Raw genomic sequence first — 144,179 nt, 5'->3', positions numbered from 1 at the left:
TCTAGCCATCTTTTCCCACATAAGTGAGGACTGGGGAGGAACTGAGAAGCACTGCTGAACTACACAATCCAAGGCCATGGGCTCACCAAAGACTGAGACTTTACGATGGAATTATAGAGCACTCTCCCTGCTCAATACCTTACTACTGCACTATTAAAGGTGTATTTACCAGGTTTTTTTCACCCAGTACATCACATCCACATTTCAACAAAAAATTACAATGCACACTAAAGACAAAAACGCAATTTGAAGAGACTGAAAAAGTATCAGAGTCAGAGTCAGATATGGAAGAAATGTTGTTAGACCAGGAAATTTTTAAACTATAATTAATAATAAGGGCTTTAAGGAAAAAGTAGACAAGTAAGTACAGATGGATAATGTAAGAAGAGATAGAAATCCTAAGAAAGAATCTGAAAGAAATGCTAGAGATCAAAAACACTGTGACAGAAATCAAGAATGCCTTTGATTGGCTCATTTGTAGACTAGATATGGCTGAAGAAAGAAGCTCTGAGCCTGAGGATATCACAATAGAAATTTCCAAAACTGAAAATCAAAAAGAAAAAAAAGACCAAAAAAAAAAAAAACCAGAACAGATTATCCAAAAACCATGGGACAACTACAAAATGTGTAACATATGTGTCCTGCAAATATGAGAAAAAAAGAAAAAATGAAAGGAACAGAGATAACATTTGAAGCAAAAATGACTGAGAGTTTCCCCCAAACTAATGTTAGACACAAAACCATGGATTATAGGCACTCAGAGAAGACCTCCTGGGATAAATGCCAAAACACAAACAAAAAATTATACCAGGGTGTATCGTATTCAAACTTCAAAAAATCAAAAGTAAATTTTAACGTCTTGAAAGAAGCCAGAGGAAAGATCTTACCTATAGAGGAGTGAAGTGTAAGCACCTGACATTAAGCTCTTTGATTGTAGTGTAAGTGCTTGTAATTAAGATTTGATTGCCAAGGTATTCATTTCAAAAGACATTCATCTTGAATAAACATATTGCCTGTTATGTGACACAGCTACTAGGAAAACAACCAGATAAGAAATTAGGCCAACCCTACACATGAAGTTTCCTCTTTCAGAAAGTCCTGAGTATCCTAGATAACTAACCACTTGAGAAACTCCACTTCTTACTGCCCATGCCCTAATTCCCACTATTATGTGTTAAATTAGCCAGTAAATAATGAAACCACTGAACTCTAGATACCCATCCTCAGACCCTATTGAAGGCAGAGCACCAGGTCTGCTCTCTCTCCGTCTCTACCTGTGACCTTTCTGTGCATCCCTTGAGTGTGCCATGAACGCTTCAAGACCACTGAGCAATACATCTTGTTCTTTACAGTTCCCTGGTGGTTTTTGCTGAACTGTGTCCTGAAATTATAATAAAAATCAGAAAGCCTGGTCCAGCCACAACTTTGGTTTCAGTGGGGCAAATATCCATGGGGACTTGCTACAAGTAATATGAGCCTGGGTGAGTCATCACTCTCAATCACTATCAATAGGCTGAGACCACCACAACAAGGAACAAAGAAAAGAACTGTATCAAACTTCTCCTCAGAAACCATGCAAGCAAGGGGTGAGTGGAGTGAAATAAATTAGTGAGAGAGAGAGAGAGAAAAAAACCCTAAAATTCTGTACCCTGTGAAATTATCCTTCAAAAATGAAGAAGAAAAGTAGTCAAAATCATAGAATCAGAGTGTAGAATGGTGGCTGCTGTAGAGCCATAGAAATGGGGAGATGTTGCTCAAAAGGTATAAAAATGAATAAGTTCTGAGGACCCGGTGTACAACATGGTGACTATAGTTAATACTATTATATTGTTTAAAAGGAATTTGGAAAGAGAGCAGATCTTAAGTGTTTTCACCTCACACAAAAGAAATTGTAACTATGTGAGCTGAAGGAGATTTTAATTAAATTGATCATGATAATCATTTCATAATGTGTATATATATTAAATCATCACATTATACACAGAAAGAAAAAATACATCTTTTTAGACAATCAAAAATTAATTGAATTTGTCACGAGTAGATCTGCCTGCAAGAAATGTTAAATAAGTTCTTCTGAGAGAAAGTAAATTAAACAGGTTAGAAACTCAGATCTACATAAACAAAGAGCACTGGAGAACGAATGAGTGAAGTTAAAATAAAAACTTTTCCTTTCTTTCTTTTAGTTTTAATTTTTTTATTAGGATAACATTGGTTTATAACATTATATAAATCTCAGTGTACATCATAATATATTTTGATTTCTGTGTAGATCACGTCATGTTCACTACCCAAAGACTAATTACAATCCTTCATCAGACACATGTGCCTAATTACCCCTTTCCCAATCCTCCCACCCCCTTCCCTTCTGGTAACCACCAATCCAATCTCTCTGTGTTTGTTTTTCATTTTTACCTGCTACTTATGAATGAGATCATACAACATTTGACTTTCTCCCTCTGACTTATTTCACTTAGCATAATAGCCTCAAGGTCCAGACATGTTGTCACAAATGGCTGGATTTCATCATTTCTTATGGCTGAGTAGTATTCCCCTGTGTATATATAGCAAATCTTCTTTAACCATTCATCCCTTGATGGGCACCTAGGTTGCTTCCAATATTGGCTATTGTCAATATTGCTGTGATGGACAAAGGGTTTCATCTATCTTTATGCAGTCGTGTCTTCATGTTCTTTGGAAAAACACCCGGCAGTGGAATAGCTGGAACATATGGTAGTTCTGTTCTTAATATTTTTAGGACTCTCCACACCATTTTCCATAGTGGCTGCCCCAGTTTGCACTCCCACCAGCAGTGTACGAGGGTTCCTTTCTCTCCAGATCCTCTCCAACACTTATTCTTTCCTGTCTTATTAATTACAACCATACAACCCATACAACCTGATGGGGGTGAAAGAATAGCTCATTGTAGTTTTAATTTTTTGAGGAAGGTTAACCCTGAGCTAACTTCTGCCAATCCTCCCCTTTTTACTAAGGAAGACTGGCCCTGAGCTAACATCTGTGCCCATCTTCCTCTACTTTATTTTATTTATTTATTTTTTAAATTTTTTATTGAGTTAATGATAGGTTGCAATCTTGCAAAATTTCAGTTGTACATTAATGTTTGTCATTCGTGTTGTAGGTGCACCACTTCACCCTTTGTGTCCACCCCCACCCCACCTTTCCCCTGGTACCCACTAATCTGTTCTCTTTGTTCACATTTTTAAATTCCTCATATGAGTGGAGTCATACAGAGATTATCCTTCTCTAACTGGCTTATTTCACTTACCATAATTCCCTCAAGGTCCATCCATGTTCTTGCAAATGGAATGACTTTGTTTTGTTTTGCAGCTGAGTAGTATACCATTGTATATATATATATACCACATCTTCTTTATCCATTCATCTGTTGATGGGCACTTAGGTTGCTTCCACGTATTGGCTATTGTAAATAACGATGCAGTGAACATTGGGGTGCATAGGAGTTTTGGAATTTCTGACTTCAAGCTCTTTGGATAGATACCCAGTAGTGGAATGGCTGGATCGTATGGTAGTTCTATTTTTAATTTTTTGAGGAATCTCCATACTGTTTTCCATAGTGGCTGCACCAGTTTGCATTCCCACCAGCAGCGTATGAGGGTTCCTTTTTCTCCGCAACCTCTCCAACATTTGTTACTGTTAGTTTTACATATTTTTGTCATTCTAATGGGTGTAAGGTGATATCTTAGTGTAGTTTTGATTTGCATTTCCCTGATGATCAGTGATGATGAGTATCTTTTCATGTGCCTATTGGCCATCAGTATATCTTCTTTGGAGAAATGTCTGTTCATGTCTCCAGTCCATTTTTTTGATTGGGTTGTTTGATTTTTTGTTGTTGAGTTGTGAGAGCTCTTTTTACATTATGGATATTAAGCTTTTGTCAGATATATGACTTGCAAAATATTTTTTCCCAGTTAGTGGGTTGTTTTTGTTTCAATCCTGTTTTCGTTTGCCTTGAGGAAGATCTTTAGTCTGATGAAGTCCCATTTGTTTATTCTTTCTATTGTTTCCCTTCTCTGAGAAGACATGGTGTCCGAAAAGATACTTTTAATAATGATGTCAAAGAGTGTGCTGCCTACGTCTTCTTCTAGAAGCCTTATGGTTTCAGGTCTCACCTTTAGGTCTTTGATCCATTTTGAGTTTTATTTTGGTGAATGGTGAAAAAGAATGGTCGATTTTCATTCTTTTACATATGGCTTTCCAGTTTTCCCAGCACCATTTGTTGAAAAGCCTTTCTTTTCTCCATTGTATGCCCTCAGCTCCTTTGTCAAAGATAAGCTGTCCATAGATGTGTGGTTTTATTTCTGGGCTTTCAATTCTGTTCCATTGATCTGTGCGCCTGTTTTTGTACCAGTACCATGCTGTTTTGATTACTGTAGCTTTGTACTATGTTTGAAAGTCAAGAATTGTGATGCCTCCCATTTTGTTCTTTTTTCTCAGGATTGCTTTAGCAATTCAGGGTCTTTTGTTTCCCTATATAAATTTTAGGATTCTTTGTTCTAATTCTGTAAAGAATGTCATTGGGATTCTGATTGAGATGGCATCTAATCTGTAGATTGCTTTAGGTAGAACGGACATTTTAACTATGTTTATTCTTCCAATCCATGTACATGGAATGTCTTTCCATCTCCTTATATCGTCATCCAATTCTCTCAGAAAGGCCTTGTAATTTTCATTATATAGGTCCCTCACTTCCTTAGTTAAATTTACCCCAAGGTAGTTTATTCTTTTTGTTGCAATTGTGAATGCTATTGTGATCTTGAGTTCTTTTTCTGTTAGTTCGTTATTAGAATATAGAAATGCTACTGATTTATGCCAATTGATTTTATACCCTGAAACTTTGCTGTAGTTGTTGATTACTTCTAAGAGTTTTCCAATGGATTCTTTGGGGTTTTCTATGTATAAGATCATGTCATCTGCAAACAGCGAGAGTTTCACTTCTTCCCTCCCTATTTGGATTCCCTTTATTCCTTTTTCTTGCCTGATTGCTCTGGCCAGGACCTCCAGTACTATGTTAAATGAGAGTGGTGATAGAGGACCTCCTTGTCTCGTTCATGTTTTCAGGGGGATGGTGCTCAGTTTTTGCCCATTGAGTATGATGTTGGCTATGGGTTTGTCATATATGGCCTTTATTATGTTGAGGTAGTTCCCTTCTATGCCCATATTGTTCAGAGTTTTTATCATAAATGGCTGTTGGATCTTGTCAAATGCTTTCTCTGCATCTATTGAGATGATCATGTGGTTTTTATTCCTCAGTTTGTTGATGTGGTGTATCACGTTGATTGATTTGCGGATGTTGAACCATCCCTGTGTCCCTGGTATGAATCCCACCTGATCGTGATGTATGATCCTTTTGATGAATTGCTGAATTCTGCTTGCCAAAATTTTGTTTAGAATTTTGCATCTATGTTCATCAGTGATATTGGCATGTAGTTCTCTTTTTTCGTGGTGTCCTTGTCAGGCTTTGGTATCAGCATGATGTTGGCCTCATAGGATGTGTTAGGAAGTGTTCCATCCTCCATAATTTTTTGGAATAGCTTGAAAAGGATAGGTATTAAATCCTCTCTGAAAGTTTGGTAGAATTCCCCAGGGAAGCCATCTGGTCCTGAGGTTTTATGCTTTGGGATGTTTTTGATTGCTGTTTCAATCTCTTTCCTTGTGATTGGTCTGTTCAAATTGTCTGCTTCTTCTTCAATGAGCTTTGGGAGATTGTAGGAGTCCGAGAATTTATCCATTTCCTCTAGGTTATCCATTCTGTTAGCATAGAGATTTTCGTAGTATTCTCTTATAATCCGTTGTATTTCTGCAGAGTCTGTTGTTATTTCTCCTCTTTCATTTCTGATTTTGTTTATTTGAGCTTTCTCCATTTTTTTCTTTGTAAGTCTGGCTAGGGGTTTGTCAATTTTATTTATCTTCTCAAAGAACCAGCCGTTTGTTTCATTGATCCTTTCGATCGCTTTTTTCATTTCAATAGTATTTATTTCTGCTCTGATTTTTATTATTTCTCTCATTCTGCTGCCTTTGGGCTTTATTTGTTCTTCTTTCTTTAGTTCAGTTAGGTGTAGTTTAAGATTGCTTATTTGAGATTTTTCTTGTTTGTTAATATGTGCCTGTATTGCGATGAATTTTCCTGTTAAACAGCTTTTGCTGTATCCCATATGAGTTGGTATGGAATACTATCATTTCCATTTGTTTCCAGGTATTTTTTGATTTCCTCTTTAATTTCTTCAATGATTCATTGCTTGTTCAGTAGTGTGTTGTTTAGTCTCCACATCTTTGTGCCTATCTCAGCTTTTTTCGTGTAATTAATTTCTAGCCCTATAGCATTATGATCAGAGAAGATGCTGGTTATTATTTCAATTTTTTAAAATTTGTAGAGGCTTGCCTTGTTTCCCAACATATGGTCTATCCTTGAGAATGTTCCATGTGCACTTGAGAAGAATGTGTATTCTGCTGTTTTAGGATGATTGATCTACATGTGTCTATTAAGTCCAATTGTTTTAGTTTTTCGTTTAGCTCCACTATTTCCTTGTTGATTTTCTGTCTGGATGATCTGTCCATTGATGTGAGTGGGGTGTTGAGGTCCCCTACTATTATTGTCTTGTTTTTAACATCTTCCTTTAGGTCTGTTAATAGTTGCTTTATGAACCTTGGTGCTCCTATGTTGGGTGCATAGATAATTATAAGCATTATTTCTTCTTGATGAAGTGTCCCTTTGATCATTATATATTGCCCCTGTGTCTCTCTTTACCTGTCTTATTTTGAAATCCGCTTTGTCTGATATAAGAATTGCAACACCTGCTTTTTTCTGTTTGCTATTAGCTTGAAGTATTGTCCTCCATCCCTTCCCCTTTAGCCTGTGTTTGTCCTTGGGGCTGAGGTGTGTTTCCTGGAGGCAACAAATTGTTGGATCTTGTTCTTTAATCCATTTTGCCACTCTGTGTCTTTTTATTGGAGAGTTCAATCCGTTCACATTGAGAGTGATTACTGATGCATATGGACTTAATGCTATCAATCTGTCACTCATTATCTAGTTTTCCTGTGTTTCTCTTCCTGTTTGCTTTAGCCTACCCATTTAATACTGCAATTTCTTATGCTGGGTTTCTTAGATTTTTCCTTATTTATGTTTTGTGGCTCTGTTCTGTTTTTTAGTTTAGTAGCTACCCTGAAGTTTGTATTTAGAATCTCGTGTATAATATAGTCTATTCTCTGGTGGTCTCTTGCTTACTTGGCCTAGACTGATTTAGTCCCTTTGCTCTTCCCCTCCTAAATTATTATTTTCATTTCTTATTCCAACTCGTGTTATGAGTTTGTATTTAGAGTGATAAGATCATCTTTGCTTTGGTAGTTTCCTTACCTTTATCCTAATGCTATAGTTGACTATTTGCTATTCTATTCTGGTTTTATTTATCTGTCTCCCTACTCTGTGTTTTGTGACCCCTTTCTCCCTTTTTCCTTTTTTCAGGTATGAGAGCCTTCTTGAGGATTTCTTGTAGTGGAGGACTTTTGTTACAAATACCCTTAACTTTTGTTTGTCTGGAAAAGATTTAATTTCGCCCTCATATCTGAAGCATATTCTTGCTTTGCTAGAGTATTCTTGGCTGAAGATTTTTATCTTTTAAAGTTTTGAATATGTCACTCCATTCTCTTCTGGCTTGTAAGGTTTCTGTAGAGAAATCCGCTGAAAGTCTGATAGGAGTTCCTTTGTAGGTTATTTTCTTCTGTCTTGCTGCCCTGAGTATTCTTTCTTTGTCTTTTATTTTTGCCATTTGTACTACTATATGCCTGCAGTAGGTCTTTTTACATTGACAAATCTAGGAGATCTGAAAGTTTCCTCTACACACATTTCTCCCTCAATCCCTAGATTTGGGAAGTTCTCTTCTATAATTTCATTAAGTACACTTTCTGCTCCATTTTCCTGTTCCACGTTCTCGGGAATTCCTATGATCCTTAAATTCTTTCTCCTCATCGAATCTGCTATCTCTCAGAGATTTTCCTCATTTTTTTAACTCTTAGTTCTCTTTCTTCCTCTGTTTGGAGCCATTTAGCCTGTCTATCTTAGATTATGCTAATTTGCTCCTCTATGGTGTCTACATGGGCATTCAGGGAATCCGTATTCTATTTTATCTGGTCCATTGTGTTTTTCATCTCTAGTAATTCTGTTTGATTCTTCTTTATAATTTCAATCTCTTTGGTGAAGTAACTCCAGAACTCGTTGGCTTGTTTCTCTACCTTTCTCTCTACCTCATTGAGTTTTTTTATTATAGCTACTCTGAAATCATTTTTACTTAGTTTACCTATTTCCAAGTCCTCAGGACGTAATTCTGTGTTTTTATTGTTTTTCTTCTGGTCTGGAGCTTTTATAAATTGCTGGATGGTAGAGGAGCAGTTTTTTCACATGGTGGTAGAATCTCATTGCAGTTACAGCCTGTCGCCACTCGATGGGGGTCAAGAGCCATGTGTTCTGAGCTCTCCACCTTCAGGCAACATGGCGGTGCACAGCGTGGTTTGCCAGGAGGAGGGGCTGTTTTTCTGGCATGCCGATCTGGATTCGGATCAGTTCTGTTCTCTGGTCTCTCGGGCCTCTGGGTTTATGGGGTCCCCACGCATGGAAGCTTTCCCCCATCAGCGGGTTTCCACTATACCCGTGGGGGGTGTCCTGGAAGATCCCCTGATGCGCAGCCCCTCCCCTGCTCCTTCCCACACCTGCGGCAGCGATCCCAGACCCTAGGGGAAGGAGCAATGTTCTCTCCTACCCCATTCCAGCTCCTCCGAGGCCGGCAGCAGGGTCTCTGTCCTCTGTCTTTTTGATGCTGTAGGTCTCTGATATCCTGGCATTAGGTTTATTAGCTGAAATTCAGTTTTTTTCCAGTCCTTGGTTGTAGTTTGGAGGGGAGAGTGTCCTGGGTCAGCTCACCCCACCTTTTTGCTCCCGAGATTCCATCTTCCTCTACTTTATATGTGGGATGCCTGTGACAGCATGGCTTGACAAGCAGTGCATGTAATTTTGATTTGCATTTCTGTGATAGTTAATGATGTTAAGTATCTTTTCATGTGCCTGTTGGACATGTGTATATCTTCTTTGGAGAAATATATGTTCAGATCTTTTGCCCATTTTTTAATTGAGTTGCTAGTTTTTTGTTGTTGAGATGTATGAGTTCTTTGTACATTCAGGATCTTAAGCCCTTATTGGATATATGGTTTGAAAATATATTTTCCCCATTGTTAGCTTGTCTTTTCCTATTGTTGATGGTTCCCATTGGTGTGCAGAAGCTTTTTTAATTTGATGTAGTCCTATTTGTTTATTTTTTCCATTGTTTCCCTAGCCTGGTCAGGCACAATACTTGAAAATATGCTGCTAAGGCCAATGTCGAAGAGTGTACCACTTAGGTTTTCTTCTAGAAGTTTAATGGCTTCAGGTCTTACATTTAAGTATTTAATCCATTTTGAGTTAATTTTTGTGTATGGTATAAGATAATGGTCTACTTTCATTCTTTTGCATGTGGCTGTCCAGTTTTCTCAACTCCATTTATTGAAGAGACTTTATTTTCTCTATTATATCTTCATGGCTCCCATGTTGAAAATTAGTTGTCCATAGATGTGTGGGTTTATGTCTTGGCTGTTGATTCCATTCCATTTATCTGTGTGTATGTTGTTGTGCCAGTACCATGCTGTTTTGTTTCTGATAGCTTTGTAGTAAAATTAGAAATCAGAGAGTGTGATAACTCCAGCTTTATTCCTTTTTCAGAGGATTCCTTTGGCTATTCAGGGTCTTTTCTTGTTCCACATAAATTTTAGGATTTTTTGTTTATGTCTGTGAAAAATGTTGGAAGTTTGAGAGGGATTGCATTGAATCTGTACATTGCTTTAGTAAGTATGGATATGTCAACTGTTAATTCATCCAAATCCAGGAGCACAGAATATCCTGCTATATCTTTGTGTCTTCTTCGATTACATTCAACAATTTTTTACATTGTTTTCAGTGTACAGATCTTTCACCTCTTTCACTAAATTTATTCTTAGATATTTTATTCTTTTTGTTTCAATTGTAAGTGGGATTGTATTCTTAATTTCTCTGTCTGCTACTTTGTTGTTAGTGTATAAAAATGCAACTGATTTTTGTATGTTGATTTTGTACCCTGCAAATTGATTGCATTCATTTATTATTTCTAAAAGTTTTTTTGTAGATTCTTTAGTGTTTTCCATATATATAATTTTGTCATATTCAAATGGTGACAGTTTTACTTCTTCTTTTCCAATTTGGATTTCTCTTATTCCTTTTCCTTCCCTGATTGCACTGGTTAAAACTTCCAATACTATGTGAAATTAGTGATGTAAGTGGGCATCCTTGACTGGTTTCTGTTCTTAAAGGGATAGCTTTCCATGTTTCTCCATTGAGAATGGTATGAGAGTGGTGGGTTTGTCATATATGGCTTTTATTATGTTGAGGTACTATCCTTTTATACCCATTTTGTTTTTATTTCATATCATAAATGGATGTTGGATCTTCTCAAATGTTTTCTCTGCATCTATTGAGATGATCATGTGACTTTTACTCTTCATTTTGTTACTGTGGTGTATCATGTTGATTGATTTGTGGATGTTGAAAGATCCCTGAATCCATAAAATAAATCCCACTTGATCATGATGTATGATATTTTTAATGCATTGTTGTGTTCAATGAGCTATTATTTTGTTAAGGATTTTTGCATCGATGTTCATCAGTGATATTGTCCTGTAATTTTCTTTTTTTGTGTGATATCCTTGTCTGGTTTGGGTATCATGGTAATGTTGGCTTTGTAGAATGAATTAGGTAGATTCCTCTCCTCTTCAATTTTTTACAAGAGTTTAAGAAGGATAGGTATTAAGTCTTCTTTGAATGTTTTAGAATTCAGCAGGGAAGCCATCTTGTCCTGGACTTATATTTTGGGGAAGCTTTTGATTGCTGTTTTGATTTTCTCACTGGTGATTGTTCAATTCAAATGCTTTATTTCTTCTTGATTCAGTTTTGGAAGGTTGTAAATTTCTAAGCATTTATCCTTTTCTTCCAGATTATCCAATTTTTTGGTGTATATCTTTTCATAGTATTACCTTGTAATCTTTTGCATTTCTGAGGTGTCCATTTTAATTTCTCCTCTATCATTTCTGATTTCATTTATTTGAGCCTTCATTCTTTTTTTCTTAGTGACTTTAGCTAAGAGTTTGTCAATTTAGTTTAGCTTTCAAGGAACCAGCTCTTGTTTCATTGATTTTTTTCTGTTATTTTAAAATCTCTATTTCATCTGTTTCTGCTCAGATTTTTATTTTTTTCTCCTACTGATTTTGAGCTTGATTTTTCTTCTTTTTCCAGTTCTTTTTAGGTGCACTGTTAGATTGTTTACCTGGGATTTTTCTTGTTTGTGAGGTAGGCCTGAATTGCTATAAACTTCTCTTTTGGAACCCCTTTTGCTATATCTCATAGATTTTGGCATGTTGTATTTTCATTTTCATTTGTCTCCAGATAATTTTTGATTTCTCCTTTGCTTTCTTCATTGGCCCAATCATCGTTCAATAGCATTTTGTTTAATCTCCACATACTTGTGGCTTTTCTGATCTTCTTCCTGTAGTAGATTTCCAGTTTCATACTTTTGTGGTCAGAAAGGATGCTGTTTCAATCTTCCTAAATTTATTGAGACTTGTTTTATGGCCTAATATGTGATCAATCCTAGAGAATATTCCATGTGCATTCGAAAAGAATGAGTATTCTGCAATTTTTGGATGGAATGTTCTACAAATACCTAACAAGTCCATCTGGTCTATTGTATCATTTAAGGCCAATGTTTCCCTATTGATCCTCTGTTTGGATGATCTATCCATTGTTATAAGTGAAGTGTTAAATCCACCTACTATTGTGTTACTGTCTATTTCTCCTTTTATGTCTGTTAATAATTGCTTTATATATTTAGGTGCTCCTATGTTGAAGGCATAGATATTTACAAGTGTTATAGCCTCTTGTTGTATGGTTCCCTTTATCAATATGTAGTGCCCTTCTTTTTCTCTTTTCGCATTTTTTGTTTTAAAGTCTGTTTTTTCTGATATAAGTACAGCTACCCCAGTTTTCTTTTCTTTGCCATGTGCATGGAGTATCTTTTTCAAACATTCACTTTCAGTTTGTGAGTGTCTTTAGGTCTAAAACGTGACTCTTGTATGAAGCATATATATGAGTCTTGTTTTCTATTAATTCAATTGGCCACCTGATGCCTTTAGATTGGAGCATTTAGTCCATTGACCTTTAAAGTAGCTATTGATAAGTATGTACTTATTGCCATTTTGTTACTTGTTTCTGGGTATTTAAGTAGTTCTGTTCCTATTTTCTTGTCTTTCTCTCTTTCCTTGTGGCTTGATGGCTTTCTTTAGTATTGTGTTTGGGTTCCCTTCTTTTTTTTTTTTTTGAGGAAGATTAGCCTTCAGCTAACTACTGCCAATCCTCCTCTTTTTGCTGAGGAAGACTGGCCCTGAGCTAACATCCATGCCCATCTTCCTCTACTTTATATGTGGGATGCCTACCACAACATGGCATGCCAAGCGGTGCCATGTCTGTACCCAGGATCTGAACAGGCAAACCCCAGGCCACTGAAAAGTGGAATGTGTGCACTTAACCTCTGCACCACTGGGCCAGCCCCTAGGTTCCTTTCTCTTAATTATTTGTGTATTTAATATAGGTTTCTGGTTTGTGACTACGATGAGGTTCATCTACAATGATCTGTGTCTATAGCAATCTATATTGAGTTGATAGTCTCTTTAGTTTGAGCTCTTTCTACAAACTCTACCATTGCTCCCCTCCTCCCACATTTTGTGTTTTTGATATCATAGCTAACCTCTTATTTGTGTGTGTGTGTGCATCCTTTACCTTCTTGTCATTGAAATAGATAATTTTACTACTTTTGTCTTTTGAGTTCCATATTATCTTCATTGGTGGTTTATCTGCTACCTTTACTGTATTTTTGCCTTTCGCAGTGATTTTATTGTCTCATTTGATAATTTTCCTTTCCCTATTTGTAGTCTTCTCTTTCCCACTTAAATAAGCCACTTTAGCATTTCCTGTAAAACTGGTTTCTTGTTGATCAGCTCTTTTAAATTTTTGCCTTTTTGGGAAACTCATTTTCTCTCCTTCCATTCTGAGTGAAAACCTTGCTGAGTAGTGTATTCTTGGCTGCAGACTTTTTCCTTTCTACACTTTAAATATATCCTGCCACTCCATTCCAGCCTGCAAGGTTTTGCCTGAGAAGTCAGCCAATAGTCTTATGGGGTTTCCTTTGTATGCCACTTATTGCCTTTCTCTTCCAGCTCTTAGGATTCTCTCTTGATCTTTAATTTTTGACATTTTAATTACAATGTGTCTTGGTGTGGACCTCTTTGTGTTTATCTTCTTTGGTACTTTCTGTGCTTCCTGCACTTGGATGTCTGTTTCTTTCCTTAGGTTAGGAATGTTTTCAGCTATTATGTCTTCAAACAGATTCTCTACTCCTTTGTCTATGTCTTTTCCTTCTAGGACACTTATAATACCGAATATTAACATGCTTCATGTTGTCCCAGATTTCCCTTAGACCCTTCTCATTCTTTTTAATTCTTTTCTCTTTTATTGGTTCAACTTGGGATGATTTCCTCTAGTCTTTCTTCCAGCTCATTGATCCATTCTTCTGCATCTTCTACTCTGCTATTGAATCCATCTAGTGAATTTTTGATTTCCAGTATTGTATTCTTCATTTCTGATTGGTTCTTTTATATTTTTTCCAGGTCTTTGTTGATGTTCTCACTGTGTTCATCCGATCTTCTCCCAAGATCAATGCGCATCCTTACAAGTTTAAAATTCAGATACGCCAGTCTACAACAGCCCTATTGAATTAGAATCTCTAGAGCTGTATATTGGAAATGTGCATTCTAACAAGAATTCCAAGTGATTCTGAAAGTACACCAAAGTTTAACAACAAAATGAGCAATAAATAAACCTAAAGGGGATATTTTTAAATGATCAATAATTTCCTGCCTTGGCCTTTCCTCAGTGGGCTTATATGCCAACATCAACCTACTTTTAAGTATACTGTTCACTTGGCTTCCCAAAATAGAAATTATATTATTTTCTCTTTGCCATTAGAAAACCAACATCATTTTATGCTATTGCAAGAATTTCTCCATTGAAGTCACCTTTTGACCCAGAGCTTCTTTATAGCATTTTTCACCTCTGCCTTTCTGAGTGTGTAGATGAAAGGGTTTAACAAAGGAGTTATCATGGTATAAAACATAGCCACAGCTTTATCAATGGAGAAGTTGGTTACTGGACACAGATACACAAATATGCAGGGCACAAATAATAAAATGACCATGGTGATGGGAGAGACAGATGGAGAGGGCTTTGTGTCTCCCCTCCAAACTATAGGTCCTTAGACAGTGCAACATGACCACATAGGAAATCATCAAAAAGAGTAAGTTTAACAGGCAGAAGAATCAACTATTGGACAAACAAAGAGACCAAAGGTATGAATGTCCATGAAGATGAGTTTCAACAGAGGGTTAAATTCATACACGAAATGATCTATGACATTGGGGTCACAGAAGGGCAGCTAGACTGTGAAGAGGATCTAAATGGTTTCAAGGACAAAGGCTCCAGCCCAGGTCACTCTCACAAGAAGGTTATACATCTGTCCACTCAATATGGTCCTATAGTGCAGGGGATTGAAGAGGCCACATAGAGGTCATAGGCCCTCATTGTGAGAAGGATGATCTCAGCAGCACCAAAAATATACACAGCAAAGACTTGAGTCATACACTCCTTAAAGGAAATAACTTTTCTTAGAAAAGGAGTGTCAGCTAGCATTTAAAGGGTCATGGAGCAAGAACAGTAGCCATCTATAAGTGATGAGTAAGACAGGAAGAAGTTCATGGGGGATCCTAGGACCTTATTGGTGCTGATAGTGATCATAATAAGCAGGTTGCCTGCCAAGGTGATCAAGTAGGCAATTAGGAACACAAGAAATGAAAATTTCTGAAGTTCCATATTTTGAGTCAAGCCCAGGAGGATGACTTCTGTCATGTTATTCATCCTCTTCATCAGTTCAGTTGAAGAGACAAGTGATTTTCCTGTAAAAAAAAGTCACACTCACCCTTAATAATAACACCTTCACTTAATGCCTAAATATCCATAGAATGATTTATTTTTTCTAGTTTTACAGAAGGCAAAAGTAAACACAAAACCAGATGAACTGTTTCATTTTTCAGATTCATAAATGTGACAATAAAGTTCGTATTAACTTTCTCTTTCATGATTTCTTTATTTTTTAAAATTTTCTACAGTAAAAATGTGTAACTTTTAAAATAAGAAAATAAAAATAGTATACATCAAATTTTAAGAGCCAATCCACCATATGGTCATATAAGTGGCACATTCACAAATACCCAAAGAGGCATGTATTTTACCCCAAAATGGCTGGACCTGTTTGCCAGTGAAAAATCCATCTTGTTCTACTAATTTGTCATACAAATAAACTCAAAGGTATATAAATATCCTTTCATGAGCTATACCTTTTCCTACTTTACCTGTCTGGAGTCTTCTTCCCTCCCTCCAGGCTGAAAAATGGTGTTGTGACCTCCTCCAATGTCAGAGACTGTGCTAAATGTCCATTATAGCACTCTCCACATTGTCTCACACTTACCACTCTTTATTTAAGAGTGTGGGTCGTTGAAGGCAAAAATTTGTCTTACCACTATTGTAATCTTATGCATTTTTGTGTCCCTAGTGCTGACAAAAAAATAAACACTCACAAAGCATTTACTGAGAGAGCGAGAAGAAAAAATGAAGCAAGAAACAAAGAAAGTGGGAAAGAAAGGGTAAAGGGAAATTTAGAAATGCATTAAAGAACAAAGCAAGGGAAATGGACTTAAAATCTAAAGACAGTTTGAAGTCCAGGATCTACTCCTTATTAAATATGCACCATTAATTTATTATATCTCTTGGTGCTTCAATTATTTTATATATTAAAGGAGGGATAAATATGGCTATATTTACAATTGTTGAGAAGATTAAATCATTTTAAACTTATTATTATTCTTGTTATATGATTTTACGGTTCTCTTGGGAGTATCACTAAGAAAACTTTCAGAATTGTCATTAAACACCTCCAGAAAATTAAAGATTCTGAAAATGTAAGCTAATTAACAGAGGAGAAATGGGGGAAACAATGAGAGATATCAACAAGAAAGCTTATTTGATTTTAAAAAAGCAAGCTATTAAAAAAATCCTTAAGACAAAGATTCTCTTACTGATTAGTTTCCTGCTTGTTTTGTGTGATTTATTGTTTACTCATTTCTTTAATTCATTTGCTAAAGCTGTATTCTGATATATAAAAATCTTATTCCTTCCAAATTTGACTCTTATGCCTGACTGTGGAATTTTCCAGGATACTGGAACATTTAAACCCAGTTCACTATCTAGGTAAATGATTTGCATTAGAATATTGTGCTTTAGTCTTATGATCTATGCATCTTTGTATTCACTGTGCTGGTCAGTGTTAGGTATTATAAAACGTTTGGTGAGAAAGCATGAACAGGGATGTGGAGAGAGAAAGAGAGAGAGGAGAGGAAAAGTGGAAGAAAGGAAAGGAGAAGAGAAAGGAAGGGGAGGAGAAAAGTTGAAATAAAGAAAGAAAAAGAAAAAAGAAGAGGAAAAAGGAGAAAAGTGGACATATAACAATTATCTAAGAAAGACGTTTCTTAAATTTTCTATTGAGGTTATGATAATTAACAACATTGTCAAATTTTATTTGTACATTATTATTTGTCAGTCACCATATAGGTGTTGCCCCTCACTCTTTGTGCCCACCCTCCATCTACCTGCCCCCTAGTAACCACTAAATACTTCTCTTTGTCCATGTGTTGGTTTATCTTCCACATATGAGTAAAATCTTACAGTGTTTGTATTTCTCTGCCTTGATTATTTCTCTTAACACAATACCCTCAAGGTACAACCGTGTTGCTGTGAATCTGACAATTTTTTTCTTTTTTATGGCCGAATAGTATTCCATTGTGTGTGTGTGTGTGTGTTTGTATCATATATTCTTTATCCAATCATCAGTCAATGGGCACTTGGGTTGCTTCCATGTCTTGGCTATTGTAAATAATGTTACAATGAATATAGGGGTGCATAAGTCTCTTTGACTTTTTGATTTCAATTTCTTTGGATAGATACCCAGTACTGGGGTAGCTGGGTCATATGGTATTTCTATTTTTAGTTTTTGGGAAATCTCCATACTGTTTTCCATTGTGGCTGCACCAGTTTGCATTCCAACCAGCAGTGTAAGGGCTCCCTTTTCTCCACATCCTCTCCAAAATTATTATTTTTTGTCTTGGTATTGATAGCCGTTCTAACAGGTGTAAAGTGATATCTTACTGTAGTTTTGACTTGTGTTTCCATGATGATTAGTGATATTGAGTATCTTTTCATGTGCCTATTGTCCATCTGTATATCTTCTTTGGAGAAATGTTCATATCCTCTGGCCAATTTTTATTGGGTTCTTTGATTATTTGTTGTTCAGTTCTGTAAGTTCTTTATATATTATGGAGCTTAACCCCTTGTTGGATTTATGATTTGCAAATATTTTCTCCCAGTTGGTGGGTTGTCTTTTTGTTTTGATGCTGGTTTCCCTTGTCTTGTAGAAGCTCTTTAGTCTAATGAGGTCCCACTTGATTATTTTTTCTTCTGTTTCTCTTGTCTGAGTAGACAGGGTATTGAAAACATTCTTTTAAGACTGATGTCAACAAGTGACCTGCCTATATTTTCTTCTAGAAGTTTTATAGTTTCAGGTCTTACTTTCAAGTCTTTGATCCATTGTGAGTTTATTTTTGTGCATGGCATAAGATAATAGTCTACTTTCATTCTTATACATGTGACTGTCCACTTTTCCCAATGTCATTTATTGAAGAGACTTTCCTTTCTCCATTGTATGTTCTTAGCTCATTTGTTGAAGATTAGCTGTCCGTAGATGGGAGGTTTTATTTCTGGACTTTCAATTCTGTTCCATTGATCTATGTGTCTGTTTTTGTAACAGTGACATGCTGTTTTGATTACTATAGCTTCCTAGTATATTTGGGAGTCAGGGATTGTGATGCCTCCAGCTTTGTATTTTTTTTTTCCTCAGGATTGCTTTAGCAATTGGGGTCTTTTGTTGTCCCATGTGAATATTAAGATTCTCTGTTCTATTTCTGTGAAGAATGTCTTTCGGACTCTGATTGGGATTGAATTGAATCTGTAGTTTGCTTTAGGTATTATGGACATTTTAACTATGTTTATTCTTCCAATCCATGTGCCTGGAATGTATTTCCATTTCTTTATGTCTCATCAATTTTCTTCAGTAATGTCTTATAGTTTCCATTGGATAGGTCTTTCACTTCCTTGGTTAAATTTATTCCAAGATTTCTTTTCTTTTTATTGCAATTATGAATGGGATTGTGTCTTCTTTCTGTTAGTTTTAAAACATAGAAATGCAACACATTTATGTAAGTTGATTTTGTACCCTGAAAGTTTGCTGTAATCGTTGTTTATTTATAGATTTCCGAAGTAATCTTTAGGGTTTTCCACATATAAAATCAAGTTGTCTGAAAACAGAAAGTTTCACTTCTTCATTGCCTATTTGGATGCCTCATATTTCTTTTTCTTGCCTAATTGACCTGGTCAAGACCTCTAGCACTATGTTGAATAAGAGTGGTGAGAGTGGGCACACTTGTCTTGTTCCTGATCTCAGAGGGATGGTTTTCAATTTATCCCCATTGAGTATGATGTTAGCTGTGGGTTTGTCATATATGACTTTTATTATGTTGAGGTACTTTCTTCTATATTCATTTCATTGAGCACTTTTTATCATAAATGGATGTTAGATCTTGTCAAATGCTTTCTCTGCATCTATTGAGATGATTGCCTGTTTTTTTCCCCTCATTTTGTTAATGTGGTGTATCATATTGTTTGACTTGTGGATGTTGAACCATCCCTGTGTCAGTGTTATTAATCCCACTTGATCCTGGTGTATGATCTTTTTAATATATTGCCAGATTCAGTTTGCCAATATTTTGTTGAAGATTTTTGCATCTATGTTCATCGTCAATATTGGCCTGTAACTTTCCTTCTTTGTGTTGTCTTTGGCTTTGGTATCAAGATAATGTTGCCTTCATAGAATTGATAGGAAGTGTTCCATCATCTTCAATTCTCTGGAATAGTTTTAGAAGGATAGGTATAGAATCTTCATTGAGTGCTTGGTAGAGTTCTCCAGAGAAGCTCTCTGGTTCTGGACTTTTATTTTGGGAGAGGTTTTTGATTTCTGTTTCAATCTCTTTACTTGTGATTGGTCTATTCATATTTTCTATTTCTTGCTGATTCAGTTTTGGGAGGTTGTAAGAGTTTAAGAATTTATTCTTCTACGCTGTTCAATTTGTTGGCACATAATTTCTCATAATATTTTACATTTCTGCAGTGCCTGTTGTAATTTCTTCTCTTTCATTTCTAATTTTATTTATTTGAGACTTCTCTCTTTTTTTCTTAGTGAGCCTGGCTAAGGGTTTGCGAATTTTGTTTATTTTCTTGAAGAACTAGCTCTTTGTTTCATTGATCCTTTCTAATGTCTTTTTTTTTTTTCAATTTCACTTATTTCGGCTCTAATTTTTATTATTTCCATCCTTCCACTGACTTTGGGCCTTGTTTGTTCTTCTTTTTCTAATTCTGTTAGGTGTAGTTTGAGATCGCTTATTGCAGATTTTTCTTGTTTGTTGAGGTGAGCCTGTATAGCAATGAATTTCCCTCTTAAGTGTGTTTTTACTGCCTCCCAAACGAGTCGGTATGGTGTGTTTTCATTTTCATTTGTCTCCAAATAATATTTGATTTCTTCAATGATCCATTGGTCGTTCAGGGGCATGTTGTTTAATCTCCACATCTTTTCCCTTTCCCAGATTTTTCAAGTAATTGATTTCTAGTTTCATAGCTTTATGGTCTGAAAAGATGCTTGATATTATTTCAATCCTTTTAAATTTAAGAGGCTTGCTTTCTTTCTCAACATATGCTCTATCCTTGAGAATGTTCCATGCACACCTGACAAGAATGTATAACATTATGTCTTTGGATGAAGTGATCTGTCTATATATAATATTTAAGTTCATCTGGTCTGGTTTTTCATTTAAATCTACAATTTTCTTGTTGACTTTCTGTCTGGATGATCTATCCATGGCGTACGTGGGGTGATGAGGTTCCCTACTATTATTGTATTGTTGTTAATATCTCCTTTTAGGTTTGTTCATAGTTGCTTTATGTACATTGGTGCTCCTGTGTTGGGTGCACATATGTTTGCAAGTGTTATGTCTCCTTGGTGGGGTGTCTGTTTTATCACTGTTTACTGCCCATCTTTGTCTCTCTTTACCTGTTTTATCTTGAATTCTGCTTTGTTTGATGTAAGTATGGCAATACCTGCTTTCTTTCGTTTGCCATTAGCTTGGAGCATCGTCCTCCATCTTTTCATTCTGAGTCTGTTTATCCTGGGGACTGAAATGCGTTTCCTGGATGGAGGATATTGTTGGGTCCTGCTTTTTAATGCATCCTACCACTTTGTGTCTTTTGATCAGAGAATTCAATCCTTTTGCATTTAAAGTGATTATTGATATGTGAGGGCCTAAGGCTGCCATTTTATTGCTCATTTTCTGGTTCTACTGCATTTCCTTTTTTTCTCATCCTATGTATTTTGGACTACCAATTAAGTTAGGTAGTTTTCTACACTGGTTTTCTTAGTGTTCTCCTTATTTATAATTTGTTCCTCTGTTCTAATTATTTTGGTGGTTACCATGTGGTTTGTGTAAAAAGTCTCATACATGACATAGACCATCTTGTGATAGTCTCATTTCCTTAGATTAACCCTGTTCCGTACCTTTCCTCTTCCCTTTCTATGTTGTTATTGTCACATCTTATTTCATCTTGTGCTGTGAGTCTGTGGGTACAATGAAAAGCTTATATTTATCCTTGGTGTTTTCTTCCCATTTCCCTTTCCCTTTAATGTTGTAATTAAGCATTTGCTAACTTGTTCTGATGGAGAGCTCCAATTTTCTGATTTTGTCTATCTACTAATCTCCTTGTTCAGGTTTTATAACTCCTCTCCTTTCTTTCTTTTTTTTTTTTTTTAAGTATGAGGGTCTTCCTGAAGACTTCTTATAGGGGGAGTTCTTGCGGTGATGAACTCCCTTAACTTTTTTTATCTGGGAAAGTTTTCAGTTCTTTCACATTTGAAGGATATTTTCACTGGATAGAGTATTCTTGGCTGAAAGTTTTGTCTTTAAGAATTTTGAATATATCATTCCTCTGTCTCCTAGCCTGGCAGTGTTCTGCTGGGAAATCTGCTGACAGCCTGATACGTGTTCCTTTGTAAGTTATTTTCTTCTGCTTTGATGTCCTTAATATTTTTTCTTTTTGAATCACTTTTGCCAGCATTACCACTATATGCTTTAGAGTTGTTCTTTTTACATTGATAAATTTAGGAGCTCTATTGGCTTCTTTCACATGGATTTCCATATCTCTCCCCAGGTTTGGGAAGATCTCAGCTGGTATTTCTTTGAACAAGCTTTCTGCTCCATTCTCCTTCTAATCCCTTTTTGTGATACCTATAATCCTTATGTTGTATTTTCTATTTGAGTTGGTACTTCTTTTTAGTCTTAGTTCTCTCTCCTCCTCTATCTGAAGCATTTCTATATTCTTGTCCTCCAGACTGCTAATTCTGTCCTCCACAATATCAATTCTATGTTCAAAGAGTACAGATTTTTATCTAAACCATTGTGTTTTTCATCTCCAACATTTATGATTGGTTCTTCATAGTTTCAAGCTTTTTTGTGACATGGCTCCTGCACTAGTTGAGTTGTTTATCTGTATTCTATTTTAACTCATTGGGTTTTTTAAAGATAGCTATTTTCAATTCCTTTTCATGTAGGTTATAGATGTCTATGTCTTCAGGATTGATTTCTGGGTATTTATCATTTTCATTCTCTTATGAAGATTTAATATATTTTTCATACTGCGTTATGGTGAGGATTTGTGCTTCCACATAGAGATGGCATTTAGTTACTGCTTCCACTTGCTGCCACTAAGGGGAGGTTGCAGGAGCTGTATAGTCTGCTCCCACCATGATCCCCATCTACTGTTCCTGCCCAAGCCTAGGCCACTCCTTCTGATCACAGTGGCACTGTAGTGTCTCCCACCAACTGTGGGAACAATCCGATGGGAGTTCCAGGTTGCTTCTGCCTGCTCCCACAGACCTGTCTAGGCAAGCTCCCCCACTAGGGACTGCACCAGTGTTATGCACTTTCAATGCAGCTGGGAGCTTGTTTTCCCAGACTCACAGCTCCATTGCCATCTGTTTCTAGGTTGTATCAGCTGTTGTGCTTGGTGGTTTGGGCCTCCCCACTGTGTCTGATCCTGTGCTACTCTCTGGGTCTGTGGTGGGATTGTGAACTCACCTACTGGTCTAGAGAGGATCACACAGGGGCTCATGGCTGCTATCACTTGCTCCCACAGTCTCTCCAGTCATACTGCCCCTTTGGGGCTGCTGTGATACTGTGGATGTTTGAAGTAGGTGATGGCACTTTCACCTGGGCTGCAGATATGCCACTGTCTGTTCCTAGGTCACACTAGCCTTTGAGCTTTGTGGGCGGGGCCTCCCAAATGGAACAAAGTCAAAGACACTCCCTGGGGCTGCAGCAAGAGTTTGGACTTTCCCATTGAACCTGGCAGCTATATGCTATGGCTCAAGGTTGCCACCATGCACTCCCATGACCCTGTTGTGTCTCACTTGCCCTTTCAGGGCCACAGCAGAGGTATGCTGTTTAATGCAGCTGGGGGTTTGTTTTCCTAGACTCTGCTCCTATGTCACACCAGCCTTTGTGCTTGGTGGGCAGGCCTCTCCACTAGGGCTGAGCTGAGTCACTGTCTTAGTCAGTGGTGGGACCATGGATTTTCCCACTGGACCAAGGAGAAATCACATTGGGGCTCAGTGTTGTCACCCCCTGCTCCTATGGCCCCACTGGGTCTCACTTACCCCTTTTGGGCTGCAGCAGATCTATGGGTATTTAAGGCAGCCAGGGGTTTGTTCACCCAGACTCACAGCCATGTTGTATCTGCTCCTAAGTCACATCAGCCTTTGTGCTTAGTGGGTTGGGCCCCTCCACTAGGGCCAATCAGGCCCTTGGTCTGCAGTGGGACTGTGGATTTTCCCACTGGACCAAAGAGGAAGTACAGGGGCTCAGGGCTGCAGTCACCTGTTTCCATAGTTGTGCTGAGGCAGATATCCACCCTCACGGCCATGGGGTGCTAGGGTGAGTGCTTCAGCTGGGAAAGCACTTGCTCGCAGGTACTTGACTGATTGGAGGCTGGATAGTTCTCACCTATAGCCCCTCCTCTCTGCAAGTAGTTCATCCTCCTTTCAATTTATAGCAGCACCCGTCTCTCAGGCATCCTGAGGTGCTGTGTGAGTATCCTTTGTTGATCAATGAAAGTCCCTTTAATTGTAGTTCAAAGGGGGAGAGACAAAGGGAACCACTCACTCTGCCATGTTGCTGACATCACTTGATAAATGTATTTTTTAATGTGCTGAATGAGATTCAAGTAGATATACAATTGAATATACTTTTCTGATCCTGAGAAAGATGTAGGTCAGAGAAATGTAGAAGCCTTGAGCATATAGATGGGAATTACAGACATAAAATTATTAGACATCACCAAGGGACAGTGTGAGTTTTGTCAACCATGAGTACTCATCAGTGATCTCTCAAAAGATCCATAACCATTTTGAAGTTTTTAGTAAAAAAAAACAAAAAAGATCCCAAAACAGAACTCTAAACATCAATTTGTATATTTTTAGGGATTCAGTAGGATAGTAAATCTATAAAATAAAAATAGGCTACGAAGGAAATAAAAATCAGCCTGGCATCAGACTTTTTGTCCCCAAAACGGAAACTTGGAGTTAATGGAAAAATGTTTTTAATTCTTTCAAGGGAAAACAATTGTAATTTTTAATTCTATATCGTGCAATATAGAATTCAAATATGAGAATAAAATATATTTTCAGACATGCAAGGACTCAGAAATTTTATTGGTTGAACATTATGAATAGGAAATATATCTTAATAAAATACTAGCAATCTGAATTCAACACATCCAAAAGGTTATACACCAAAGCCAACTGGGATTAATCTCTGGGATACAAGATTGGTTAAAATATGCAAATCAATGTGATATACTACTTTAACAGAATGAAAGATAAAAATCACATGATCATCTTAGTAGACATAGAAAAAACATTTGATGAAGTCCCACACCATTTCATGCTAAAAACTTTCAGCAAAATAGATTTCAAAGGAAATTTCTGGGGCTGGGCCCATGGCTACATGGTTAAAGTTCTGCACTCTCCACTTCGGTGGTTGAGTGTTCATGGGTTCAAATCTCAGGTTCAGATCCTGGGTGTGAACCAACTGCATTCATCAGCCATGCTGTGCAGACATCACACATAACAAGTAGAAGGATATTGGCACAGATGTTAGCTCAGGGGCAATCTTCCTTAAACAAAATAAAGGAGGAGGATTGGCAATGTATGTTAACTCAGGGTGAATCTTCCTCACAAAAAAAGGAAATTCCCCAATACAATAAAGACCATTATGAAAAGCCCACAGATAACATGATAATCAATTGGGAAAAATAGACAGCTTTTCCTCTAAGATGGGATACAAGATGAGGAAGCCCACTCTCACTACTTCTATTCAACATAGAACTAGAAGTACTAGCAAGAAGAGACAAGAACAAGAAATAAAGGTATCTAAATTGGAAAGAAAGAGCTAAAATTAGCTACTTTCAGATAACGTAACCATATATGTAGAACACCCTAAAAACTCTACTAAGAAAAATGTTAGAACTAATAAACAAATTCAGTAAAGATAGAGGATACAAAAATCAACAAATAAAAATTACTTGTATTTCTTCACACCAACAATAAACTGTATGAAAAAGAAATAAAGAAAATAATACCATTTACAATAGCATCAAAAAAGAATTAAATATTTAGGAATAAATTTAACCAAGGAAGTGAAAGATTTCTACACTGAAATCTATAAGACATTGATTAAAGAAATTGAAAAAGACACAAATAAATGGAAAGATACCCCATGTTCATGGATTGGAAGACTTAATATTGTTAAAATGCCCAGACTACCCAAAGCTATCCATAGATTCAATGAAATACTTATCAAAATTCCAATGACATTTTTCAGAGAAATGGAAGAAATAATCCTAAAATATGTGTGAAATCATGAAAGAACTGACTAACCAAACCAATCCTGAGAAAGGAGAACAAAGCTGAAGGCATCACACTTCCATTTCCTGATTTCAAACTATGTTTCAAAGCTATAGTAATCAAAACAGTATGGTACTGGCATAAAAACAGACACCTAGATCAGTGAAACAGAACTGAGAACCCAGAAATAAATACAGTGAATTAATATTTGACAAGGATGCTAGGACTACTTAATGAGAAATGAATAGTCTTTTCAATAAATGATATTGTGGAAACTGGATATTGACATACAGAGAATGAAATTGGACTCTTATCTTACACCACATACAAACATCAATTCAAAAATAGATTAAATACTTAAATGTAAGACCTGAAACCAAAAAACAACTAGAAGAAAACATTTTTTAAAAAACTTATTTACAGTAGTCTTACAAATGATTTTTTGAATTTGCTTCTCTTTTCATCTTGCTCATGATGTAGCTTCTAAAAGCATGTGTTTCCTTTTTTTGAGGGGACAGGGAACAGGAGAGACATCCAGTGGCACTGACAATAATACCTTCTGGACAGTTTCCCATTGAGTTTCAGTAGCACCTCTGCAGTCAGATTCCAGTGAATCTACAGACACCCCAGAGATCAGGTTCCCAACACAGCTGAGCTGTACTGTACTAGACTTTTCCCTGCAAGCCTTGGTCCACCTGCACCCTAGAGGTTGGTTTCCTGCTTGCCTGTCCAAACCACAGTTCCTTTATCATCAGCTTGGCCCAGCAGCATGACAGCAGGATGCTCCCAGCTGGCCAGTCCCTTTCATGCCTGCCAGCTTCTGTCCAGCTACCAGGAACTAGTTCTGGCCCATGATACCCCAATGAAATTCTCTACTATTCAATGGGTAACAAGTAGACCTTCTCCAAAAGATTGGAATCCCAGCCTTGGGGAGGAGTTCCACCTTCTAAATGGGATCCTTCCTTGGATATCCATTTCTCAGTCTCAGGGCATTCTTTTTATTTATTTTTTTGACTTTTTAATTTTTATTGAGTTACTGATAAGTTAAAATCTTGTGAAATTTAAGTTGTACATTATTATTTGTCAGTCGTGTTGTAGGTGCACCCCTTCACCCTTTGTGCCCACCCCCCACCCCACCTTTCCCCTGGTCACCACTAATCTGTTCTCTTTGTCTTCACTTTTAAATTCCTAATATGAGTGGAGTCATACAGAGATTGTCCTTCTCTATCTGGCTTATTTCACTTAACATAATTCCCTCAAGGTCCATCCATGTTGCTGCAAATGGGACAATTTTGTTCTTTTTTATGGCTGAGTAGTATTCCATTGTATACATATACCACATCTTCTTTATCCAATCATCTGTTGATGGGCACTTAGGTTGCTTCCATGCCTTGGCTATTGTAGATAATGCTGCAATGAACATTAGGGTGTATGGGACTTTTGGAATTGCTGATTTCAGGTTATTTGGATAGATACCCAGTAGTGGGATAGCTGGGTCATATGGTAGTTCTATTTTTAATTTTTTGAGGAATCTCCATACTGTTTTACATAGTGGCTGCACCAGTTTGCATTCCCACCAGCAGTGTATGAGGGTTCCTTTTTCTCCACAACCTCTCCAACATTAGTTACTATTAGTTTCAGATATTTTTGTCATTCTAACAGGTGTAAGGTGATATCTTGGTGTAGTTTTGATTTGCATTTCTCAGGGCATTCTTTAGAGTACTCATCACGCCTTTGTAGTTGATGCCTTGATATAATTAATAACTGTATGTAAACTTACCCTATTCCAATTACTAGGTGGTCTGTCTCCTGACTGGACCCTGACTGACACAATATAGAAAATGCCTGATGCAATGTCAGCCTTATAGGCATTTGACAAACAGTATCTCTTTTTACTATACAACCAAGATTTAATGAACAAAAAATTCATGTAAAGAAAGAATTTATATTGTATTGAGGTTACAGTTCAAAGTACAGGAATGTTGTTAAACATCTTGTTTTCATTTATCAGTCATAATCGACATCTCAATGTTACATATTAAGATTATTTTAATACCAATCCAATATTCTAGGTTCACACCTTTTAGCTTATAAAGATAGTTCAGATTTCCAGGTAATAGATAAATATTTATTGGTTAAGAAACAGCAAGTTGGATGACAAAAGTGTAGGATGGGAGACAGTAAGCCTGGATTCCAGTCCAAGATTTAGCTCTGTGATGAAGTGACTATCTGTATGCATTATCCAATCTCTTGTTAGAGTTGATGTCTTCATCTACAGATCAAGAGGCTTGGATTAAATTACCTCTATTAGTTCCATCTATAACACTCAATGACTCTGCTTAATCACTATCTCAAGTCACTTTTTTCCACCAGAGCTTCCTCATAGCATTTTTCACCTCTGCATTTCTGAGAGTGTAGATTAAAGGATTTAAGATAGGAGCCACTATAGTATAAAAGACAGCCACAGCTTTATCAATGGGCAGAGTGATCACTGGGTGCAGATACACAAACATGCAGGGCACAAAACATAAGACTACTACTATGATGTGAGAGATACAGGTGGAGAGGGCTTTGTGCCTCCCCTCCAAGCTATAGTTCTTTAGAGAGCACAAGATGACCACATAGGAGACCACCAAGAGAAAGAAGTTTAACATGCAGATGAACCCACTGTTGGCAGCAACAAAGAGACCAAGGGTATGAGTGTCCATGCAGACAAGTTTCAACAAAGGGTACAAGTCACACATGAAATGATCTATGACATTGGGGCCACAGAAGGGCAGCCAGACTATAAAGAGGATATGAATGGTTGCATGAAGAAATCCTCCAGCCCAGGCCACTTTCAGCAGGAGAATACACAGCCTGTGACACATGACAATCATATAATGCAGAGGTTTGCAGATGGCCACATAGTGGTCATAGGCCATCACCATCAGCAGGATGATCTCAGTAGCACCAAAAATATGTTCTGGATAGACTTGAGCCATACATCCATTAAAGGAGATAATTTTCTTCTTGTGAAGGGAGTCCACAATCAACTTAGGAGCTGAAGAAGAAGAATATATTGCATCTATCAAAGAAAGGTGGGTCACGAAGATGTACATGGGGGAGTTCAGAGCATGACTGGTGGTAATGGTAACCACAATGAGTAGGTTGCCTGACAGTGTCACCAGATATAGAAACAAAAATACCACAAACACAAGTTTCTGCATTTTGGCGTTCTGTGTAAGACCTATCAAAATGAACTCAGTCACATTTCTTTTACTCTCCATCTCTGTGGTATGGGTGATAAAAACTCCTGGAAGGAATGCTCTACCCTAAAAAAAGAGAGTGAAAGAAAGAAAGGGAAGAAGAATTATGAAAGAATGAAATAGTCCAAAACTCTGCCTTTTAACAGTACTCTGAGAATCTCACAGATGATTGCTTATCTTCCCAAAACTCCCTAGGAATAGGTACCTCAAAACTTCTGTTAGTTGGCTCTCTTAGTCTTTTATTATTCTTCCTCAAAAATATTCTTATAAGACATAGAAAACCCAGAATAAATGAACTCCATTTCCCTGAGTCAGAGTAGTCTTTACAAAACTTCATTTGGACATCAATATGATGGAATAATGTAGTCATTAGAAGTGATAATTTGGGAGACTAACAAGACAGAAAAAAAAATGAAATGACATGAATAAAAACCCCACAAGGTAGTCTGTATATCCTAATTATAACTAAGTAAATATACTATAGGTAAAGATCTAGTGAATGATTGTTAAAGAATTAGTATTAAAAGATTACAGGTTTTATATATATCTTTTAAGTATAAAATTCAAGTTCAAAAATTTCTCATAAAATTTGATATAGGTTTCATTTCACCTATGTTAAAACATTTGTCTAGAAGTGTTGGAGACATCAGTTTGGGCAGAAGACCAATTTGCTTGGTTTGTATGTTTGTTTCTGTGTGGTGTGGGAGAAAAACAGGCAGATCAAAACTGTAAAAGAGAACTGTTTCTTTTTAAATTTATTTTCTAAATTTTATGTATTTACTTTTGAGGAATATTATCCCTGAGCTAACATCTGATGCCAATCCTCCTGTTTTTGCTGAGAAGGACTGGCCCTGAGCTAACATTCGTGCCCATCTTCCTCTGCTTTATATGTGGGATGCCTGCCACAGCATAGCTTGACAAGCAGTGTGTAGATCTGCACCCAGCATCTGAACCAGCGAACCCTGGGCTGCAGAGGCAGAATGTATGAAGTTAACCATTGCACCAATGGGCTGACCCTGAGAACTATTTTTAAGTATATTCTAATTACTTCAAGATTTGCAAGAAACTGAGGTAATTAGTGAAATAATGAAGATGAATGAGTCAAGTGTGGGATTTTTCTCTGATTTCTACCTTGAAATACAACCTCTGTCATAGACCATTACAGAATTATAAAAACACATTTGGTGTTGGTTCTCCCAAGGGCGATCTCCTCTAGGTAAGTGATGGCAATTAGAAGTGCCCTCAACTTTCTTCTCAAGGGTTCTTGTCCCTGGAAGAATTCTATGATGCATCAGGCTAAGTAGAAGGGAGACCAGTATCTTGGGGCTTGGAACTATAAAGCTACCTGCTCAATGATGCATTTGTGGGATCATCTAGAAGATGTTTTCTTTCCATGTACCTCATTATGTGCCTTGCCCACATGTAACAGGGACAACTCAACTTAACCCTTCATTGCCTTTTTGCTTTAAGAATACATTAAGATAAAGAGAATAAAGGAAACTCAGGTCCAGAAAAAAAGTGAGAAATAATAATGGCAAAACTTAGTTTTAAATACCATCTTAAAGTTTGAGTCATATGTGTATTCTTCATCAAGTAAATGGAAATACATTTTGCATTAAACTGATCTGGTTCATCATTTAGCCTTGATTTATTGACTATCAGTATCAATGATATAAGTTAAAATCAGAGATCATTAAGCTTTGGTTAATAGAATAAAGATGATATTGGACTCAAGCACAGGATCAATTTCTTTTTCTGACCCAGTCTAAAGACCAACAGTGTAAGTGTTACTGCTGAAATTCTCTAACACTCATGCTTTTTGAAAAATGAGAAATGGAGAAAAGTGTTGATCTAGCAGGATGACCTTGACCTTCCATAAAACAATAATTGCATCCTTGCTCAAACTGCAATTGAGAGGCAGGACTCAAGCAAACTTCTAAGCCGCGAAAACTTGGTTACTTTTTAAAATTCCATATACTCAAACATTTTGAAATGCAAACTTTTATTATAATTCTGCTTTTTCCCATTGTTAACAGCAAGCAGAGATTTCTTTTTCTACAATGTAGTTCCTATAGTAATAACCTATTTTTGAGTGTTTGCCATATATTAGGTACAATATTAAGTATTTCACATGCATTATTTCCTTTAATCCTCATAAAAATGCTATAAAGTTGGTATGCTATTGACTATATTTGTAAAAACAAAAAGGAAACTGTGTTTGAGAAGGTAAATGACTTGCCCAAAATCATAATGATAAAAAAATAAAGGAGCCTAATTATTTAAATCTAGGATGCCTGTCTCCAGCTCTTTAGCACTTAGTGCTTCTCTTTACACTTACTTTACTTCTGGGAATCATCAATGACAGAGTTTGGACGAGTGGCCACAACCTGTGACAATATGAAATCTATGGCAGTTCTTTGCTAAGTTATGAAATGTAGAGTCAGATATTAATGAGCTCGAGGATCCATTGGACAAGACCCTAGAATTTTTGGGCACTCAAACTTCTCCAGTACCTTGCATTTTATAAACATACATCCTCTTTAAAGATGAAGACACTAAGGCCTAGACAGGACAAGTCCAAGGAAACACAGAAAATTGATTAGTAGTAGATCACAAGAAGAGTCTAGGTCTTCTAATGCAGAACACAGTGATTTTTTTCACTACCAAATTTTGTATTGCTTAAGATGGGTCTATACAACGAAAAATCAAGCTACAGTGACAAAGAGAACTAACTTTCCACTCTTATCTTTAGCAATACCTGTTTTAACTCTCTAAAAAGAAAGGGCTAGGTCTGAGTCAGGGATGCAGAGATTCGGTTATGTTGCTTGGACCACATTTGTTGTAGCAGAAATAAGGTCTGGCCTGGCCAGAAAAAAACCCAAGAAAGTTGTATAGTGGGAATAAATAGTGCCCCTGATCTTGGAGTTTAATATAGATTCTTAGCCACATTCTTTGCAGATCCTATATTTTAATACATTCTCCTTTGGGATGTCAGTTTTGGAGCTGAAGATTTACATTAAAAAACAGAATTCTGGGGCTGGCTCTGTGGCATGATGGTTAAAGTTTGGCACACTCTGCTTCAGTGGTCTAGGTTTACAGGTTTGGATCCCAGGCACAGACATCACTCACCAGCCATGCTGCGGCGGTGACCCACGTACAAAATATAGGAAGATTGGCTCAGATGTTAGCTCAGTTCTAATCATCCTCAAGGAAAAAAAAGAAAACAGAATCCAAATGTTGTCCTCCTCTCTCCCAAGCTGACCTGCCTTTGCCACAATGAAAGTCACACACCTTATCTCAACTCAACTTCAAATTTGCCTTCTTTATTCTCATGTGCCCCTCATAGCTCCCCTTATCAGTACAAAGTAAGATTTTCCCCCCTCTTTCATCCATGGAAATTATCAAAGTCAGAGCATTTTTTCAAGGAAATGAGTAACTATGAAGTCAATCTTTCACTATCCAAACTATCCTACAATATGTCCTATCTCTGGAAGAAACCCTCAGTGACTCATCCAGCTACAATCCGCTGTGCTATGGCACTGTCTGAACACTCGAAAGCCTGGAAATTGACTCAGAATCCATAAAATGTAAAACTATTTGTGACAAATTATAGATATACCCATATATAGTGAGGAGAACAAATATTTCTGCAAAACATCTAAAAAGTGATCCCCCAGCAAATATCAGAATGTAAGGCTTCAACGATTTTAATTATAAACTCCTTGGGAGAAAACAGAAATGTAAGAAACTGTATTAAACAACAACAATTCTAGTCAACTTGCTCTGGTTGCCTCTGTAGTTAAGGAGAATGTCCAAGGTATTCAGGAATAAAAAATAACCATTATATGTAGCTGTTTGAGCATCATGTCATGTAATGTACATTTCTCAGTCTCCACTGACTAGACACTGTTACCGGAAGCAGAGAATGTCAAGATGTCACAAATTTATTCAAATGGATCTGGCATGCACTTCAAAGCACCAATGCCTTGGAAATTTAAGTCAAAGAAAAAGAAAATGCTGTGATGAATTTGAAACTCCAAGCTCTTAGGTACTAAGGAGGATCTTCTGATCTTCAGCACCTAGCTCTCTGGTTACAGACTAAGAAACACAAATATTTCTATCACTTAATTATCCCCTCTTATTCTGCTTTTAAAATAAGAAAACAACTTCTTCTTGAATCATAGTGTTTAGAGAAGATACTGAGAATGTTAAGGATCTATCTTTGTATCCAAGGCTTTGCCCTCCCAGGAATTAATTATGTCTGTTTTTTAATAATTTCACCTTAGAAACAGATATTTTGGAGACTTCATCTATGAACAACAGACATGTCTTCACCTGAATGATTCTTTTCCTTGCACTTTAAATTTATGTATTAACAGCCTATATCCCTGGTCTAGAAAACTATGCAATATTGCACTCCTCTTATAAGCCCTTGGGTCCATGAATGGGGAAATGAAGGACTCTAAATGCTGTGAAAATAAGAACATGGGATTTCATTGAGGTTGTATGTCCTTGAGGAAATTTCCTCACTGGCTGAGGTCACCAGAGGTTGAGATACTGAGTCAGTACTATAAACACATCAGGACATAACACTATTCATAGGAATATTGGGATTTGATATCTTTTCAGGCAGAGTTATATCTGGATTTCCAGAATTGGAGGCCAAAAGGAGGCTCACATCCTAGTGCCAACTTGTCCAGTGTCAAAATCTAAAAAGACAGAATTTTATGCCTTCCCATTCAGTTTTTTTTTTGAAATCCAGAAATTCCAGGAGCCATTAAATGAAAGAAGTCTTAGGCAAACAGATTTCTTCAAATTTTCTTCACACATAATATCATCAGGACAGTGGAGGTTGGAACAGCCACATATATTCTAAAATCTTCAAACACATACTGTAAAGAGTATTCTGTAACCTAAGGATAGAGCGTTGTTTAAATCACTTATCATAAGAGTTGAAGCTGCTGCTATATTTAAATATATGGCTAGGCAGTGAATGGAGAACTTGGAAAAATAGTAATAGCAGTTATCATTACTGACCACTATGTCCATTATTTTATTATTATGGCATTTTATATTGATTGACTTTCATATACTGAAACAACTGGCATTCCTGTGATAAATCTCACTTGTTTTTGCTCTATAATCATGTCTACAGGCTACCAGATTCAGTTTGCTAGCATTTTCTGGGGGATTTCTGTGTCTATGTTCACAACAGATTTTGCTGTAGTTTTATTCCTTGTGATATCTTTGTCTAGTTTTCATAACAGAGTAATACTGGTTCACTTCTCTTCCATTTTTGGAAGAGTTTGTGAAGGATTGGTATTAATTATTCCTTAAATATTTGATAAAATTCATCACTGAAGCCATCTTAGCCTGGGGTTTCTTTTGAGAGATTTTTTTTTATTACTGTTTCAATCTCTTGATGTATTTCACTTGAGTCAGTTTCAGTAGTTTGTGTCTTACTGATAATCTGTGCATTTCATCAAAGTTATACAAATTGTTTGCATACAACTGTTCATAGTATCTCGTTATAATCTTTTTTATTCCTGTAAGGATGGTGGCCATGTCCCCTTTTATTCCTGATTTTAGAAAATGGAGTCTCTTATCTCTTATTTTAGTCAATCTAGCTAAAGTTTTCTCACTTTGGTGATATTTTCAAAGAACCCATTTTTTGTTTTCATTCATCTTGGAGCCAATAAATCTCACAGTCTTTGCTGAGAGTTTTTGTGCATATTGGGGTGTACCTTCACCACTCAGCCAGGAGTTTACAACTTTAGTCTTTATTTCTTGCTTCCACAGAGCCTCAGGGTAAGCCAGAGGTAAGAATGCTGTCTTCCTTGAACATGCACACAGTCTGGACATGTGGGCAGATCTACTCACGCACATAGATTTCAAATTCCCAGAAACACATCATAGTGTCATAGCATTTCAAATCCCTCTATGGTACCTTATTCCTCAGTTTTTCCTTTTAAGCCTTTGTTTAGTATACATTTTGCTTTAACTATTATCCTCTACCTAAGGCCGTCACCATGTTCAAAAATTGCCTCTCTTTGTTTTTGACATATTCACTCAGGAAAAAGTCTCCAAGAGAGATCAAATAAAGACAGTCTTGTGAGTTAGGTCTCCCAAGAAACTGCTAGACAGACCAAGTAATGACAATTCTCTGGGAAAAGGGCTTTTATGGAGTTCCAATTACATTCTGTCTCCTCCAGGGTCTTCCAGGCTGCTGGTTTTCTCTGTGATTGCAGACTGTTCATTTTCAAGGTTGCAGAGGAACTGTGGAGGGAACATGGAAATAAAGGCAAATTAAATGCCACAGACCTCTATGTAATTACTGAGATTTAATCATTTTTCTTGAATAAGCATTCCCTGAATTGTTCCAAGTCTTTTGGAAATTACTAGAATTCTGAAAATGTTGATTCTGGAAAATTTGTGTTCTCAGTATTTATTCAGTACATAATGGAGGGAAGAATTTTTTAAAGTCCTTACACCACTGACATCAGCCTACTGAGCTCTTTATGTCAGAATTTATGAGTTTCAGTCTTTGATGATCATTAACTTAAATTCCAACTATACCTCTGAAAGTATATATTGTTACCCCCCACTTTAAAGCTGAGGAACCGGCCACCCAATTAGTGGCTGAGCCACAATTTAAATTCAAACCCAGTCTTTTCTGGTATCAAACTCTATGATTCTCTTTAAGTTCTACTGTCCCTGTATCAGTATTATAATATCAACTGAACTAATATATGAGAAAAAGAACCAGGTTCGTAATTCCAGGTGCTGATAGGGTGGAGGAGGGAATTATGAAGAATCCTATTTGAGGTTCTGTTTCATTGTTTGGATGGAGAGTGAAAATTGAGTTGCTGGCCTAGGTTATGTGTTTATCCACTATGCTTGCTAAATTCACTTATTATGTCTAATAATTGTTTATACTCCTAGATTTTCTATATGAGAAGGCTGGCTCCTAACCAAAAGCCTATATATTGTTTTTCAGGCCTGATCATAAGCAATTACCAAGGCTTTTGGGCAAGCTTTATGAGAGAAAGCTGCCCTTCTCAAACCACATTTGATGCACAGCCAGTGCATTACAGCCTCTAAGGGGAATTGAAGTCAAGGACTTAGACCTCCGTAGTTGGCCATGCTCTTATGCACATCTGCATTCCTAGCTCAGGTACCTCCATTTGGAGGTCTCCTTGTTAGGGAAGCTTGAAGACACTTTGCTGTGCTCTGATTCAGTACTCAGTACTTTTCCACTCCTGTTAGTCCTTCCCCCTAGCCTTACGTTTTGACCCCCAGGTTCATAAAACTGCAGGAACCTGTTGTTCAGGTCTACCTCAGCAGTGAGATGACCCCCCACAACTGTGATGAGCCACCTGATATTTGACTGGTGCACTGTTCCACTGGGGATGAGGGAACAGGGGGTTTTGGTGCTTACTCTAGTGTTAGTCTTTTGCTTATACTATCACAGTAGGTGATTGAACACTTGACTGTTACTTTATTTTTCAACTTGTTGATTTAATTCACTACTCTGTCACCTGATGGACAGCTCAGCTCTCTTTCTCCAGCTCAACTGAGGCTTTGATTTTATATTGATTTTATATGATATCATATTATCTGTGAATAATGACAGTTTTAATTCTTCTTTACCCATCTTAACATCTTTCATTTTATTTTCCTGACTTATTGCACTGGAAGACCTCCAGTATTATATTGAATAGAAGTGATTATAGTGGACGTTCTCGACCTGTTTCTAATCTCAGAGGGAAAGTGTTTAATTTTCCCAGTGAAATATACTGAAATTTATAGAACGTTTGCTATGTACTCTTTACCAGCAAAGGCTTTCTATGCTGATAGTATTTGATGCAGATTTTAATCATCAACAGGCACTGATTTTATCACATTTTTTCTGTATCTATTGAGATGATTTTATGGATTTTCTCCTTCATTCTATTAAGACAATAAATTATATAGATTAGATTTTAATACTAATACAACCTTGCCTTCTTGGAGCAAACGCAATTTGATCAAGATATATTATCCCCTTCTTTATGTTTCTGGGATAAATTTATTAATATTTTACTTAGGATTTTTACATCTATATTCATGATAAAACCACCCTGCAATTCTTCTTTCTTGTAAAATCTTCATCAGATCTTAGCATCATGGCTATGCAGCCCTTATCTTATCTCTTAAAAAATTTTTCTATAATGATTATCATTTTTTCCTTAAATATTTTGGAGAATTCACCAGGGAAGCTATCTGAATTTTTCTTTGAGGTAAGATTTTAATTACAGAATCAAGGTTCAAATTTTTATTTCTTCTTTTATAGCTTTTGAAAATATTTTTCAATTAATTATTTCACCTAAACTTTCAGTTTTATTGTCATAAAGCTTTTTATAAACTCCTCCTACTCATTCTCAGTTCAATAGAAACCTGTAGTAATTATCTCTTTCTCAATCCCCACATGGGTAATTTGTATTTTCTCTCTCTCCCCATCTTTGTGTTCTTGACTAGTGTTGCTCATGATTTACCAATTTCATTAATCTTTTCATATGATTTCTGGAAGTAATGCGTTCAGTCATAGCTTATGCAGAATACAGCTATTTTGCTCATGACATTTCATACTCTGATAACCATATAACTTATGTGAGATTTTCCAGGAAGCCATGCCCCGTAAACCACAGATTTTAGGTTTGTTTACCCTAAGTGATCCTAGACATATGAGATGCAACCTGCTTCAAGCATTCCATAGATAAGGATTCTCTCTCTGGTAAATAGCATAAGTGTGTTTCCAGGAGGTCAGTAGCATGTTCACAAGGGCCTTTGACTGAGTCATCTTACTTTCTTTCCCAAGGCATCCTGGATAAAGAGAGAAAATGGATTGCTAACCTGCTTCCAACCCTTTCTTTTCCAGTCCATCCTGACTTCAATCAATATCTCCTTCCTGCATAGTCTCAAGCATCTTTTTAAATTTATCTCATAGTGCTTTCAACAATGTGTTACATAGAAGAATAAGCCTATTAATACCTCAGTGACAACTAGGATTTGGACCCACCCAATAGGAAATAAAAATTCTATGAACAAAGCATACTAATAGTGATCTTATCACAACAAAGATCCTTTGATGTTTTCTTACAGCTTGATTACTATTTTCCTGCATTATCCAGTTATTTAAAATGGTTTTACAACTTAATGAAGACATAATGCAGTTTTAATTTTTTAAGACCAAATTCACTTCATTTTTGCTCAGTCCAATTCCATATGTATTACTACAATTGAGGGTTTCAAATCAACATCCCAAAATATTTTCTTATCAGTGAACTTACAAATCCTTTGTTACTCCATAAAGCTATGTCAGGAAGATTAGTGTCCACAGGCTATACAGCAAGTAAAGTTACAGTATCATTTTCTTTTCCTTTCCAACAGAAGCAAACTTTTCCTATGCACCGCACATTCCCAGTGCCTGGAGTGGTGACTGAAGCTCATTGTTTAGTAAATTCTGAATTCCCTCTGTTTTGTGGACATAACCATATCCCAGATATCACATCATATCATATCACATCATATCATATCTTTATACACTGGCTTCCAAGTGTAATGCAATCCATCTACCACCCCTCCTTCAATAGGACCAAAACAGTTTTTCTTTCTCTTTTCAAACTCAACGAGTTGCATCACAGGGAAGATAAAGTTGACAGAAATATCTGTGGTGTCAGGCCATTACAAAACAATAAAGACCACATTTTGAAATAACATCTTGCTATAAATTAAGCTTACCATAGAGTTCCTATAAACACTTCCTCTTAGTCTCCCTTCTAGCACTCCTGGCCACTAGACTTTTTTTTTTTGAGGAAGATTAGCCCTGAGTGAACTACTGCCAATCCTCCTCTTTTTGCTGAGGAAGACTGGCCCTGAGCTAACATCCATGCCCATCTTCCTCTACTTTATACGTGGGACACCTACCGCAGCATGGCTTTTACCAAGCAGTGCCATGTCTGCACTGGGGATCCGAACCAGTGAACTCTGGGCTGCCAAGAATTGGAACATGCAAACTTAACTGCTGCACCACTGGGCCAGCACTCTGGTTTCTGATAATATCTCCTTTTTCTTTTCTTCCGCAATATTCTTTCACAGTCTTTTATTTACTTTATTTCTATTCTTGCTGGTATAAATTAAAATATCTTCAAAACAAGTATTTACCAGCTGACCAATTGTTTTCATCATCCTCCATTGATTCTATATCCTCTTGGGTAGAGTTGAAGTCTATCCTCTGACCTACAGCAGTAAAAAGTGGATATGCCTTGCTCTTTGACAATGTCACTTTATCTACCTAGTTTTCATGAAGAAATTATGGCTGAGAAGTTTGTCTCCCTCTGCACTCTTGAGCCCAAGTATGCTTGATATATTCTAATTGTTCATTTATTTTTATTCCACGTCAGTTTAGATAAATAACCAACTCAGCTTCTTCTGTTGTATCTCAAAGCATCCACAGGGTTTGTCTGAAAATACATTGATAACTAACGTTCAACATCAATCATAGTGGAATGATTACTATGTGCCAGTGTTCTAATTTGTTGCTCATTTCATGCTTAAGCTAATCTTATGGGTAGATACCATAATTATTCCCCTTTTACAGCTGAGAAGACTGAGGTACAGATGTTCAGAAACTTTCCCAGAGTTTTCTAGACAATAGATGTATGTGTGTGGTAGGGGGAGGGAAGTCTAAACCCGGACAGCCTGGTTTCAGAGACCACATGCTCTACTGGTGCCAGGAAACTCTACTACAGGCTTAAAGGAATGAAGGAGTTTTACATCATAGTAAAATATTTTTAGACTCTATAGTATTTAGGTATTTACAAATAGCTAATCTTTACAATTTTGCTCTATTTTCCTCAATATCTACTCCCTTCAATTAACTTTCTGCCTTCTACACTCCGCTGAGTCTACCTTTGCTCACCAAATTAATTTTTTTCAATTCTATCCCTTTCTATTCAGAATATAAAGCAATTGGTAAAGCTCTGAATTTCAATCTGCTATCTCCTTTGTAAGAGAGAATCAAGTGCATTTTATTTTATTCATTTTAAATAACACTTTTTTCTAATTTTTCATCTATGTTTTGAAATAATGGGTATTTGGTAAACCTGATTCAGATTGCTAAACATAGACTACATTTATATCATTTAAGGCCCAATTTTCTAAGTTCCTTGACTAAAGCATTAAATTCTCAGTTTCTTCAGGTTTAGCTCAATAATCTAACACTACCACTTGTTACATTGTTAAAACTCCTTCCCTATTCATCAATTTAACATGTGGTCTTTCTTTCAAGCTAAAATTTTCCTTTCCTATAGTAGATGGATTATTCATTTGTGAGGCATTAAAGCATAAGTAAAAGCATATGTAAAAAGTTTCTATGCTTCATAAATAAATAATGCATACAATATAATCAGAATATTACACTTTAGCCTAGAAACAGTTAGTCTCAGATGTTACTTTCTTTAAATCAATCAATAGGTGCAATGGTTTCATGGAGCATGGCCTGAGCTGGGAGTTAGAGACACATTTTTCGGTGTTAATTGCATGAGAAAGATGCTAAAATTCTCTGAGGCTTACTCACTCATAAAATGGGGTATGTTTTAAACCTATGAAATCTAAAAAAAAGAAAAAAGGTAGAATTAATATGAAAATTGGTAAAGTAGCTAGATCTAAGATACGTATAGACTAAATTAATAGTTTCTAATCTATGAATAAAAATTAGAAAAGAAGAAAAGAAGTTCTATTTACAACAGTAAGAAAGTAATACATGGGTCCAGTCTGGTGGTGTAGTAGTTAAGTTTGTGTTCTCTGCTTTGGCAGGCAGGGGATTCACAAGTGTGGATCCCAGGTGTGGACCTAGCACTGTTAGTCAAGCCACACTGTGGTGGCATCCCACATAAAATAGAGGAAGATTGGCAAAGATCTTAGCTCAGTGACAATCTTCCTCAAGCAAGAAGAGGAAGATTGGTAACAGATGTTAGCTCAGGGCCAATCTCCCTGAAAAAAAAGAGAAAACAATATGTTACTTACAAATAAATTTTAATAAGAGAAAAACCGAATCAGTAGGAACAAAATCATATGACCTTATTTAAAGCCATATAATCACTGCCAGACTTACATATTAAAGTTTTAGAAGGAGATAATAATATAAAGACAATAATTTCCTGAATTAATATATAAATGAAATTTCTTTTCCAGTTAAAACTTCAAGATAGTTTTTGTATTTTTTTAATAAAATGATGCTAAAGTTTATGCAGAAGAATAAGTGACCAAGAGTAAGCAAAAACCAAAAACAAAAGGAAAAAACAGGTATTTATTAGTTGGGATTACCATCAATCATATTTAATTTAAAACAGTTTAGGAATTTCAGCAATTAATTTTTTAAATATCATAATCAATCCATAAAAACAGACTCTATGTGCACATAGGGAGTATTTAAAACCATGATGCAGTTAACTGAATGACACAGTTGCTGATGTGGTTGCTTGAATAAGTTATCCAGACCGAGATCCTTCTAGATTCTTGCTACATCACATTTTTTCATGAAATATTTTCACTTACGGCCACAAAATGGCTGCTCTAGCTATAGTCTTATGCTCATGTATCAGGAAGGAAGAAAGAGGAGGAAAAGAAAAGTAAAAACATTTATCAGGTAGTAAAACTATCCTATATTTCCACAGTAAACTCCCATCTAAGTTTCATTGGTGACAACTGTGTCACACGACTAACATCGTTACAAAAGAGACTGAGGAATTGCCAGCAAAAGCCACCTCAGGGTTCTGATAGTACTAAAATACTACTGAAATAGTATGCAAATAAGACCCCAAAGGAGGATTTGCTTTCTGAGATATCAGGTCAATAAGGAACTGGTATTGAACTGGACAAATGAGAATTTGGAACCCAGAAATATTTCTAAACAGATATAAAGAATGTAATACATGATAAATATATAGTTCTATCAGTATGCCCCACCCCCATTTTAGATTGTATTCTCTGTAATTAGGAATTTTTCTATATGTTTATTTAGCATGTATTCATTCAACAAATATTTATTTATTATTCATTAATCACCAGCGATTATTCTAGGAACACAGTGAAAAAAATCACAGATACCCCTGCTTTCATTGAGCAAATACATAATACATAAATACATACCTAGGACATAGACTTTGACTTTGCATGATATTGCTCAGTTGAGAATAGAAATTGGGGTCAAGTGCAGAAGAAATGAGACCAGATTGGGGGCTAATACCGTAATTCAGTGAGCAATGATGAGTATGTGATATCAAGAGAGAGGTCTGAGTAGGAAGATGAAAAATTTGGAGTCAATTGCACATAAAGAGTATTTAAAACCATTAGATTATATGAAATAACCATCATTGGGGGGAAAAAATAGATTCAAGGTCTGTCCAATATAGAGAGTTGAATGAGAAGAGCAAGAGCCACACACACACACACAAAAACAAAAAAAAACAGAGACAGAGTTTTTAGATGTTAGAGGAAAATGGGCTGATATGGTGGCCCCAAAGCAAAGTCAAAATGTCATGAAGTAAAAAGACCAATAAACTCTGTGAAATCCTGGGGGTATTGATATGGAAGTGATTGACAACCTTGATACAAGTAGCTTCAGTGAAGTGGTAGAGGTGAAAATCTGATTTGAGAGCTTACAATAAACCTGGGGTGGGAGGGAAATTAGATACAGTGAGCAAAGGAAGAAAAGAAATAAGAACTGGGGAAATTGAGAATGGAAAGTGGGGACAAAAGTGGTTTTTGTTTGGCTTTATTTTAGATTAGAGAAGTAATAGTTTAGTTTGTTAAAGAATAAATTTTAGAAGAGAATATAATTGTGATTTTCATCCAAACAATGGATGAACGTGTTGAAGATTTTATTTAACTTAGCATTTAATGCAGAAACCAGTAAAGATGTTACCATTAGGTTCAGACAAGAATAAAATGTACGACACGTTTATAGTCTGGTAAATGAATTTATAAGTGGATGCAAAACTAGCAAAATATCCATAAGGTGAAAATCAATTTCCTTTCACTGGACACAATTTGAATTCCTATGGGCAGGCATTAATGGTGTTGCTATTATTTTCTAAGCGTCAACTTCTCTATATATAGAGTTGCAAAATATCCTAGTAAAAGACAATAAAAGATGGATAACCTGAATGGAAGAGCTAGTAAGGTCACTCACTAAATTGCAAAGAATTTCATCATGTTCACTCACAGTGTTATGTTGATATCAATGATCCAACTGCAGAGAGAAAAAATTGCTGATGCAGAGAAAGACAGGAGAATCAATAAAGTGATGATGAAATGATGTTCTTGAGAACGTAAGAAGGGAGGAGATCCAGTGAAAAATGAAAGAGTTAAATGAGGAATTCCTTGGTTAATAGTTGGTGTTACCAATGTCTTTTGCTCCATATGTTTCAATAATCCTTGTTCAAAACTTTTATTTGGAGAATAAAAATAACTGAAAAATATTTGTATTAATTTTTGAAGATTTATTTTTTAACAATGCCAGTCTGTCTGACTGGAAGATAGAGCTTATGAAACAGAGACAAACTTTAAGGCTTTGTTGGTCTTCTTACCAGAGACCTTGCTAATTGTACACCAGAAAACGTTCTTTCACATTTGTGCGTGATGCTGTCCTTTGACATGTGCGCTGTTCAAGTCCACTCAGGAGCTTCAGAATAACTGTCAAGAAATAGATAAAGAACAACCAGGAAATTATGTTAGGATATTTTTCAAGAATTTCGAGTAGGTGATATTATTAGTTTTGTTGGGCATTTTAAACTGAGTCGCAGCATTATGCTATTTTTCTATTAATATTCTCACCCACTATAGTAACCCTCAACATCAATAACTCATCTTTGGTTAGTATGCCTTCTATATCAATGTGAAAACACTTTCTTGTGTAAGTATGTCATGTCAGTGGAGTTTCTAAAGAAATCTGAGATCCTCAAATTCTCTAGTGGCATGATTTTGCTCCTAGCCATTTCTGACATTGAGCAAATTTGCACCAATTCCTACTGAAAAAAGCCTGCTTTTAACTTTTATAGTGATTAAAAACTCAAAACAATTGAGTTTCTGATAGTCTCTACTTGCTCATTCTAAGAATAATTTGATTTCACTATTAACAGGAACATGACAGTAATGTAAGCATTCCTTAATCTTTTTCCATCCTCACATCCCAATTTCTCTGGAGGAAAATCATTATCATAATGGTTACTTTTCTGATGCATACCATGATATCGAGTAATAAAAACAGCTCATGCTTATTGAATACTTACTGTGTTATTGGCAGTGTTTTGATCCTTCACATATAATCCTTACAAGACTGTGACTGTGTGCTACTATCACTTCCATTTATAGATGCTTTCTTCAGTGTAAGTCCTCATAGTTAGTAAGCAATTCTGAGTCTGGAACTCATCCACCTAAGGTACACTGTAAGGTGCTAAAATTAGCCAGAGAGGAGAAGTTGATTTATATATGAACACAGCTGGGAGAGAAAGTAAGTTAGAACAAAAGAAAAAAAATTAATGTGGGTCTTGGGAAAAAGTACTGGTATTGGGCACGAGAATCTCCAGAATGCCACTGGGTACAAAATTACCAGAGTAGAAGGTGAATGTTTTGAGACATATTGTGGTGGAATATAAATTAGATCTTTTAGAATATTCTTTAAGTGATGCACGTAAAAAGCAAGGACTATTTTTTATCACTGTTTGGTGGCTGTAATCGGTTCATCGAATAGAGTCACACACAAGAATGAGCCAGTGTTGAATTGTACAGCACACTGCCTTTGATGGTCTGCTGGTAAACATCTGAAAATCACACAGCCAAAGGATCGATAGGGCAAGGAAATATAAATAAGAAAACTAGAAAAGAAAGCACAGCAGAGATTAGGCCTAGATAAATTTAGGAAATCATAAATTTTTCTCATATTTGGGCCTACGTATGTTGCTAGATACAGCAGACATCAGCAAGCATTATGTATTTTAAAGATTTCAAGGTAGAGAAGTCATGATTCAACAAGCTCTGTGGTTAAAATCAGGGAGTCTTTCCATTTATTTCCTTACTTCCTGTGATATGGCATCACAGTTTCTTTATGGCATTTTTCATCTCCATGTTTCTTAGTGTGTATGTCAGAGGTTTGAGCATGGGGATCATGATAGTGTTAAAAAGAGCAAACATTGTCTTCTGGTAAAGTAGTTGCTAGTTGAATATAAATAAAGAGTGAAGGAGCAAAAAAACCACCACAGTGATGTGGGAACTGCATGTGGAAAGATGCTTTGTGATGATTCTCTGCAGAGTAGAACCTGATACTATAGAAGAATACAGTATAACTTATCAACAAATCCACAAAAGTCACCAGGCCCATCAGGCCCTAATTGGCAATGACCAGGAGACTGATTCTGCTTCTGTCAGTTTCAACAAAGAATCTACATCACAGAAGTAGTGATCTATTTCATTGGGATCAGAGTAGGGTAAAAAGATGGTGAGGATAAATTGACCAAAGGAATGTAGGAATCCCCCAGCACAACAAGCAGCATTCATGGCATCACACTTTTGCCTGCTCTTGATGAGAGTGTAGGGCAGGGGTTTGCAAATGGCCGCATAGTGATCATAGGCCATTGTTGTGAAGATGAAGACCCCAATCTCCCCAAAGAAGTGGATAGTAAAGAGTCGTGTCATGCATCCACTTTAGGAAATGGTCTTCTTTTCTGCCAGGAAGTCAACGATTAACTTTAGGTCATGGTCTGAGAGGGAGTAGAAACTCAGGAAGAAATACATAGGCTGGCTAATAAGTTGACTGCCAGTGATAGAAATCATGACAATCAAGTTTCCAATCAAAATTTCAATGTAACAAAGTAAGGGCAGCAAAAAATAAAGAACTTCTATTTCCCTTTTCTGAGAAAGTCTTAAGAGAATAATTTCGATGATGCTATTCCTATTTTCCGTGGTCCCAGGCAGTCTGCAGTCACCTGAAATTAGAAAGTATGAATTCTTATGATATATATTTAAATGTAGTGATGCATATCATTCCTTGGCATGGGGCAAATTATAATGGAAAGGATCCAAAGGTTGAAGAATATAGAAAATTAATTTTTATTTAGGAAGGATTTCCTGGAGGTAGTTTTGTTCTATTCTTGAAAATATTAATTACTGGTAAACATCTTAGGTACCTGACATAAAGACTAAATGCTATAAAATGCAGTGTATGTAAGTAAGAATCTTATTAACATGTATTATCAAACATAATGGATATTACGCCCATAGAATTACAGAAATGGTACTTTTGAAGAAACAAACAAAAAAGCAGCTATCTCTTTGCTGTTCTCCCTATTATTGAGAAAATACACAGATAAATGAAACATTGAGTGAAAATACAAAAAATGCAAATACAAGAAGCATAATATATGGATAATGTTATATGTGAAAAATGTCCTGCCATATGTTCTATATAAAAAGATGATACATAGAAAACTAAACAAATGTATTTGGAATCATGAGGCATTTGTCAACAGCCATAATTAGTTATATTTCTCTTGTGCTTAATTTACAAATATAGTTCATTTGGAAAAAAAGAGTTATATTTCATAGTCAACCAAACAGATAACAAGAGAAGTATGATTATTTCTATTTTTCAAAATATTATCACCTAAAATGTATTTGACATTCATCAAGGCAGTTGAGGATAATAATAGTAGGTTTAGCTTGGATTTTACAGACTTATTCAATGCCTTACCCACTTGCACAAATTAGCTTCTTTTGAATTGATGTACACAAATTATTCAACTCTTCCTAATCAGCCATCCTGAAAGTGTGTGCTCCTTTCAGTTTCCATATTACAAGTCTTAGCATCTCAGGCTGGCTTCCCTTTCTTTCATTCCCATTATTTTTACTTCCTTCTCTTTGTCACTGTTATAATGTAGAACTAACTCTATTAATGTCTCTGTAATAATAACTATTAGACCTTAGGATAAACAAATAGCATACTATTAGAATTTCAGCATCATAGATGGACTAAAGAAGAACTATTGAGAAATATTCCACTAAATCTTTCAACCATTCCATTAAATCACATCACCTCTTCTCTTCTCAATTAGCAATTGCGTTTTAGGATGAAAATTATCCATAATAATTTAAAAGAATTTATTGCTCTACTCTAGAGGAAAAATTATATTCTTCTGATTTAATGAAAATAAGTATGTTAAATTTTAGTTACAGTCTAGTCTTTACTTCACATTTAACTTGCTGCATGAGCTGATCTATTAAGTTTTCTTACCTTCTTTTCCTCACAATTAGCCTAAAACTCCTGCTTGATCAGACCCATAGTGCCTCTGTGAGATTTTTTATCAAATAACAGATCAAATCACATTTGAAAAAGACAATGTAAGTGTCATTTTTTTAAGAATGTGTTTTCAGACTGAAACTGGAAAATAAACGGAATGATTAAGAATTATCAGCAAAATAAGAACTTTTTTAATCTAGATTATTTTGTTTCAGAAATACTTGCATATTTTAGAAAAATCACAAAATTCCATAAAAAGTTGTAATCACATAAGTCTAGCCAATCTAGTTGATCAGAAAAGAGGAATGAAACATGTGAAAAAGACCTTTCACTTAATTTACTTTTTAAAATACAAAATCTATGTAGTATGTTACTCAAAACTATAATCTACGTTTCTGAATCACTTGAAATGATCATTTCTCCTACTTTCAAGTATTTCTATCTAAAGATAAGAAAATACAACTCTTATATTATCGACAAGAATCATTTCATATTTTCATGTTTTTACTTTTTAAATTTTTTTAATTGCAGTAACATTGGATTATAACGTTACATAGCTTTAGGATGTACATCATAATATATTTCAAATTCTGTATAGATTACATCATGTTCACCATCCAAAAACTAATTATAGTCCATCCCCTCACATGTGGGCCTAATCGCCCCTTTTGCCCTCCCCCCTTCCCCCATGGTAACCACCAATCCAGTCTCCAATGCTATGTGTTTGATTGTCATTGTTTTTATCTTCTACTTATGAGTGAGATTATACAGTATTTGACTTTCTCCCTCTGACTTATTTCCCTCAGCATAATATCCTCAAGGTCCATCCACGTTGTCACAAATGGCTGGATTTCATCATTTCTTAGGGCTGAGTAGTATTCCATCGTGCATAAATAGCACAACTTCTTTATCTATTCATCCCTTGATGGGCACCTAGGCCGCTTCCAAGTCTTGGCTATTGTGTATAATGCTGCAATGAACATAGGGGTACAAGTGTTTTTATGCCTTTGCATTTTCAAGTTCTTTGGATAAATCCCCAGCAGTGGGATAGCTGGATCATATGGTAGATCTATTTTTAATTTTCTGAGGATACTCCATACTGCCTTCCATAGTGGCTGCACCAGTTTGCACTCCCACCAGCAGTTTACGAGGGTTCCCTTCTCTCCACACCCTCTCCAACATTTGTTGTTTCCTATCTTGTTAATTATAGCCATTCTGACCAGAGTGAGGTGATACCTCGTAGTTTTGATTTGCATTTCCCTGATAGCTAATGATGTTGAGCATCTTTTCATATGCCTCTTGGCCATCTGTATATCTTCTTTGTAGAAATGTCTGTTCTGGATTGTTGGTTTTTTCGTTGTTGAGCTGTATGAGTTATTTGTATATTTTGGATATTAACCCCGTATCTGATATATGATTTGCAAATATCTTCTCCCAATTGTTAGGTTGTCTTTTCGTTTTGTTGATGGTTTCCTTTGCTGTGCAGAAACTTTTTAGTTTGAGGTAGTCCCATTTGTTCACTTTTTCTTTTATTTCCCTTGCCTGGTCAGACATGGTACTTGAAAATATGCTGCTAAGACTGATGTCAAAGAGTGTACTGCCTACGTTTTCTTCTAGAAGTCTCATGGTTTCAGGTCTTACATTCAAGTCTAATCCATTTTGAGTTGATTTTTGTGCATGTTGTAGGGGAACGGTCTACTTTCATTCTTTCGCATGTGGCTCTTGTTTTCCCAGCACCATTTATTGAACAGACTCTCCTTTCTCCATCGTATGCTCTTGGCTCCCTTTTCGAATATTAGCTGTCCATAAATGTTTGGGTTTATTTCTGGGATCTCGATTCTGTTCCGTTGATCTGTGTGTCTGTTTTTGTGCCAGTACCATGCTGTTTTGGTTACTATGGCTTTGTAGTATATTTTGAAATCAGGGAGTGTGATACCTCCAGCTTTGTTCTTTTTTCTCAGGAATCCTTTGGCTATTCGGGGTCTTTTGTTGTTACATATAACGTTTAGGATTTTTAAAACATAGATAATAATATCATCTTATGAGTAGATACCCTTTAAAATATGGCACTATTTGGAAAACAAGAAGAAAAATATCTCCTCCATCTCGCTATACTACTTAACAATTATTTTTAATATGCTGCATCTCTTTTATGTATTTCAGCTTAACCATATGTAAACTATGGGAGTTAAAATTAGATCTTTAAGGACCTCTTCTGTGCCTGACCAGTCTGTGACTCTGACATAACTGAAGAGGAATCAGCAGCTGAGTATTAATGGCTGGTTACCTTTGTTCTAAACACATCAGAATAAATTTACAACTACAGCTTCAGGTTATTTTAACTCTTCTCTCCTTTAAGGTCAGCTGATCTGATGACGCAATGACAAAGTGGCCTTCCTCCCAGAAAGAAGCAGACTCTCAAGGCTCTCTCCCTTTCTTTGCATCCTTCATGGCCTGCTACTTTAAACATGTTAAACATTGTTCTCATGATGCAATCAGGTACACAGAAATATCCAGTGTCTATAGATAAATTTAAATGTTCTTCTCTGGAATTCCTAATGACTCTCTGCAACAGTGGAACTGGACATTTTGCCATTCCTAATCAGGCCTGTTCACTGCTATCAGTCAGTTCAACTCCTACTAGTTCCACACAGATTACACAAACTACAGCAGCCAACCATACAACGTTTACTCAAATATTCTGTCTTTTGGAATTTAGAACATTTTGCTTCATATTATTTATTTTTCTCAGAATTTTAAATGTTTTAGCTTATCTCTAAGGGAATCTTACCTCTGGGAGGGTTACGGCCAGTCCCTCATCTTCTCCCTACACTGCACATAAAGGAAATGTAAAACTAAACAAAATTTTATGCCTTTCAGATCTATGTTGGATGGTAGGTGTCTGATTTTTGGAAAAGTTATGTGAACTTTCTGAACTTCAATTTTTATCTCTCAAGTAAAGAAAATAAAATCCATCTTCTGTTGATTTGGGAAAAATCTAATTAATTAATGCCTACTCTGTACCAGGTATTGTGCAGATGGGGTAAAGCCTGAGATGACTAAAGCTTCACTGAAATTCTCATTTAGTAAGATAGTCATTGGGTTCTCCCACAGTAAGACTGTGACTACATAATTAAATTATGAACAGTGACGGGTTTGATGAATTAGATAATACATTCATATTTTAATGAATTAGATAGCATCTGGTCTCAAGTATTAAAATTTTAATTCCATTTCTTTCTTCTCTATAACTCCACACCAAATTTTGATCATTTTAAGTAATCAGTATGTATTTGAAAAATTAATAAGTAAATTTACTTTCAATGTTTGAAAGAATGAAATGAAATTTCATTTTAATCAAATATCATCATTATGATTGTTTCATCATGTATGGAAGAGATTTACTTCAGAATGATAGAGATACAGAGAGAGCCATATAGAATAGTCTTGATTTATACCAGCGTCATGTTTCTTACCAAAAATCATTCAGTGGTCACGTAAACCTACCCCTTATTCTTCCCCCTTTCTTAGTCCGTTGATTACTGTGGAGATCAGACTTTTGAGTGTAGTCTTGTTAAAACTCAGGTCACTTTCCTTAACATCCTGGTGATCTCCTCCCTTGATGGCCCCCCAAAAGTACAGAAATAAACCTGACTATGATTTTTTCTCTACCATTTCACCAATCCTGGGGGGCTATTCAGATAATCATTAATTTCCTATTTTAACAGAGAGCTCAGATCTGGATGAATTGTAATAAGAAAGGTAATGTTTAAACACAGAAATTAGAAACATAAACTATGATACATTCAGACAATTAACAAGAAGTAAGAACAGAGTAATTTGACACATTCTGTATTTCCTGAGCTGTCTTTGTCAGATTTTCTCCAATCTTTCACTGAAAAACAAGTCAGTAACTTTCTGCTTTATTTATTTCCCATGAATTTCCTCGTCATGAAAAAAGATCATTACTCTCATGCTTTGAATTCCTTTATGCAATTGACACAGAAATGGTAAACTATCATTTATGGATTGTATAGAATATGTGTAAGCACAAGAGAAGCTCTATATTACCAGGTAGATGGAGCAATAGCTTCAACAGATTATTGTATGTAAATTATGGTTAAAATTTCCCAATAAGCAGCAGTCAAGGCACAAATAATCATTAAACTGCTACTTTAATCATAAGTTCTAACATTATATTTTCATTGACCCAAAAACAGTGGTTAATTGTGAGTTGATTATGTAAAACAATATGTGTCCAACTCACCAGTCGTTTGGCTTAAATCTAAGGAACGTGCAATGATTCATGACTACCCTACTCAGAATCAACAAACACATTCAATGAAGATACATTAATAAATCTCACTGTGCAAACAATTCTGAGGAACTCTGAAGATAGAAGTTACCTACACTTTAAGGTAAGGCATCCGGGTTTTTTCTATAGCAAATTAAAGACTCTTTTCCCAGTTTCATTTTAATTTTCAAAAGAAGAAACTGGTATCTTCAGTATTTATGTTGGCAACTGCAGTTTATCTCTCCTTAAACAGCACATTTATTACATTCTCTGGGAAAAATAAAACCAGAGACGATACATGGTTCCTGTGTGATTTCCAAACAGTTTGACCTGGGAGATGTTTAACTTGCACACATTTATTGTGGTAACTCTGAGTTTGGTAATTCCCATTTGGGATAATTTGACCATGGTGAAGCTGACCTTTTTTTTCCTTCAACTTTATTTAAAGATCTAAAAATAAGTATATCGATCGAGTCATATTTTTCCTATGTGTATATGGAAACAAGATCAAAGCAGATCCACTTTAATATGGAAATAGTTATGAGGAAACTCTGATGACCTGGAAAGAAAGGTAATAATATTCACATCTCAGAAAGAAAAGAAGTAGAAAGAAAAGAAGTTTCAGTTTCAGGTAAAAGAAAACCATTAATGTTGCCTCAATTTACAATTTGTGGAGGATACTGAACACTCCATCATGCATCTCATATTGTCTAATAAAAACTTTTTAAAAAATTTATCTGCTGTCCTTTCCTTCTCAGTGTCCTTGGCTGGTGATGTTTCTGTCAAAAATTCATCCAGGCAATCCCCTTATGCACTTTATCCCTGTGATGGAAGATATTCCCACACTTTATTGTGATTATTTCTTTTTAGCTCATTACTGATTTCCCAATAACCTAATCTTCTCTGATAGCATTTTCTTCAAACTCCATGGACTACATTTTCCAAATTTGCTTACATGTAAAACTTGGCATTTTAACAACTTTGAAAGCATAATTCAGTGGCATTAATTACATGTACAATATTGTGCAACCATCACCACTATAAATTTCCAAAACTGTTTCACCATCCCAAACAGAAATTCTGTACCCATTAAGTAGTAACTTTCCTTCTCCTCTTCCCTCTGCCACTGATATCCTCTAATCTACTCTGTCTCTATGAATTTGCCTATTCTGGATTTCAAATATAAATGGAATCACAATATTTCTTCTTTTGTGTCTGGCTTATTTCATCTAGCATAATATTTGCAAGGGTTATCCATGTGTCAAAATTTTCACTTCTTTTTATGGATGAAAAGTTTTCTATTGTGTGCATATATGACATTTGATTATCCATACTCTCTTGATGGACACTGGGGTTCTTTCCATCTTTTGGCTATTGGGAATAATGCTATCAAGAACATTGTTGTGCAAATATCTATCTGAATCCCTAATTTCAATCATTTTAGGTATATAACTAGTGGGGGTACATGGTAATTGTGTGTATAGATTTTTGAGAAACCATCAAACTATTTTACAGTGGCTGACCAGTTTCCATTCCCACATGCACTGCACAAGTGTTCCAAATTCTAGGCACCCTGGCTAATACTTGTTGTTTCCATTGTTATTATTACTTTTGGAATCCTAGTTAGTGTGAAGTGGTTTCTCATAGTGGTTTTGATCTGCTTTCTCTAATGAACAATGATGGTGGACAACGTTTCATGTGCTTATTGACCATTTATATATATTCTCTGGAGAAATGTCTACTCAAATATTTTACCCAGTTTTTTTTAATTTTTATTTTTTTCAGATGTAGATCATATTTCGAATTCTGTATACATTACATCATGTTCACCACCCGAACACTAATTATAGTGCAACCCCTCACATGTGATCCTAATCACCCCTTTTGCCCTCCCCCCTCCTCCCTTCCCCAATGGTAACCACCAGTCCAATCTCGGATGCTATGTGTTTTTTTTTTGTCGTTTTTATCTTCTACTTATGAGTGAGATCATATGGTATTTGACTTTCTCCCTCTGACTTATTTCACTCAACATAATACCCTCAAGGTCCATCCACGTTGTCACAAATGGCTGGATTTTGTCATTTCTTATGGCTGAGTAGTAGTCCATCGTGTATACATACCACATCTTCTTTATTGTGTATAATGCCACAATGAACATAGGGGTGCAGGTATCTTTATGCCTTTGTGTTTTCAAGTTCTTTGGATAAATAACCAGCAGTGAAATAGCTGGATCATATGGTAGATCTATCCTTAATTTTCTGAGGATACTCCATACTGCTTTTCATAGTGGCTGCCCCAGTTTGCACTGCCACCAGCAGTGAACGAGGGTTCCCTTCTCTCTGCACCCTCTCCAATATTTGTTGTTTCCTATCTTGTTAATCATAGCCATTCTGACTAGAGTGAGGTGATACCCCATTGTAGTTTCGATTTGCATTTCCCTGATAGCTAATGATTTTGAGCATCTTTTCATATGCCTGTTGGCCATCTGTATATCTTCTTTGTAGAAATCTCTGCTTAGATCCTTTGCCCATTTTTCAATTGGATTGTTGGTTTTTTTGTTGTTGAGCTGTATGAGTTCTTTGCATATTTTGGATATTAACCCCTTATCTGATATGTGGCTTGCAAATATCTTCTCCCAATTGTTAGGTTGTCTTTGCGTTTTGTTGATGGTTTCCTTTGCTGTGCAGAAACTTTAGTTTGATGTAGTCCCATTTGTTCATTTTTTCTTTTGTTTCCTTGCCCAGTCAGACATGGGACTTGAAAATACGCTGCTCAGACCAATGTCATAGAGCGTACTGCCTATGTTTTCTTCTAGAAGTCTCATGGTTTCGGGTCTTACATTCAAGTCTTTAATCCATTTTGACTTGATTTTTGTGCATGGTGTAAGGGAATGGTCTACTTTCATTCTTTTGCATGTGGCTGTCCAGTTTTCCATACACCATTTATTGAAGAGACTCTCCTTTCTCCATCGTATGCTCTTGGCTCCCTTGTTGAATACTCTGTCCATAAAGGTGTGGGTTTACTTCTGGGCTCTCAATTTTGTTCCATTGATCTGTGTGTCTGTTTTTGTGCCCATACCATGCTGTTTTGGTTACTATGGCTTTGTAGTATAATTTGAAATCGGGGAGTGTGATACCTCCAGCTTTGTTCTTTTTTCTCAGGAATCCTTTGGCTATTCGGGGTCTTTTGTTGTTCCATATAAATTTTAGGATTCTTTGTTCTATTTCTGTAAAAAATGTTGTTAGAACTTTGATAGGGATTGCGTTGAATCTATAGATTGCTTTAGGAAGTATGGACATTTTAACAATGTTTATTCTCCCATTCCAAGAGCATGGAATATCTTTCCATTTCTTTGTGTCTTCTTCGATTTCTTTCAACAATGTTTTATAGTTTTCGTTGGACAGATCTTTCACCTCTTTCATTAAGTTTATTCCTAGGTATTTTATTCTTTTTGTTGCAATTGTAAATGGGATTGTATTCTTAATTACTCTTTCTGCTACTTCGTTGTTTGTGTATAGAAATGCAACCGATTTTTGTACATTGATTTTGTATCCCGCAACTTGACTGTATTCCTTTATTATTTCTAAGAGTTTTTTAGTGGACTCTTTAGGGTTTTCTAGATATAAAATCATGCCATCTACAAAGAGTGACAGTTTCACTTCTTCTTTTCCAATGTGGATCCCTTTTATTTCTTTTTCTTGCCTGATTGCTCTGGCTAGGACTTCCAATACTGTGTTAAATAAGAGTGGTGACAGTGGGCATCCTTGTCTGGTTCCTGTTCTTAGAGGGATAGCTTTCAGTTTTTCTCCATTGACAATGATAATTGCTGTGGGTTTGTCATACATGGCCTTTATTATGTTGAGGTATTTTCCTTCTATACCCAATTTATTTAGAGTTTTTATCACAAATGGATGCTGTATCTTGTCAAATGCTTTCTCTGCATCTATTGAGATGATCATGTGATTTTTATTCTTCATTTTGTTTATGTGGTGTATCACGGTGATAGATTTGTGGATGTTGAACCATCCCTGCGTCCCTGGAATGAAACCCACTTGATTATGGTGTATGATCTTTTTAATGTATTGTTGTATTCGATTTGCTAGTATTTTTGTTGAGGATTTTTGCATCTATGTTTATCAGTGATATTGGCCTGTAATTTTCTTTTTTTGTGTTGTCCTTGTCTGGTTTTGGTATCACGATAATGTTTGCTTCATAGAAGGAGTTAGGAAGCCTTCTCTCCTCTTCAATTTTTTGGAAGAGTTTGACAAAGATAGGTATTAAGTCTTCTTTGAATGTTTGGTAGAATTCATCAGGGAAGCCATCTGGTCCTGGACTTTTATTTTTTGGGAGGTTTTTAATTGCTATTTGGATCTCCTTACTGGTGATCGGTCTATTCAAATTTTCTACATCTTCTTGGTCCAGTTTTGGAAGGCAGTATGTTTCTAACAATTTATCCATTTCTTCTAGATTATGCAATTTGTTGGCGTATAGATTTTCATAGTATTCTCTTATCTTTTGTATTTCTGAGGTGTCCATTGTAATCTCTCCTCTTTCATTTCTGATTTTATTTATTTGAACCTTCTTTCTTTTTTTCTTGGTGAGTCTAGCTAAGGGTTTCTCAATTTTGTTTATCTTTTCAAAGAACCAGCTCTTGGTGTCATTAATTTTTTCTATTGTTTTTTTTAGTCTCTATTTCGCTTATTTCTGCTCTGATTTTTTTTAAAGCATTTTTTTATTAAAGATTTTATTTTTTTCCTTTTTCTCCCCAAAGCCTCCAGTACATAGTTGTATATTCTTCGTTGTGGGTCCTTCTAGTTGTGGCATGTGGGACGCCACCTCAGCGTGGTTTGATGAGCAGTGCCATGTCCGCGCCCAGGATTCAAACCAATGAAACACTGGGCCGCCTGCAGCAGAGTGCGTGAACTTAACCACTAGGCCACAGGGCCAGCCCCTCTGCTCTGATTTTTATTATTTCCTTCCTTCTGCTGATTTTGGGCTTTGTTGTTGTTGTTCTTTTTCCAGTACCTTTAGGTGCACTTTTAGATTGTCTATTTGGGATTTTTCTTCTTTATTGAGGTAGGCCTGAATTGCTATAAACTTCCCTCATAGAACCACTTTTGCTGTATCCCACAGATTTTGGCATGTCGTGTTTTCATTTTCATTTGTCTCCACGAAATTTTTTATTTCTTCTTTGATTTCTTCATTGACCCAATCATTGTTCAGTAGCATTTTGTTCAATCTCCACATTTTTGTGGTTTTTCTGGTTTTCTTTCTGTAGTTGATTTCCAGTTTCATACCTTTGTGGTCAGAAAAGATGCATGGTATGATTTCAATCTCCTTAAATTTATTGAGACTTGTTTTGTGGCCTAATATGTGATCAATCCTGGAGAATGTTCCATGGGCATTTGAAAAGAATATTCTGTGGTTTTTTAATGGAATGTTCTGTATATAGCTACTAAGTCCATCTGGTCTAATGTGTCCTTTAAGGCCAGTGTTTCCTCATTGATCTTCTGTTTGGATGATCTATCCATTGGTGTAAGTGGAGTGTTAATGTCCCCTAATATTATTCTGTTACTGTCTATTTCTCCTCTTATGTCTGTTAATAATTGCTTTATATATTTAGGTGCTCCTATGTTGGGTGCGTAGATATTTACAAGTGTTATATTTTCTTGTTGGATTGTTCCCTTTATCATTATGTAGTGCCCTTCTTTGTCTCTTATTACAGTTTTTGATTTAAAGTCTATTTTGTCTGATAGAAGTATTGCTACCCCCGGTTTCTTTTCTTTGCCATTTGCATGGAATATCTTTTTCCATCCTTTCACTTTCAGTTTGTGAGTGTCTGTAGTTCTGAGATGTGTCTCTTGTATGCAGCATATACATGGATCTTGTTTTTTTATCCAGTTGGCCACCCTATGACATTTGATTGGAGCATTTAGTCCATTGACATTTAAAGTAGCTATTGATAAATATGTATTTATTGCCATATTGTCACTTTTTCTTTTTTGGGGGGGTGTTTTAGTAGTTCTCAGTTCCTTTCTTTTTCTTGTTCCCTTTACTTGGGGTTTGATGGCTATCTTTAGTAATATGTTTGATTGCTTTTGTCTTACTTTTTTTCCTTCTTGTTATAGGTTTCTGGTTTGTGGTTACCATGAGGATCCTATGTAACATACTATGCATATAACAGCCTATATTGACTAGATAGACTCTGTAGCTCGACCTCTTTCTAAAAGCTCTACTTTTTCACTCCCCTCCTCCCACATTATATGTTTTTCACATCATATATAGTCTTTTGTTTAGTGTGTGTCTACCCATTACCCTCTTATCACTGAAATAGGTAATTTTAGTACATTTGTCTTTTAACCTTCTTAGTATCTTCACAGGTAGTTGATCTGTTGCCTTTACTATACTTTTACCTTACAAGTGATTTTATTGCCTATTTTTTCTTGTTGTTGTTTTGGGGTTTTTTTTGATAATTTTTCTCTTTTATCTCTATTTGTGGTCATTGCTTTCCCACTTAAATAAGCCCCTTCAGCATTTCTTGTAGAACTGGTTTCTTAGTGATAAACTCCTTTAATTTTTGCTTGTCTGGGAAGCTCTTTATCTCTCCTTCCATTCTGAATGACAGCCTTGATGGATAGAGTATTCTTGGTTGTAGGTTTTTTCCTTTTAGCACTTCAAATATGTCGTGCCATTGTCTTCTCGCCTGTAGGGTCTTGACTGAGAAGTCCACTGACAGCCTGATGGGCTTCCTTTTATATGTCACTTGTGGCCTTTCTCTTGCTGCTTTTAGGATTCTCTCTTTGTCTTTAATTTTAGACATTTTGATTATAATATGTCTTGGTGTGGGCCTCTTTGGGCTTCTCTTGTTTGGAGCTCTCTGTGCATCCTGAACTTGGATGTCTGTTTCCTTCCTCAGGTGAGGAAAATTTTCCTCTATTTTGACAAATAAATTTTCTGCCCCTTTGTCTCTCTCTTCTCCTTCTGGGACCCCTATAATCTGAATGTTGGCACGCTTGATATTGTCCCAGAGTTCCCTTACACTGTTCTCATTCTGTCTAATTCTTTTTTCTCTTTTCTGTTCTGCTTGGGTGATTTCCTCCAATCTTTTGTCTAGCTCCCGGATCCGTTCCTCTGCTTCCTCTACTCTGCTATTGAGTCCCTCTAGTGAATTTCTCACTTTGAGCATTGTATTTTTCATTTCTGATTGGTTCTTTTGTATATCTTCCAATTCTTTGCTGATGTGCTCACTGTGTTCATCCATTCTTCTCTGCATATCTGTGAGTATCCTCATTATATTTTGTTTGAATTATTTGTCAAGGAGGTCGCTAGTTTCTGTTTCACTTAGTTCTTTTTGTGGTGTTTTGTAGTGTTCCCTTGCTTGGAAAGTATTCCTTTGGCTCCTCATTATGCCTCTTTCTCTGTGCTATTTTCTTTGTTCTAGGTGGGTCGGCTATGTCTCCTGATCTTGGAGAAGTGGCCTTATGTATAAGATGTCTTATGGAGCCCAGCATTGTTCTTCCCTCTCATCACCAGGCCATAAGAACCAGGAGTGACCCCTTTGTTGGCTACTTGTATTCTTCTGCTGTGGCATGGTTGCTCCCACTGAAGGTACACAGGGAGTCTGATCTTTCCTTCTCTGGCCAGCTATTTATAAATCCGATTTGGAGGGGCCTCAGCACTGTTGGCTACAAAGTCTATTATCACACTCTTATTGCAATTGTCCTCTTAATTGGGTTGGTACCCAGTGTAGCTAGTTGCTAGGCTCAGGGGCGTACAGTTGTGATAGGCCTGAGGCCAACAAGGCTGTTGTCAGTTCTCTTAGGAGTGCAGCTGAGTGGGGCTAGCCCTTGGCATGGAGGCACTCAGTTGTCTCAGGCTTTGGAAGGTGAGGCTGATCCTTTTTATGGCTATTTGTGAAGCACAAGTCTTCTACCACTGATAAACCTCAACCCCCACTGGACCACATACACTGTCAACACAGTCCTGGTCTGTGCACTCTTCTCAACCCCCTGGAGCTTACCCCAACACCACACTGCAGAGGCCCCCACCTCTGCCCCAATGCCCCCCACAGTTCACTTGGTCCTCACACAAGCCCTGCCCCACAGAGGCAGACACCCTTGCCTGACTGTAGAGGATCAAGGCACTCAGTCAATGCAGGCTGAAAAGTAGCCTGAGGGCTTGCTGTTAGGTGGGACCTGTCCCTAGGGTGGGTTGCCTGCCCTGGATGAACTGGATTAAATCTGTGCTCTAGTGGGTGTGGCAGATCCCTGGGCTAACAGCCCAAGGGATGCACCTCAATGGCCCCCACAGGTGTCTGTATCAGCACGCCTGGACCAGCTCAGAACAAGGGTTCCCACCAATGTCTCAGTCTCAGCAGAGCATCCTCCTCTCGCCAAATGCCCCCAGAGCCCACCAGGTGAGTCTTGTTTCAACAAAGGACAGTCAGCCTTCTCTCTGGTGATTTTAGGTTGCTGCAATGAGTGAGTTTGTATGTGGGCCCTTTAAGACCCGGATGTTTTTAGCTTTCGGCCCGATGGCTTTTCTGGGGTATCCTCGCTGCAGTTCATAGCCAGCAAAGCCAGACAGTAAGACCCCCCTCTCAGTTGGGCTGAGTCTGAAGGATGGTTATAGCAGTATTTCCCCTGCTCCAGACCTCACTCCTCCAGGGAGGGCTGCGTACCTTAGGGTGGCTCCCACCTGGCCAGCTGAGAAGCTCAGCTGCTCCCAAAGGTGGCTTTTTTCCTCTCCTGCCAGAGTTACTGCCTCTTCTGCTTTCGTCAGGACTGTCCCTTGTCGTGGGGGTTCTTTTTAACCAGTTTTCAGTTTTCAATCCAGGGTGATTCTTTCCAAAATTGTTGTAACCTGGTTGTGTTCGTGGGAGGAGGCGAGTTCAACGTCTGCTCACAGCGCCATCTTGACAAGATCTTTTGCCCAATTTTTAACTGGGCTGTTTATGTTTTTGTTGTTGAGTTATAGTAGTTCTGTATATATTCTGGATATTAATCACCTATCAGATATGTAATTCACAAATATTTTCAAAGAGCCTGTGGACTGTTTTTACTTTCTTGATAATATCCTTTGACATACAGAAGTTTTTAATTTTTATGGAGTCCAGCTTGATTATTTTTTGCTTTTGTAGCTCATGCTTTTATTTTATCTGAGAATCCATTGCCATATTCAGGACAATGAAGATTGACCCCTGTGTTTTCTTCTAAGAGTTTTACAGTTTTAGTTTTTGCATTTAGATCATTGATCTATTTTGCGTTCACTATTGTATATAATGTGATGTAAGGATACAATCTCATTCTTTTTCATGGGGAAATATAGTTGTCCCAGTATTGTTTGTTGAAGAGACTAGTCTTTACTTATTGAATTCACCTGTTACCCTTGTTAAAAATTAATGTCATAGATTTATGGAATTTTTTCAGGTCTCAAATATCTACTCCACTGGTCTGTATATCTAACCTTATGTCATATCACGTTGTTTTGATCACAGTACTTTATAGTAAGTTTTGAACTTAAGGAGTGTGAGTCCTCAAACTTTGATTCTTTTCAAAGATTACCTTAGTTATTTGAGACCCCTTGAAATTTCACATACAATTGAGGAGCTATTTGACTATTTTTTTTAGAAAAAAAGACTTTTGAAATTTTGATAGAGACTCCTGTACAATTGTAGATCACTAGGCAGTATTGCCATTGTATAAACATCAAGTCATCCAATTCCTGAACCGTGGAATAAGTGGGTATCTTTCCCTTTATTTAAATATTTCTTAACTTTTGTCAGTAATGTTTCGTAGTTTTCAATGTACAAGTCTTACACCTCTTTGGTGAAATTTATCCCTAGGAATGTTACCTTTTTTGATGTTATGTAAATTGCTTTCTTTTATTTTCTGGATTGCTTGCTGCTGGTGTAGAGAAACATAACTGATTTTTGCATGTTGATTTTGTACCCTGCAGCTTTACTGAATGTGTTTATTGGCTTTGGTAACTTCCTTGTGGATATTTAGGATTTTCTATGTATAGGAGAATGTCATCATTGAGTAAAGAAGTTTTCCTACTTCCTTTTAAATTTGGATGCTTTTTTTCTTTCTTTTCTTTTCTAATTGTTCTGGTGAGAGTCTCCAGCACAATGTTGAATGGGAGTTGTGAATGTGGGCATCCTTATCTTCTTCCTGATTTTAGGTGAAACACTTTCAGTCATTCATCATTGAGTATGATGTAAGGACTGGGATTTTTATCAATGCCCTGTATTATATTGTGTAATTTCCCTTCTGTATCTGGTTTTCTAAGTTTTTTTTAATAATCAAATGTTACTGGATTTTGTCAAATGCATTTTCTATGACAATTTAGATAGTGATGGGGTCTCTCCTTAGTTCTATTAATGTGTACATTCCTTGATTAATTTTCTTATGTTGAACCACCCTTGAATTCCTGGGATATATCACACTTGGTCTTGACATATAATCCTTTTTATATGTTATTGAATTTGGTTGCTGGTATTTTGTTGACAATTTTTGCATCATATTCATAAGGAATATTGGCCTATAATTTTCTTTTCTAGTGATGTATTCATTTGACTTTGGTATCAGAGTAATTCTGGCTTCCTAGGATGAGATAGAAAGTGTCACTTTTGATTTTTTTGAAAGAGCTTGGTGGAATTCATGAATGAAATTATATGATTCTGGACTTTTCTTTGTTGAGAGATTCTTGTTGCTAATTCAATCTCTACTTGTCATGGGTCTTCTCAGATTTTCTAAGCCTTCTTGAGTCAGTTTAAGCAATTGGTTTGTTTATAGGACTTTGCCCATTTTCTCTAGGTTGTATAATTTGTTGCTGTACACTTGTTAACTGTATTCTCTTATAATCCTTTTATTGCTGTAGGGTCTTGGTAGTGTACCTTCTTTCATTTCTTATTTTAGTTATTTTTGTCTACATTTTGTCATTCTACCCAAGGTCTGTGAATTTTGTGGATCTTTTCAAAAACCAACTGTTTGTTTTATTCTCTGTGTTTTTCCTATTCATTACTTAAATTTTGTCCTCTCTAATCTTAATGTTTTTCCTTCTGGTAGCGTTGAGTTTAGCTTGCTCTATTTATTTGTTTAGTTCCTCAAGGCTTAAACTTAGATTATTGACTTGAGATCATTTTTATTTTATTCTATTTATTTATTTATTTACTGAGGAAGATTTGCCCTGAATTAATGTTGGCTGACAATCTTCCTCTTTTCTTTTTTGTATGTGAGCCATTGTCACAGCACAGCCACTGACACATGAGTGGTGTAGGCTTGCACCCAGGAAACGAACCAGGCCATTCATGCAGAGCACAGTGAACTTAACCACTAGGCCACTGGGGCTGGTCCAAGATCCTGTTTATTTTTTAACATAAACTTTTACTGCTATTCATTTCTCTCCGAGTACTGTCTTTACTGTGTCTCATAAGTTTTGATACGTTGTGTTATTTTAATTTGTCTCTAGGAATTTTCTAATTGTTCTTGTGATTTCTTTTCAGCCCTTTGGTTGTTTAAGAATGTACTGTTTAATTTCAACTTATTTGAAAATTTTCGAGTTTTCCTTCTGTCAGTGATTTCTAGCTTCAGTTCATTGTGGCTGGATAAGATGCTTTGTATGCATGGGGAAGGAGCAGAGCAAAATGGTGGGGTGAGCTGACCCGGGATTCTCTCCCCTCCAAAATACAACAAAAGATTGGAAGAACTGAATTTCAGAGAATAAACATAATGCTGGCTGATTAGAGACCTACAATACCAAGAAGGCAGAGATCATAAACCCTACTTACAGCCTCAGAGGCACTGGAATGGTAGGAGAGACCGTCACTCCCTCCCCTAGAGTCTGTGATCGCTGCGGCGGGGGTCGGGAAGGAGCGGGGGAGGGGCCCCGTGGCTGGCGGATCATCCAGGACTCCTGCCCTGGTTTAGTGGAGACCCGCTGACTGGGGGAAAGCTTCTGTCTGTGGGGACCCCACAAACCAAGGGCCTTGGGAGACCAGAAAACAGAACTGATCTGAACCCAGACCGGAGTGTGTGAGTAACAGCCCCTCCCTCCCGGCAAATCCAGTGGCTGCAGCCATCTTGCCTCAAGTTGGAGAGCTCGTAACAGGTGGCTCTCAACCCCCATCTAGTGGCGAAAGGCTGTAACTGCAACCGAATTGTACCACCATGGGAAAAAATCGCTCCTCTACCATCCAGCAATTTATAAAAGCCCCAGACCAGAAGGAAAACAATAAAAACATAGAATTAAGTCTTGTGGACTTGGAATTAGGTAAACTAAGTGATAATGAGTTCACAGCAGCTATAATCGAAAAACTCAATGAGGTAGAGAGAAAGATAGAGAAACAAGCCGAGTTCTGGAGTTACTTCACAAAAGAGTTTGAAATGATAAAGAAGAATCAAACAGAATTACTTGAGATGTAAAACACAATGGACCAGATAAAACAGAATACGGATTCCCTGAATGCCTGTGTAGACACCATAGAAGAGAAAATTAACATAATTGAAGATAGACAGGCTGAATGGCTCCAGACAGAGGAAGAAGGAGAACTAAGAATTAAAAAAAATGAGGAAAATCTCCAAGAGATAATGGATTCAATGAGGAGTAAGAACATAAGGATCATAGGAATTCCTGAGAATATGGAAAAGGAAAATGGAGCAGAAAGTGTACTTAATGAAATTATTGAAGAGAACTTCCCAAATCTAGGGATCGATGGAGAAATGTGTGTAGAGGATTGTTTTAGATTGCCTAGATTTGTCAATGTAAAGAGAGCTACCCCAAGGCACACAGTAGTAAAATTGGCAAAAAGGAAAGATAAGGAAAAAATACTCAGGGATGTAAGAAATAAAAAGAGAATAACCTATAAAGGAGCCCCTATCAGACTGTCAGCAGATTTCTCTACAGAAACCCTACAAGCTAGGAGATAATAGAGTGACATATTCAAAGCTTTAAAAGATAAAAATCTTCAGCCAAGAATACTCTATCCAGCAAGAATTTCCTTCAGATATGAGGGAGAAATTAAATCTTTTCCAGACAAACCAAAGTTAAGGGAATTTGTAACCAAAAGCCCTCCATTACAAGAAATCCTCAAGAAGGCTCTCATACCTGAAAAAAGAAAAAAGGGAGAAAGGGGACACAATCCACAGACTAGGGAGACCGATGGATAGAACCAGAACAGGATAGCAATTATTCAATTATAGAATTAGGGTAAATGTAAGGAAACTACCAAAGCAAGGATGATCTTAGCACTCTAACTACAAATTAATAAGACGAGTTGGAATAAAAAATGAAAATAATTATTTAGGAGGGGAAGAGCAAAGGTTCTAAATCAGTATTGGTCAAGGAAGTAAGAGACCACCAGAGAATACACTATATTATACACGAGATTCTAAATACAAACTTCAAGGTAGATGCTAAAATAAAGTACAGAACAGAGTCACAAATCATATATAAGGAAAAATCTAAGAAACCTAGCATAAGAAATTGCTGTATTAAATGGGTAGTTTAAAGCAAACAGGAAAAGAAACGCAGGAAAACAAGATAATGAGCGACAGATTGACAGCATTAAGTCCACATGCATCAATAATCACTCTCAATGTGAACGGATTGAACTCTCCAATAAAAAGACACAGAGTGGCAAAATGGATTAAAGAACAAGATCCAACAATATGTTGCCTCCAGGAAACACACCTCAGCCCCAAGGACAGACACAGACTCAGGGTGAAGGGGTGGGGGACAATACTTCAAGCAAATAGCAAGGAAAAAAAAGGCAGGTGTTGCAATTCTTATAACAGACCAAGTGGATTTCAAAATAAGACAGGTAAAGAGAGACACAGAGGGACAATATATAATGATCAAAGGGACACTTCATCAAGAAGAAATAATGCTTATAAATATCTATGCACCCAACACAGGAGCACCAAGATTCATAAAGCAACTATTAACGGACCTAAAGGAAGATGTTAAAAACAAGACAATAATAGTAGGGGACCTCAACACCCCACTCACATCAATGGACAGATCATCCAGACAGAAAATAAACAAGGAAATAGTGGAGCTAAATGAAAAACTAAAACAATTGGACTTAATAGACATATATAGATCACTTCACCCTGAAAGAGCTGAATACACATTCTTCTCAAGTGCACATGGAACATTCTCAAGGATAGACCATATGTTGGGAAACAAGGCAAGCCTCTACAAATTTAAAAAAATTGAAATAATAACAAGCATCTTCTCCGATCAGAGTGCTATAAGGCTAGAAATTAATTTCAAGAAAAAAGCTGAGATAGGCACAAAGATGTGGAGACTAAACAACACACTACTGAACAAGCAACGGATCCTTGAAGAAATTAAAGAAGAAATAAAAAAAAATACCTGGAAACAAATGAAAATGATAGCATGTCATACCAACTCATATGGAATACAGAAAAGCTGTATTAAGAGGAAAATTCATCACAATACAGGCACATCTTAACAGACAAGAAAAATCCCAAACAAGCAACCTTAAAGCACACCTAACTGAACTAGAGAAAAAAAGAACAAATGAAGCCCAAAGTCAGCAGAAGGAGAGAAATAATAAAAATCAGAGCAGAAATAAATACTATTGAAACGAAAAAGGCAGTAGAAAGAATCAATGAGACAAAGAGCTGTTTTTTTGAGAAGATAAATAAAATTGACAAACCACTAGCCAGATTTACAAAGAAAAAATGGAGAAAGCTCAAATAAACAAAATCAGAAATGAGCGAGGAGAAATAACAACAGACTCTGCAGAAATACAACGGATTATAAGAGAATACTACAAAAAAACTATATGCCAACAGAATGGATAACCTAGAGGAAATGGATAAATTCTTGGACTCCTAGAATCTCACTCAAGAAGAGGCAGACTATTTGAACAGACTAATCACAAGGAAAGAGATTGAAACAGCAATCAAAAACATCCCAAAGAATAAAACCCCATGACCAGATGGCTTCCCTGGGGAATTCTACCAAACTTTCAGAGAGGATTTAATACCTATCCTTTTCAAGCTATTCCAAAAAATTAGGGAAGATGGAACACTTCCTAACACATCCTATGAGGCCAACATCACGCTGATACCAAAACCTGACAAGGACACCACGAAAAAAGAGAACTACAGGCCAATATCACTGATGAACATAGATGCAAAATTCTAAACAAAATTTTGGCAAGCAGAATTCAGCAATTCATCAAAAGGATCATACATCATGATCAGGTGGGATTCATACCAGGGACACAGGGATGGTTCAACATCTGCAAATCAATCAACGTGATACACCACATCAACAAACTGAGGAATAAAAACCACATGATCATCTCAATAGATGCAGAGAAGGCATTTGACAAGATCCAACAGCCATGTATGATAAAAACTCTGAACAAAATGGGCAAAGAAGGAAACTACCTCAACATAATAAAGGCCATATATGGCAAACCCATAGCCAACATCATACTCAATGGGGAAATACTGAACACCATCCCCCTGAAAACAGGAACGAGACAAGGATGCCCTCTATCACCACTCTTATTTAACATAGTACTGGAGATCCTGGCCAGAGCAATCAGGCAAGAAAAAGGAATAAAAGGAATCCAAATAGGGAGGGAAGAAGTGAAACTCTCGCTGTTTGCAGACGACATGATCTTATATATAGAAAACCCCAAAGAATCCATTGGAAAACTCTTAGAAGTAATCAACAACTACAGCAAAGTCGCAGGGTATAAAATCAATTGGCATAAATCAGTAGCATTTCTATACTCCAGTAATGAACCAACAGAAAAAGAACTCAAGAACACAATACCATTCACAATCACAACAAAAAGAATAAAATACCTTGGGAGAAATTTAACTAAGGAAGTGAAGAACATATATAATGAAAATTACATGGCCTTTCTGAGAGAATTGGATGACGACATAAGGAGATGGAAAGACATCCCATGTACTTGGATTGGAAGAATAAACATAGTTAAAATGCCCGTTCTACCTAAAGCAATCTGCAGATTCGACGCCATCCCAATCAGAATCCCAATGACATTCTTTACAGAATTAGAACAAAGGATCCTAAAATTCATATGGGGCAACAAAAGACCCCGAATTGCTAAAGCAATCCTGAGAAAAAAGAACAAAACGGGATGCATGACAATCCCCGACTTCCAAACATACTGCAAAGCTACAGTAATCAAAACAGCATGGTACTGGTACAAAAACAGGTGCACAGATCAATGGAACAGAATTGAAAGCCCAGAAATAAAACCACACATCTATGGACAGCTTATCTTTGACAAAGGAGGTGAGGGAATACAATGGAGAAAAGAAAGTCTTTTCAACAAATGGTGCTGGGAAAACTGGAAAGCCACATGAAAAAGAATGAAAATTGACCATTCTTTTTCACCATTCACCAAAATAAACTCTAAATGGATCAAAGACCTAAAGGTGAGACCTGAAACCATAAGGCTTCTGGAAGAAAACGTAGGCAGTACACTCTTTGACATCAGTATTAAAAGGATCTTTTTGGACACCATGCCTTCTCAGAGAAGGGAAACAATAGAAAGAATAAACAAATGGGACTTCATCAGACTAAAGAGCTTCTCCAAGGCAAGTGAAAACAGGATTGAAACAAAAAAACAACCCACTAACTGGGAAAAAATATTTGCAAGTCATATATCTGACAAAGGCTTAATATCCATAATATATAAAGAACTCTCACAACTCAACAACAAAACATCAAACAACCCAATCAAAAAATGGGCTGGAGACATGAACAGACATTCCTCCAAAGAAGATATACTGATGGCCAATAGGCACATGAAAAGATGCTCATCATCGCTGATCATCAGGGAAATGCAAATCAAAACTACACTAAGATATCACCTTACACCCGTTAGAATGACAAAAATATCTAAATCTAATAGTAACAAATGTTGGACAGGTTGCGGAGAAAAAGGAACCCTCATACACTGCTGGTGGGAATGCAAACTGGTGCAGCCACTATGGAAAACAATATGGAGATTCCTCAAAAAATTAAAAATAGAACTACCGTACGATCCAGCCATCCCACTACTGGGTATTTATCCAAAGAGCTTGAAGTCAGCAATCCCAAAAGTCCTATGCACCCCAATGTTTATTGCAGCATTATTTACAATAGCCAAGACATGGAAGCAACCTAAGTGCCCAGCAACAGACGAATGGATAAAGAAGATGTGGTACACATATACAATGGAATACTACTCAGCTGTAAAACAGAACAAAATCATTCCATTTGCAATAACATGGATAGACCTTGAGGGAATTATGTTAAGTGAAATAAGCCAGCGAGAGAAGGATAATCTGTGTATGACTCCACTCATACGAGGAATTTAAAATTATGGACTATGAACAGTTTAGTGGGTACCAGGGGAAAGGTTGGGTGGGGGGTGGGCACAAAGGGTGAAGTGGTGCTCCTACAACATGACTGACAAACATTAATATACAATTGAAATTTCACAAGATTGTAACCTATCATTAACTCAATAAAAAAATAAAAAAAAAGATGCTTTGTATGGTTTTAATCTTTTTAAGTATACTGAGGCTTGTTCTGTGGCCTAAAATTTGGTCTATCCTGGATAATGTTCCTTGTGCACTAGGTAAGAATGTGCATTCTGCTTTGGTTGGGTGGAATGTTTTATATATGTCTATCAGGCCTAGTTATTTTAAGTGTTGTTTAAGGTCTCTATTGCACTATTGATCTTCTGTCTAGATGTTTTATACATTATTGAGAGTGGTATATTGAATTCTCCAGATATTATTGTAGAACTCTCTATGTCTGTCTTCAATTCTCTCAATTTTTCCTTCATATACTTTGAGACTGTTAAAAACAAGACAGCAGGTCCAAAATGGAGTCAGTTATGCTAATTCCAACATTACCAAACCAAAACTTGACTTAATTATAGTTTTGGCTCTTCCAAAAGTGGAATCTGAAGTCGGTCAATCAGGAATTGTCTGATCATCACTAGTCAGGTAATCTGCATGATAGATTCCTGCCATCCCCTAAAGGAAAGTAACCTTGCGGCAACCAATCTGTTTTTATGCCTAGTATAACTTCCTTGTTCCTGCTCCCTTCTGCCAATAAAAGTCTTTCATTTTGTATAGTTCTTCAGAGCTCATTTCTATCTGCTAGACTGGATGTTGCCTGATACAGGAATCATGGAATAAAGTCACTAAGATCTTTAAAATTTAACAGGGCTCATATATATATATATACATATATATTTATAATTGTTATAGCTTCTTGACAAACTGAACCTTTTATCAATATATAATGTCCTTCTTTTTCTCTTGTAGCCATTTTTGACTTGAAGTCTATTTTGTCTCATATTAGTACTTCCAAACCTGCTCTCTTTTGCTTATTCTCTGCAAAGTATATCTTTCTCCATCATTTCACTTTCAATCTATTTGTTTCTGTGGGTCTAAAGTGAGTCTCTTGTAGACAGCATGAAGTTGTCCTCCAGGCTTTGCAGGTTGGCTAAGGGCTGGGACACTCTTTCAACAATCAGCCAGGCTTATACTGAGCCTAGGGATCTGCCAAAGATGAAAGCCTAGGGTCTTCTCAAGTTCTTTCTGAGCATATATCTCTCCCTGAACATGAACATATCTTCCTAATTCCCCCATATTCAGACGTGCTTTTGAATGTCCTAATTTCCCGAATAAACTCTGCTCTGTATTTTCTTCTGGAATTTAAGCATCAGTAGATTCTTATTCATCTTGCAGTGTTTTCACGCAATACCCATTGTTATTCCCACCTGAGATTTCTGTGTTAGATGGAAGAAGAGATACTTTCTATCAGTCTTTCACGTAGCCTCCAGACAGATAAGAATAGACATACACAATAATTTGCAAATATGATTGTTTCTGCTCCCTCCAGAACGAGAGTTCTGAACCCCACACTGGGAATGCAGGCTACCATTTCAATACTGCAACCACACCAGGGAGAGGGTGGCCAAGGGCAAGTAAAAATGCTGCAAAAATTTGCTACCTCTTTTAAGTTACTTTTTATTTTTTGTTTTGTTTTATCATCACCTTGGTTGCTGTACATCTTTGGTTGTTTTCCAGTTTTCTGATAGTTTGTTCTGGCAGTATTTGCTTTTTTCTTTTTTTGTGATTCTGGAGGAGCAGGAAAGCTGGGAGTGCCTACTCAGCCATTTTAATACATCAAGGTATGCACAAGAAGAAATAGAAAACTTGATTTGAGATATTTGTTCATTTCATTTTCATGAATAAGAATGATAATTGGCTTCTCTCTCTACTTTACTTTACAAGAGGAATGGAGAGTGGTATTTTGTTAAATGCTGGGGACTGACAGCTCTAAATGAATTCTGTAAAAGTCTTTAGATTTCCCAGAATATAGGAAAAGAATGAAATCTGCATATCTCATTCTAAGTAGCAAATTTTAAAGATAATGTTTTAAAAATGTGATTAATTTCTCTTGCGAACAGATATGCAAAAATCTGAAATAAAATTTTTGCAATTGAATTCACTAAGCCTTTTATAATAGTATATTTAAAAATAAATGTATGAGACAGTATCAGAAAGCTTTCCATTTTATTTCACGTATGTGTTACATTGGTTTAGCATAATAAGAAAAGTCCTGGCAAATCTAAAGAGAAAGATAAATATGAGGTATATGATAAAAAATGACAAAATTATTTATAGTATTTGCTTATTATCTTTCTAATATCTATAGGATATCTTTTTTATTTTTTAAAAAAATTTCTTTTTCTCTTTTCTTTTTGCTTTTTCTCCCTAACTGCCCCCAGTACGTAGTTGTATATTTTAGTTGTGGGTCCTTCTAGTTGTGGCATGTGGGATGCCGCCTCAAAATGGCCTGATGAGCATTGCCACATCCATGTCCAGGATCTGAACCAGTGAAACCCCAGGGCAAGGAAGCAGAGCACGTGAACTTAACCACTTGGCCACAGGACCAGCCCCAGGATATCCTTTTTAAATATTGATGTTGGTAATGTTTTCTTTTTCTTTTGATACAAAAGCTGTGCATTTACTAATTGTATTGATCTATCCAAATACCCAAATATGATTTCATTGATTTTTTTCCTATTATTTTTTTCTTCAATTTCTTTATTGAGATCAGTCAACTCTCTTTAGGTATAATCTCTTTTTTCTATTTAGCTTGTATTTTTTTGAAGTTTTTATTCAAGGCATATTTTTAATATTTCTAAGGTACTATTTAAGGATATTTAGTTCAATTAAAAATGTTATGTTATAGTTTCCTTCTGCTTATTTTGTGTATACTATTTTGGGGATTTTTAAAAACCATTTTGACTCTTATTTTGTGTCCCTCACCCCCCTTATAGAAACAGTGTATGGATATAGACATTTTTATTAACTTTGTGCACTAAGTTGAGGGGTCTTTTCGGTTTACAAGATTTCTGGTTTAAGAGGCTTTATTGCTTTCTTCTGACAGTATAGTGAAGTGTAGTGTGTGTGTAGTTTAAAAACAACACTTACATACTGCCTTTTCTCTTAACCATTACAACTCTAAAGGATGCTGTCCTTGTTTTCCTTCCCTACTTTCCCTTAGAAATATTTTTCATTGAGTTTTTCACCTCAAATCCTATATAATTGCTATATTTTTTCCTGTATCCAATGCTGTCCTCTATCAGACTTTGGAGGTGTTTTTAATTATTGGTTATGTAAGAGGAATTTTCTTATTGATTTTATCTGTTTTATATTACTAACAGTATCTCCACTTCCCTTTTCTCTTTTCTAAACCATTTCTTCAGACTTCTTCACTGGTCACTCATAGAATTATGGTAATTGGAGGGCCAGAGATAGGTTTTTTTTTTTCACTTTTGATAAATATTTCTCTACTTATAGGCATCTTCAACTTCATAAGATTATCTTCCTTACAGTGATGCAGAAAGTGTGGGAAGTTCATTTGCTTTATCTGGTCTGAATGGGTTTTGGGAGGATGAGTGGGAAGATGGAATTTTAGGTGTTATTATCTTAAGACCTTCTTTTCGACCTTCGGAATGGAGTGTTTATTTATTTTCATTTAATGGGTTTAATAATATCAATATGCATTTCCATAAAATTTCTTCTGAAACTTGCCTAGTATATATCTCATATAGTAATTTTGCAGTCGTGGTCTATATTTTTCCTTTGTTATTTTCTAATGGCGTGCTTTTACATTTTCAAATGGAATGCCTTATTGTTTGATAAACATTGTTATTAGTTTATATTTGGATTTATTAGTATTCAGGGAATGCTATTTACATTTTTATCTATTTGCATTGTATCTATTAGTATTCAGGGAATGTTCTTTACATTTTATTTTTTGTTGGATTTATTGTGGTTACTCTTGGTTTAAAATATAGTCAGTTTTTATGAATGTTCATGTGCAGTTGAAAAAAATTGTATGTCTTATTACTGGAGTTCCATGATATATATGCGATTGTGTTATTTGGGATTATAACCTTAGTTACTGAATGTCATTTCTTTTTCTTTTCTTTATTTCTCTCTTTATTGTGTGTGTGTGAAGAAGATTGGTCCTAAGCTAATATCTGTTGCCAATCTTCCTCTATTTATTTTCTCCTCAAAGCCCCAGTACATAGTGGTATATTATAGTTGTAAGTCCTTCTAGTTCTTCTGTGTGGGATGCCACCACTAGCATGGCTTGGATGAGTGGTGTGTAGGTCTACACCCACATTTCAAACAGGTGAGCAGTGGGCCAAGGAATTGGAGCATGCAAACTTAACCAGTAGGCCACTGTTTTTTATTTTTCTTTTGTCTTGAATTGAGAGTCTCTGTTATTTCTCCTCTCATCTCTTATAGTTTTTGGTTTATGGAAATCATTGCTTTGTCATTAGATATATAAATATTAATAACTGCTATATCTTCATTGTGGATTCTAGCTTTTGTAATATAGTGTTTGTTTCTTTTACTACATTTAAAACTTTATGGTCTGCATTTTCCTTTGTCACATGTCATGATTTTGACGTCATTTTATTTCCTTTTTTCTAATACCTTTATCAAATTGTAATTTTTTTTTTAGTTTTAACATGCATACAAAAAAGTGCATGAAAGCCAGCATGTGTTTTTACAAAATCAGCACAGCTCTGTAACTAGCATAGAGACCAAGAAGAAGGACTTTAACAAAACTCAAGGCACGCTTGATCATTTTCATTTACCAACCTTCTCTAATTCAAATAAAATTACTATATAAATTATAACATCAATATTTTATGTTTTTAACTATAAAACTATATAGAATATTTTTGTATCTAGTTTCTTATGCTCAGCATTATATTTATAACATCTATTCATCTTGTTTGCAAATTTCTTTGAATATATCCCAAATTATAAAAGTAAAAATGTTGATGGCTTTTTAAGTTTTTTTGTTTTTGTTTTTTACTTTGCAGGTATTACAGATAGTGGCATTACGAAGAATCTTGCTATATTGTTTGATGAACATAAATATTTCCATGGGGTATAGACCTGGGTAAATTTCTGAGTAGTATCTTATGCATGTGTTTATCTACTTTAAACATTATGAAATGAGACACAGAGCTAAGTCTCTCTAGAGAAAATCATGCAGCTATAATAATATAAGACATACTATATTTTAAGTAAAATAAAATTGCTAAATATAAAGAGGATTATTTCTAAATGTTATAGAGCTCTACCAACTAAGAAGAAATTACAATTCAAATATCCATACACTTGATAATAGATCTTCAAAACAGGTAAAGAAAAGATCCAGAGCTATAAGAAGAAATAGATAAGTCCTTCATTGCCATGGCAGAATTTAACGTACTTCTCCCATTGATGAATAAACAAGCAATACAATATCTAAGAATATAGAAGTTGTGAATTACATAATTGAAATATTTGACTAGTTAACTTTCAAAGAATATGACTACCAACAAAAACAGCATACATATGTTTTTCAGTGCACATAGAAAATTTACTACAATTGACTATTTGCTGGATCATAAAGCAAACCACAACAAAGATCGAAGGACTGAAATCATTCAGAATATTTTCTGTGACAATGAAATTAATTTAGGGATCACTAACTTATTCTTCAATTTTAACTTTACTGAATCTCCTTGTTTATGAATTTCTCATGTATATAGCACAGTGTTGAATTTAAGTATGTCCTTAAATTTATTAATATAATCAGTATGTTCTGTTTCAGTTCTGTAATATTTTGTCATGTATAAGATATTTTACATCATACACATGCATGTATATTTATATGGATATGTAATACTCATAGGTGTGTATATATCTAGAGAAATGACTTTTCACCATTTTGGGTTTTTTGCTCATCTTTTAAGGAAGGTTTGTATTTTTGTCTTTATACTAATATCTGTATATATTGTTGATCCCTTTTATTTGTGTATTTACTTATTATAAATGAATTGAAATGAACTGTTAATGCTCTTTATTACTCAAACTGTGTGATGTGTAAGCAACCAAGAGCCAACACATTACTCCTAGTTTAAAATTAATAAACAGAAAAACAGGATAAAAATAAAAGGTGAGTTGATGCTTGAATTGTTACGTAATTTATCATCTTTGCACATATAGTCCCTTATCCCTGAAAGAAAGAGGATGGAATAAACGATCTTCAAGGTATATTCATACTGTGAACATCTTGTTTTCTATTCCTTTTCTCTGTTACTCTTTAGAGAAATTAATACACTGTGATTTTAGTGTCTTGATTTAAATTATGGTATCACTTTGCCATCTAGTTGTTATTGTATTTGTACCACTTGTAAAGGAAAGAAATTCATACTTTGCTACTATTTGCAGAGGGATTTTTGTAGTACTGGACCTTATGAAAAAATTCTGCCAATTCCTATATAATTTGGTTGATAATGAGATTACAAATAGATGAAATCTGAACTGGCAATGTTGGAAGTAAGTGAAACCAATATTTCTTTCTCTTTATGTCAAATTAGAATAACCTTAAGAAAAAAAATTACCTCTTTTCTAATAACAAATAATACTAAACTGAGATTTAAGAGAGTCAATATCAAGTGTACCTTAACTCTTTAATCTTTTCTGAAATATGTGCCAGATTGTAGACTCAACTTAGATCAGAGAAAGATGAAGAAAATTGCCTGTAATCACATTAATTGAGAGTTATACTACACACAGAGCGCTAGTCATGGGCATACAGTTTATACTTTCCATTATCAAAGCTATCTATATCTCTATCTACCTATCTACATCTATACTAATATCTATATATCTCTATCTCTAGCTATATATGTATATATCATACTGGATTTGGGAGGCTATTTTGAATTGAATTTCTTCTTATTGTATGCTATACTTACATACTTATATATGCTTGCATGAATGGTATCCTCATTTGAAGGAAAGAATTAATAAGTCTTACATTGAACCAAATCCCTTTTGGTTAGGAAGGTTAGAGCATGCTACTTAATTAGTGTAAGAGTCACTTTTTTGGAAAGGGTGGTTAAACCAATCCATGAGATACTTCTAATTTCTGAGATCTGAGAAACATAAAAATAATTTAAAAACAATAGAGTATTTAGGAACGCCCAAAATGAAGTGATCTTAGCTAGAGCTCCTATGAATATGAGGATTAGTCACAGAATATGGGAAATGCAGAGAAACATCGTAGAGTTTTGTTGTTTTATTGAGGAAGACTAGCCCTGAGCTAACTGCTGCCAATCCTCCTCTTTTTGCTAAGGAAGAGTGGCCCTGAGCTAACATCCTTGCCCATCTTCCTCTGTTTTATATGTGGGATCCCTACCACAGCATGGCTTGCCAAGCAGTGCCATATCCACACCTGGGATCCGAACCGGCGAACCCCTGGCCACCAAAGCAGAACATGCGCACTTAACCACTGCCCTACGAGGTCAGCCTAAGGAGTTTTATTGTTTGTCTACATTCTTCCTCAAGAACCTCCCCGTTCCTTTTACTTACATTAAAGTTTTTATCTTTATAACCTCTTCTTATATCCTATTAATAAAATTGAGCAACAAAGGGATGCTAAGAATCATTCATACTATTCTATTTTTGGACACTCTGGAGAGAAAGTTCTTTTTCTTAATTCTGAAATTGGTTTTCCTGTGGTTTTTAATTTAATGGAATTAATTCTCTTTCTTGAATACACAGTAAACAAGACCAGCCAGTCTTTCACATTTTAGCCTTGAAATATTTGAAGACATTGGTCAGAGTCTCCTTTTACTTTTCTTTTGTGTTCCAGAAATCTCGAGGACATTAATTGGTTTATTAGATGCTTTATTGCAATATATACTTCTCACTGCTATTTACTTGACACTGCAGGGTACCTACACAGTTATTAATAGTTATTGGGAACCACTGGCTCACACAATGAGATGCTATCCAGGACACAATGCTTCCTTCCAAATTAAAATGAAAATGGGAGTTGCCTCTTTCTCTCTACATAATCTATTTATGGAGTCAATATATCATAATATTAGAATGGGATCAATTTCATTCACAATATCTATACCTTTTTGACAACCACAACTTCTTCATCATTCCTTACTTGTTCTGTTGGCATGGGATCCTATTAAAGAGTTCAACCACACTGACCCCAACTGCATTCTGTTCACAATTTGGCTCTTCTGATCCTCCAACCTTATCTTTTACTGCTACCTGCATAAACTCTACTTCTAGTTGATAGGAACATGAGCATCCCTATTACTACATTGGCTCAGACTATCTTCTGCTTAAAAATTATTTTGTTTTGCTTTCTTGTCCCTGCAATCCTATCTTAACATTATAGTTCAGCTGGAAGTTCAAAATCCTATTGTGATTTTGCCAATGAGAAAAAAATCTTGGATGTTATTCAATTATCAGAACTTATGAAGAGTATTCCTAATGTGCTTGACAACAGTTTAAAGTAAAAAAAAAGAATGATAAAACAATGAAAACTTTGTGCATAGTGATCATGTAAAAAGTGTAGTATCTTTTTTTTTTTTAAAGATTTTATTTTTTCCTTTTTCTCCCCAAAGCCCCCCAGTACATAGTTGTATATTCTTTGTTGTGGGTCCTTCTAGTTGTGGCATGTGGGACGCTGCCTCAGTGTGGTTTAATGAGCAGTGCCATGTCCGTGCCCAGGATTCAAACCAACGAAACACTGGGCTGCCTGCAGCAGAGCGTGCGAACTTAACCACTTGGCCACGGGGCCAGCCCCAAAAGTGTAGTATCTTTTAAAACAGCTGTTGTGCTTGATAGGTGGGGCTTCCCCACTGAGTCTGTGCCTGTGCCACTCCCTGTGACCATGGTGGGATCCTGGACTCTCCCACTGGTCAAGAGAATAACCACACAGGGGCTCAGCATTGTCTCCACCTGCTCCCACAGTCTTGCCAGTTGTACTGCCCCTTTGGGGATGCTGTAATACTGTGGACATTTGCGGCAGCTGAGGGCACTTTCCTATGTGCTGCAGATATGCCACATCTGTTCCTAGGGCACACCAGCCTTTGTGCTTGGTGGGCAGGGCTTCTCCACTAACACTGAGCTGAGTCTCTCCCTGGAGCTGTGGTGGGACTGTGGATTTTCCCACTGGACAAAGGAGTGATCAAGCTAGGGCTCAGGGTTGTTACCACCTGCTCCCGTGGTCCCACTGGGACTCACTTCCCCTTATGGGACTACAGTAGAGCTGCGGGAGTTTAAGGAAGCTGGGGGTTTGTTCACTCAGAATTGCAGTTGGAAGTAAGAATAATCACTAGGCTATTTATTTCATTGAATGCAGCAGTCACTAAAATAATCTTCTGGCCAATGTAGGGGTCAGAGCAAAACACAGAAACAAAGAGCTCGATCTTCAAGATCATAAACAAAATTACAATGAGTACCACAGAAATATAAAATATTATAAGAGAATACTATGAAAAATTATATGCCAACAAATTGGACAACGTAGAAGAAATGGATAAATTTTTAGATTCTTAGCAGCACCCCAAAGTGAATCAAGAAGAAATAGAGAATCTGAATAGATCCATCACAACTAAAGAGATCGAAACAGTAATCAAATACCTCCCAAATAAAACTCCAAGACCCAGATGTCTTCTCTGGATAATTCTATCAAACATTCAAAGGAGATTTCCTACTTATCTTTCTCAAACTATTACAGAAAATTGAAAAAGATGGAACACTTCCTAAGACATTCTATGAGGCCAACGTTACCCTGATATCAAAGACAGACAAGGACAACACAAAGAAGGAAAATTACAGGCCAATATCACTGATGAACATAGATGCAAAAATCCTCAACAAAACACTGGCAAACGGAAGACAGCAATATATTAAAACAGATCATACACCGTGATCAAGTTCTATTTATACCAGGGACACAGGGATGGTTCTGATTTGCAGGAACATCTGCTAATGAATCAATGTGATACACCATATTAACAAAATGAAGAACAAAAACCACATGATCATCTCAATAGATGCAGAGAAAACATTTGACAAGATCCAACATCCATTTCTGATAAAAATTCTCAATAAATTGTTTATAGAAGGAAAGTACGTCAACATAATAGAGACCATGTACGAGAAACCCACAGCCAAATCATACTCAATGGGGGAAAACTGAAAGTCGTCCCTCTGAGCAAAGGAACAAGACAAGGGTGCCCACTCTTACCACTCTTATTCAACATAGTACTGGAGGTTTTGGCCAGAGGAATTAGGAAAGAAAAAGAAATAAAAGGAATCCAATCAGGCAATGAAGAATTGAAACTCTTGCTGTTTGCAGATGACATAATTTTATATATAGAAAACCCTAAAATATCTATCAGAAAGCTATTCGATGTAATCAATAATTACAGCAAAGTTTCAGGGTACAAAATCAACTTACAAAAATCAGCTGTATTTCTATATTCTAATAATGAGCTAACAGAAAAAGTCAAGAACACAATCCCATTTACAATCACAACAAAAATAATAAAATATCCTGGAATAAATTTAACCAAGGAAGTGAGAGACCTATACAATGAAAACTACAAGACTTTGCTGAAAGAAATTAATGATGACACAAAGAAATGGAAAGACATTCCATGCATATGGATTAGAAGAATAAAGATAGCTAAAATGTCCATGCTACCTGAAGCAATCTAGATTCAATGCATTTATCTTCTTTCAATGCATTCACAGTTCTAAGAATCTATTCCAAAGATAGAGTAACAAAACTATGTATAAATCACATATTCCCAAGCATTATTTATAATATCCATAGACTGGATAAAATCCAATATGAGGGTTGTTGATTAAACTATGGGTCAGAATAAAGAAGTATACAGCTATGAAAATGGAAAAAGGAATCTTTCTATATATTGCAATGGAGTGCCCTACAGGAGATTTTCTTATGTGAATAAAGACAAGACAGAAATTTTTTGTAGTGTGATAAATTGTGTGAGAGAAGAGGGAAAGATAAAACAAAAACTAATAAATATAGGAAGAGATGAAAGAAAACTTTTAGGAATATAAGTTATAATTTAGCTTTAATTTGGGTGAATGTAATATTTTACATACTTTAAAAGACATATTTATCTCAAAAAGTAAACAAAAAATCTCTAAAATTTAAAACAACAACAAACGAATCTATAATGTTGGACACATGGTCACACAGTGTTTCTATAAAAGACTTTAAACACAGCGTTTTGAGAGTATATCCTCATTGTGTAATGTTTATTTACTATAAATTAAATAAGTAACTATTGAAATATCGTTGAAACTAAAGTTGCAAACATAAAAGAGTTACAGCTCTAAAGGAAGAGAAGATATGCAAAAAACTTTTCATCTTAATTTGAAATAGAAATTTAGTTTGAAACACTTTTTCTCTTAAAAATAGTGTCACTCATAGTGACAACCTGGTAGCAATGAACATCCCTATTCCCAAAATTTTCTCTAAAGGGAAATCTTTGATCTCTAAACAGAACCAGAACTTTTTGGAAAAACAAATGATTTGAAGGCTGAGGTAGAAAATGTTATGACCCTTAAGCAACTTAATTTTCCAGAAAGCAAAAATGTTTTTAACAGCTAGTTGAATCATTTCAAAGAGATATAGGAGGCAGTTTGAAATGGTTCCCACTGGCTTACAATTAACATAAAAATGAATGTTGATTGCAATTAATTTAAAGGCATGAAATATGTTTAAATGTAAACATTTAAATCCAGATGCCAACAACACAAAAAATAATGTCACTGGTTACTATTAAATGAACTTTGCTGGGGATCAAATCATTACTTAGAAAACTGGTAAATAAAGAAGATAAATATTTATACTGGCTTTCCTTTATGAACTTTATATCAGGATTACCTAATAGTTTATGAGGGGAAATTCAGAAGAAATAAGAGCAGATAAAAGGATTGAGTTGATAAATCACAACTTTAGAGCTCCCAATAAAAAATGGTTCAAGGAAATGCTTTCAATAGATAGTAAAATCATTAAGTGAAAAGTTGATAAGAACTGTTAAAAGGAAGTAATCAAGCTGACGCTACCTGAATCCACAGATCAGACTAAGTGGCACTAAAATTTGGAGAACTAATTAACATGTACCTTACAATTTGGTGCAACCGGAAGTAGTCAGAACCACCTATGAAGAATTCTTGCCTAAAAGAAGCAGAGTGAAACTGAAGTAATAAATCTTGATGTGAGTATCAATTTACAAACATTGGTGCAGGAACAAGACAAATGACAAAGCAATAAGCTAAATACAGAACTTGCAGCATTCTACAAACGGTCCATGTTTTCCAAAAAGTTACCCGAACACACATATGTGTACAAACTCATACACGCGTGCAAACACACGAGGAACGGTACATAATAGAACATAATGTTACATAATAGAGAAAGCTTAGTTATAGCAAGGATATTTTTTTGATTTTTGAATCAAACTAACTGTAAAAATATATCTTTGAAGCAATTGGGGAAATTTAAACATGAGTTTGGTATTAAATTATTTAAGAATACATTATTATTTTTATTAGGTGTAATTTTGACATGAGTGTTTATTTGAATGTTTATTTTATCAGTTTACATTTTTTATAAATTCCTTTTAATGACTTAGTTCTGTTAGCAAGTGGATTGATGGAGAAATATAATACCCTAAACATATAATTATATTTTAACTGACTCAAATTTATAAGACTGGAAGTCATGGACTCGCTGTCCCTAAAATGTCTCAACCCTTCAGGACAAAGAACACCATACATAGTCCTGTTTTCTGGGCTTCACACAGCACTTTTGGCCAAAAATACATTTGGGACAGGAAAAATATCCGTGTAGAAAGCAGTTCTTGTAGTTCCTTGTTTTGAGACTTGCAGCATTGGCTGAAGTACTTTTTGTTTTCATGAATGCCTTCAAAAGACTTAAAGTTTGAAAATTACATTGATAAACCTCTTTTACATTTACAATCTCAGTTTATATTGCAGACCGGAATTTATTTCATGGTAGTTTATTAATGAAAATGTACTGCAAATGTGCTCAACTAATGTCATCTCATATTTTGTTATCGTTCTAATAAATAACAACACTGTGGCATAAATACAGCTTTAAAGGACATCCATAAATGTCCCAGATAGATGTCCTTGTTTTTCTTTCTGCCATAAATAATGTCATTCTGAAAAACCCATTGTATTTTTACAAAAGGGATTTAGAAGGCATGAAATATCACCACAAACTGCAAATTATTGAGATGCATTAAAAAAAAACAAACCTGATTGTCGATTTGAAAATCAGTAGTATTTGCTGCTGTCTTTGGCAAAAACTCAACACTCTTCCCCCAGGTATTTGCATAATTTACTCTCTCACTTCATAATGGTCGATACTCAAATAACACCTCACTATGGTCTTTGCTGAGCTCCCTGTTTAAAGTGACACCTTCAATTTTATATTTCTTCCATTTATAATTACGGGAAATTATTATGTATTTTTTTGTTTTTTTGTACCCCCAATTACATATAAATTTGTTGACAAAGGGGAGTTCTTTGTCTTTTTCCCCAATACCTAAGAGAGTACCCAGCTCAGGGTAAACCTGTAATAAATATTTATTGAATCAATGAATGAAGGAAAGAAAAATTAGCAATTATGTATCCCTATTATGTACTCAACCTTCTTTCCCTGGTTTCTGACTAGAGAGAAAATTCAGCAGAGTGCACATTTGTTTTGGCATGTTTTTCTTTTATTTTGACTGCCCAGTTTCAATAATCACATCTAAAGCATCCTTATTGTTCTTTGTGAAGTATCTCTTTTCTCAAACTTAAACCCTTCATGGTTCAGGTAGGTTTGGCTCTATTCCAAGTTCCTTGAAAGGTCATGTTTATCATTCCGTAAAGATTCATGGTATACTTACTTTATGCTAGTCACTGTTCTAGACACTTAGACTATATCAGTGAATATATTCTCTGCTTTCCTGGACATTTTATTCTAGGAGGGGGAAACAAACAATATGAAAGAATGTAATAAATAATGATTAAACATATATTTGAACCATGTTACATACTTGAAACACTAAATTGGGTAATGCAGTAACCCCTGGAGTATAATAGTATGTTCATGGAAGTTTTCACTGAAAAGGTGCATTTGAACAAAAACTTAAGGGAAAGCATTCCATGGTAGACAAAAAAAGTGGTAGAAAGGACCATAAGGAAGGAGTGTGTGATATTTTTTGAGAAACAAAAAGTGAGGAACAAAAGCCAGGTGGCCAGATTAGCTGGAGAAAGTAGAGGGGAGAAAGAGTAATAAAATAGGACAGAGATTTTAAAGTAACAGGACAGACGGTTTTCCCAAATTAATATTTAACTTTGTAAATATCATTGCTTTAGCTCTCTATGGATCACGATGACCTAAAAGATGGATCTTCACACTTGTCCGATATGGTAAGAATGGATGGTATAGAGGAAGAGGGTTGTGCCCAGCATATAGTAGTCAATCAGTTAATACCAGATAATGATGACTTCTATAATTACATAGTTTTGATAATTGAAGGAAGGTATGGAAGTGATTGGGGGCTGGAGGAAGAGACTAAATAAAACTTCATTTCATATAAATAAAATGCCCCTCATGTTGCTCCAGGTTTTCTAGTACACAAGAATTACATCAGAGAAAAGTCATTGATTTTAACTGTTTACTTAATGACTTCAAGACAATGGGGCAATAGGTGGTCTCTAGGGTTCCTGTCCCAAAGGTAGTGACTATAGCTATAAGAATGCATACATCACTCTCAACCTGCCGTGGTCCTTCCTTTGCCATCAGCAGATTTGTTTTAAGATTCTGTGGAAAGATTGATGTTAATTTCAATGTGTGGTATGTAGAAAACAACATGAGGGATGGAACTTGCCTTTTGTATCTAGACAGTTCTTGAAAATATTTAGTCAAAAGTTACATATCTGAACATGCAAGGAAGAGGATGACCATTTACTTTATAGAACTTTGCGTTAGAGGGCCTGGCTCAGCTGAGCTCCTCACTAACAGCCCATGAACAACAGCTACTGGCATGGATGGGGAGAGAAGAGCTCTGAGAATTTGAGGGACTGTGCATTGTCTTGATTCTGTAAAATTTTTGAAGGGGAGTCAAGTTAGAATACAAAAATGTTTAAATAAAATGAAACAAGTAGAGATTGAATAGACTGTCTAGTGAAAATTAAAAGGGACCAGCTTTAATTAAGATTATAAAGCAGGAAACAGTTGTCCTGTGAGAGCAAAAATTACAACAAAATGGGGAAAGAATTATAAGAAAGAAGATTTTAACTGTTATATTTTCTATATAGCATTTGGGACACAAGAGGCATTATATTAAATATATAATATTAGTTTAAAGTAAATTCCTTTTTTTTCAAAAAAGATTGGCACCAGCGCTAACATCTGTTGCCAATCTTTTTTTTTTTCCCTCCCCAAAGCCCCCAGTACATACTTGTATATTGTAGTTGTAGGTCCTTCTGGTTGTACTCTGTGGGATGCTGCCTCAGCATGACCTGATGAGCGGTGTCATGTCAGCACCCAAGATCAGAACAGGTGAAACCTTGGGCCACCAAAGCAGAGCACGTGAACTTAACCACTTGGCTACATGGCTGGCTGGCCGAAAATGAATTCTTAAATGCCCTAGCTAAATTAAATATTGTATTAAGAAAAAAAGCTTGATAATTAGAATGTCTGGCTTTGCAATGGATTGTCTTTTGAGGTTGTCTTTAATATTCAAATTTATGGGTATAGAAACAGGACCATTGAGGGTCTCAGTTTTGCATATGATCTGACATTTTATTGATGAGCCATCTGAAATCTATTTCTTGGGTCCTGAGACCAGAGATAATCTTACCACAAATGATAAAGAAAGAGTTTTCCAGAATGGTAAGACTTAGAAGTATTGGCAACAGTTTAGAGAAATATAATTCTCTTGTATCACTATTTCCTCATGAAATGTCTTCAGAGTGCAATACTACCTCAATTTATAATCTCTCCCCTTCATACGTAATATAGGACAGAATGAATATCCTATATGTCTTGAAGGGAGAACAGAAAGAGAGTAAGACAGAGACTTAGGAAGGGGCAGTTTCTAAGTCAGAGTCTTTACTATAGTTCATTATTCCTGAGAGAGAAAATTTCCCTAAATATCATTCCTATTTCATCTTGATGTTGCTTTCTAGTATAACTCTGTGGCATGTATGCTGTCTTTGGACTATTTCCCATAGGTTTAGAGTCTCTAGTTTGTCAATTAAAAGTATGATGATTTAATAAAGGAAATATGTTAGCATCTAGACTAGAATATGGATCAGAGTCTGGTGTAATAAAATGGATACAGGGCTGGGAGTCTGGGGATCTGGGATCTAGTCATAGTATGTAGAATGGTCCTTATTTGCATTTCATTGGGAAAGCCAAGACTCTCCAGCTTTTTGTTTTGTCACCTCCACAATAAAGAAGTAGACTACATTATCTTTATCATCAGCTCCATTTTTATTATTGCATAAGTATTCAGGAAGGATGGACTCCCTGAACTGAAGGGCATACTCTGAAAATAATTAATTAAGGTTAATTTTGATAACAGATTTACTGAGTCAGATCCAAAAGCAAAGATTAAAGTGCTATATGGAATTAACAATAAAGGCACAGATGTAAAGTATTAGGGGTGTTCATTCTTAATGTCACAGTGTGAGTATACAATGCAAAAATTAATATTTTCAGAAATTTCTCATTTTTGTTACTGACTATAGGACTGACTTAGTCATTGCATTATGCTAGGCTTATCTTTTATGAACTTACAATGTTCAAGGAGAGCTGAAAATGTTATGAAAATATTTGACAACATAACTATAAATCTCTCGATTTCGTATTCTTATTTTTAAATATTAAAAAATTACAATTGAGAACTTAAAAAAGTAATTCAATAATTGTATTGTTTTTACCTAAAGAAAAATTTAAAATTTTAAATGGTTATGTTTGAAAAGTTTAGACATTGAGCATGTCGTAAATAAAAATTACACAGAGAAATCCTGAAAGATATTTTGCTTTGTTTTCCAGTCTTGGTAAGGTTAGTTAACCAAGCTTCTTATATCCTCATTCTCCTTAATCTTTTTGTTTTCAGGACTGATTCAGACTCTAACAAACAGAAACCATGTTGCTGTCAGAGAGAAATAAAACTTGGGCCACGTTCACTCTCTTGGGCTTCTCAGATTTCCCAGAACTGCAAATCCCTCTCTTCTTGATTTTTCTGGCCATCTACAGTGTCACTGTTGTAGGGAATATTGGGATGATTGTAGTAATCAAAATTAACCCCAAACTACACACCCCTATGTGCTTTTTCCTCAGCCACCTTTCATTTGTGGATTTCTGCTATTCCTCCATCATTACTCCCAAGACCCTGGTGAACCTAGTTGTAGAAGACAGAACAATTCCATTTATAGGATGTGTAGTACAATTGTTTTTCTGTTCTAACTTTGCAGTAACTGAATTCTTTTTATTAGCTGTAATAGCCTATGATTGCTTTGTGGCCATTTGTAACCCTCTGCTCTACACAGTTGCCATGGCCTAGAAACTCTGTGCCGTGCTAGTGGTCAGATCATATGCATGGGGAGTAGCTTGTTCCTTGATATTCACATGTTCCGCAATCAAGTTATCATTTCAAGGTTTCAACACAATTAATCATTTCTTCTGTGAATTCTCCTCATTGCTGTCCGTCTCTTGCTCTGATACTTGTGTCAACCAATTGCTGCTTTTCATTTTTGCCACCTTGAATGGGGTCAGCACACTACTCATCATTCTCATGTCTTATGTGTTTATCATTGTCAACATCCTCAAAATGCATTCAGCCGGTGGGCGCTGCAAAGCCTTCTCCACCTGTGCCTCACACCTGACCACCGTTACTATCTTCTACGGCACCATCCTCTTCCTCTACTGTGTGCCCAACTCCAAAAACTCCAGGCGCACAGTCAAAGTGGCATCTGTGTTTTACACCGTGGTGATCCCCATGTTGAATCCTCTGACCTACAGTCTGAGAAATAAGGATGTCAAGGCTACAGTAAGCAAAATAGTGGACAGTAAAGTATTTCCTTATTAAGAATATTATTTTAGGGTCGGCCTGGTGGCGCAGCGGGTAAGTGCGCATGTTCCACTTCTTGGTGGCATGGGGTTCGAAGGTTCAGATCCCGGCTGCGGATATGGCACTGCTTGGCAGGCCATGCTGTGTTGGCATCCCACATATAAAGCAGAGGAAGATCGGCACGGATGTTAGCTTTGGGCCAGTCTTCCTCAGCCAAAAGAGGAGGACTGGCAGTAGTTAGCTCAGGGCTAATCTTCCTCAAAAAAACAAGAAAGAAAAAGAAAAGGAATATTATTTTAGTAGAGTTTGTCCCTGACATGTAAGTAAATACTGCACATAAAAGTTGATTTTAAAGAAACCTTTACAATTATGAAGAGTTAATCTTGTATAATGGAAAGATCATGGATTTTGGTTCAAACAGAGTAAACTTGGCTCTGTCTCTTACTGGAAAATAAGACAGCCATCTCTCTCATCTTGAATTTTTCATCTACAAAATTGAGATAACATAAAATAGCTCTTAACCTGACTGTGAAGATTAAAAGACTATATGAATATCATGTGTAAAACCTTGTATAATCTCAATAAACAATTTTATCCTCTTATACATGTGGTACACTACACTTTCAATAAATATATGAATATCTCTCACAAAAGTACCAATAGCAGTTAAAATACAACTAGTTTTCATCCTTCAACGAATGTAAAATCCAGTGTTGACAGTAGGGCAGTGAAGAAAGTGACCTTTGTCTAAGGTAGAAAATAATAAATATCATAGAGAATTTGAGAGAAAGAAAAGTTTCAAATCCATTTAAAGACTTTAGAGAAATTCCTTCATAAAATAGGTATTGTTTGAATTTGTCCTTGGATAACAGAACAGACAGAAGTTTAGGAGACACATTTCAACAAGCTTTGTTGAGAAGACAGAAGCATGGTAAGATCAAGGAAACCAAAATGTAGTACTGAGTCAATGATGCAACAATTTTTTTATTGAGTGAATACTTTATAGCATGCATGTATGTGTGTGTATTTTTGTGTATACAGGTTACTTGGAATGAATGGAAAGTTGGTAATATGTGATCTGTATTCTGAATGTGTTTCAAAGGAGCTCCTGTATGGCAGGAGGATAAGCTGTGATAGGCTCCACCAGAGCCTGAGAAATAGTAGAGTGGATCTCAAAAAATATTATAGGCAAAAAGTAAGCAGGATGAGTGTCTACCCAATCTGTATTTTATGCTATCATTTTGCCTATAACACGTCAAAAACATGATCAGTTCTTTATGATTCTTTTTTCTGAACATCAGTGTAATCTCTGAATCCTCAACTGAACATCCACCTTAAAAAAAAAGTGTGGGGTACGCCTAGTGGCATAGCAGTTAAGTTAGCGCTCTCCACTTCAGCAGCCTGGGTCCACCGGTTTGGATCCCTGGTACAGACCTATGCACTGCTTATCAAGCCATGCTGTAGCAGGTGTCCCACATATAGAGGAAGATGGGCACGGATGTTAGCTCAGGGCCAATCTTCCTCAAAAAAAAAAATCCTGTTTGGAGTTGCCTCAAGTGTTGAAAATTAATCAGCTATGTAACTTCATTCAAAATAAAGTGAAAACCAGGCAGTCATTAGCATTAGACCTATTTCACCTGGTAAATAAAAAATACTAGATTTCTCTAACATCAGTAACTCACTTTTGCTTGAATGTCTTTTAAACCCTTTTGCTTCTCTTTACTCAATGTGTCTACATAAAATTCCAAACTAGTCATCAGTATAATGGAAGAAATAAATTTCCAAGTGTGTTTTGGTAAAGCAGAACAACTAAGGTGGCGGATAATTTATATGGATTCAAAACACTTATTTGGAATGTTCATATTATTTTAAACTTGTGATCATTATCAAAATGTTGCAGTCATATATATTATATGATAAGAAATCAATGAAACAACCCCATTGTACGGAAAGATAAAATATGTAAGAAACAGTGTTTTGGATATTGGATGTCAGATAAAGGAATGCTTTTCTCTTCTATTGACTTCTGTTTCTCTAGGTATTCACAAATTTCTTGTTTCATACATATTTAGCAATTATACAATTTCTAATTTTCTTTGAAATTAAAAAATTATTTATATTAATCTTAAATTGAATTCATGATGATTAATGCCTCTTTATAGAGAATTTTATTTTACTTCTGTCCTGCTTGGAACAAGGATGACCACATTTTGTGGTAGAACTAACGCAACCCATTTTGCTTTTACTTTGAGGAAATCACGGCATATGATATTTAAATGACCTGGCCCATTGTTGATGGAATTAATGCAATCATTCAAGACTCCAGACACATCAGATGTACAATTTCCACTAAATACCAGCATACAGTCATATTATTTTCATTTTCAATTTGTGACATTTCAGATTCTTTATGGTAGATTCTGTAGCTTCTATGTAGAACATGAGTTATGTTAGTAGCCTTCACATTTTTTGGTCATGTACTTCTCAAGAATTTAATTTTACATATAAAATATTTCATCATGAATTTAGCAGCAAAAAGTGTAATTTGCAGTGCATAGCATAATCTGTTTAAAATACATAAATAATATCTGGAAAAAGCTTTGTGCCTTTCCTTCTCTTGAACTATATTCAATCCTACTCTCCCCACTGAACATTACAATTTTATTAATCAGATTCATACTTTTTATTTCATGATGCTTTTGGGAAAATCAGAAGTTTTTCTTTCTGTATTGAGTTAACCTTGTAATGATTCAATAATAATTGCACCACTAATTAAAAATATAATTGCATTGAAAATTTGGATAAATATAATTAATCAAAATTAAAAAATATTTTAGGACATATTTCTTCATATGATTAATATTATGAGTATATGTCTGCATTATTTATTTTGATTAATTAATGTATCCTTGGAAAGACATCACTTAATTTTAGAAAGCAAGAGGGTTCAGAATCATTTCTATTTCCATTTTGTAAAAATGAAAATACTGAGACTATTCAGTCATATTAAATGTAAATGAGACTAGAAATTCTGCCAGAAATAGTGCTTTAATAGGAATATCACTCAACTCTTTCAACTCCATCCAAGTTATATGACAATTTGTCATATTATTCATAAATATTTTTCAATAATGCATTAAACAAAATTAGATTGTCTTCCAATTTTGCTAAGGGTCAAAATTTTGGAAATTATATCTTTCAAAAGGAGTTGTTACCCAGGGACATAGAAAACTTGGTTCAAATTCTTTAGTCCTTTCCGTATCCAAGCCTCCTTTCAACTCTTCTGATCAAATGGCAGAATCATTTTCTCTACTCCTGGGATGTAAGCTGTTTTTGTGCCTAGCTTTGTCTAGCTGAAGTGACACTGCATTAATTTCAAGCCTCTGAGAGGGCTTGTGAATCTTTCACAATCTGGAATTTTCATAGTCCCTTAGAAAAGCTGTTCTGTGAACAAGCACAGGCTAGCATATTGGATAATGAGAAACATAGACACCAGACTTGAGTGTGAAGCCTCCGATCATCTAACCCACCAAGCTAATATCATACACATAGCTAACCATGCCAAGATCAGTCATGTCAGGATCAGATCAACAGAAACTAACTTACTGACTCATGCAATACTGACCAGTGCAATAAATAGCTATTGTTTTAACTAATATGTTTTGGAGTGGTTTGTTATGCGATCATTAGAACCACCCATGTTCACGGCCAGCCAGGTGGCTCAACGGTTAAGTTCTCATGTTCTGCTTCAGTGGCCTGGGGTTTGCTGGTTTGGATCCTGGTGCTAACCTATGTACCACTTGCCAAGCCATGCTGTGGCAGGCATCCCACATATAAAGTAGAGGAAGATGGGCATGGATGTTAGCTCAGGGCCAGTCTTCCTCAGCAGAAAGAGAAGGATTGGCAGCAGATGTTAGCTCAGGGCTAGTCTTCCTCAAAAATAAAAAAGAAAGAAAAAAAGAAAAAGAAATAGAATCATGCATTTTCTTAATTTCTGAAAATGTTACCACAAAGACTTTCCAAGTCTTATATAACAATTAAGCATATCTGCTATTCTTCCAGTTACAGATACCTTTATTAAAACAATGGAATTAAGAAGTTTAGAAAATTTAACATACTGTTGATTTCATTGAGCCTTACAATACAATATTTTACTACAGTGGTATTATTATATGTGTTTTAAATACAATTCATCAAAAACAGAGCTTCATATTGATATTATTCAATTTAGGGATAATGACCATGAAATCAATTTCAATAAAATTTGTATATTTAAATCAGTTTTTAAAAACTCCTGCCATGTCTTTAAGTCTAAGACAAATAGATAAACAAAGTAATTTTCCTGTATGTGGGTTGCTGAGATGATATAAAACATCACTGCCAATGATACTCTTTATAGATAGTCTTTCAGTTTTTCTGTCATGGGGCTCTCTCCTTCAGGAGGATGCATTTTGTGACAATACTTTCATGGTGCACTAAGAACAAAAAGAATAGATGTTAAAAATTCGTGTCATCAATCTACTAGATATCTGATTTCAAAACATCACTGTATTGGCTAAAATCCATGTCTAATGCCATCATTTTCCATGAAAAGAAATATGTACTATATCTCAGGGTCATGACAAGAAGTCATGCCATGGGTTTGAAGTGTCTTCATTAAAGAAAACTACAGGATTCATGAAAAACAGTATTTCAAATCACGTTTTGGAAGTTTGCTTTCATTTTTCTGATTGGGGCAATTCACATAGGAGATGGCAAATAGTAAGAAGAATCCTTAGTTTTGAAAAATGTGAGAAATGGGATTGTGAGAGTGCTAGGTGAAACACAGACCTGGAAACACTCTTCAAACTCAGAAAATGATCAGATGGATCAATTTTAGGAAAATATGTATAGGTCGTTGAGAATTTCAAAAGTGATTACCTGTAACTAATTACATCCATGGAGTTCTTGAAATGTTGGGTATATCCAAGAGCACAAACACCAGACAGTAGTTTGAACACTGTTGGTTCAAGGAAGACATTATATGGTCAGAAAAGGAGCAGACCTGGGAGAATCCTTGAGGCAATCCCATTTAATGATGTCCGTCATTGAATAAGGAGTATCATATCTCAGCACCCTTCAGTAACTTTGCTTTTCCTCACAGGGTCATATGTGTGGCACAATATAAAATGCAGCATTTAGTCTCATTCTATCAGTGATTCTGTGTGTGACTTTGGGCAAGTTGGATCTGACTATGCCTCAGTCACCTCACTCATAAAGTTACACAACTATACCAGGCTCACTTATTTTTTTATAAAGATGAAATTTGTTAATAGTTGTATTCAGGATAGTACCAGAATATAGGAAGTGGTCAATAAATGTGAGAAATTATCATTATTTCAGTAAAAGAGTTCAGTATCCCCACCCCTTTCTGGTATTTGTCAGAACTCTGGTGTGGCTTCAGCCCTTATGCCCTCCAGGAAGGAGTTTTTGAGTATAAGACAGGCAAAGTTTATAAGACCTATCCATATATTTCACTAAGGCAATGGGATCCCTGACTCACAGAGCAATGCTTGGATGTATCATATAAGGCTCTGAAATTCATCATGAACTCTGGAAGTAATCACGTTAAATTATAATAATATGTACCAAGTTGTGATAGTATTTTCCCCTGTTTATATCTCATAGGAGTCATTAATTGTTTGAGTCTCAAGTTGTAGTTTTCTCATATTACGTTGATGTCCCACAGAGATCAATGATGATTTGGAGAAGCTTAAGAAACATGGGCCCCAGAGATACCCACACAAAAACATAAAGCCTAAAACATTTTCCATCATAGCATCTTCAGAAATAGGGGAAGCAATATCTATCCCACAGTTTGGTTAGTTGGACTACACTCTGGTTTTTGGGAATGGACATGAATGACTTTTTCTGGGATCTGGATGCTTGCTATTTTTTTCTTATGGGATAATTTGTTATAGCCTTGTGTAGAAGGAGAAATTGTAAATGAAGGGAGTGGCATGAGACACATTTTTAAAAATCTGTATTTAGCTTTCTCTTAACTAGAGAGTGTTTTAAGTGCCATGTTTTGAGCACTCATTTATGAAAATATTTTCCATTTCTATATTGAAAAATAAGCTTAATGGAAAATGAGAACAGTTTAATCTGCAGAATCAAGTATCTTGTAATAGTATTAGTGTAAGAGGGAAAAGAATGTCAAGAAATTGGAAAGAATGCTTGATTTCTCTCTCCTTCCCTCTTTTTCCTTTCTCACATTAACTCCTTCTATGGAATGTGGTAAAGAGTGCATGGAGATTTTCCTGACAGTCACTCTGATGCTGAGAGTGGTAGTAAGTTGTCCTCAGGACTGCTCATGTGGGAACACAGACATGGAACCACCTCAGAAGCAGAAAAGAGAGGAACTGTTTTGGCCTTGTGCAAAGCACTTTGAAATGTCTCTTCATAGTAGGTTTCTCAACCTTGGTCCTATTGATGTGTGGGCCAGATAATATTTTGGTGTTTGCATGTGCTATTGGTGTGTGTGGGGGCTGGGGCAAGGACTGTCACAGAGCATCATAGTGTTTAGCAGCCTCCTTAGTCTCTACCCACTAGATGTCAGCAGGGCCCCGCCTTATCTTGACAAGCAAAAATGTGTCTAGGCAATGACAAATTTCCCACGGGAATCAAAACAACTCCTGGTTAAGAACCACTGCTTCATAAGTAATCAACAACCTGATTTTTCATCTTTAGGCTTGAAAAAAGGAAGAAGTTTATACTCAGAAAAAGATAAATAACTTACTTTTATTGACTGTTGAAGAGAGAAACCATATCATCAGAATAATTATTTGTTTTCAAACTGGGATTTCTTAATATATACGTCCTTCAACTCTTTGAAATCATTTGAAGAATCAGGAAAATACTTGGCTGTAGTGAGTTTTCATACAGATTCTCTTTCCTCTGGGGATTACCAACTAGTGCCTCACAGTCAGGTACATGTCTACCAACGGTCAGGAAGGAGAGAACAAATGAGAGTGTTCTCATCATCTATTGTCATTTTCTATTTGTCAAAGGCCTTGAATGTATCCTTCCTTTATTAAAAAAAAAATCACACCCTCCTTCCCCATTTTCTACCATAAGTCTTAAATTTTGTGAGAACTCGGGCAAGTTTCTACATTGCTTTTTTAAAAAAATTGATTGGAACAAAATACTTCTGTGTCATGGATGTTGTGAGGATTAATATATATATCAATTTATATAAAGATATATAATATATTCTGCCTGGTATCCTGGCTTACTGTTTTTTAACTTGCCATTTTATCATAGCCATTTTTCAGCTCATTAAAAATTCAATATATCATTTTAATAGTTGCATACTTTTCCATAATGTATAAGTACCATAACATGAGTTATTTTCCTCTTGTTTGACACTTTATTTCTAAGTTTTATTTTCATAAACAATGCTGCAATGCAGCAGCAAGCATTTGTGTTAATAATTTTATATTCACATCTTCGAGTAGTTCTACAAATAGATTTAAAGCAGGGGATTCATTTGTCAAATAGGTCTTTATAAGGCTTCGGAGTCATAGTTACTGGAGGTTTGAACCAGGGTACCAATTCCAGGAACAATGGTTGACATTGACTTGTATAATTAACAAAATCACTATGCTAATTTTATAGAAAAATGCTAATATAGAGTATAAAAAAGCTGCTGTTTTCATCTAAAACATATTGAAAAATAATCAGCACTGGTGGCTTAACACTTAAATAAGCATATCTTAAATAAGCATATTTCTCATCATTTCAGTGGGAAAAAAAGAGAAAAGGGTACTATGTATTACAAAAATTATTTCCTGGGATCCCAATATTTCCAGTACTGATTAAAGGGAAATAGAGATTTTAGTTTCAAAAAATAATATGGCTAATTAGATAATTAATGACTCAGTTTCAAGCTCTTAATTGTATAGGACTAGTTTAAGGAATTGTATAGGCTTTTATGGATGTGAATGCTTTTGTGTGATCTGTGATTTAATCTTAGCTTATGCATTTGTATGCTACAGTGCCTGAACTTTTCCTAAACTTCACAAAAGCAACGTACTATTTCTTTGCTGAAAAAATTAACTATCCTGCTTATTCTAATGTCTTTTTTAGGAGACAGTCAAAATGGAATTTGGGATCATACAATGGAGAATAACTACTAATATTGTTCTCCCATCTCAATAAAGTGGGGACATGGCCAAGGAGAACTGCACCACTGTGGCAGAGTTCCTTCTCCTTGGATTAGCAGAGGTCCCTGAATTGAGAGTCTTCCTCTTCCTGCTGTTTCTTCTCATCTATGGAGTCACAGTTTTGTGCAACTTGGGCATGATTGCACTGATTCAGGTCAGCTCTCGACTTCACACCCCCATGTACTTTTTCCTCAGTCACTTCTCCTTTGTGGATTTCTGTTACTCCACAATCATTCTGCCAAAGATGCTAGCTAATATCTTAAATGAAGACAAAGCCATTTCCTTCCTGGCGTGTGCTGTGCAATTCTACTTGTTTTGCACATGTGTGGTAACTGAGGTCATCCTGCTGGCTGTGATGGCCTATGTCCCTTTTGTGGCCATCTCTAACCCACTACTGTACATCGTCACCATGTCCAGCTTTGTGTGGAGCTGGTGTCCTGCTGCTACCTCTGGGGGACTGTGTGTTCACTGATTCACTTGTGTTTAGCTCTTGAGATCCCATCCTATAGGTCAAATGCTGATCAACCACTTCTTTTGTGATCTGCCCCCTCTCTTATTTCTTGCTTGTTCTGATGTCACTATGGGTGAACTGTTGCTATACATTGTGGCCAATTTCAATGAAATCATCACCATCATGATCATTCTCACCTCTTATTTCTTTATTCTTATCACAATCCTGAGGATGCGCTCTGCAGAGGGAAGATGCAAAGCCTTTTCCACCTGTGCCTCCCACCTCACAGCCATCCTTCTCTTCCATGGAACAATCCTTTTCATTTATTGCCGACCCAGTTCTGGCAACAGTATGGATACTGACAAAGTAGCCACGGTGTTCTACACTGTAGTGATCCCTATGCTGAATCCTCTGATCTATAACTTGAGAAACAAGGATGTGCAAGAAGCTCTCAGAAAAGTGGTGGGCTCCAAAATATTTTCCTAGAGAATATTTTATTAACAGGATTCAGTGTCCCAAAGTGGAGACTGGTGAAAGGGTACAGCGATGGACTTCAGTGTTGAAGTGTTGAAGTGGAGGTAACAGTCAAGCAGCAGGTAGTTATGAGTGAGTCTTTTTGATTCACTTATCTGTGTGCCTCTTCCATGTACAAGGGTAGGATTCAGCATATCTTGGAATTTACAGATTACTTCTTTGCTGTTATTTATTCTAAATGAATTAATTGAGTATGGTTATTAATACTCAAAATAGCACATATCGTTTGCTGTAAGCTTCATAAGCTTAATGAAGAAATCACAAGAGTCACATTTTATTTAGTATTCATTATGGAAAATATGATTCAATTCCAAGTTGAATTCCTATTATTTTACAATGAAGAACACACCCTTGTCAGATTATGCACAGAATGTGTACATATCCTGTTTGCTATTTCTTGCTTTCTTTATTATTTTTTGTTGTTGTCATTGCAATGTCCAGTGTTTTTGGAATTTCAGAGACTATGACGAAAAATGATGACATTAGTAATAATTATTTCACAGAAATCTTAGAAAAATTATATTACTTGTCATGTGCAATGAGAGCTTAGAGTAATTCCTGGCATGTAACTAGCTCTCTGTCTCTGTCTCTCTGTCTCTCTCTGCATCACTCTGTCTTTCTCATATGTTTTACTATATGTAGTATATTTATATATACTTGCAATCATTTAATAACCATTGTTATGACTGGCAACATTTCTGGACTTAGGCCTATTGTTTCATTTTATCTTTCAATTTTTATCTTCATGCTTATTTTACAATATTGTGGATCAAATGACTACTGTGACAGATAAGTGCACTTCTAACCCCTGTTTATGTTTTTGGTTGTATCTTTACTGTTGATGAAATGATCTTTTTTCCTCTCCATGTGTCTAAACCACATTTCTTCTTTGAATCCTTATTCACACGCACCCTTCAGTATTTGTGAAGGGGGTGAGGAATGGTCGTAAATAACTGAAGTCCATTATATGAATTACTGAATCATAGAAATGTAGATCCAGCATTAAACTTTACTTCTATGTTTTGTCTTGGGTCAAATAAAATGATTTAGTCAAAGCACATAAAACAGCAAGAAAAAGTGTAAAAAGAAACACCTTCTCTATAATAATATGTTTATATTAGACAGGAAACATTATAATGATGATTTATTCAAAGGATAATTTATTTCTGTGTCAAACTAAAATTTAGGGACAGACTAAGAAAAAAAGAAGAATTCGAAAAATAGATGTATTTAATGTTCAATGATTTTTAAACTCTTCTCCATGAGGTTTCTGTTCACTTTGCTCCTTACAATTCCCATTGGGTGTTAATATTCTTCATAATAATTTACAAGACATTTTACATTTAAACACATTAACCTCAGAGGATAATATCTGCACAATTTGTTAATGTCTTTTAATTTTATGTATTTGGCATTCTTTTTGATATTTAGTTTACATTTTTTATGTAGTTATACTCAATTATTAGCAAATTAAAAAAGAATGTAGTGAAAATGAATCCTGCTCCATTCTATATTTTATCTCATCGTTGTATGATTTTTATCTTAAATTTTAATAAGTACTAAATTTATTCATTTTTATTTATTTTCAATATGTTTGCTGAATGAATGAAAGCTTACAAAGGAATTGTCCAACTCCCTTTCCCAAACTATATAGTAATGTCACAGCACCATTTATTGAGTTCCTTTCTTCTCTCTTGTATGTAATATATCTAATTTGTAATGAATGTAATATGTCTATTAAATATTAAAAATTAAATATTTTAATAAATTGTGTTCTTAGCATTGATACTTCTACCAGACCCTGGAAAATATCCTACAGTCCTTACTCCATCTTCTTTAGTAAAGAATAAGGATACATTATTTTATAATGCTTTTTAACATTCAAAATACAAAATTTGTCTATGAGACTGCTGGTATTATGCAAGACTAAAATATACTATCTCTGATCGATTAGCCACTGCCAATTCCTAATACATTCTCAATAGAACCACATTGTGCCCTTAGCTGTATACAAGAATCCTTGGTGACGGGAGGATGTCCATAAAAAGCAACAAAAATTAAACATCACATTTAATGGGAACAAGATACAGAGTTCCTCGCAAATGTTTTGCTATAACAGTTGATTTATTTAGTTGTCACACTCCAAGAAGTAAATTAACTCAATTATATGACTATTTACTCATACCAGATGAAAAATGGCTTTTGAAAAGAATACTCAATAAACAGAAAAATGTATTGTTCAGAAATTTTAAAAAATTGAATTTAACATTTCAACAAATAACCATTTTAAGATCTGAGAAAATAATTTAAAGGCTAAAATGAACCATATTTTGAAATTTAATTCTCCTCTACCAACTTGTTTAATTCTTTTTTGGTATATGGATTCTAAGCAGAACCATTTTTGAAAATAGAGGAATTAGAGCCTGTTCAGGATATTGTTGCTCTACAGCAGAACATGCTTTACACATTTAAAGCTAATAACGTCTATGTCAGGATTTATTTGTCTGTTTGTTTTGATTTTCTTAGGTCACCAAGGGATGATATTTAGCTGAGGCATATGCAAAACAACAAACAGACAAATAACAACAAAAACACTACAAGTTATTCTACTGCTGGTTTTACTTATGTCACTATCTGTCATTTTAGGCAAATCCACTAGACTCTGTCTCCAGTCTCTGTCCCCAGACTTTATTTTGAAGGATAAGACTTCGACAGGAATAAATCTCATTTTGTTTTCAAATTTGGCAGGATTATCCCAAGTGGATAGATGAGGACACATGCCTCCAGTTTCTCAGAAATGCTACCTGTGAAATGTTTCTCACCATGCACTCTTCATCTCTATGTCCATTACCATTTCATAATTCAAGTATTATAAGATTCACCATCACTAAATGTACACCCAGGAAATAATCTTTACTTGTTCAACTATGAGACAATGATTTCTTACCATTAATTGTAAGATACATCCAAACTCAGAGATGTTATAGTGGGTGAAAATATGTCTTAAGAAGCAGATGAAATGTAGTAGGGATTCAAATGCTAGAGGTCTTCTCTAGAATTCTGTCAGGGAAAACAAAACAAAATGAACAATTGAGTACATATGGCATCACACATTTTAAATTTAATTTTCATAACTAAAGCAAGGCTTTCCCGTGATGACCATTTGATCCTTACACTACAAGGCCAAGGTCAGTGTGGTATAGAAGAAGGATCGGAAGACTAGAAATACAGAAAATTGAGATCTAGGTTTGGCTGCAGCAATTAATACATAGACTTGAACAGTGAGCACATTCTTACTCCTGATGTGAAGAGCATCAGAGTTAATCCAAATATTTCAGGTAAAGAAAACAAAGCTAAGTGATCTGCTTCAATAATACTTATATATGTATGCATTTGTTCATGAGTAGACATAGAAATATGTGAGGAGGATACACAAATGAAAGAGAGATTGTTCATGACATCCAGGAACCCACACTGTAGCTGGAGAGAAACCCGTGTAAATATATAAACCTATAACTACATCCAATTGTAGTACAACGAATAATTAAAGGATTATTCACAGAAATTATGACTTTCAAAGAATAATGACTTTTGTCTAGAGAAGTTAAACAACAGTTTTTGGAAAGTTTTATGACTCAGCAGTGTTTTGTTGATGAATGAGATAAGTGGTAAGTTAAGGATATCTAGATGAATGAGACATTGTACAAACATGCAGATATGTAAAACAGCATACAGATAGATAGATAGATGATAGACAAAGATAGAGGTAGATAGATAGATATAATTACATATGCAGACAAATTTGTACAGAAAGTGGACAAGGATAAGTCTAGTAGAGAAAATCTGGAAGAAATTTTAGGAACTTGGATATGCACCTATAAGTGACTATGAGTCACTCAAATTTACAATCCAGGGAAAGTTTATTTGTCATTATAACTTTCAGTTACTTATTTTAATTTCGTTTATGCTTATTTAATGTATCTATTTTTAGAATAAGTGATATATTTCCATGGTCCACTTCTTTTCTCTCTACCATGTGAAAAATGCCTAATACATACTCCACAGATATTTTATGCATATTGAAACAAATATCTAAATGTAAGTTGACTTCCTTTGAAAAGAGTTGTTTTAGTGGCAGTGTGGCAGACAGATATAAGAGAGTGAATCTATAGGCTTAAAGACCAACTTGGAGACTATTGAACAGTACAAGTGTGAAATGATAAAACTAGGATCTAGAGAAATGCCAATGATAGAGAAGGCAGATAAAGAATTTTGCAGCAATGTGGTATTTTAAAGGACTGCAGATTTCTGGATAAAAACTTTATGACAAATTAGAAGAAAAGATGTTATCATACTGTGAACAGTACACAATACATTTGTTTATCCGGTATCCAGGATGTTTGCAATAACTTTAGAAACCCTAATCTGCTGGTTCTAGCCAGATGTAGCTATGTCTTGGGACAGTGAGAAACCAAATTCCCATTTCTAGTCCTATCAGCAATATATATGAGGTGATCCTCTGCTCCTAATACCATTAGCAGGATCATAACAATTATTCTTATTATAATTGAGGGACCTGAGCAGGTCCCACTCCTTCAGTGTACTTAGTGTAACTGGGAGCAGTTAAGCCTTATATAGACCAGGGACACGGTAGATACTTAAGAAATATTTCTCAAAAGACAAATACTCACTTGTATGTGCAAGATCTCACTTGTATGTGCAATCTAAAACAAACTTGTAGAAGCAGAAAGTAGAATGGTGGTTGTCAGCAGCTAAGGAGGGAGAAATGGAGACATATTGGTCAAGGGGTACAAAGTTTGTTATGCAAGCTGAAAAAATTCTAAGATCTAATGGATAGCACGGTGATTAACAATATTTTACTGTATACTTGAAACTTGCTAAGAGGATAGAATCCAGGTCTTCTCACCAAAAAAGGAAGAAAATAGTAATTTGAAGTAAAGGATATGTTAATTAGCTTGATTGTGGTGATTATTTCACAATGTATATGTATATCAGAACATCAGGTTGTACTCCTTAATACATATAATTTTTATTTGTCAATTATACCTCAAAAAGCTAGAAAAATTGAAGAAAATAAACAATGTACTAAAAAAGAGAAAAATATTTCTGTCAAGTAAATAAAAAAGATAACTTCTGCTATGATTTGTTATACAAAAATTTGGGGAGACTATGCGAATTATCATGCAACAGGAAGAGAAGACATTTAAACTTTCAATGAACTTTTATATAAAATGATTCTTAAGCTTAAGTTGTTTTTCTTCAGGTTTTCCAGGAAACCAAGAATACATCAGAAAATAATCATTAATTTTAATTGCTTAAGTCCTCTGGAGAATAAGGCAAGTAATTTTCTCTACAGTCCTGGTGGGACAAGGAGTGGAAGGAGATATAAGAGTCAGCAACTCCCATAGACTAGCTCTCCAGAGGCAGGAGAGGGCCTGCCTTTTCCACCAGCAGGTAGTTTGTAGCTCAGAGAAAATACGGACATTCTTTTTTCATGTGAGGGATGTAGAAGATGCCTTAGATTCAGTCAGTTCCTCGTAGGAAAAATCATTTCAGAAACTTTTCAGCCAACGTAAACATTAAGTATCTGGGAAGAGGAGACTCCTGTTTACAGAGCTTTGTCTGGGGAACCTGGCTTAGCTGAGCTCCTCCATAGCAGTGTCTGGAATACTTGTTTCCTGAAAGTGGGGAAGTACAAGGGCCAAGGTTTTCAGTTATATGTCCGTGAGCTTTTGTGATTTTTTTGGAAATGCTGTGCATGGGAGAATAAGAGGTATTTAAATAAAATAGAATTGAAAGAAATAAAATGAACCTTCTGGAGAACTATAATAAACAGGAATTACTCTAAATAAGATTTTAGACGGTGAAAAAAGAATACTGGCTCACAAGGGAAAAAAGAGAAAAAAAGGGAAGAAAGGATAAGGAAGAAGGTTTTAAATACCACACTTCACAGATTCAAAAATAAAGCAAATTGTTTAATCCATAAAATAACATCATTTGGCCGATAAGGAACCATGATATTTAATTTGCATATTAGTTTTAAGTTGAATTCAAACAGAAGAAATGTGAAAATTTACCAGAGTCAAGAAAATAAAGCAGTAGTTCTCAACTACAGGCAATTATGCTACAATTCCTCCTCTGGTTCCCGAGGGGACATTTGAGAATGTCTGGAAACATTTTTGATTGTCACAACGGAGGGACTGGGGATTAGGGTGATACTGTCATCTAGTGGATAGAAGCCAGAAATGCTACTATACATGGTGCAATGCAGAGGGTAGCTCCCCATCACAAAAAAATAGTCCAGGGAAAAATGTCAATAGTGCTTAGCTGAGAAACCTTGAAAAAGGGAATTAAGAAATAATTTTATAATATTGATCATTGACATGAAAACGTTGCCTTCTGATTGATTTTTAAATCCTTGGATATCTGAACAAACAGGGCCATTGAGAATTCTGTGTTATCTGGGGCCTCTCACCTTTAGTGATGGAATATCTGGAACCGTCTGGTTCTAGAGTTGCAGAAACAGAGATGACCTTACCAGAAATGATAGTCTGAGAAAAATCTTCATTATAAAGAATTATAGTTGAAGGGATTCCTTGCATGCTTGATTTACAGTATCAAAAAGAGGAAAGTTCCAGAAGAACTGGGATGTGTTCCTGACCATAACATTCTGAGTTGTTCTGGATATAGGATTGCCAGATCTAGCAAACAAACATACAGAATGCTAAATTTAGCTTGAACTTCAGAGAAACAATGAATGACTTTTTAGTATGAGTCTGTCCATACTTATAGCAAAAATTCATTATCTATATGAGATTAAAATTCTAACTGGCGGTTTTACCTCGTAACCAATTTGAGAATCCCACCATTCTCTCTGTATTAAGAATTCCTTTATCATAAATGTCTTTAGAGTGTGGAGACATCTTAACACTCATCTTGGCAGGTAATGGGAGACAGAACGAGTATTCTTAGAATCTTACAGAGAGAGGAAAGAAGGGTCTGGAAAAGGGAAAGAGTCTTTCTCAATGTTTAAGGGTACTTATCAGACTGGATCCCAACAAGCTACGTTTCTCTAATTCCCATTCTCTACATTTCATCTTGACGTTGATCTTCAGGACAGCTCTGTGGCCCTCAACACATTCATTGGACTGGTTTTCACAGTTTTATAGTATGAAGATTGTCTTTAAAATGGTCAAAAGAATTAGCAAAAAATTGTGAAAATGTGGTCTTTACAAAATAAAAATGTGAATATTCCACTGATGTACGTCAGAGCCTAGAATAGAGTGATGGGTACATGGCTGTGAATTTAAGAATCTGAGTTCTACCTGTAGGTCGATCATCTGAGATCCATCTGTCACTGAAGAAGTCATGACTTATTCAGGCTTCTGTGTGCTTACCTGTAGAAAAAGGCAGTTCAATAGAAATTCTTCGTTGAAAAACATAAGTAATTATTTACTTTGATATTTGACTTATGTAGTCAAAATAGGAATGGCCATTAAAGTGCTAAACTGATATTTAAAATATGGATATGATTAAGTATACAGACAATTCTTTCTTTATATCACAATATATGCACATCTTTTTATAAAAATTCATTCCAACTATAGAAGTTATTTTAGATGCTTTGCCTGTCATTAGTAATTGTAGGACATAAAAAACATTTTCTTTTCATTTTTCTAGGCCTTTCTTTGTGCAATGCACAAAATCAGTGAGATAAGAATGTCTTACATGAGGATTTGATTACATGTTACCACCTAATTTTCCTGAGTTCATATTATTCCATTTGTAAGTCTTTAAAGTCATATTTCAGAACATGAACAGAATTAAGTTTTATAAGTTTTGAGGAAGTAAAATTAACTAGTAATTCTTTTCTGAAACATTAGATATTCCTATCTTGGATACATAACACCTAACAGGATTATAACACAGATCCATTTTGTTTCACCTTATGCTATACACAGGGGAGAGTGAAGTATGCTTCATGTGTCAATTGCTTTCCATAATGTATTATTTCCAAGACTGACTTTCAGATCTTACCATCAGGAAACATGTTTCTGGCAGAGATAAATATAACTGATGGCGTCATACTTACTCTCTTTGGCTTCTCATAGACTACCCGGCACTGCAAATTCTCCTCTTCTTGGTATTTCTGGCCATTTACAGCTTCAGTGTGATAGGGAATCTTGGAATGATTGTGATCATCAAAATTAACACTAACTACACACCCCCGTGTACTTTTTTCTCAGCCACCTCTATGTGGATTTCTACTATTCTTCTATCATTGTTCCCACAATGCTCTGAAGCTACTTGCAGAAGACAAAGTATTCCATTTTCAAGATGTATGGTGCAATCCTTTTTCTTTGCACATTTGTAGTGACTAAATCAATTCTATTTGCTGTGATGCCCAATGACCGCTTTGTGGCCTATTGCAACCCTCTGCTCTACACAGTTGCTGTGTCACAGCAACTCTGTGCCATGCTACTAGTTGTAGCATGTGCATGGGGAGCAGCACGTTCTTTGCTACTCACATGTTCTGCTATTAAACTGTCTTTTCAGGGTTTCAATATAATCAATCACTTCTTCTGTGAGCTGTCCTCCCTGATTTCCCTCTCTATCTCTGATTGTTAGCTCAATCAGTTGTTTCTGTTCATTGTTGCCACATTTTTTGTGTTTTTTTTATTAAGGTTATGAAAGTTAACATCCTTGTGAAATTACAGTTGTACATCATTATTAGTCATGGTGTAGGTACACCACTTCACCCCTATTGCCCTCCCCCCACCCCCCTTTCCCCTGGCAACCACCGATCAATTCTCTTTGTCTCTATGTTAGCTACCACCTATGAGGGGAGTCATACAGAGTTCATCTTTCTCTGTCTGGCTTATTTCACTCAACATAATACCCTCAAGGTCTATCCATTTTGTTGTGAATGGGACGATTTTGTCCTTTTTTTGGCTGAGTAGTATTCCATTGAATATATCTTCCACATCTTCTTTATCCAATCATCAGTTGCTGGGCACTTAGGATGGTTCCATGACTTGGCTATTGTGAATAATGCTGTGATGAACATAGGGGTGCATGGAACTTTTGGAATTGCTGATTTCAGGTTCTTAGGGTAGATACCCAGTAGTGGGATGGCTGGGTCATAAGGTATTTCTATTCTTAAATTTTTGAGGAATCTCCATACTGTTTTCCATAGTGGCTGTACCAGTTTGCATTCCCACGAACAGTGTATGAGGGTTCCCTTTTCTCCACAGCCTCTCCAACATTTGTCACTCTTGGTTTTGGATATTTTTGCCATTCTAACAGGTGTAAGGTGATATCTTAGTGTAGTTTTGATTTGCATTTCCCTGATGATTAGTGATGATGAGCATCTTTTCATGTGTCTATTGGCCATCCGTATATCTTCTTTGGAGAAATATCTGTTCATGCCCCCTGCCCATTTTGTAATTGGGTTGTTTATTTTTTATTATTGAGTTGTGTGAGTTCTTTGTATATTATGGAGATTAACCCATTGTCGGATAAATAACTTGTGAATATTTTTTCCCAATTAGTGGGCTGTTTTTTTGTTTCAATCCTGTTTTCCCTTGCCTTGAAGAAGCTCTTTAGTCTGATGAAGTCCCATTTGTTTATTCTTTCTATTTGTTTCCCTCATGTGAGGGGTTGTGGTGTCCAAAAAGATTCTTTTGAAGCTGATGTCAAAGAGTGTACTGCCGATATTCTCTTCTAGAAGACTTATTGTTTCAGGCCTAATCTTTAGGTCTTTGCTCCATTTTGAGTTTATTTTAGTAAATGGTGAAAAAGACTGGTTGATTTTCATTCTTTTACATGTGGCTGTCCAGTTTTCCCAGCACCATTTGCTGAAGAGACTTTCTTTCCTCCATTGTAGGCCCTCAGCTCCTTTGTCAAAGATTAGCTGTCCATAGATGTGTGGTTTTATCTCTTGGTTTTCAATTCTGTTCCGTTGATCTGTGCATCTGTTTTTGTACCAGTACCATGCTGTTTTGATTACTGTAGCTTTGTAGTATGTTTTGAAGTCAGGGATTGTGATGCCTCCAGCTTTGTTCTTCTTTCTCAGGATTGCTTTAGCAAATCGGGGTCTTTTGTTGCCCCATATGAATTTTAGCATTCTTTGTTCAATTTCTGTAAAGAATGACATTGGAATTCTGATTGGGATAGCATTGAATCTGTAGATTGCTTTAGGTAGTACGGACATTTTAACTATGTTTATTCTTCCAGTCCATGTGAATGGAATGTCTTTCTATCTCTTTATGTTGTCGTTGATTTCTTTCAAGAAGGTCTTGTAGTTTTCATTGTATAGATCTTTCACTTCTTTGGTTAAATTTCTCCCAAGGTATTTTATTCTGTTTGTTGCGATCATGAATGGGATTGAGTTCTTGAGATCTTTTTCTGTTAGTTCATTGTTAGCATACAGAAATGATACTGATTTATGTATGTTGATTTTATACCCTGCAACTTTGCTGTAGTTGCTGATTGTTTCTAATAGTTTTTCTATGGATTCTTTGGGGTTTTCTATATATAAGATCATGTCATCTGCAAACAGTGAAGGTTTTACTTTTTCGTTGCCTATTTGGATTCCTTTTATTTCTTTTTCCTGCCGAATTGCTTTGGCCAAAACCTCCACTACTATGTTGAATAGTAGTGGTGAAAGTGGGCACCGTTGTCTTGTTTCTGTTCTGAGAGGGATGGGTTTCAGTTTTTGTCCATTGAGTATGATGTTGGCTGTTGGTTTGTCATATATGGCCTTTATTATGTTGAGGTACTTTCCTTCTATATCTATTTTATTGAGTGTTTTTATCATAAATGGATGTTGGATCTTGTTGAATACTTTCTCTGCATCTATTGAGGTGATCATGTGGTTTTTGTTTCTCATTTTGTTAAGCAAGCCTAGACATCGGAAATGGCAGCCAAGCCACCAAATGGGTGTATCAGTTGTTGGCAGAACATCTGCTTCTAGGGCTCTGTTCTACAAAAACAGATGTACATTCCAGTACAATTATGGAGTGAACAATTGGAGCTGGTGCAGTCCTTCAAAGCCGGGGCTGCTTGGTAGAAGGTGATGTGTGGCCACTGAGAACTCTAAGGGGACAGGACTGAGTGTCCCTGTTCCTCTGTGGGACATCAGGTCCAAGGATAGGAAAGCCCTGGGCTCCTGCCCACCAAACCCACTCACACTGCTTAACACACACACCTATATACGTGCAGGCACATGGGTCCTCAAAAGTCATTGCCCTGTAGAGCGAAGAGTGAAAAGATGGATGGCACTTGTTGTGGGCACTTATTTCCCAGTCGGAGGAGTGGACCCTCTTTCCTTACTCACATTAAAACATTATTTTACTAAATGAAAAACAATTGTCAATCCAAATTCTGAAAAACTTAGATAAGGTATTTTATTCCTTAAGATATTTGTAATCAATCTAAGCGTGTAATATGCGATAATCATATTTTGTAATTTGCTCATTGCATAACCTGATCCGTGGCCCATCCAGGAAGGGAAACGATGTGAAAGGTGTCTCCCGGCCTCACACATTCCCCTCTTGGTTTCCAGCTCTCGTGTCACCCTTTAAATGTGGTGCCTATCCCCAGCTAAAGACAATAGTCAACATGGGGGCTTCATTTTTCATACATAAGCTTTGATGGAGCAGGAATTTTTCTCCCTAATAAAAACTGTTTTCTTGAATTTAAAAAGTGATTAATCATACTCCTCAGATATTACTTAGCCACACACAAAAGGCCACATCTTGGATGCATCCGCTCAGCTGAACAGCCCATCAGAGGTAAGTCCATAGAGTCAGAAAGCTCAGCGGGCCCCAGGGATGGGGTGGGAGGGAGGAGGACTGAGAGGCGAACAGGGAGAGGCCTTCCATTCCAAGACAGTGTTCTTGAATGAGGTCAGGATGACGGTCGGGCAACACTGTGAGCGTCCTCCTGGCCAGGGAAATGGACATTTGGAAAGGATCCAGGAATGACATCCTGTTGAAGTGAACATCACAAGAAAAATTAAAGGCAAGCATTAAGCATGTGCAAGACAAAACAGAACTTTAATGAACTGTCAGTAAAGGGGAAGGGGCGGAAATCAGTGGTGGGACCACGGTGCAGGGGCTGAGGCTCGTTGCTGGGAGGACGTGAATGGTCTTTCCATTGCTTGAAGTGCAATCCAGGCTGAGACTCGAGGCGGCTGCGGTGCTGGACGTCGATCTGTGGCTCTGAGGTGTGGTGGGCACTAGAGTTGGAGAAGGGGGGCGATGTTCATCTGGGTTGGGATCTTTCTCAGGAGCTGGTGCTGCAGATCCAAGAAGAGAAAACCACATCCACATGACAAGGCACATGTGTGTGGTGACGGATTGTAATTAGTCTTTGGTTGGGGGACCTGCTGTAATCTACACAGAAATCGAAATATATAAGGCTGTACACTTGATATTTATGTAAGGTTATAAAGTACTGTCACTGCAATCAAGAATTAACATGGGTGGGGGATTCTTCCAAGATGGCGCCCTGAGTAGTCCTCTTTGTCTCTCGCCCTTCGAGTCTACAATTATTTGGACACTTATCGCTTGACAAAGGATATCCAGACAGCATCTCAGGACGTCTGAGACACCCACGCGACTATACATCGGAAGGCGGACGGACTTTCCTCCGGGAGGATGTGGAAATAGGTGAAAACTCTCCGACCCCGACGGGCAGCCTAGTACCCGCAAGCGGCTTTCTTCCAACGGACGCCCCCAGAGGATCCACACACATCTAGGGCAGGAGCGAGAACACAACAGAGGAGCGACGGTGGAAACAGGTGACCAGAACCCTACTTAAACCCCCCGCAATTACTCCTAAACGCAGAGGGAAACTTTGGAGTTGCACACCTGAGCCCGCGGGGAGAGTCTCTCCCCGCCATTGGCGGGGAGACCCGGCCTGGTGCTCGGGGCGCCCGGAGGGTCCCAGAGAGAGACACGGTGGGCACGGAGGTCTCCCAGCTGCCGTTGCCCGCCCCGTGGGACTAGGGATTGCCGGAGATCTCGGAGATGACCGGGGCGGGGATCTTTCAAAGGCGGGTCCGGCGACCCGGTGGGGAAGCGCCGGAGCTCCGCCAGGCAGCAGACAAAACTCTCTGTCTGCCGGTAGCAGAGGGGCCACGCTGACAGTTCAGAGCTCCCGGCAGAGGCCCGGACAGAAGCCCAGAGGGCGGGCGACCCCCAGCTGCCGTTGCCCGCCCCGTGGGACTAGGGATTGCCGGAGATCTCGGAGAGGACCGGGGCGGGGGGAATTTTCAAAGGCCGGATCGGCGACCCGGAGGGGAAGTGCCGGAGCTCCCCCAGGCAGCAGACAAAATTCTCTGTCTGTCGGTAGCAGAGGGGCCACGCTGAGCACTCAGGGCTCCCGGCAGAAGCCCGGACAGAAGCCCAGAGGGCGGGGCGACCCCCAGCTGCCGTTGCCCGCCCCGTGGGACTAGGGATTGCCGAAGATCTCGGAGAGGACCGGGGCGGGGGAACTTTCAAAGGCGGGTCCGGCGATCCGGTGGAGAAGCGCCGGAGCTCCGCCCGGGCAGCAGACAAAACTCTCTGTCTGCCGGTAGCAGAGGGGCCACGCTGAGCATTCAGAGCTCCCGGCAGAGGCCCGGACAGAAGCCCAGAGGGCGGGGCGACCCCCAGCTGCCGTTGCCCGCCCCGTGGGACTAGGGATTGCCGGAGATCTCGGAGAGGACCGGGCGGGATCTTTCAAAGGCGGGTCCGGCGACCCGGTGGGGAAGCGCCGGAGCTCCGCCAGGCAGCAGACAAAACTCTCTGTCTGCCGGTAGCAGAGGGGCCACGCTGAGCATTCAGAGCTCCCTCTTTGGCAGAGGCCCGGACAGAAGCCCAGAGGGCGGGGCGACCCCCAGCTGCCGTTGCCCGCCCCGTGGGACTAGGGATTGCCGGAGATCTCGGAGAGGACCGGGGCGGGGGAATTTTCAAAGGCCGGATCGGCGACCCGGAGGGGAAGTGCCGGAGCTCCCCCAGGCAGCAGACAAAACTCTCTGTCTGTCGGTAGCAGAGGGGCCACGCTGAGCACTCAGGGCTCCCGGCAGAAGCCCGGACAGAAGCCCAGAGGGCGGGGCGACCCCCAGCTGCCGTTGCCCGCCCCGTGGGACTAGGGATTGCCGGAGATCTCGGAGAGGACCGGGGCGGGGGAACTTTCAAAGGCGGGTCCGGCGATCCGGTGGAGAAGCGCCGGAGCTCCGCCCGGGCAGCAGACAAAACTCTCTGTCTGCCGGTAGCAGAGGGGCCACGCTGAGCATTCAGAGCTCCCGGCAGAGGCCCGGAGAGAAGCCCAGAGGGCGGGGCGACCCCCAGCTGCCGTTGCCCACCAGGTGAGGCTAGGGATTGCCGGAGATCTCGGAGAGGACTGGGGCTGGAGAGAGTTCCAGAGACCCAGCTTAGTAGCCTAGGGGCGTCCTACAGGCTCACAGAAGCCTTAGGGAAAGCCTCTGCACAGCACCAGTAGAAGGCACCCAGCCGCCAGCCACAAGGCTGGAAGACCCCAGGCAAAAGCAGCATAGCTAGGTGTACTAACCACAGACTGTAGAAGATGCCAATAGCTCTCCTGCGACCCATAGAGGACAAGTGAGATTTGGTGGGTGCTCAGTACCCAGCGAGCAAATAAAAGTGATCCCACCCCTGGCCGCTGGAAAAGCCCAGAGCACCGTTGCAGACCCAAGGAAGAGAGCGCATCTAGGTGGGCAACAACAGTAGGCACCTGCAGCCTGAAGCCCCCCGTGACGGCCCCCACGGCAGAGGAGGGAATCCAAAGGGCCACTGTGGCTACGAGAAGTGGCCCAGGGCCCAGTTAGCAACTACGGACAGGGTTCCTGGTTGGTGAAGTATAAACAGCTGCTCCCCCCACCGCAGCAGCTGAAACAAGTGAAGGTAGCAACTAAAAATTCTATCCCCTCTATGCGGAGGCACAAATCAACATCATCAAGCAATATGAAAGAATACATCAAATCTCCAGAACAGAAAGAATTAACATGGGTGAATGGTGAAAAAAAAAGATACCCCAAAGTAACCATGCCACACACACACATACACACACAGACACAGACACACACACACAGAGACAAACACACACAGGGAAACCAAACGTGACTGTCTTTCCATGTTCCTCCCACGGAAGGGAAACCGCTCACCAATCAGGGAGACTCAGTACACGAACCACCCTCCAGAAGGTCTCCCGTATCTGGAGTCCGTGGGAATTGTGATGGGAGCCAGCTCATTGCTCCCAGCCTAACCCCAGCCTCTGAAGGCTCTGTGCTGAGTGGCCCGGCCACATTGCCTCCACACACGCCCGTGTCACACAGCCCGTGTCCTGCTCACCCTGACTCTCTGCCTCGCTGGGCTCAGGGTGCAGCAACTGTGAAAGCAGAAGGCGAGCTTGATGCTCCACCTGCGAGCCTGGCATGCTGAACGCAAGGAAGGCCAATACCCTTCTCAAGCTCGGAAAGTCTGGGGGCTGGAAAAAGTCCTGGGGATAGGATTCCATCCACATGCTGAGAATGAAGGCCAAGGCCCTGAGGAGAGACAGGTGGGCAGCGGAGTCAGAGAACTGGGCTCTCCTTCCACACTGCCCTCCCAGGGTACCTCCGTGGGGCTGGTGTTCAGTGCCTCCTGCTCCTGCCCAGCCAGGGGCCAGTCTCACTTTCCGCGTGCGTGCGACCTGGCCAGTTTGGCAGAACAGGTCGCGTCTCCAAGGAGAGGCTGGGATAACACCTTGGGAAGTGAGAACACTCGGTCCCTGGTGTGCATCCCCTGCCCATCCTTTTCCTCAGGGAAGCCTGACACAGTCCTTGAGTGTCTCCTGGCACATCCCACTGGGATGCCAGTCCAGGAGGGAAGGGCATGGGGCCATCTGCTCTGTTCTTGCACACATTGGTTCACAGTAGGGTGCAGTGAATATCTGGCCGATGAGGGAACAATGGCCTTTGTCTCCCGCCCATGCTTCCTACTGCCCTCCAAACACCTCAGCCTTTAGCTCCTGTGCCTCTGTGCTGCCTGATTCACTAGGTGACCCATGTGGGTGACCTTCCCCTCCTGCTAGGGGCTGACACGGAGGGTGTCATTTGGCCCCTGAGCATGGAGTGGGCTCGCTGGGACGCAGCGAGGAGCCCCCACCGTGGAGGTTCTATGGATATGAGTGAGCAGGATGCTCAGACACCTCCTGTTCTGTGTCCCAGGATGAGGAGTGGAGGCGGGACTGGGATGGGGATTGGATGCATCTGGGTGCTGTAGGAGCATCCTCCACTCCCCCCTGGGCTCCCACAGCACCCACAGCCCCCTCAGAGCTCTCCTGGACTGCTGTCTTCTCTTCTTTGAGAAGCCATCAGAACTCTGCCAGCCCGAAGGAATCACAAGATGTTGGGATGGTGGGTGCTGCCAGCAACCCGATCACAGGCCCCACACCTCCCTTACAGTGTGGAGAGGGGAGGCCCTCCCACTTGATCCAGTGCCCCACTCACTTTTTCCAGAACCCGGGGTGCGCGCTGGCCGTTCACTCTACAAAAGAGGATGAATGTGTAACTAGAGGAGACAGGAGGGCATCACATTGACTGTACTGGATGGCAGCTGCCTGAGGAGTCTTTTGTGACTGTCTGACTCCTACCTAGCACGGAGCCCTGGAGGGCCGATCCAGCTGACCATTCATAGGGCTCAGCTTCTCCAAAGGGCCATCCAGGCAGGAGCTCATTGAGTCCCTACAAGAGCCCTTGTGCTGTTTCTTGTTCTCCCCATTATTCAGAGGAGCAAACTGAGGCTCAGAGAGGTACGCGGACCTCCCCAAGACTCCCAGCATGCAGGTAGCTGGAGCCCAGAGTCCTGGGAGGGCAGGGCACTCACCTATTAAAGTACTCATCTAGCACCTCTTGTGTGGTGGCCACATCTGTGTATGTCAACAGGAAGCTGTGGATAAAAGTGGTGTCGCACAGCAGGAAGGCGGGCACAAGGTGAGCCACCAGACGCTCGAGTGGAGTGTTGTGAACCGTCCACAGCCGGGGAAAAACGATCTCTGTCCACTGTGGATGTGTCAGAGCCTGGGGTGGCACAGAGGAGAGGCTCAGCATCAGAGACAGCATCCTGGGCACCAGGAGGTTTGGGGCTGGCCGTCAGAGCAATGCCGGAAGCTCCCAGTGACTTCTAGCAAGAGGTGGGACAGGAGTGTCCAGAGTAGGAAACACTTCTGGTCTTGTGGGTAGAATCGGACAGGGGAATGAACGAACGTGTTAGTATCAGTACCAGTAGCAGATCAAGGTGTTAGCGGAGAATTGACAGCACCTGTGTGTGTTAAGAGCCTCAGCCCTGGGGTTTCTGACAGAAGAGCCCATTGCAGAGAGGAGAAGACGGGGGCTTTCCCTGCGGTGGGATGGATTGGGACAGGAGGACAGGTAGCACGTTCAGTGCAGCACTGATGAAAAGACAACATGAGGTCCCACAGCAGTGAAGGGCTGAATCAGTCTCGTCCACGGTCTGCCATCCAAAATGTAGTGCAGCTCAGTGAGGCCCCGGCCCCTGACCTGGAGGGGCCATGGGAACGTGTTCCTCAGGAGGGCAAAAGACAGAGCAACACATATGTCCCAAGAGCCACACATCCTTTTGGGAAAAGCATCCTTGTCCATCATGAGGCTGTGTGAGACATGGAGAAAGTGTGGAAGGATTGTGAGGTCATCATGGACACTTGGGGATGGGGTGAAAGAGGAAAATGTGTAGAAAAAGTGAAATGATCCCCTTGACCAAACATGAGGTGAAATGGGAGAAAAATCTTTTTCTGGGATCGTAGAGTTATGGTGACAGTGACTTTGAATGTGGCCAAGACAGGAGCTGGGCAGTGCGGGCAGGTTGGGGTCTGAGATGGGGAGACAGATTCCTTCTGGAGCAGGACTGGTACCAGGGCCTTATAGGACCTAGGGTTGTCTTTGGTGTCCTGGGGCCCTGGGTTCTGGGTGTGCTGAGCACCTGCACTCACCCAGGACCAGCGCTGGCTTGTGTTGGCCGGGTGCCGCATCATCCCTTCCTGTATAGTCAGGGAGAGGAAGGACTGATGTGTCTTGTCCTTTCCGACCTCCTGAGGAACAACCTGTAAAGACAGTGCCCGGCAGCCAGGCAGGAAGCCTCAGAGCACTGGCTGACTGACTTCGGGGGCACTCACACCTCGGTGACTCTCTCCACTCCAGACCCACATAGACAGATGGCCAACAGGCGCATGAAAAGATGTTCAATCTCACCACTTCTTAGGGAAGTTGAAATCAAAACTACCACAAAGATCACTACAGTCATCAGAACTGCTCTAATGAACAAGACAGGACAAAACATGTGTTGCAGAGGATGTGGAGACCAGGGACCCTGCCTACCCTGCTGGTTGGAGTGCATACCCATGCAGCCAGTATGAAAAACAGGATGGAGATTCCTCTGAAAATTGTCAAGAATGGAACTATCGTATGACCCAGCTATTCCACCACAGGGTATGTGTTCAAGAATGTGAAAACACGAATGGGTAAAGATGTCAGCATGCCTGTGTAACTTGCAGCATATTTGACAATAGCCAAGACTTGGAAGCAACCTAGTTACCCATGAGGAAAATGTGGCATATATACACCGTGCAATACTACTCAGTCATCCGAAAGGAGGAGATCTGGCCTTCTGTGACAGCATGGATGGGCGTGGAGGGTATTATGCTAAGTGAAATAATTCAGGGGGAGAAAGTCCAATAGCCTTGTGACTACTCTCATAAATCAGGGATGACGGCAGCAAACAATCACAGGAGATAGGCTTTGGATTGGGGGTTCCAGAGAGGAAGTGGGGAGGAGGAGGGTGACAGGGGTGATTAGGCACATGTGTGTGGTGATGGATTGTCATTAGTCGTTATGTGGTGAACACGATGTCATCTACACAGAGAACGGCACAGTCACCTCAACCCCTGAAACTACGTAATGCTATAAACGAAGGTGACTCCCATCAGAAAAAGAATTGAAGGAAACTTGGCCCAGTTAAGAGGCAACTTGGGACTCCCTTTCCATGGTGCCAGCCCTGTCCTGGGATGTGAAGATGGCAGCAGCACCAGGTGATCAGCTGTACACCCAGCAGTTCGCGCCAAGTGAGGATCCCCCCCACGGAAGGGAGAGGGTGGGGGCTGTTCAGTGGGGGCTCACAGAGGTGGCCTGAGCTGGATAGCCCGATGTAGGCCCCCTCGTGTTACCTTTGATGACCTCCTGGCAAACGGCCATAGGTGTGGCGTATGAGAGGTGAGCCACCCTTTAAAATGAGTAAAAAGGTTATGGCTCCAGGTCTTCTGGGGACCATAGACGTGATAAGGCAGGATACAGCAGGAAAACATCTTTCCATAGCAGCTGTCTCCAGCCAAGTGAGCTGAGTGTGAGGATCTGGGTGCCTGTTTACAGGAGGCCCCTGCACTGTGGGCATTGTTGTGGAAAAGGTTACATCATTGCCTGGAAACCATGGTGATCTGAGCCACCTCCTCTCATACCACCCATGCAAGCAGTCCTCTGGGGCAGGGCAGTGCTCACCCCCTTTTCCATGCAGAATCACATGTGTCCCCAGGATCCCCAAACCACCTGTCTCCACAGGCCTCCGAGAAGGTTTGGGTGCAGCCAGGGTCCCAGCTTTGAGACAAACGCAGACACAAGTACTCCTTCCCTGTTTCTAATCCTGGAGAAGCCATGGTGCCTTGTGGGGCCATTCTGCCTCCAGTCTGCATGGGGGGGATTATCCTAGCCCATAGTTCTTGGAGATGCCCTCAGGCCTGAGTGGGAAAATACCTGTGAAATTGGACGAGCGGTGTCCCATGTAGGGAATGCCTCTAACTGCTTTTTTCTTCCTCTCCTCTCCTCCCCTGTGTCTGCCTCTCTGAGCCCACCCCATAGTCCGCCCTTCCATCTAAGGTCTCTGTGTGTACGTGTGTGTCACGGCTCACGTCCTGGATGCCCAGGAGGAAACAGGTTCCACAGAGGAAGGGATGGGCAAGAGCTTCCCAAGAACTGACGGTTTCTGTTGTCCACAGCAAAGCCTATGGAAGGGTTCGAGTCTTGCCCTAGAATATCAGAATACTTCCTTCTGCTTGGACTCTTGTCTGTCATGTGCCGTGGGCCAGTGCTTACCTGTTTATGGGCCTCAGTTTCCCAATTCTCCAGTGTGGGATTGAGTTCAGAAGTGCATAAGCATGAGCTCAGCAAGGTGGCCCCTGCTCCCTCCACCCTAGGCATGACATGGATGGGGAACACTCAAGTGTTCGCCTGCCCTGGGCTCATCCTCAGGCAGAAACTTGCCAAATGCACGACCAGGCTGCCGACTTCTCAGTCTCAGCCCCCTGCCCTCTCCATTTCTGACTGCAGTTACAGCAGCACGGCCTTTTCAGAGCCCCCTGAGGAAGCCTGGGAGAGCCAGGGCCCCATCCTTGAGGATACAGAGCTGGGTTCTCACCTGCTCCACCTTGAACTAGACTGTGATTCTGCCCAGGGCATTGAGCCTGTGAGGTCTTCTCCTTCTCCCTCAATGGCCTCCTGTGATCCCCTCCTGCTTGGACTTACACATGCTACTGGGTTCCACTCCCCTTGAGTGTGGCCTGAAGTTCGTGATTCCCTTCTACTCCGTGGAACAGGGCAGAGTGATGCGAAGCCAGTTCTGAGACTGGGTCCCAAACAGTCCAGGGGTCTTCCTCCCTGCTCACTCTCAGCTGTTCTCTCTCTCTCTGATCCCTCACTCTGGGGAACAGGCCTGTGTGTTCTGGGTTGTGCTCTAGAGAGGCTGCTGAGACCTGGCCCTGAAGGAGACCCACCGACAGAGGGGCACTCAGGCCTCCAGTCACAAGGGGTCCCTCCAGGACCCAGAGTGCACTCAGAGGGGGAGGGAAGCAGATCCTGCCTCAGTTCAGAGCACAGCCTGACTCCCTGAGAGCATCTGGCAGAGGCTCCCAGCTGAGCACTGCTGGATTCCTGGTCCAGTGCCACTGTCACATAATCAACGTTCGTTGGTTAAGCCCGTAAAGATGGGGAAAGGTTGTCACACAGCAATAACGATAGCTGCCTAACACTGTTGCCCTGCCCCTGGCCCTGGTCTTGCCCTCCTCTCTCCTCCCTCCTCCTTGACTCTGCTGCCAAGCTCCTGCTAGCCACGCTGCCCTTCTCTCTAACCTCCTCTCTGGCCAACCTCACTTGTGCCTCCAAGAGTCTGCACTGCTGGGCGTTCCTACAGGCTACGGAGCCCTGGATTGAGGCAGGGCTGGCTCCTTGTCATGCTGCTGCAAATATGAATGTCACCTCGTGGCAGCCCTTCCAGGCCCCTCTCCTTCTGGACCCGGCACTCCATAGCAGCATGGGCTTGTTTTCCTGGTGGCATCTGCTCCTTTCATTCCTGTGGTTTTCATTTCCTGGTTTTGGCCAGCTTCCCTTCCAGAGATCTTTATCTGGGGGCACGAGCTTGTCGGGTCTTTTCAGCAGCAGCACTCTTGAGTGCTCGGGGCACAGGTGTGGAATGAAGATCCATCCCACCACTGACCGGCTCTGTCCTTAGAGCCAAATAGACTTCCATCATTTGGAATGTGCTAGGTGGATCACAACTAAAGTTAGTCCTGTGACTGAGACTTTTGGTGGCATGTGATGAGTTATTGAAACACGGCCCAAATTACAGGAGCATAGCACTATTTTCCCAGATACCAGTGCATGGTGGGTGTTCCGACTGGAGGGACCACAATCTTTCACATGGCCTTCAGGAACCCATCGTTCTTCCATTGTGTGCCTTCTCCCTCCCTAGGACATGATCCTCATCTGCATCCATCAGCATGATTGGAAAGAACAGAACGAAATTCACGCAGGAGGATGTTATCAGCCTGGGTCCAGAACTGCACCAGTCAGTTCCTTTTCTCTTCCCTCGGCAAAGAAGTGGTCATCAGCCACCACGGAGGCTGGACCACGGAGGAGCAGCCCCGTGCCCGAAGAAAGTGAGGATGGATTTTGATGGACAGTTGAAGTTCTCTGCAACAATGAGTCGCCTGTCTAGATTTGTTGTGTGTTTTGAATCTTTGTTGAGGTTTTCCCATATGTCAGGCACTGTGCAAAGAGTTGGTGGCAGAAGTGGCGGAGAGGCATTCTGCCTTGGAGAAGTGGCTCCCAATATAGAGGGGGAGATGAGTTTTGGTGTCAATGCCTGCCACCCAAAGTGCAAAGGAGAAAGTGAAAGTGCTCGAGAAGCTCCGTGAAGCACTCTAAAGATTGGAAGCTGTCTAGAGCTGCGATCAATTGAACTCCACTTCCATAATATCATCCAGAGATGTTTGATAGAGGAAGATGATGACAGGGACAATGGAAGCAGCTAGTTATGTACGAGACATGATAAGGAACACTAGGCAGCCATTGAAATCATCCCCTCAAACATTGGAAAGGGCAGGGAGAATTAGTCCATGTTCAGTGCAAAGTGACTGCGCCGGTTAGGGTGATCCTGTCTTTAGAATAACTCTGTAAATTTGGATTCAAGTATAAATATTTTGAGTATATAAATATGAGGAGAGTGGAGGGCAAGACGAGGGCCAGGCCAGGGCAACAGTGTTAGGCAGCTTTCTGCTTTATAAAATGTTCTGTTGTTCGTGTCATGAAAGGATTTCCTCAATACATTTTGTGTACTGTATGAGCCGTGGAAACGCGGCTCACCCTTTTTCCTCCGCCATTCCCTACAAGCACCGTCGTAGTCTCTGCCTCTGTGAGTTTGATTGTTTTAGATAGCCCTCAGAAGTGGAACCATGTGCATTCTTTGTCCCTCTGTCACTGTCTTCTTCCATTAACATGATGTCATCTGGATCCATCCACGTCGTGTCCTATGGCAGAATTTCCTTCTTTACAAGGGCGAAATAATATTGCCTTGTGTCGGTGTTGCAATCCAATGTACACATCAGGATAGATGCAGAGAGGGCTGATGGCCACTCTGAGTTTATTATAACCAGTGTTTCAATATATACATAGCTTACATCTGTTAAACATACACAGGTGTTCTGTGCATACGTAATTAGCGAATGCCAAGAATTCTTAGTGATTTCTCAAGGAGCCCTCCCTCAGCCTCTGTTTTGATATTATCATGTTATTGCTGTGCTCCTATATTTTATCTCAGAGCATGCAAGGCCTCCTAGGCAATTGCTCTCCTGCCTGATATCATGTCTCCATCTCTGCCCCTGGGCGACTGGTGGCTGGCTTATGTTGCCTCCCCCTGGGGGTCTTACCCATCATCGGCTAACTGGCCTTCTCACCTCCGGGTCACAGTTTGTTGGCAAGCCTTTTCCAGTGATTATTAACCCTTCTTACATCAGGGGTGGCTACAGCTTGTAAGTGTATGCCACAGTTTCTGTACCCCTTCATCCGTGGACAGACACTTAGGTCGTTTCTACAGCTTGGCTCTTGTGAATGACACTGCCAAGAACATGGGAGTGCCTGTGTCCCTTCAGGTTCCTGCTTGGAATTTGGAGGATATATACCTAAGAATGGAACTAGTGGAGTGTATGTGATTTCCAGGTTGAATCCTTTGGGGGAAGCTCCATAGAGTTTCCTATAGCAGCTGCACAATGTTACCTTTAGCACGACAGGATACACCAGGGTTCCAAAAACGTCTTCACATGCTCACCAACACTATCTTTTGCATGAGTGTGTGATGAGAGCCGTGGTAACAGGTGTGACGTGACATCTCATTTTGATTTGCACTTGTTTATGGTGGGTGATGGATGTTCAACATCTTTTCCTAGACTTTGGCCACTGACCTGTCTTCTTTGGAGAATCCTCTGTTCAAGTTGCTTTGCCCATTTTTCAGTGAGGTAAATTTATTTCATCGGGTTTTGGGTCAATGAGTTTCACAATCCACAGTTTCACCTTAGCAGAAATGTGACTTTGGAGATGCCAGTTTATCTCTGGAAGTGGCCTTTTTTCCTTCTCTAAAGAATTTATGTCATCTTGAGTATTTTCATGGGCACATAACATTGTCTAAGCTTGTGGAGTACAATGTGATACTGTAGGATACATCAATACTGGGAATCATTTCTGTAATAAAGATAGGTAACACTTCCATTACCTCAGAGGGTAAAAACTGTGTGTGTGTGTGTGTGTGTGTGTGTGTGTAGTGAAACCGCTGTGGCACTGTCCCAGCCCATGGCAGCCCTTCTGCGTGGTCCCCCTCTCTCCGGCCTTGCTTGTTCTCTGTCCAGAGGAGCTCCTCTCCCTCCCTCCAGGGAAGGCCCTGTTTCCTCTCTGTGATGACCTGTGGTCTCTGACTGGGGGGGCTCCATCCTGTGTCAGAGAAGAGAGAGATTGCTGCCCATGACCTGCCCCACAGCCTCCAAGGAAGTGGACCCCGCATAAGCTGACTTGGAACTAGGGGAGCTCCCCACTCCCCTCTCCCCTCCTTTGGACTGTTTAGCAGGAAGCAGAGTCCCCTCCCTTGCACATACTGAATGTGAGGGACCCCAAGGTGGGCTGTCACGGCAGGGGGACAGGGCGTTGCTGGTGGAGGAGGCTGAGGGGTGTTTCTCGGGCTCTGCCCAGGGCTAAAGGCCATCAGGCTCTCCCCAGCCCGCAGCTCCAGCAGACCCTGTTCTGCTTCCTAAAGGTCTCCTTTGCTCACACAAGGTCAAGTGGTGTTGGTGATGCAACTCAAAGCTTTATCTGGATGGACACCTTCAAGGGCACGTCGCTGTGTCCCTCACCTGCCCATAGAGGTCTCTTCCTGAGAAAGGGGACCAGACGGGGGGAGATTGGTGCAGAAAGGAGTGGCCTGGCCTACAGTCTCCTTTGGCTTGGTAGCAGGGCCTGGCTGCCCTACCTAGAAGCTGAATCATGGAGGATGTGTGCTGGGCTGGCTGAGGGGCCCTGGGCCGGGGTGTGTCGTGGGAAGGGGCTTGGCAGACAAGTGTTCCAGGACTTGGGGCAGAAGATGCTGTATGGGGGTGATACCTGAGGGAGAGTGTTGGGCTGGCCCTTCTAGGCTCCATGGGCCACTCCCAGAGGCCCTGATGGCCTGACTCCTGTCTTGTCAGCCTCCCCCTTCAGGTGCCGCCTCCAATGTCTCTGAGTTGGCCTTCCAAACAAGCCTCAAACGTGGGAGCTGGACCCATGGCCATGGGTTTAAGTTCCTGCCATCCGCTCTGTGGCCCAGGGTTCAGATTCTGGGCATGGACGTTGCACCGCTCATTACGCCATGTTGACTCCGTGTCCCACATGCCCCAACTAGAAGGACTCACAATTAAAAACTATACAGCTATGTCTTGGGGGGATTTGGGGAGAATTAACAAGGACTCAAACTCGATAAAGCAAGCGTAGATCTCAGAAATAGCAGCCAAACCCTGAAATGAGTATATCCATTGTGTGGCAGAATGTCTGCTTTTAGGGCTCTGTTGTACAAAAACAGAGATGCATTGACGCACATGGACCTTTCAGTATGGTTATGGGAGTGAACATATGGAGATGGCCCAATCCTTCAAAGCTGGGGCTGCTTAGTAGAAGGTGATGTGTGGCCACTGAGAAGGCACAAGGGGACAGGACTGAGTGTCCCTGTTTCCCTGTGGGACATCAGGTCCTAGGATAGAAAAGCCTGGGCTCCTGCCCACCAAACCCACTCACACTGCTTAACACACACACCTAAACACATGCTCGCACATGGGTCCTCAAAGATCATTGCCCTGTAGAGCGAAGATTGGAAAGTATGGACTGCACTTGTTGTGGGCAATTATGTACCAGTCGGAGGAGTGGACCCTCTTTCCTTACTGACATTAAAACATTATTTTACAAAATGAAAAAGAAATCATCAATCCAAATCCTGAGAAACGTAGAGAAGGTATTTTATTCATTAAGATAGTTGTAACCAATCAAAGCATGTAATATGTGGTAAACATGTTCTGTAATTTGCACGTTGCATAAATTCAACCGTGGCCCATCCAGGAAGGAAAACGATGTGAAAGGTGTCTCCCGGCCCCGCACATTCCCCTCTTGGTTTCCATCTCTCATTTCCCACTTTAAACGTGGTGCCTATCCCTAGATAAAGAGAATATTCAATATGGGGCTTCATCTTTCATACATCACCTTTGATGGAGCAGGGATTTTTCTCCCTAATAAAAACTGTATTTTTAATTTAAAATGTACTTAAATGACTCCTCTGATAATACGTAGCCAGACACAAAAGGCCACGCCTTGGATGCGTCCGCTCACCTGAACAGCCCAGCAGAGGTAGGTCCATAGAGCCAGAAAGCTCAGCGGGCCCCAGGGACTGGGTGGGAGGGAGGAGGACTGAGAGAAGAACAGGAGAGGCCTCCCCTTCCACGACAGTGTTCTTGAATGAGGTCAGGATGACGGTCGGGCAACACTGTGAGCGTCCTCCTGGCCAGGGAAATGGACGTTTGTTTTATTTATTAAGATTAGGATAGTTCACAACCTTGTGAAATTTCAGTTGTACATTATTTTTAGTCCAGTGTTGCAGGCATCACTTCACCCTTTGTGCCCTCTCCCCACCTCCCCTTTGCCCTGGTAACCACCGATCAGTTCTCCTTGTCTATATGTTAACTTCCACCTATGAGTGGAGTCATACAGAGTTCATCTTTCTCTGTCTGGCTTATTTCACTTAACATAATACCCTCAAGGTTCATCCATGTTGTTGTGAATGGGACAATTTTGTACTTTTTATGGCTGAGTAGTATTCTGTTGCATATACATACCATATTGTCTTTATCCAATCATCAGTTGCTGGGCACTTAGGTTGCTTCCATGTCTTGTCTATTGTAAATAATGCTGCACTGAACATAGGGGTGCATGGGACTTTTGGAATTGCTTATTTCACGTTCTTTGGATGGATACCCGGTAGTGGGATGGCTGGGTCATAAGGTATTTCTATTTTTAAGTTTTTGAGAAATCTCCATACTGTTTTCCATAGTGGCTGCACCAGTTTGCATTCCCACCAACAATGTATGAGGGTTGCTTTTTCTCCACAACCTCTCCACCATTTTTCACTCTTGGTTTTGGATATTTTTGCCATTCTAACTGGTGTAAGGTGATATCTTAGTGTAGTTTTGATTTGCATTTCCCTGATGATTAGTGATGATGAGGATCTTTTCATGTGTCTATTGGCCATCCGAATATCTTCTTTAGAGAAATGTCTGTTCATGTCTCCTGCCCATTTTTTGATGGGGTTGTTTGATTTTTTTGTTGTTGAGCTGTGTGAGTTCTTTGTATATTATGGAGATTAACTCTTTGTCGGATAAGTAACTTATAAATATTTTTTCCCAATTAGTGGGCTGTTTTTTTTGTTTCCATCCTGTTTTCCCTTGCCTTGAAGAAGCTCTTTAAGTCTGATGAAGTCCCATTGTTTATTCTTTCTATTATTTCCCACGTCTGAGGAGTTATGGTGTCCAGAAATTCTTTTGAAACTGATGTCAAAGAGTGTACTGCCTATATTCTCTTCTAGCAGACTTATTGGTTTCAGGCCTAATCTTTAGGTTTTTGATCCATTTTGAGTTTATTTTGGTGAATGGTGAAAAATAATGGTCAATTTTCTTTCTTTTACATGCGGCCGTCCAGTTTTCCGAGCACCGTTTATTGAAGAGACTTTCTTTTATCCGTTGTAGGCCCTCAGCACCTTTGTTGAAGATTAGCTGTCCATAGATGTGTGGTTTTATTTCTGGGCTTTCAATTCTGTTCCATTGTTCTGTGCACCTGTTTTTATACCAGTACCATGCTGTTTTGATTACTGTAGCTTTGTAGTATGATTTAAAGTCAGGGATTGTGATGCCTCCGGCTTTGTTCTTCTTACTCAGGATTGCTTTAGCAAATCGGGGTCTTTTGTTGCCCCATATGAATTTTAGGATTCTTTGTTCAATTTCTGTAAAGAATGTCATTGGGATTCTGATTGGGATAGCGTTGATTCTGTAGATTGCTTTAGGTAATATGGACATTTTAACTATTTATTCTTCCAATCCATGTGGATGGAATGTCTTTCCATCTCTTGATGTCATCATCAATTTCTTTCAAGAAAGTCTTGTAGTTTTCGTTATATAGATCTTTCACTTCCTTGGTTAAATTTATGCCAAGGTATTTTATTCTTTTTGTTGCGATTGTGAATGGGATTGAGTTCTTGAATTCTTTTTCTGTTAGTTCATTGTTAGCATATAGAAATGCTACTGATTTATGTATGCTGATTTTATACCCTGCAACTTTGCTGCAGCTGTTGATTGTTTCTAATAGTTTTCCTATGGATTCTTTGGGGTTTTCTATGTATACGATCACATCGTCTGCAAACAGCGAGAGTTTTACTTCTTCATTGCCTATTTGGATTCCTTTTATTTCTTTTTTCTGCCAAATTGCTGTGGCCAACACCGCCAGTACTATGTTGAAAAAGAGTGGTGAAAGTGGACACCCTTGTCTTGTTCCTGCTCTCAGAGGGATGGCTTTCAGTTTTTGTCCCTTAAGTATGATGTTGGCTGTGGGTTTGTCATATATGGCCTTTATTATGTTGAGGTAGTTTCCTTCTATACCCATTTTATTGAGGGTTTTTATCATAAATGGATGTTGGATCTAGTCAAATGCTTTCTCTGCATCTATTGAGATGATCATGTGGTTTTTCTTTCTCATTTTGTTAACGTAGTGTATCACATTGATTGACTTATGTATCCTTGTGCATCCCTGTGTCCCTGGTATAAATCCCACTTGATCATGGTGTATAATCTTTTTGATATATTGCGGTATTCGGTTTGACAAAATTTTGTTGAGGATATTTGCGTCTTTGTTCATCAGTGATATTGGCCTGTAGTTTTCCTTCTTTGTGTTGTCCTTGTCATGTTTGGGGATCAGGGTGATTTTGACTTCATAGAATGTATTAGGGAGTGCTCCATCTTCCTCTATTTTCTGGAATAGTTTGAGAAGGATAGGTATTAAATCTTCTTTGAATGTTTGGTAGAATTCTCCAGAGAAGCCATCTGGTCCTGGACTCTTATTTTAGGGGAGGTTTTTGATTAGTCTCTATTTCTTTACTTGTGATTTGTCTATTCATATTCTCTATTTCTTCCTGATTCAGTTTGGGGAGGTTGTATGAGTCTAGGAATTTGTCCATTTCTTCTAGGTTGTTCAATTTGTTGGCATATAGCTTTTCATAGTATTCTCTCATGATCCTTTGTATTTCTTTGGTATCTGTTGTGATTTCTCCTCTCTCATTCCTAATTTTATTTATTTGAGACTTCTCTCTTTTCTTTTTAGTGAGTCTGGCTTAGGGTTTGTCGATTTTGTTAATTTTTTCAAATAACCAACTTTGGTTTCATTGATCCTTTCTACTGTCTTTTTTGTTTCAATATAATTTATGTCTGCTCTAATTTTTATTATTTCCCTCCTTCTACTGGCTTTGGGCTTTGTTTGTTCTTCTTTTTCTAATTCCGTTAGGTGTCGTTTGAGGTTGTTTATGTAAGATTTTTCTTGCTTATTGAGGTGAGCCTGTATTGCAATGAATTTCCCTCTTAGGACTGCCTTTGCTGCATCCCAAACTATTTGGTACGGCGCTTTTTCATTTTCATTTGTCTCCTGATAATATTTCTTTATCTTTTCTTCTTTAATTTCTTCAATAATCCATTGTTTGTTCAATAGCATGTTGTTTAGTCTCCACATTTTTGGCCCTTTCCCAGCTTTATTCTTGTAGTTGATTTCTAGTTTCATAGCATTATGATCAGAAAACATGCTTGATATTATTTAACCCTCTTGAACTTATTGATGCTTGCTTTGTTTCCCAAGATATGGTGTATCCTTGAGAATGTTCCATGTGCACTTGAGCAGAAGGTGTAACCTGCTGTTTTGGATGAAGTGTCCTATATATATGTATTTGGTCCACCTGATCTAATTTTTCATTTAATTCTATAATTTCCTTTTTGATTTTCTGTCTGGATCATCTGTCCATTGGTGTTAATGGGGTGTTGAGGTCCCCAACTATTATTGTATTGCTGTTGATGTTTCCTTTTAGTTTTGTTAATAGTTTCTTTACGAATTTTGGTGTTCCTGTGTTAGGTGCATATATATTTATAAGTGTTATGTCATCTTGGTAGAGCATCCCTTTTATCATTATATACTGCCTCTCTTTGTCTTTCTTTATCTGCTTTGCTTTGAAGTCTACTTTGTCTGATATAAGTATGGCAACACCTGCTTTCTTTTGTTCATTATTAGCTTGGAGTATTGTCTTCCATCCTTTCACTCTGAGTCTGTGTTTGTCTTTGGGGCTGAGATGTGTTTCCTGGAGGCAGCACATTGTTGGATCTTGTTCTTTGATCCATCCTACCACTCTGTGCCTTTGATTGGAGAGTTCAATACATTCATGTTTAGAGTGATTATTGAAATGTGGGGGCCTACTGTTGCCATTTTATCACTTGTTTTCTGCTTCTTTTGCATTTTGTCCTGATGGAGAGCTGTTACTTTGTATTATTGTCCTTCTGCTTATCTCCTTTGTTCTGGATTTTGTAACCCCTTTCCTTTTTTTGACTTTTCAGGAATGAGGTTCTTCCTGAGCATTTCTTGAAGAGGACGTTTTGTGGTGATGAACTCCCTTAACTTTTGTTTATCTGGGAAAGTTTTATTTCTCCATCCTATTTGAAGGATATTTTTGCTGTGTAGAGTATTCTTGGCTGCAGGTTTTTGTTCTTCAGGCTTTTGAACATTTCATTCCAATCTCTTCTAGCCTGTAAGGTCTCTCCTGAGAAGTCTGCTGATAGCCTTATGGGGTTTCCTTTGCAAGTTATTTTCTTCCATCTGACTGCCCTTAGTATTTTCTCTTTGTCATTGACTTTTGCTACTATATGCCTTGGGGTTGGTCTTCTTGCGTTAATAAAGTTTGGAGACCTATTGGCTTCTGTCACATGGAGTTCCATCTCTCTTCCCAAGTTTGGAAAGTTCTCAGCTATTATTTCTTTGAATAGGCCTTCTGCCCCCTTCTCCTTCTCTTCTCCTTCTGGTATACCTATAATCCTTGTGTTGCATCTCCTAATTGAGTTGGATAATTCTCAGAGAGTTTCTTCATTTCTTTTTAGTCTTAGTTCTCTCTCCTCTGTCTGCAGCATTTCTATGTTCCTATCCTCCAAATTGCTAATTCTGTCCTCAATATTATCGACCCTACTGTTCAGAGAGTCCAGATTTTTCTTAATCTCCTCCATTGTGTTCTTCATCTCCAATATTTCTAATTGCTTCTTCTTTATAGTGTCAAGCTCTTTTGTGACATAGCTCCTGAACTCATTGAGTTGTCTGTCTGAATTCTCTTTTAACTTGTTGAGTTTTTTAATAATGGGAGTTTTTAAATCATCGTCATTTAGGTTCTAGATTTCATTGTCTTTGGGACTGTTTTCTGGGTGCTTATCATTTTCCTTCTGTTCTGGAGATTTAGTATATTTTTTCATGCTACTTGATGGTGTGGATTTGTGCCTCTGCATAGAGATAGAGTTTAGTTGATGCTTCAACTTGTTGCGACTGGTGTGGGGGGCAGTTGTTTAGACTGCACCAACCAGGAATCCTGTCAGCTGTTACTGACTGTACCTGGACCACTCCTCTTAGTCACAGTGACCCTGTGGGGTCCCTCGTCAGCTGTGGGGGCAATCACAAGGGGGCCTCAGGCTGCTGGTGCCTACTGTGGCAGCCCACTTAGACACACTCCCTCCTTGTAGTCTGCAGTGCTGTTGTGGGCTTTCCCAGCAACCAGGAGCAGGATCATCTATAATCACCACTTTGTCCCTAACACAGCCCACAAGATCACACTTGTCCACTATAGTTTCCAGCAAGCTATGGGTATCTTCTGCAGTCTGTCATTAGCTCACCTAGCTGTGCTACTTTTGCCCCAGGGCCTTCCCGCCTTGTGATTGCCAGTTGGGACCTCTCCACTAGTGCTGTGGAGAGGCTTTCGCTGAGACTGCTGTAGGAACCTGGAGTTCCCCCCTGAGCTATGTACCCATTTCACCGTAGCTCCACTCTGCCCCACTCCACTCTCACAGGATCTCTGGGAGCCCCCTGCCTTGTCTGGGACACGGCCAGAGTCCATGGGCCTGGCAGTGGCTTGTAAGCTGCTGTCTTGTGGGGAATTCTGCTCTAGGGAGCTTCCTGGTGTTCCGTATGCTGGGTGGCGCCTCTCTACCAATGGTGAGCAGAGGCCCTCCCTGCTGTGGGGGTGTGTGACCCTGGAGCAACCCCCCGGGCTGCAGAGTCGGGTGTTGGAGCTCCACACAGTCCCCAAGCATGTCCATGGTAAGTCCGGGCACCCCCTGCACTGACCCATGTGCCGGAGACTGTGGGCCCAGCAGCAGCTGGCAGTCTGGTGCAGTGCCAGGGCATCTGCCCGCTGGGAGCTTCCCTTTGTTCTGGATTCTGGGCAGAGCCTCCCTGCTAATGGTGAGCAGAGGCTTTCCCTGCCAGGGAGGTGTGGGACCCTGGAGCCTCCTGCCAGGCCACAGAACCGGGCACTGGAGCTCCAACCATGTCCCCAAGCACATCCATGGGAAGTCCAGGCACCCCCTGCACTGACCCATGTGCCAGAGACCGTGAGCCCAGCAGCAGCTTGTGGTCTGGTGCTGTGCCGGGGAATCCACCTGCCAGGAACTTCTCTTTATTCTGGATTCTGGGCAGGGCCTCCCTGCTAATGGCTAGCAGAGGCCTTCCCTGCCAGTGGGTGGGGGACCCTGGGGATTCCCCCTGGGCTTAGGTGTAATTGCGGGGGGCTTGAGTAGGGCTGTTGTCACCTGTTTCCACCATCGCTCCGTTGGTGAGTGTACACTCCTACCCTTGGTGTCTGGCAATGCTATGGGGGAGTCCGCTGGAAGAGAGCCTCCTCCAGGAACTAGGCTGTCCAGGGGTTGGCATCAGAGAGTTTCACCTATTTCCACCTCCTCCCAGTGGGAAGTCCGTCTGCCTTCCGATGTATAGTAGCATGAGACTCTTAGGCATCTTGAGATGCTATCTGGATATCCTTAGGTTGGCTCCCGCCTGGCCAGCTGAGAAGCTCTGCTGCTCCCAAAGGTGGCTTTTTTCCTCTCTGGCTGGAGTTACTGCCTCTTCTGCTTTCGTCAGGACTGTCCCTTGTTGTGGGGGTTATTTTTATCCAGTTTTCAGTTTTCAATCCAGGGTGATTCTTCCTAAAATTGTTGTAACCTGGTTGTGTTGTGGGAGGAGGTGAGGTCAATGTCTGCTCACAGCGCCATCTTGATGAGAACTCCATTGTTCCCACTTTTAACGAGGTGAGCACACTGCTCATCATTCACACATCTTATGTGTTCATTGTTGTCACCACCCTAAAGATGCATCCAGCTGGTGGGCACCACAAAGTCTTCTCCACCTGTGCCTGACACCTGACCACCATCACTATCTTTTGTGGCACAATTCTCTTCATCTACTGTGTGCCCAACTCCAAAATCTCCAGGCACACAGTCAAATTGGCCTCCGTGTTTTACACAGTGCTGATACCCATGTTGAATCCTCTGATCTACAGTTTGAGAGATAAAGATGTCAGGGATGCAGTCAGCAAAATATTGAAAACAAACTTTTTTCATATTGGATGCATATATTTATTCATTCATAAAGTAAATATTTACTTCAGTTTTTGCAGAATACCTTTCCAATTTTTGAATAAACTGTCCATCGAGTTGATTTTCAAAAATAACTTTAGATTTTCAAAGAGAAATAATATGAGATTTAAGTTAGAGAGATTATATCTGGCTCTGATTTTATAAGCCATAGAAGATCAATTATTCTGACTTTGTCTTTATTTGCAAAAATGACATAATATGATATACTTCATAAATTGGTGTGTGGAACAAAAGAAAAGGTAGACAATATATCTGGTAGATTGTGCTTGCAGTAAATTCTGGTTCTGTTATCCTTTCCTCTCTGGTAACTGATAGATTGTAGATACTAAAGAAAAAAAAATTATATATTTTAAATTAGTGAAATGGATGACAAAAAAATACTGCCTCATTTTCAAGAACCTCACAATCCAGGGTTGTTAGTAAGTATCACAATAGAGTTGCTAGGCGGAGAGAGAGAGCAAAATCATTTGTGGCTATCAGAGGGATTGCTTCATAATTGTGTGCTTCTTTTTCTTGGCCTTGAATGATAGGCTAGTTTTTAAGAGAAAAAGAGGGGAAAGACAGTAAGTTTTACTCAGGAGTTAAAAGTGTGAACCATGTTTAAGAAATGAATATATATAATCGAGTGAATGACTCAGCAAATATTTTGGGCTACTATTTTATGCTATACGCATACAAAGTATCTTGTTAGGTGCACAAAGGAATGAATATTTGCATAAATTACAGCCATTTCTAAATTATCTCAGAAAAGAGTTCCCGTATATAGGATGAAAGGATTTACAAGAAGTCCAGGAATATCAGCTTGCTTCTTCAAATAAAAACAAAAAAGAAAATATAGGGGCCAGCCAGGTGGCGCAGCTGTTATGTTCACATGTTCTGCTTCAGCGGCCCAGGGTTCGCTGGTTCAGATCCTGGGTGCAGACATGGCACCGCTTGGCACACTGTGCTGTGGCAGGCGTCCTACATACAAAGTAGAGGAAGATGGGCACGGATGTTAGCTCAGGGCCAGTCTTCCTCAGTGAAATGAGGAGGATGGGCAGCAGATGTTAGCTCAGGGCTGATCTTCCTCAAAAAAAAAAAAAGAAAATATATTTATCCTCTATGTTTTATGCTTCCTTTCTATCACTGACCAATCAGTGTAAGTATGTCACCAATTCATATGACACTTGACTCAGGGTGAATATCAATTTTCTTCATCAGGACTCTAGGCAGTCTTCATATAATAATTGAATGGATTTGTTGTAAGTGCTGAGAGCTATTTGCTTTCCTTGGACTTGAATGTTGCTTTAAATTGACTCTAATATTTTATTGTAATCTAAACCAAAAAAAATCAAGCCTATATTACCGTATATATGAAGGAGGATTAATCTTTCCCTTAACAATTGAGATATTTATTATAAGATGCCCTCATAGGCAGAGGTATCTGATTTGGAAACTTTGTAATATATCAATCTTTTCTTTTGTCCCTTCTATCATCAAGTTTTCTTGAATTATTTATATGTATTTCCCCTTTTATACTATTTGTGTCTGAATCAAATTCTAAATTTAGTCACCAAAATATTGAGAGAACAAATTTTAGCTGCTTTTGTGAAGGTAAAACTGAGCAACAATTTCATATTGGTTCAATGAAAATATTTAAAATGGTTGTATGGTTTTAAACTTAAAACGATAAATTAATATCACCTTTTTTTCTGGGTAATATTTGGATACATAATGACACCAACATTGTTTTATATATTCACAAATGTAATATTGTTTTCTCCACATTGTCATTTAGTTGATTTTTAACTGTACTAGAACAATCGTAGCTAAGTAGCAGAAAAGTTATATTGGCCATGATTGGAATCAGTGATGAATAATTCATTTTCAGAGAATAAATCTTCATGTTTCTTTTCTATCTAGTCAAAGGATGACTAAATTTTTCTGAAACCAGAGACAGAATCTCCGTATTTTTTATTCTGAGGAAATGGAGACACATATTCTTTAAGTGCTCTGATCATTGTTTTAAAATAATAGGTGACAAAATCAAAACGATAATTTGAGACTTCAACCCTACAGGTCTTGACACTTCATTAAATACAGATATAAAGTTTCATGTTCTTTCCTTTTCTAATTTTAGCATTCAAATTACCTTTGGTAACTTCTATAGCTGCTATAGAGCATGATTTTTATTAGTGCTATTCAATCTTTATTAACTCATGTGCTTCTTAAGTAAATTAATTTAAAAATCTCTATAGCTGTTAGGATTTTAAAAATAACATTGTAAATTTAATTGAAAAAGACAAATCTAATATCCAATGCCTATCATAGCTATCTCATGTTCATAATAATTAGATTCAAAATATATGAAGCATCAGATTTCATGTTTTTTCTTTTATCCCTGAACTAATTTTTAAATTCCCTTACTGCCCAGAATTTTGTCCCTTAATAATCATAGAAGCACATTACTTTGCAACAAAAATATCTGTAAATTTACCTTTGTTTCCTTTGTTAATAAAGTTCTAAGTGATTTTTTTCTACAATGGATTACCATTATAACGATCATTATCTTACTCCTATTCAGTAACTTAAATATGCTACAAATTTTATGAAATTTTCAAAGATAAACTATAAAATGTCACCAGAAATGCATCTCTTAATGATATTGATTGGCATGAATTTTGTTTTTATTTTTTAACTTCGATTAGTAAAAATATCCATGGATGAATATTTTTATTGCCTTAATAATATAGATGTCAGCATACTTAAATTTTGTCACGTTACAAAAAGAAGAATAGGAACACAATTGCATTTTTTTTGTAGTAGGGATGTCATTCTAGTTTTTAACATTACATACATATTAAGTCAAAAACCTCTTGAGCCCTTATCATTAATAATTATTTTCATAATTTGCTAAACATAATTATATGCATTTGATTCATTGTTTAAGTTGCATCTGGTAATCTTCTAGCTTTAAAATGAAAGCAGTCATTGGAGAAATTAACTTTCTTAGTTTCTTAGAAGTTTTTAAAATGACTTTGATGGGGCTGTCCCGGTGGCATATTGGTTAAGTTCGTATGCTCCACTTCAGTGGCCCATTGTTCACCAGTTCAGATCCTGTTTACAGGCCTAGCGCTGCTCATCAAGCCATGCTGTGGTGGCATCTTACATAGAAAAACTAGAAGGACTTACAATTAGGATATACAACTATGTACTGGGACTTTGGGGAGAAAAAAGAAAAAACAACAAAAAAAGAGAAAAATATGAAGATTGGCAACAAATGTTAGCTTAAGGCCAATCTTCCTCACCAAAAAAAGAAAGAAAGCTCTTTGGTATCATTTATTAAATGACAATTTTAAAAATGTGTTACAATTTCACTTAGTTGAATCTTTTCTTTTTTTTTTTCTTTTTGGCTGAGGAAGATTCACCCTGAGCTAACATGCACTGCCAATCTTCCCCTTTTTGTATGTGAGCCCCCACTGTAGCATGACCACTGACAGAGTAGTGGTGTATGTCTGCACCTGGAAACTGAACCAAGGCCAATGACGTGAAGCATGTTAAACTTAGTCACTAGGCTACCATGACTGATCCTCACTTAGTTGAATCTTTCTTAAACCAATGTTGTCAATCTTCTGGCTTAAGTATAAGAGGTTTCAAGCTAGAAAGAGATTTGCTCCCAATACTACAGCACAAAAAGCTAGATATTCTGCAAGCTTTAAACATTTTTGGAACCCACTGAATAGCTGGGGTCACCAGGTGACCAACTAACACCAGCACAGAGTTACCAGTGATAACATTCCATTGTTAGGGGTGGGGGATGGATAAGGGGAGAGATCTTCTCTGAAGTACCTGTGCAAAGGGAAGACTTAAAGTTTAAAGTGGAATAGACATTGAAAATATATTATAAGCCATCTTCCATCCTAATATAAGGTAGCATTAGAGGAAATTGAAGCTTGTGGTGCCCTGAGGTGGCCATAGTGTTGACAAAACTAAAGCCCAGCTCAACTCCTACACTTAATGTTAAGCAAAAGAAGTGAGTTAATTTCCAGGCAAAAATAGCATTTACTTCGGTCTCTGTTGTTCTACAAATGGTATCCTTTCTTAAGCAAAAATTATATGAGGATACAAATGATAAGAACACAGCCCACTACAAAAATACAAAGATATTAACAGAATTAGATTCAGATATGACTTAGAGATTAGAAACAGCAGACCAGCAATCTAAAGTAAATATGATTCCTAGGGGCTCCAGTGGAAAAGATAGACAACATGAATGAATAGATTTGGAATTTCAGCAGAGTCATAGAAACTATTAAAATGAATCAAATGAAATGCTAGAAAAAATTTTAAAATAGCAGAGATAAAGGATATTTTAGCACAACGGTAGCTTCAACAGAGATGAGAAAAGAATTAGTGAAATTAAAGATAGAACAAGAGGAAACACCAAAAGTTACAGAGACACACACAAAAAAGAGTGAAGAAAACACCTAACAGCTGGGTAACAATGTCAAGTAGTATAAATAACTATAATTTGAACCTCAGAAAAAAGGAGGAGGTCATGTCAAAGGGAATATGAGTAGAGATAACGGCAAAGAATTTTCTGAAAGACATCAAATCCAGATCCAAGAAGCTCAGAGAACACAAAGCAGAAAGAAAACACATGCACAACACAACACAGAAGTAAAGAAAGTAAAAGAGAAAATATTGAATGCAAGAACCATTACATAGTGAGCAGGGCTTTTCAGCATCTGGACTATTGACATTTTGCACTGTGGAATTTTTGTTGTGGGGCACAATCCTGTTCACTGTAGATTGTTTAGCAGTATCTGTGACCTCGACATACTAGATGCCAGCAATACTCCCTTGCAGTTACGATAATCAATGATATTCCAGGCATTATCAAATGTCCCCTGTGTATTTGTTTGAGGAGGAGGGTGGCATTGGGTACAAAACCAAATCTATCTTGGATGATCTAAAGGAAAAAAGGTAAGCACTACAGCAGATTTCCTGCCAGAAAATGTGAAAGTCAGAAAAAATGGACAGCAAATTGAAAATGTCAAAAGGAAAACAACAAATAATCAGTTTCTCCAGAATGATATACACATGAAAATATCTTGCAAATTTTTTCAAAAGTGAAGGACGAAAAAACTTTTTTGAGACTAAACAAAACTGAAAGAATTACCCATAGGCATGTACTATGAGAAATATTAAAATGCATCATTTGGGGAGAAGGAAAATAGTACCAGACAGAAAATTAAAGCTACCCAAAGAAATGAACACTGGTAATTGTATAAAGAATAAGTGGATCTTTTTTCATATTTTAATTGTTCTAAAAGACATCAAACTGTCTGAAGGAAAAAAGAATAGCAATGAAATGGTACTTGTAGGTTCTGTCAGAGTATAATACATAATAATATCATGATGGGTAAGAGAGGACTTAGAAGTTTACTGTTTCAAGATCCATAGGAGACCAATGATTTATTTAAAAAGTTTACTGTGAACTCCTAGAAAACCATTATCATTTTAAGGAAGCAAAAATAATAAGTCAACAGAGGATGCAAGATAAGTGGAATCAGAAAAATTCTTACAGAAGAAGACAGAAAAAGAAAAGAAGCAAGGGATAGATTAAACAAATAGAGATAAGGTATAAAGATGATAGATTTAATTAATCCATATAAGTAATTGCATTAACTGTAAATAGTCTAGACATCCAAATTAAAGTTGGAGATTGTCATGTTAGACATTTAACAAAACAAATCTCTGCACAAACTAAAGAAATCTTCTTAATTATAGACATTATGAGTTAAATACAAAAAAATAGAAAAGACCTCATGCATGGATATATTAATATACATATAGAGTAGAACACAGAAAAAATAAAAACAACAAAACAAAATCTCAACATGATTCTTAAATTAATTGACAAGCTGATTATAAAATGTATGCAGTAGGAACTAAAAAAAGACAAAGTTGAAAGTGAGAAAATAATTGGAAGCATCTCACTATCTGATCTCAATACCTACTATAAAGGTAAAGTAACTAAGATAATGCAGTATTACAAATATAAACATATAAATCAATGGATGAGAGTAGAGGATCCAAATACAGACACACGTCTGAAAGGTCAAATTACTCTCCACAAAGATACAAAGTCTGTACAATGGAAAAAATTGTCTTTTAACAAAGAATGATGGATAATTTAAACATCCACGTGCACAAGATGGTTTATGAGATATAAATCCATAAATAACATCATATACAATAATTAACTGAAATAATCATAAAACTAAGTGTAATATCAAATTTGTAAAACTTCCAGAAGAAAACAAGAAAACATTCTTTGTTATTTCATATTGGACCAATATTTCTCTTTTTTTTTTCCTTAAAGATTGGCACCTGAGCTAACAACTGTTGCCAATCTTCTTGTTTTCTTTTTCCTGCTTTTTCTCCCCAAGTCCCCCCAGGACATAGTTGTATATTTTAGTTATGGGTCCTTCTAGTTGTGGCATGTGGGACGTCACCTCAGGATGGCCTGACAAGTCGTGCTATGTCCCCACCCAGGATCTGAACCAGCGAAACCCTGGCCTGCTGAAGCAGAGCACAGAAACTTAACCACTCGGCCAAGGGGCCGGAACCTAGAGAAATATTTCTTACATATGAATTCCAAATCATGATGAATAAAAGAAAAATTATGTGAGACGTCATCAAAATTAAATATTTTGCTCTTCAAAAGCCACTGTTGCAAGAATGAAAAGACTAAACTTATAATAGAAGATATTCTTTCCAAGTACATGTCTGAGAAAGGATTTGTATCCAGGGTATAGACAAACCTCTCAAAATTTAACAACACACTTCTAAATAGATCAAAGTTGGAAAAAGAAAGCACAATACAAATTATATAAAATTTTTTTTTTGAAATGTGTCTGTTTTTTTTTTTATTAATGTTATGATAGATTACAAGCTTGTGAGATTTCAGTTGTACATTTTTGTTAGTCATGTTGTGGGTACACCACTTCCCCCTTCGTACCCTCCCCCCACCCCCCCTTTTCCCTGATAACCACCGATCAGATCTCCCTCTCAATATACTAATTTCCACCTATGAGTGGAGTCATACAGAGATCGTCTTTCTCTGACTGACTTATTTCGCTTAACATAATGCCCTCGAGGTCCATCCACGTTGCTGTGAATGGGCCAATTTCGTCTTTTTTTATGGCTGAGTAGTATTCCATTGTGTATATATACCACATCTTCTTTATCCAATCATCAGTTTCTGGGCATGTAGGCTGGTTCCACGTCTTGGCTATTGTAAATAATGCTGCGATGAACATAGGGGTGCAACGGACTCTTGAGATATCTGTTATCAGGTTCTTAGGATAGAGACCCAGTAATGGGATGGCTGGGTCATAGGGTATTTCTATTTTTAACTTTTTGAGAAATCTCCATACTGTTTTCCATAGTGGCTGTACCAGTTTGCATTCCCACCAACAGTGTATGAGGGTTCCTCTTTCTCCACAACCTCTCCAACATTTGTCGTTCTTGGTTTTGGATGTTTTTGCCAATCTAACGGGGGTAAGGTGATATCTTAGTGTAGTTTTGATTTGCATTTCCCTGATGATTAGCGATGATGAACATCTTTTCATGTGTCTATTGGCCATATTCATATCTTCTTTTGAGAAATGTCTGTTCATGTCCTCTGCCCATTTTTTGATCGGGTTGTTTGTTTGTTTGTTGTTAAGCAGTGTGAGTTCTTTGTATATTATGGAGATTAACCCTTTGTCGGATAAGTGGCTTGTAAATATTTTTTCCCAATTCGTGAGCTGTTTTTTTGTTTCAATTCTGTTTTCCCTTGCCTTGAAGAAGCTCTTTAATCTGATGAAGTACCATTTGTTTATTCTTTCTATTGTTTCCCTCAACTGAGGAGTTACAGTGTCCGAAAAGATTCTTTTGAAACTGATGTCAAAGAGTGTACTGCCTATATTCTCTTCCAAAAGACTTATTGTCTCAGGCCTAATCTTTAGGTCTTTGATCCATTTTGAGTTTATTTTGGTGTGTGGTGAAAAAGAATGGTCAATTTTCAATCTTTTGCATGTGGCTGTCCAGTTTTCCCAGCACCATTTGTTGAAGAGACTTTCTTTTCTCCATTGTAGGCCCTCTGCTCCTTTGTCGAAGATTAGCTGTCCATAGATGTGTGGTTTTATCTCTGGGCTTTCAATTCTGTTCCATTGATCTGTGGACCTGTTTTTGTACCAGTACCATGCCGTTTTGATCACTGTAGCTTTGTAGTATGTTTTGAAATCGGGGATTGTGATTCCGCCGGCTTTGTTTTTCTTGCTCAGGATTGCTTTAGCAATTCGCGGTCTTTTGTTCCCCCATATGAATTTTAGGATTGTTTGTTCAATTTCTGTGAAGAATGTTCTTGGGATTCTGATTGAGATAGCATTGAATCTGTATATTGCTTTAGGTAGTATGGACATTTTAAGTATGTTTATTCTTCCAATCCATGTGCAAGGAATGTTTTTCCATCTCTTTATGTCATCGCCTATTTCTTTCAAGAAAGTCTTGTAGTTTTCATTGTATAGATCCTTCACTTCCTTGGTTAAGTTTATCCCAAGGTATTTTATTCTTTTCGTTGTGATTGTGAATGGGATAGAGTTCTTGAGTTCTTTTTCTGTTAGTTTATTGTTAGTGTATAGAAATGCTACTGATTTATGCACGTTAATTTTATACCCTGCTACTTTGCTGTAGTTGTGGATTATTTCTAATAGTTTTTCTGTGGATTCTTTGGGGTTTTCTATGTATAAGATCATGTCGTCTGCAAACAACGAGAGTTTTACTTCTTCGTTACCTATTTGGATTCCTTTTATTTCTTTTTCCTGCCGAATTGCTCTGGCCAGCACCTCCAGTACTATGTTGAATAGGAGTGGTGAAAGTGGGCACCCTTGTCTTGTTCCTGTCCTCAGAGGGATGGCTTTCAGCTTTTGTCCATTGAGTATGATGTTGGCTGTGGGTCTATCATATATGGCCTTTATTATGTTGAGGTACTTTCCTTCTATACCCATTTTACTGAGGGTTTTTATCATAAATGGGTGTTGGATCTTGTCGAATGCTTTCTCTGCATCTATTGAGATGATCATGTGGTTTTTGCTTTTCATTTTGTTGATGTAGTGTATCACGTTGATTGACTTGCGGATGTTGAACCATCCCTGTGTCCCTGGTATAAATCCCACTTGATCATGGTGTATAATCTTTTTGATGTATTGCTGTAATCGGTTTGCCAAAATTTTGTTGAGGATTTTTGCATCTATGTTCATCAGTGATATCGGCCTGTAGTTCTCCTTCTTTGTGTTGTCCTTATCAGGTTTGGGGATCAGAGTGATGTTGGCTTCATAGAATGTGTTAGGGAGTTCTCCATCTTTCTCAATTTTCTGGAACAGTTTGAGGAGAATAGGTATTAAGTCTTCTTTGAATGTTTGGTAGAATTCTCCAGAGAAGCCGTCTGGTCCTGGACTCTTGTTTTTGGGGAGGTTTTTGATTACCGTTTCTATTTCCTTACTTGTGATTGGTCTATTCAGATTCTCCATTTCTTCCTGATTCAGTTTGGGGAGATTGTAGGAGTCTAGGAATTTGTCCATTTCTTCCAGGTTGTTCAATTTGTTGGCATATAGTTTTTCATAGTATTCTCTTATGAGCCCTTGTATTTCATTGGTATCTGTTGTGATTTCTCCTCTGTCATTCCTGATTTTATTAATTTGCGATTTCTCTCTTCTTTTCTTGGTGAGTCTGGCTAGGGGTTTGTCAATTTTGTTAATTCTTTCGAAGAACCAACTCTTTGTTTCATTGATCCTTTCTATTGTCTTTTTCGTTTCAATATCGTTTATTTCTGCTCTTATTTTTATTATTTCCCTCCTTCTACTGACTCTGGGCTTTGTTTGTTCTTCTTTTTCTAGTTCTGTTAGGTGTCGTTTGAGGTTGCTTATGTGAGCTTTTTCTTGTTTAGTGAGGTGAGCCTGTATTGCGATGAATTTCCCTCTTAGGACTGCTTTTGCTGCATCCCAAATGATTTGGTATGTCGTGTTCTCATTTTCATTTGTCTCCAGATAATATTTGATTTCTTCTTTAATTTCTTCAATGATCCACTGTTTGTTGAGAAGCGTGTTGTTTAGTCTCCACATTTTTGCACCTTTCTCTGCTTTTTTCTTGTAGTTGATTTCTAGTTTAATAGCGTTATGATCAGAAAAGATGCTTGATATTATTTCAACTCTCTTGTATTTATTGATGTTTGCTTTGGTTCCCAAAATATGGTCAATCCTTGAGAATGTTCCATGTGCACTTGAGAAGAATGTGTAACCTGCTGTTTTTGGATGAAGTGTTCTATATATATCAAGTCCATCTGGTCTAATTTTTCATTTAATTCTATACTTTCCTTGTTGATTTTCTGTCTGGATGTTCTGTCCATTGGTGTTAATGGTGTGTTGAGGTCCCCTACTATTATTGTATTGTTGTTGATGTCTTCTTTTAGTTCTATTAAGAGTTGCTTTACAAATTTTGGTGCTCCTGTGTTGGGTGCGTATATATTTATAAGTGTTATGTCTTCTTGGTGGAGAGTCCCTTTTATCATTATATACTGTCCCTCTTTGTCTTTCTTTATTTGTTTTGCTTTGAAGTCTACTTTGTCTGATATTAGTATAGCGACACCTGCTTTCTTTTGTTCATTATTAGCTTGGAGTATTGTTCTCCAGCCCTTCACTCTGAGTCTGTGTTTGTCTTTGGGGCTGAGGTGTGTTTCCTGGAGGCAGCATATTGTTGGATCTTGTTCTTTGATCCATCCTGCCACTCTGTGTCTTTTGATTGGGGAGTTCAATCCATTTACATTTAGAGTGATTATTGAGACGAGGGGGCCTACCACTACCATTTTGTGTCTTGTTTGCCGGTTTTCTTCAGTTTCCTTTGTTTCTCGTCCCATGGTTTAATCTGTTCTAATGTAGAGTTGCTACTCTCTGTTGTTGTCCTTCTACTTATCTCCTCTGCTCTTGGTTTTGTAGCCCCTTTCCTTTTTTGGATTTTTCAGGAATGAGGGTTTTCCTGAGGATTTCCTGAAGAGGAGGTTTTGTGGCAATGAACTCCCTTAATTTTTGTTTATCTGGGAAAGTTTTTATTTCTCCATCGTACTTGAAGGATATTTTCGCTGGGTAGAGAATTCTCGGCTGTAGATTTTTGTCCTTCAGATTTTTGAATATATCATTCCACTCTCTTCTAGCCTGTAAAGTTTCTGCTGAGAAATCTGCTGATAGCCTGATGGGGGTTCCTTTGTAGGTTATTTTCTTTTGCCTGGCTGTCCATAATATTTTCTCCTTGTCGTTGACTTTTGCTAACTTCACTACTATATGCCGTGGAGTTGGTCTTCTTGCATTGATAAAGTTTGGAGATCTATTGGCTTCTGTCACCTGAAGATCCATCTCCCTCACCAGATTTGGGAAGTTCTCAGCCATTATTTCTTTGAATAGGTTTTCTGCCCCTTTCTCCTTCTCTTCTCCCTCTGGTATACCTATAATCCTTACGTTGCATCTCCTAATTGTGTCTGATAATTCTCGGAGAGTTTCTTCATTTCTTTTAAGTCTTGCTTCTCTCTCCTCCTCTGCCTGCAACAATTCTATATTGCCATCTTCCAAATTGCTAATTCTTTCCTCCATATTATCGGCCCTACTGTTCAGAGCATCTAGATTTTTCTTAATCTCCTCTATTGTGTTCTTCATTTCCAATATTTCTGTTTGGTTCTTCTTTATCGTATCAAACTCTTTTGTGACATAGCTCCTGAACTCGTTGAGTTGTCGGTCAGAATTCTCTCTTAACTCATTGAGAATCTTAATGATGGCTGTTTTGAAGTCATCATCATTTAGGTTATATATCTCATTTTCTTTGGGATTGTTTTCTGTGTATTTGTTACTTTCTTTCTGTTCTGGAGATTTAATGTATTTTTTCATATTGCTTGATGTTGTTGATTTGTGCCTCCGCATGGAGATAGAGTTTAGTTGCTCCTTTCACTTGTTTCAGCTGCTGCGTTGGGGGTGCAGCTGTTTATACTTCACCAACCAGGAACCCTGTCCGTAGTTGCTAACTTGGCCTGGGCCCCTCTTCGTAGCCACAGTGGCCCTTTGGATTCCCTCCTCTGCCGTGGGGGCCGTCACAGGGGGGCTTCAGGCTGCAGGTGCCTACTGTTGTTGCCCACCTAGATGCGCTGTCTCCTTGGGGTCTGTTCAAGTATTTCTGACTCAGCTCGAGTTACTCCACGGACACAGACAAAATGACCTGTTTTCTATGCACTTGTCATCCATATATTAAACCTACTCATCTACAACCTAAGGAATAATGATGTGAAAAGTGCCCCGAAAAAATCAATTGGCACTAAATTATCTTCTGGGTGAAATTATGTTTTCACCAAAAAATATTTATTTAAAGATTCTCAGAGCTAAAGTTCAGGCAATTTGACTTAGTTTCCTATAGTCTCACCAATACACCTTCCAGATATTTTTTATTACTTATCGTTGTGCCTAAATTGAGTGTAGAGAGGCTTCATTATTGATCTTATTCTCGCCTCCAAGCTAAGGAAGAGCAGTAACAGAATTATTTTCCTATTTTGCACAGAGAATATTTTAAACCTCCCTTCTCTGTTTATAGTTATGTCCCAGTGATATATCATGGATAGAGCAAACCCTCCCCCCATGTCAATTCAACTTTCTCTTCTAAGTTTCCAAGGTTCCAATATTTTTTTTTAACCAATGGTTTAATAAACTTGCTTAGTATAATTAAGTGTTAGTGGGTTACATTAGGTTTATTTGTATCTTTCCTTTGTACAAGTATCACCCTATAAACGTTCCACTGTAGCACTTAGAAGTTTATAAGAAGTAAATTAATAACAAAGAATAAATTTAGAAACCCTGCCCTCCCTCAAAGTTCCATAAATGTAAGTCCCTTGTCTGTCTTGTTGTCCAATATTTCTTCTTTGAAATTTACAACACTCAAATACAGGATACCATTCAAAATAAATTTATTCAGCTATTTAATAAATGAATATGTCATGGCCCCTGCAAAATTCAACCATCATCATCCTCTTCCATTGTTAGTCTTTCCACATCACATGCTTCTCACACATCCACCAATGACTGATGGCAAATATCGTTGTCCAGATACAATGTTATCAGTGACTGTGTGTAGTGGGTTAATATTATAGCCAAGTTTTATATCTTGACTCCTTTTTTCATCCTTACCATTGAATCTTTAAATGTAAGTATGACATAGAAAAGGTAGGATTGGATATATGTTTAACACAGAGAGCAGACAAATACATTAGGGAGATAGGCTGTGTAACTACCATTGTTAGAAATAGAACAGCCATAATGTTCAATAGCCCAATAAGTAAGTGGTCCAGTGTTAAAGCCAGAGGTGGCAATTTTTAACCTCCCTGGACATCTCTCTTTCCAGAAACACACTATGAACCAGGTAATAATGCAACTCTATGTCACTTTAGTATTTAACATGTCACTCTTTTGTTTTCTATACCCATGTTACCCCTATGTAAAATAGGGACTTCACCAAGATTAACTCTAAAGTCCTTTCTATTTGATACAATCTGTCTCAATGAAATATGAATCTACTGCTGTATAAACCCATCCCCAGTATTGGAAAGGTTTTGAAAAATAAAAAAAGAAGAGTCACTTCCGTTAATACAAAACAACTGTATTGTATGTCTAAGCTGTTTTAACCTGGAATAGTGGTGACAATAAAGCCAGCTGGATAGTAAGAATTTCAGAAGACCAAATACTTAAATATGACCCTTTTTAGTGGCCTGTTATTCAAATTCATAAATTCATAGACACTTAATAGAATTGGATATCCAACTTTATTGGTATACAAGGAAATAAAAATAAATTCCTAAATGTCGTATTATGACTCAACTACAGATTGGTTAAAATGAGAACAATCAAAACATTACATATTGGTGTGGATGTGGAATGACTGTTGCTCTCATACATTTAGAATGGAAATGAGAATTGGCACTGTACTTTGTAAAACTTCATGAAAGTGTCTACTAAATGTACATATATAAATGTCCTTGACCTCAAAATTCTGTTCCTAGGTTTATACCCAGGGGAAATGAGTTAACCTGTCTACCCAAAGACATGTACAGTTATATTCACCATTGTCTTATTTACAATAGCATAAAACTGAAAGCAATTCAAAGTTTTATCAACAGAGTAGATGAAGAATTGACAAAGTGTTAAGTAGTGAATATTTTAGAGTGTGCAGGCCATAAACTCTTTGTCATAATCACTCAGGATTTTTCTTGTATGATGGACACAAAAAAACCCATCAACCATATATAAATAAAACGGTGTGTCCCAAGTCCAATAAAACTTTATGCACCATTGTTTCTTGATCCCCATTCTAAATTAGATAAACAACTTTTTGGTAAGTTTGTACACTGGAAAACTACACAGCAATGAGGATGAATGAACTATCTCCACTGGCAACAGCATGGAAAAATCTCACAAACATAGTGTTGAGTAAAATAAGCAAGACAAAAATACATAAAACT

At 38.0% G+C, this 144,179-nt stretch overlaps 3 protein-coding genes and 3 pseudogenes across 5 annotated transcripts; 3 read left to right on the top strand and 3 right to left on the bottom strand.

The window, feature by feature from the left end:
- Positions 1-14,213: 14,213 nt before the first annotated feature.
- On the bottom strand, positions 14,214-14,887 carry LOC103543220 (olfactory receptor 4C12-like; annotated as a pseudogene).
- Positions 14,888-27,718: 12,831 nt separating this feature from the next.
- Positions 27,719-28,648, bottom strand: LOC103543221 (olfactory receptor 4C12-like). Its single transcript, XM_008510117.2, has one exon. The coding sequence runs from the start codon at positions 28,634-28,636 to the stop codon at positions 27,719-27,721; it is 918 nt and encodes a 305-aa protein (XP_008508339.1). The 5' UTR covers positions 28,637-28,648.
- Positions 28,649-49,646: 20,998 nt separating this feature from the next.
- On the top strand, positions 49,647-87,402 carry LOC103544782 (olfactory receptor 5D18-like). Its single transcript, XM_070563890.1, is given in 4 exon segments — positions 49,647-49,711; positions 73,679-76,155; positions 83,094-83,147; positions 85,847-87,402. A coding segment is annotated over 1 exon segment (942 nt). The 5' UTR covers positions 49,647-49,711; positions 73,679-76,155; positions 83,094-83,147; positions 85,847-85,876; the 3' UTR covers positions 86,819-87,402.
- A 5,409-nt stretch (positions 87,403-92,811) lies between these two features.
- Positions 92,812-96,148, top strand: LOC139074339 (olfactory receptor 5L1-like; annotated as a pseudogene).
- A 7,910-nt stretch (positions 96,149-104,058) lies between these two features.
- On the top strand, positions 104,059-131,524 carry LOC139074606 (olfactory receptor 5D16-like; annotated as a pseudogene).
- LOC139074338 (ral guanine nucleotide dissociation stimulator-like) lies at positions 108,051-115,525 on the bottom strand. 3 transcript variants are annotated; one of them, XR_011523852.1, is made up of 6 exons: positions 115,238-115,525; positions 114,008-114,118; positions 112,885-113,078; positions 112,509-112,569; positions 111,183-111,563; positions 108,051-108,311 (listed from the first exon to the last, which is right to left on the bottom strand). XR_011523852.1 is itself a non-coding variant. In XM_070563889.1 (6 exons), exons 1-5 carry the CDS (start codon positions 115,373-115,375, stop codon positions 111,393-111,395), a joined length of 675 nt encoding a protein of 224 aa, XP_070419990.1. In that variant the 5' UTR covers positions 115,376-115,525; the 3' UTR covers positions 108,051-108,311; positions 111,370-111,392. The 3 variants fall into 3 exon arrangements, 2 of the variants coding, with proteins under 2 accessions (XP_070419990.1, XP_070419988.1); XM_070563889.1 differs by having other exon boundaries at positions 111,370-111,563; XM_070563887.1 differs by lacking the exon at positions 112,509-112,569 and having other exon boundaries at positions 111,370-111,563.
- Positions 131,525-144,179: the final 12,655 nt, after the last annotated feature.

Source organism: Equus przewalskii, chromosome 11, assembly GCF_037783145.1.
Source record: "Equus przewalskii isolate Varuska chromosome 11, EquPr2, whole genome shotgun sequence".
NCBI classification, from domain to species: Eukaryota; Metazoa; Chordata; class Mammalia; order Perissodactyla; family Equidae; genus Equus; species Equus przewalskii.
This window is presented reverse-complemented; position numbering and strand designations above follow the sequence as displayed.

What these genes read in the sequence shown, in the direction of transcription:
- LOC103543221 (XM_008510117.2), bottom strand. Translation starts at nt 28,636, where the DNA reads ATGGAGAGTAAAAGAAATGTGACTGAGTTCATTTTGATAGGTCTTACA.
- LOC139074338 (XM_070563887.1), bottom strand. Translation starts at nt 115,375, where the DNA reads ATGTTTTCCTGCTGTATCCTGCCTTATCACGTCTATGGTCCCCAGAAG. An exon ending in TTGCCAGGAGGTCATCAAAG is followed by an intron (nt 114,119 to 115,237) that starts GTAACACGAGGG and finishes CTGTCTTTACAG; the next exon opens with GTTGTTCCTCAGGAGGTCGG. An exon ending in CAGCGAGGCAGAGAGTCAGG is followed by an intron (nt 108,312 to 111,369) that starts GTGAGCAGGACA and finishes TTGGATCTGCAG; the next exon opens with CACCAGCTCCTGAGAAAGAT.